General features: G+C 36.7%; 3 protein-coding genes across 5 annotated transcripts; 2 read left to right on the plus strand and 1 right to left on the minus strand.

Annotated features, from left to right (window-relative positions):
* Positions 1 to 27950: 27950 nt before the first annotated feature.
* On the minus strand, positions 27951 to 83715 carry ADGRA3 (adhesion G protein-coupled receptor A3). Of its 3 annotated transcripts, none has more exons than XM_062575394.1 (19): positions 83474 to 83715; positions 69504 to 69575; positions 59607 to 59678; positions 58351 to 58422; positions 57381 to 57452; positions 55478 to 55638; positions 54084 to 54297; positions 53006 to 53170; positions 46021 to 46222; positions 43783 to 43932; positions 40924 to 41085; positions 40466 to 40669; positions 39219 to 39432; positions 38838 to 39046; positions 35650 to 35774; positions 35008 to 35131; positions 33110 to 33255; positions 29766 to 29861; positions 27951 to 29515 (listed from the first exon to the last, which is right to left on the minus strand). In XM_062575394.1, the coding sequence occupies exons 1-19, from the start codon at positions 83713 to 83715 to the stop codon at positions 28273 to 28275; spliced, it is 3945 nt and encodes a 1314-aa protein (XP_062431378.1). In that variant the 3' UTR covers positions 27951 to 28272. The 3 variants fall into 3 exon arrangements, with proteins under 3 accessions (XP_062431378.1, XP_062431380.1, XP_062431379.1); XM_062575396.1 differs by lacking the exon at positions 83474 to 83715 and adding an exon at positions 64814 to 64940 and having other exon boundaries at positions 39219 to 39378; positions 69504 to 69519; XM_062575395.1 differs by lacking the exon at positions 83474 to 83715 and adding an exon at positions 64814 to 64940 and having other exon boundaries at positions 69504 to 69519.
* On the plus strand, positions 83714 to 115583 carry LOC134139763 (uncharacterized). The gene is made up of 4 exons (XM_062574506.1): positions 83714 to 83733; positions 84298 to 84529; positions 114789 to 114822; positions 115261 to 115583. The coding sequence occupies exons 1-4, from the start codon at positions 83714 to 83716 to the stop codon at positions 115581 to 115583; spliced, it is 609 nt and encodes a 202-aa protein (XP_062430490.1).
* A 4062-nt stretch (positions 115584 to 119645) lies between these two features.
* Positions 119646 to 121103, plus strand: LOC134139821 (cytosolic beta-glucosidase-like). The gene is given in 4 exon segments (XM_062574584.1): positions 119646 to 120297; positions 120299 to 120408; positions 120410 to 120539; positions 120541 to 121103. Coding segments are annotated over 4 exon segments (612 nt in total). The 5' UTR covers positions 119646 to 120018; the 3' UTR covers positions 120634 to 121103.
* Positions 121104 to 144179: the final 23076 nt, after the last annotated feature.

Here is a 144179-nt window from a genome sequence, read left to right on the forward strand (position 1 = left end):
GTTGCTCAGAACCATGTCTGCTCACCACTTAAGAGCAAAGCGTAGCTGCTAGTGAGAACTGCATCACCGGTTTGGATTTGTTCCCCAAGAAATGAGGGACAGAGGAGAATACTGTGGTACTCAAAAGAAATGAAATGTTTGTCAATAGGACAGGAAATGCTAGTTAGCTGAGCAGAGCTGGAATTACTTAGGGTGCTACAGCAGCAAAACAGAATTTGGGTGAGGGAGCACAGACTCGGAGAGGCACCAGGTTACCTTGAAAGTGTCCTGAGTGCTAGCTGCAGCATCTCTGTGAAAAGGCCTTTGAATGAAGAGCAAGTCCAGCCTCCTTTCTCATAATAATGTAACAGATGGCAAATCAAAGACCAGTGTGAAGGGGCAGGTGGGGTTCTGGAAGGAAAAGGAGGGTTGCAGAGCACAAGATACCTGAGCACGGACTGGGAGAAACCAGGCAAGCAGGCAACTCTCCTTGTTAATGGAAATCCAGATTTGAAAATGTAGTAGAATAGGCAATTTGGTATGATTCACTGACTTCATGTGCTGGGAGATGTGTGGGTTTTTTTTTTTTTTTTTTTTTTTTTTTTTTGCAGAGCAGGGATGGGAAGCTGTTTTGGCAGATCAGGCTGCTACTGAGAGCTATCCAACTCTTTGGGAGAACTGTGCGCTCTGGATTTTGTTTCAAAATATTGTTTTTGCCTGTACAACTATCTTCATGTACTGTGTTGCCATAGATGTCTCATGGTGGGGGGCTGGTTTGCAAAAGTTTGCTGTGGTGTTACATGGTTTTCATCAAGCAGAACTCAACTTGATCCTCTGGCAGGTTGTTCTTCTGCAGAATTGCAGATAAATACCAGATGGGTACTTGCTTTTTTGGCTCACATTTTTTGTTTTGAAATGTGTAGAAACATTTTTCTGAGAAGGATGTGGTACTATCCAGAATTTTTCTTAGCCTTGCCTCATTGATTTGGCTGGATATGTGCCTAGTTCAAGGTTAGCTATAGATTTGCCCAGCATAACTTGTGGATTTAACTCCTTCCTCCTTCCTCATGATAAGAAAGCAGATGAGGAAAAATATTCACTTTATAATGACCAAGGAAGGCAATGAGAGTTAAGTAAATTCTGTTACACAGACTGGAAGATTGCACTTCACTCCATCAATTTGCTGAAGGGTGTAAATATGGCAATTTGGAAGGCTGATAAGTGAGACTGAAAACATACCTTAGAACTGCAAGTACATGGGTTAACTTAGGAACTTCTGAGCTTCCTGCTACTTCATATCAGGAATAATAAAGAAAATTTCTAGTAATAATGCCTTGTTTCGGAAAGTTTGCTAGAGTATATAGTATTCATCATACTTATCACAGCTATTCAATTTGTGCTTCCCTCTGACTGCCCAAATCCTAAATTAACGCATGGAAAAAAACAAGCTGGTGTAGCCAAAAGAGGAAAAATCAGAGATGGGCACATTAACATTGCCTCTCATACTCATTTTTTCAGTTGCACAGGGATAAGAGCATTCAAATTAAGTAATAGCATTTCTGAGGTACAGAGTATTCCAGGCAATTTTAACAGTCGGAAAGGGATGACTTCTGAGATAATGAAATGTAAGAACAGACTATTGTAATGCAAAGTGCTTATTAGTGAGTCTATCTCAAAGTTATAATAATTGACTTTTACCTTGGGTATTGCTGCTGACCTCCCTAACAACGGACACAGCGAGGAAGGGGATTCTGTGGCTAAGCTGATTGGCATTTCCTTGAGAAACAGCTAAATTAAATGCCGTAAATAAAGGGATAAAGGTAGACTGCTTTTTTTTGACAAAAAGCAAGATGGATAAGATAAACTCCCTCTTTTTGCACCCAGGAACATTCAGCTATTGTTTGCTGTTTATTTTACAGTCTACCCTGATCCCTCATCTAATTTTTGCTTGATTGCTTATCTGTTATGGCATTGCAGTTTTGCAGATCTATTGACCTTATTTACCTGTCTATAAACCACTTGCACTGTTTCCTTTTGGGTATGAAAGAGAGGAAAGAGAGGAGGTTTTGAAGAAAAGTGGGAAAGCAGGTGCAGAAGTAAGAAACTTTATGTATTGCTTCTCAGTCCTTTCCTATTCATTTGAGCTTTCTTGGTATGTTTTTCTCTAGCACTGCTTTTGTTCATGCTAGAGGAGGTTTTTGTTTGCTTGTTTTTAAAGCTTTCCTTCACTGCAATCTTTTTCCTCACTCTACAGAAACTGGCTGAAAATAACAAACTGCTCCTTTTGATGAGCAATTGCTCTTCTAAGTAAATCAATATTAATTAAACTAGTGTACAGTCACTGTGCCCCATGTCGCTCCTTTCTCAGGCTCATCTCAGCATGTCTGTCAATAGGACTTAGGGTAATTAAGCATATTGCAGTAGTGACCAAAATCATCCCTTCAACAGAAAATCTCTCTGCATAAAATCCTTGTCCCAGAGAGCCTGCAATGAAAGACAGCTCAAAAAGACAGACAGAAAAGATATACAACTCCAAACTTCAAGAAGCAAATCTGAATGTTTGTGGTAGATACTGATGTATGGAACCTGAAATGTACACATCTCTGTTTCAACTCGGAAGTGCATCAATAGTTGTGATAGAAATTTGCCTGCATGGTTTTAGAATGGGTTTCCATGAACTTCAGCTTTGGCCCTTGTGACTTGGATCTGGGCACTCCAGGAAGAATCTGCTTTAGCCAGAATGTGTTTATCTTCCTCCTTCTCTCTTTCCACCTTTAACACTTCAAACTTTCAAGCTCACAGTAGGGTACTTGACATAACCTTCACTTACACTTTCAGAGATCCCATACTCCTGTACTGGACTCCTTGGAGCACTAGTTCATCCAGGGTTTTGCTCCTGGCTTTACCACAGGAGCCACTATCAGATGTTTCCCTTATCAGACTCTCTTTTTGAGGAAGTTGTTACAAACTGCTTAATTTAACTAATGATTCCCGTTAGGTACTATGCATAACTCCTGGGGGTGTTAATTTCAATTAATGTTCCTCATGTTTTGTGCATCCTTTTCTTAGCAAGCTAAATCTCTTGTCTTTGTTTCATTGAACATCTGCATTACCTACGGAGTTTAAAACTGTTCTTGTCAAACCAGTTATTTATACTCTAACATGCTGGTGCCGTACGTCTTCTCTCGTCCCAGAATTTGGGGAAAACAATAGTATTACATCAGTTTATATGTAATAAAAGTATAAATCAGTTCTTACCTTCTTAAGGGAAAAGGATTAGTATTAAATTACTGACGTTAAAGGAAATGTAAGCATCACATGTGAAACTAGAGTGTTTTTGCTTTTATTTCTGCCAAAGCAAATGTTGAAAATTGCTACTCTTAAAAGAAGACTGGCAAATCCTATTGCAGAACTTGCTTTAATGATTTTTAAGACCATGTACTCTTATCTGCCGTGTTCTCTGCTAGAAGTAGCAAGCCAGGAAATCACTAGGAAAAAGCGTGTGTCAAAACCAGCTTAAGTTATATCTCTGCCCTCTGAACAGGCCTTTGCCAGCTCAAATCAACTACTTTTCCCAGACAACGATCTCTATTAATAAATTCTTTCCTCACGTGTAAAATATGCTGGGCCTTCTCAGCATATATTATAATGTATGTGCCTCTGAAGGGGGGTTATTATTCTTTCTCATAATAGCAATCAGCAATTGTGATCCCAGTCTAAGCCATGCAGGGAGAGTCTGGTGAGAGCTAAACTGAGGAGTGTGAAAGGGATACTCCCCAGGAGCTGAGGTCTTCGTGGAACTGTCTGGCAGTGACAGATACCTGAGGAAGAGGCACTAGAAGGAAGCTGATGTGAGAAAGCAGGGCTAGATAAAGCTCAGGTTTGGATATCTTTCTGAACAAATGAAGTGCTTCCTCTTGCACGCACAGTCCAGAGGGAGCCCAAGCTTTTTATCTGCTCTAAAAGCTTCATGGAAGAAGCCAGCATCAGGGAATGAAGCTACCATTTATGTGTTTCTTTGGTGCATTCTATTTACTTATAATGCACCAGATCCTTACCTTCATTAGCTTATCTAGGTAATGAAAATAACCTAGTGATGTCCTAGATATTTTTAGCATTTAAGGGCTAAAAGGAACAAAGTCTGTCTTCACCTTCATGGCAAAAGGCTCTAGCATAGAGCAAAACCATCTTATGAGGCAGAAAAAACTTCAAACAGATTTAACGTACCTAGTTTGAATGACACATTCAGTTCAGGCTTCTGGGTACTTAAGATGGGGATATTAAGCCCCAATCAAAAAACAAACAAACAAACAAAAAAGACCAAGAAGAAAAGAACCAAACCTTTGCTGCAACCAAGATCTGCACAATTATACCTTAAATACCTATCTCTAAATATTCAGCTCTGAGTTGACTTCTGGTGCTACACATGAACTGAACAGAGTATTTGAGGGTGTGATTTGGAACAGGCAGCATGTAAAGCAAAACAACCCAACTAAATTAGCCACTGTTTTTTATAGTATTTGCTGAATCAGAAGCCTCGTTCCTTTTTCATCTAGAAACACATTTGCCATGGGACAGCAACAGTTATGTTACTCTGAACCAGGGTGGGGTTTTTTTCTTCAACAAATGGGAGTTGGGCACTATCAATCTAGTGCACTAGGAAATCAGTAAAGTACACTTTGCTTTGCTATGGACATGAAGGATTGAAAAAGATTTGCCATTTCTTGATTGTTTGCGAATAGAAGGTCTCTTTCATTGCCTAATTCCCCTTTTGAAAGGAGGAAGCAGAGATTTCTGTTTTATATTCCAGTATGGTAGATTTGTATATGGAGAGTTCTGCTGAATGGAGCATGTGAGATAACATGTACTAACATTTAATCTGTTTGGATCCTAAAAAGACAGAGAAATGTCAGTATTAAGAAAGGTTTAGTAGCTTGGGGGTTTGTGCTATGTACTTGAACATTTGCAGCAACTGTGCTGCCTACAGATTAATTGGTAGAAGTAGTAAGAGTTTCTTAAACAGGTTCTAGGAACTAAGTTCATTTTTGGAACTTGGTTATCAAATCCCACCTATAGCCTCTATGGAAATGCTAAGGTGTAGCAGCCAGCAGTATTAGGATTCATTTCTGCAGGCCTTCACCCATTTATAGATAGCTTCCTGCTCTATAGAACTATATAGATATATTCTTGCTCTAGTGTATTCTAGTGACTCATGCGCTATAAATTGCAAATAAGGAAGGAGTAATGTAGCTTACGGTACCTTTAATAAACTTTAATGGCTAACAAAAGATAATGTCATAAAACAATCTCATCCCCTTCCAACTGAAAATGATTTTCCCATCTGTGATCTCTAAATAGCATTTGGAATCCATAAAAATGATATAATATTTAATCAGGTTCCAGTGCAGAAATCTCCTGACTCTCCCCTGAGACTTGTTAGAATTACAGCATGAGCTCTGTTAATCAAGCTCCTTGCTGCTGAAAGCAGAAAATGTTGCCCTCTTAGTAATGGAATTCCATAGCCATTTAGTGCAGAAGGTGACAATGTACGCTAATCTTACTATGTTGGTAGAGAGCATGTGACCTGAAATATGTTTGCTGTCTGGAAGCTCAAATTTTCCAGAGCAATTTGACTGTTTTATTCACGCTTGTGGAATGCCTCTGTGAAGGCATGCAGCTAAAGCTGCAAATCAACTAAATGGACTTCAAAAGCTCTAAGAGATATCTCAAGGCTATTCTTCCCTTCAGCTATGGTGAAACATCTTTTTATCATACCCAGCTCATTGCGTATACTTTAAAGCTCCTCTCAGAGTACAGCATAACAGTGAAAAAATCTCTAAAAGCACTATGAAGCAATAGTTGAAGGAGTTTTCCTATGTGGACACAGTACAATGTTCCATTTTCCTTTCGATATTCTAGAAAATGTATTAAAAAGTAAAAATACCTTCTGTGGTCAGATTAGGCTTGACTAAGGATCACAAAAAGCTTAATGCTGTCTTCACTTGATTACACTGGCTCACTCTTAGTAAGTCTATATTTGTGTCTTAAATGCAGTAAAACATTATTTCTTTCCAACAGCTCCTTTCAATTCCCTGACAGTAAGCCAGTATAAAGATCTATATAGAAATAAGCAACGCTGCCATTGCATCTCATGGAAAAAAGTTGATGACAGAAAAGTTTACCCAATGGCTGGTCACTGATTACCAGATACTGAAGAAACTTCAGCAGCAGCTGTGCAACAAGCCTGAGTGGGAGAAAACATTTGCAGCAGCATGACCACATTAATGTCATGTCAATTGGAAAAAAATGTCAAGCTGGCAGATGCTAGTAGTGGGTGGAAACATCATTTGGAGGTGCCTCCTTATATCTTATTTCTTTTTCCTCCTCCTCAGAAATCTTATATATGGCCACCATTCAATCAGATTTGTGTGAAACTTGTTTTATAAAACTAGGTTGAAAAATGATAATTAAGAGTAATGGTGCAAACACTGCTTTCAATCTTTAGATGGAACAGCCAATGGAATTGAAACTACAGTGGGTAAAACAGCTACTGGAAAAAAAAGAATCTTAATATATCTCTTATTAGACCACACTATTAATAAAAATGACTATTTCCTCTTGTAGGAAAATATAACAGTAACAGGAAATGGAAGGTGATCCTTTGAAACAAAGCTGTGAAGTCCCATTGACCTGTGACAGCAAAATAGTATGTTTGTCTTCAAAAAATTTTATCTGATGAACTAAATCCATGCTTCTTCCTCACTATATTAGTATTAATACCTAATTATAAACAGTACACAAATACTGAGTACATATCATAACATATGAAATAAGACCACCAAGTTTCAAAAGCTGATCTTAAGTTGGGCTATATGTGTTTTGAACTTGATAACGATACGTGTTAGCCAGCAGGAGAGAAAGCATTAATAAGTTTCGGAATTAAAACTGAAGCATACAATATAAATTCAGCAGTCTATTGGAGAAAACATTAACATTTATATGTCCTTGGTGTTGTTCTTAATTTAGGCTCTGGGCAGTTCAGGATGTTCAGTTTATACCAATTACGTGTGATTGTCTTGTGCTCTTTGGAATGCTTGGACAATCAGGGATGTGATCATCTGTAGTCCTGAAGTGGTAATGGCTTTCCTTTCACATGGACTTATGCAGCATGTACCTCTAAACCTAGGTAAATCTGATGACTTTTCTTGTTTACTTCCAACTTAAAACCTAGGACATATCTTGACTTTTCTGGCTAGGGAATTTTGAAAATCAAAAGGTAAATGTGAAAATCAAAGAAAAATAAGGCTCTGGCAGGTTTGTAATTTTTTTTTTTAATTGACATAGATATAATTTGGTGAACAAAATATTCCATTTAGATGGAAGTGAATTGTGGTCATCTAACAAATATCCAATGTTGTTAATACCATAAGAAAAATGGGCTAAACACCAGGCTAACATGGTTTCAACACCTCTTTCTCAATCACTATGTTCCTGTTGTAACCAACAAAGAAGTATTTCAGTTCTTCATAGATCTGTCCTTATCTGGTAATCTAGTTATTATAAACTAAGAATCTGTGGTGTTCTTTGACACCAAATCTCCTACTGACTGGAGGTTTCCTGAAGCTGCCTTTCTCTGCTGTGTGGTAGGATAAAGCAGGGTTTTCTGAGCTGAATCAGAGAGATAAGACTGCTGTTTCTGGTATCTGTGCTAGATTTGTTCCTAATCTCAGAGCTACCCCAGCTCAGTCACATTCCTTAAACTATTTCCTCTTCTTCATACTCTCAGCCCATGCACACTCTTCTCCCACTAATTTAAAGAAGAAGAAAAAAGAAAAAAATATCCTCAGCTCTTTTCTTTCACTTAATTGTGAAGGCTGGTATATGTGTTGGAAGACATGGACACATCTGCCTGGAAGCCAGGTAGCCTTGTTCCTCCTCCACCCTGCAAAGCTTCTAGGGCAGATCTGGAAAGTTCACACCCACAGATGAAACACTGGGGTGCTTGAATGGGAGTGCCTGGCCCTTGTGAGGACTCCAGGGGAAGAGAAAGGCGCCTTGAAGTAAGGTACAAAACGGTCAGCTCTTAGAGTCTTCAGAAGGAGAAATATGAACAGAGTGGTATCTGAAATGCCTCCCTTTCCCAGAGCTGTGGTGCTGGATACAGGTGACCGGGGGGTTGCAATCTCTGTCCTGAGAAGTAGTCAATCTTTGAAATAAGTGGATGCTTGCTTGTCTCAAAAAAGCTTGCTGGAAGGGCATGGGGCGCGGGGGAGAGGTCAGAGAGGGCCAGTAGCAGGCAGTGTTTCCTTCTTTTACTATTTATTAACAAAATTTCTTAAGCGCTCATCTGGCGGGGAGGCACAGGTTGATTTTCCATATCTGTCCAAAGGGATTCAGACTCTTGTCCTTCTGCCTGACCAATGTCGTAAGTGCCGGGTTTTGGGGCGAGCCGTTCTTCACCTGTCCTATGTCATCCTGCTGATAGGATTTCCGCATTGAGTGTGTGAGAACACGCAAGATGAAGCACAGTGACTGTCCTCTTGCTGCTTGGAGCTTGATCGCAGAGCACAGGCTCCAGCCATGCTTCTGACCTGCACGCAGAGGTCCTGGAGGCGGTGATGATAGAAGAACCCAGATGATTCCTCTCCCAACCCGTCCAACAAACTTTTGGAACAGTATTGTGCTCCCTCAGATATTTGTTCCCCTGCTCTGTGGGGCCTGGTGGATCTTGGATGCCTTTTGTTTCAGCCTCAGCATTGCAGAGAAAGAGAAACCCCCCTTCTGTCCCTGAAAGCTGAAGCGTTCTGCTGCCAAATGGTGTGGATTTGACCCCCTCACCCTGAGGGCTGGGCCTGAACCTAGCCTTCCTGCTTCCATGGCACTCTGCTCTTGCACACAGCATTGCTATCCTGAAAGCATTGAGACCCCCGGTGCCGTTTTCTGTGTTTAACTTGTCTTTTCTGTAAATATTACTTATACTCTGGAACATACTGTTTGATTCGTCAGCAAAACATCACGAACTTTTTGGATCTAATTTGAATATTTATTTTAACCTAGATTTGTTCCATATTAGTGGCCTGTGATACACATCCCTCTCTTTACGTAACTAAGTTTACTGTGTGAAGGAACAAAGATATTCTGAACTGAATTAACTCTAGGAGTTATTAGGAATGACTCATACTCTCTCATAGTCTCAATGGAAAGGAAATTAGTTGAGTAAATAAGTACTCGGCACAAGGGTTTATAAGAACATGGCCCAGAACAGCAGTCTTCATCAGTTCCTTTCCAGTCAGACAGTCAGCAAAAGAGGTGTGGAGACTCTGGCTTATTTTTGAGAGTTAAATTAAGAGATTAAGTAAAATGTCTTTATGCAATTCATGAAGAGGATTTATCAAAGGTCAGTGAAAGTTCAAAAAAAGATGTAAATCTTTTTTTCTAAGCAGAAAAATATTTCTGTCTAGCTAATCCGTTAGTGACTGAAATTCTGCCTTTTGTCCAATTTTATTTTATTTTATTTTATTCTGCCTGTGTAGCTCTTCTGGCTCTTTAAATCTTTGTAAATATAAAAGCAAATGCCATGTCTTATAAATATAAGACAGCTTGGTAATAGTCATTCAAATTTGCTGAAGTTTATAAGCTCATGACATTCCCTTCTCATTCCCCTCTGTCCTCTCAAACCTATTAAATTATGCTTGACTTAAACATTCCCTACAATTTCAGCCCCCCAATGACTAAATTATTCTAGTTCAGAATATTCCAAACAGAGAAAGTTAAAATTAAATAGCGGATACTGTCACAGGTCAAATGCCGTGTGGGAGTTACTGAACGTCACCGACTTTCTCACCTCAGCACACGTTGAAGGTGTTTGCAGTCTTCTCTCGGCCCTTTGTCCCATGAGGTATCAGCCTCGTGTTTGTTTGCCTTTTTAATTGATTTCTATAGGTGATTTTCTGTACCAGCCACTGCAGGGATTGGTGATGGAAAGATACCTTTATACCTCCTGCTGGATTCACATGTGATGAGACAAACAGTGCTCCACCACGGTTTCTGCCGCGCTGCTGCGGCTAGTGAGAGTAAATGACTCTCCGGTCCTCTTTGATTCCTCTGGACATGGCAGTTTCTGTTAATCCTATTGCAAATCAGGCTGTGACACAGTGTGCTAAAATAGATGGCACTCGCTTTCTCTCTGTTACTGATGATGAGGCAGTTCTTAAAGGCTATTGACTGACATGTGCTAAAAAGATGACTTCTTCACACATACCAAGAATTTATTGCGTAGGAGTCTTGTGAAAGTAATGAACAGAACAAGCACTCATTCCAGATCTTTTTTGCTATTTTTTGACATTATATTTGCTGCATTTTGCCTGAAATTAACAGCTGGAGACTACAGATTTAACCATTACTCAGTGGTTCATCATTATGACAAGTGTCTGATTTCAACAAAGCTGACTTCAAGAGAAGTGTTGAAGTGAGTTGCACAATAGAGTTTGACTTAGAGACTGGTTTATCTAGAGCTTAAATTAAGAGAGAGAGATTTCAGTATCACTGAAATATCTTTTTTGACTCAAAGTGCATATAATCTTAAACTTCACCATTTCTGCATACTGAGATGGAGATTAGGAAAAGATAAAGTAAAAATATGCACTGCAGAGGGGAGAGGATATTTTAGTTAACTGTATCCCTCAAAATGCAATTCAAATAATTGCAAAAAGTGATTTAAAGCTCTCTTCTAGTTTACTTCAAACTAGGAAAATGCTTGCCACCTGCTGCAGTATCTCAGTGGAGGAAGGAGAGCAATCACTTTGTGCTCTGCTTTATCCCTCTCTGCAATTTCTTGTGTCAGCTCAGTTGTATTGATTCCAGTGAAACATATGCTTCAGCATGTCTCAACCCAACTGATTTGCCCAAAGTAGCAAATTTATGAGTTCCTTCTTCCTTTCTATGTCAGACTCAGTGGGCATATGCCAGTTCATACTAACTGAATGTATGATACTACAGAGCATTCACTGAAACCTCGAAAAACAAGAGACTCTCTGAGTAACAAAGCTTAAACCATATTTTACAGACTTTGTGTATCATTTAACATGTATTAATCTAACTATAAAATTGAAGTTCTGCACAGGTTTTCAGATAGCTGGGATATTTCTGGGTTTAGGTAGAGTCATAATCTATCCTCAGTATCTGCATTAAATTGGCTGATTCTCTCAATATTCACAAAAAATGTAAAAAGTTATCTCTTGAGATATTTACGCCTCTTCAAGAAGTGTTGATATGTCCCAGACTGTCAAAAAGGTTTTGAAAAGGAGAAAAAGACAATGCAGAAGACACATTGCCTAGGGAAACCAGACTAAAGATACTTTTTGTTTGTTTTCTGTTGTTTTATTTTTAAGTCCCGCTTACCTATCGACCCGGTCTCATTCTAAATTGATGTCAGGCTTATTCGAAAGGCTCACAAACATCTTCAACAATCCTGGCTTGAAATGAAATCTTTAAATACGTAACAATCAGAGTTTTGAGAATTTCTGCTCAGACTCTGTTTTGCTGTGCGTTATCTTGCGTAGCTCTATCCTCTCTCTTTATAATACAAATTGTTCTGAATATGCTTTTAGTGTGGTCTGCAGCTGTTTGAGTGCCACATATCTGTTCCTAGTGAACTATGGTATTATTGCATCAAAGTGTTTCAATATGCACTTCTAAAATTCAGTAAGCTTACTGAAACTGGCATCAGCCACTACATCCATGTGGGAGGATTCAAAGTCATTTTGCATCTGCTCATTCTTTTTCTGAGTGTTTTTCAGTTTGTCATCAAGTTTTTTTCCAATGGACAATGTATAAATTCTGTAGATCACCTACCTTGTTGAGTGTCAGCATCAAATTCTCACAAGAACTTAACCTCCCTATTTTTAAACAGTTGCTTTAGAGTCTTACTAGTTCTGGAAGGTGGGTGAGAAAGGTGGATTAAATTGATATAATGGAATATAATTTAACTATGCTTATTTATAACCCAAAACAAACCTCAAGAGTTTGTTTATCTGAGATGTGTATGATTTCAAGTGATATGAATTAGTTTTCTGTCTCTGGAAAAAAAAAATATCTACCACAAAAAAAGACAAAATTTGTTTTGCTTCTCTCTTTTGCATTAAAGAATAAAAACGTGCCATGAACTCGCTGAAGCCAGCATGAGCATGTTTCAAACCCTTTCTTCTATCTTACCCATTATAGCTGTATGTTGATGAGAATAATTTCTTTTTTTTTTTTTTTTTTTGATCACCGTGTGAAGCAGCTTGATTCTAATCTGTCCAGCTGGTTATTTGTACGTATGCAAGCATGGAAGTTGCATCTGTGACCATTTGTTTATCTGCCCATGCAAAATTGTGTGGAAAAACAAACTAGCAAAAATTGATGTCATTAAATTTAGTGCACTAACCTCCTCCTTTTCCATGCAAGTTTGGTACAAAAGGGAGAGTTGCTTAGTTTGCTCATATAATGGTGCAGACTGCACAGAGGAGGTGATTAGTGCAACCTTAGGGAATCATTGTCTGGTAAAACTATGTGGGTGTTGGAATACAAACCTGTTTGAGTAATGGCAAGCTTGTCCAGCAAGCACTTATACATGAAAACCTGAAATTACCAAGGTAGGTCAAAAACAGTATCTCATACAAAATGAAACAGGTGAAGGTAGATCCTTATCTAAGAGTGATTTGCCAAAAATGGGTCTCTTTCCTTCTGCCATTTTAAAAAGAAGAGAAGTTTGTAATGCAGAAAGCTGCGTAAAGGGAGTTTGACAGTCTTTCTCAACAACTCTTGAGCACACAATTGCTTTGCATACTTGCATGCAATTTTCCCGAAATGAGAGCTGATAGAATATCCACAGGTCATCCCTCTCAAACAGTTTCCATACCTCCAGGAGAAGGAGAGTGCTTTTTCTACTGTTGCCTACTTATTGCAAGTAGACTGCTTGGTTAAATGCATTATAGCTTTTCTCTGGGCTTGTCACTCATCATTAGCAGGAAAGAGGAAAAGACTGATTTGTTGTGCCATAGCCACAATGGCCATGGACTTGTACTGAAATCTAATGGTTCCACTGGTTGCTAGTAGGCTTTTTGTAAGTGCTGTAGCCTTCAATACTGGGCTTCAATACTACATAGCACAGCTGATCCTTCCTCTTGGAACATTTTGAAGTATTTTTGATCATTTTATGTAGTTCAGAAAATCAGCTAGAAGCCTTACATCTGTTTCAAAAGTAATTAGCTTGCTCTTGAATGAGAGTTAGTCTCCAAAAGTGCCTGCCTAACTTAGGCACTGATGAGGACTGTGTAGGTGTGTGAAAACAGCGCCCTGCTGGCACTACTTGCTCTTGCTCAGAGGCAGGACTTACCAGCTCAAGCCCGACACCACGGTGAGGTGCCCGTGCTGTGTTGTGGTCCCCAGGTGGCATCTCTGAATGGTCCTGCCCAGCGTATGCTGCGCGAGTGTACCATTGTGGCTGAAACCAGCTCACGGGGCTGGCCATGACACCCCGTATCATGACACAGGTGTGCCCCATATGCACAACTCCTTGCATCTGCTTCTTTAAAATACTACTAGTTGAAACACTTTGGACTTAAATGTGAATGTGGAAACTGAAGAGATCTGGGTGTTTTACTTTGTTTGGGAATGAAAATAATAGTGACTTCTTGCATTCTCACGTGTGTACAACTGGACTCAAGACCACATAAGTCTGCTGTTTGCTTCTCCTTTTGCTCAGTGGATACAGAGCCCTAGAGGGGACAAAGAGAGTGACAATCCTAAAATGATGCTGCCCCGGTTAAGATTTGGAGGTAAGTTTTATTTACTAAAGAAACTGTGGATTTCTACTGAAATTTCAATGCATTTGTCATGGAAACACTTCTGTTTATTTCTTTTAGCTTCTTAAATGCTTAATAAAACCTCACCTGGAACCTAAATTCTGAGTCAAATTCTATCTGGCAGTATCCATTCTGAATGTTTACTGGAAACTTATGATCTTGTTTTCTCATTCATATCTTATTACTTACAGTTCCCAACTGTCATAAAATTATGTTTTGTTGAACAAAGTCTATAATATTGAAAATGTTGAAAAAGTCTATAAAACTATTCAGTATTGCTTTTTTTATTACCCTGACTGATTTTATGAGAGCAGTGCTCTATGCTTCAAATCTTTCAAATTTTTTCTTCCAAAGAGTTTTTTATGTTTTAGTAATTAAACTAAGAGATTGTGTATCCAGCTGGCTTTACAAGAGAAAGCCAAGATTTTATAGCACAAAAGTTAAAATCATGTTTAGATATGAGTGAACCCCAAATTCCTGCTTAAATTGTTCAATAACTGTTAGTTCTGTGCATTTATGAATGTGATTCATCATTAGCCTTGCACTGTTTTGAAGGGATTTTGAAGAGGGTGACTTGTATTAGGAGTCTTCGTGAGTTTTTACTGTATTGCTTGAAAACTAAGGTTTCCTGCAAAACAAACCAGATGCCAAATTTTGTCTTGATTTGTTAACTGAAATGCATCACAATTCACACTTACTGCTAAGGACTCTTACAGTTAACATTGAAGTTCCTTAATTTGAAACTAACTCTCTCCCTCCCAAGTTTTTGAAAAAAAAAGATAAAATTGCCTGTAATGTAATTATTCTCTTAGCAGTTCCTTATTTCAAGGGAGTGATAAATAGCCCAGATTAGAAAAGTAAAGCTGAGGAACAGAAGAAAACTAAAAGATAAATGAGAAAATACTCAGTTTTCCTTTCTGATGCTGTTCTGATGTTCCCAGTTGCCACAGGGCATTTATAGGTTGATAACATCTAGTAGAGTGCACCAAGTACTGTGCAACAGAAACCAAAAGGAGAAAGATCCTAGTGGAATCAGTGTAAGAGATTTTCATGTAAAAAGTGTCAAACTTTGTGAGGTTCTTCCTGCACCAGTGAACCATTTCTGCTTCCAGATGAGGACAGCCTGGAGGTGAGAACATTGATGACGACACAGAAAAAGATGGAATTTTCTGTTGCTGTAGATCTTGTGGATAGAAAACATGATTTTTATAAGGCGGTGGTACTAACTGTTCAAAAGTATTGCAGAGTTTCTCAAGAAGACAGAAGTAGTCAGTCTATTCCAGCAAGCAGGCCCAGATCTCATTCTGATGAGAAGACTTGTACCACTCAGAACCGTATGAGAGAGATCTTGAAAGGAAGTGTGTGGACAGGGTGACTCAGTTTTTAATCAACTTAGTCCTTGTCAACCATTAAATTTGGTTCTGGAAGACTAGTTAACTAGAGACTCATATTTTGAAACAAACCAGAAGTCTGCATGATGATCTCCAGCCTAATAGAATTTCCATGTGACCTGTGAAATTTTGAGTATGTTTTTGGAGACAGGGAACAGATTCTCTGTTTAAGGAAATCGGTGTTTTGGTGCTGGTTCATATCTGGTGATTCTGAGGGCTCTGGTGTCACTGGTAGCAGCTCCTGTCTTTCCTTGTTCATATGGTTGGAAAATGCTTTCTGAGGTTCTCTCTTCTTACTTCACTGTAATTATTTATCTAAATGGATCTCAGAGCAAGACCATCCCGCACTTTGGTGCTGAGAATGGGACAATGTTATATTAAATCTCTGGCTAGGTCTCTGAGGAGAGGCACTGATCTAACAGGACCATTGCAACAGATGACTGAAGATTTCTGAAGGTATATCTAGGTCTCAGGACACTAACAGCCCATTGCCAGGTGACTGACAGAAGCAAGGAGGAGAGGGCTCATGTTCATAAGCTGTTGATGAGCCCAGCTGTGATGAACGAGGAGCTTCTTCCTCAAACAGAAGGAGCATAGTATTAATTTGCTTGGAGAACTTTCTAATCATTAGCTTAGATGGGAGATGCTCATTATTTCTTTTTATTGCAGTGCAATGAGATACAAATCCGTATTCAAGGAATTTTTATGCTACTTCAAACATTTATAATGCAAACCATTACCACACTAGCTTCCACAACACAGAGTAAAACTGTAGCAGTTTTAATGAATGTATCCATCACACAATTTCTTTCAAAACAAATTTTATAATGGCAATAAATCCTAGAACTGTGATTAAACAGGAAATTAAAATGAAACCCTTAGATCCATTAATAAACTAACAAATTCAAGGCAAACTACTGAAAAGTGAGTTACTGCTGCTGTTCTTCAATTCATGATCTTGTGTCCTAGGATTGCTGTACAACTAGCTCAGTGCCAGCTCTTTCTTGGAGCAATTCAATTCAATTGGAGCCAATTGCAGCATGAGATCATATTTTTGTCATCTTGGGTATGAGCTGGAGGTGAAAGAAAACTCAATTTTGCCATGGTAAATTAAGTTTCTTTTCTTGTTATTACTACTTTTGCTTAAACAAGTAATCAGGATTTGCATTTTATTATTTGTTTACAAATGAGAGGTACAAAAAGGTTTTAATTTATCAGAGAAAGTAATTTTGGATGGAACTTAACCCTTCCTTCATCAAGATGAATCTGAGGCTTCAAGAGTATTTTTAAGGATTAGAGCTGACTTGAGAGACAGAGAGAGGGAGACAGAGAGGGAGACAGAGAGGGAGAGAACTCCCCTTTAAAGGACATTACAGTGATGGGAAGACAGGCTAAATAAGTGATTTGGAGAAGAGCAGAGCCCCACTTACTATGGAGGTTACCCACAAGTTAGGCAAAGAGTCACAGACTGCTTCTTGAAGCCAGGCTGCTGGGGCATAGTGAAAAACTGTACGCTAGGAATTGTTTGTATACTGGCTGTAAATCCCGGGGGCTCAGCTGCCTGCAATGTATCAGACATGAAAGGATTTTACAGTGCAGAGTGCAAAAGTGTGCATCTTGCAATATATCCCTTAGAGCTAACTTCTGGGGGTAAAAATGAGCATTACACAGTTTAGCAAATTATAGTTTTTTTAAAAAAGCAACAGCAACAAATAAAACAATGACTTCTCAAAATATTTTCAGTAGAAAAAATGCAGGACAGGATTTTGCAGAGTGCATTTTGAGTCAATACCAAAAAAAAAACATGCAAAAGCAAGTTTTTAGTTGCTAAATCACTTGGGATATTCTGAAAATAATACAATCTTTAATTAACCAGCAGGGGATACCTGGAAGAAGGTGAAGCTGATACATTTTATGCACACATGCACAGACAATAAAACCCTTGCTTTGATTTGCAACAAATCCTAAGATACCAGCAAAAATTCTAGAATGACCAGAATTTGGGTTCAGCTCTGACATCAGCAAACTCTGGCTTTTACTAGACAGGACCCAAATTTTCGGTTTTAGTTCTTAGCTTAAATAAAGTATGTGTTTTAAAAAACCCTCAACAAATAAGCAAGCATTCCTTGATGTGGGTGGCTCTGTTGGTTTTCTCTCCTAGCTCTGAATTTCCTTGCCAATTCCAGTCTTAAATTTCAATTGCTTGTAAGCATAGTAGAAGTTTTGCCTACTACTGTCAGCCAAATCTCACTTCTATTGCATGTGAGACATATAAGTGGAGAGCGAATTCTGCTGGTTTCCTGGTACTGTATCTATAAAGTTTTGACTTCCTCATGTTTTTTAGGACCATGATCATTTTTCTACATTTTACCTGAAGAATCTTAATGAATGCTATGTTTACGTGAGAATGACCGTGTAAAATCTAGAAGACTATATTTGTTATGGTATGTATATTATTGTAAGGGTTTTGATATTTCTTCTTCTGAGTTTGAAGTTTAAAAGTTGAATCTTTTTTTTTTTTTTTTTTGAGTAACATACTTTCTTTGGGAGTGTCGGGATGCACTGAGATGTGCATGTGCTGTCCCTAGTTTTGAAACTATTTCAGAATAATTAAGGGTCAATACACAGGGCCTGGAGATCACTCACCATAAATTAGTTTATCTAATACAATGCATATATGCATATAATGCGTAGCTGGACAAGCAAGTTCACGTTATCTGTGTCTGGGTTTCATAACTAAACTTTTTAAGTGTTTGGAGTTTATTGGTCATGTATTCAATAGGCAATCACTGAAAGTATCAGGCTAATTTAACAGATCAACCATGAAATAATTCAAACATAGCTTTTAGGAGCATTGCTTTGGGAATATATGTATATTATTGTTCTAAGGGGATTTCTACAAGAACCGTGAAGCAAAGAAAAGGTTTTTCAGGGTGGAGGAGGGGGTGATTAGGATTTTTTGGGGGAGGATGGAGCTTATTTTATTATTATTATTATTAAATTTTATTTTTATTTTTTGCTTTTTCTGTGATTTCTGTGTAGCAGTTTTCACTGCTACTGATTGAGATCATAGAATCACAGAATCAGTAAGGTTGGAAGGGACCTCTGGAGATCATCCAGTCTAACCTCCCTGATCAGCAGGGTCACCTAGAGCATGGTAGACAGGGTTGCATCCAGGCAGGCCTTGAAGATCTCCAGAGAAGGAGACTCCACCACCTCTCTGGGCAACCTGGTCCAGTGCTCCGTCACTCTCACAGGGAAGAAATTCCCCCTCATGGTCAGGCGGAACTTCGTGTGCTTCAATTTCTGCCCATTGCCTCTTGTCCTGCCACATGGGACAGCTGAAAAGAGTTTGTCCCCGTCCCCTTGACACCCTCCCTTCAGGTACTTGTACACATTGATCAGATCCCCCCTCAGTCTTCTCTTCCCCAGGCTGAAGAGGCCCAGCTCTCGCAGCCGTTCCTCATAGGGCAGGTGCTCCAGCCCTCTGATCATCTTCGTAGTCCTACGCTGGACTCTCTCCAGTAGCTCCATGTCTCTCTTGTCCTGGGGAGCCCAGAACTGGACGCAGTACATGAGAGGGGCAGGATCACCTCCCTCGACCTGCTGGCAACACGGTTCCTAATGCACCCCAAAGATAACATTGGCCTTCCTGGCCACAAGGGACATTGCTGGCTCATGGTCAGATGAGGCAGGCTTGCATTTCTGGAGATGATCTTGAGTGTGCTCTAGGCCTGGAACATTTCCATTTTAATGGAACTGCAGACAACTTTTTAAAAAGCTGTTGAAATCCCTAGCAACACTCATGTAGATTGGAACTGCCTCTTTTGACTGGCTTTCACTGGGTGTTTACTGTTCTGCTACTACTCGCTTTGTTACTTCATAGTATTTCTTTTTTCGTTCTTTTTCCCCCATCTCTTCCATATTTTTGACAACAGCTTTTTATTCTTTTTTTTTTTCTTGTTCATGAATGGCACCCTTGACTTGTCACTAACAGCATTACAATATATTTATACATTTACCTTAATTATTCCCTCCCTTACTCCTCCCTCTCCCCAACCCTTCCTCGTTTACTTTCTGTCCCATGAAGTACGGCTGTCCCTGCAGCCGTAGCCTCCGTGGAGGCGTAGAGGTCCTGGGAGGCAGCAGTCAGCGAAGTCCAGACCTGTTGACACCTATCCAGCACCTGCCCTCAGAGCTCTACTTCAACTGGCCAGGCATAAATGCAACAAACTTTGTATGCACTTCTTTTTCTTTCACATTTACTTCTTCCAATACCATTTCCATTCCCATTTAATCTATCCTTCTTTGTTCCTTTGCTTCCTTTTTTGTTTTTTGTTTTTGTTTTATTAGTATCCCACATTCATACCTCTTCAGTATGTCCCAATTTGTTTTGCACTTTTCCTCTCCATGTGATGTGCCTCAAACTGTCCATGTATGTTTAGGCATGTGTATGTATGTCTATAACAAAGGAAGGGAGTGAACAGGTCCTGCTGCTTGTGATCTTCTTGAGAAATCCCTTCCCTCTGAAGCGAACACAGCTTCAGGGAATTTTTGTCTCCCCGCTATTAAATAGAAGTGACTGTAATGCCACTGGAAAACTTCTGCTTATTTTACATAAAGTCTGAACACACAAACTTTGCAAGACTTGTAATTTTAATTTGGCTTTTGAAGTGAAGGAGGGAATATTTGCATGATTAAAGGTCAGACTGCTATTTTCAGTAGCGAGCTTCCTTAAAATAAAGGCTGTTGCACAATATGTGAAGCAGTAAACATTTTACCACTTCATTTAGTTATAATCTCCTATGGCTTTGCTCTTTCAAAGCAGTGTATTTAGAATATTGGCCCTCCTTGGGTAGAGAGCAGCTATTGTCATTCAAACTCCAAAGAAAAGTAGTGAAATAAAATGCTACTCTGCATCTTTAGCCCCTAAGCATAATAAATGAAGAAGCAATTTTGTTTTTGTAACCTTGTTTCTTCTTTCTCTAAGTAGTTCTGTTGGTGTGCTACCCAGGCACTATTTCTTTTTTTCATTCTTTTCTCTCTGTTTTTTGCCCACAGGTGCAATGACTCCAGGGCTCAGAGGTGTCAGGTGATGCTCCATAAGAAGGCTTGCTAACAGACAGCTTTTCCAAAGTACTTTAAAAAACATTGATGTGTGATTGGGGTTGGGGAGAGGAATGAGTTATGTAGGCTAGTTTTTGGAAAGGAGTACATATCTTCTTCTGGAACTTTAGATATAGTCTTCCATAATATTCTGCATGAGTGAGAAGTAATAGTTAGCATGTATCTAGGACTTTTTAGGGTTGGATTTGATCAACATGACTAGAGCAGGACTACAGAGGTCTTCACTGGGATTCTATATCCAAAGAAATAAGGAGTCAGGGCCTCATTACCACCAGGCACAGGGCTGGCAGCTTTCCTCTCAAACGCCTACCTGATGGCATTCCCATTTTGTCTGTACAAACTACCCAAAGGAAATGGCAGGGCTACCACCCAGCAGACAAATATGTGAGCATTAATGGACTTTTGCTTTAGCTCTGTGAGACCGCACACCTATTTTGTAATCAAGTCCTAATGTAAAAATGCATCCTAATAATAACCTGGATCTCTTCAGGAGGTGATTAAATCAACTGCCCAAATAAATGCAACAGTATAAAAAAAGTAGTTTGGAAAGAAAAAATCACGATTTTTTTTTTAACAGAACCTTTTTAAAGTTACATTAGAAAGGAGGTATAAATTTAGAATTTCTCTATGGTGCATTTACAGATATAAAAGGTTTGCAATTTTTATTTTCTTACATTTTCCCCTGTGCATTAAGAATGTTGGGTTAGCGTTCTCTTGAGAAGATGAGGCTAAAGCTGACATTTGCTTAATAGCAGAATACCTAAGAAAATTAACTGGAATTATATAGGCAGGTTTTTAGAAACCTCCAGGCAATCTTTTGAATTTCTGATCCAGACTAATAATGATATCATGCATTATTGTTACCATTGACTCTATTATCTTTACATAGGCGAATAGTTTTGTCTCATAAAAAAATCCCATAGTTTTGCAGAAAAATGTCATCTCTATTTTAATTTCAGTTATACTGAACAAACCCTAAAAAAAGCTGCCTGATTAAGTAAAATCATCATGTAGCAAAAGTCTTTCCCTTTCTTGGAAGAAATGGAAAGGTGAACTTGAGGTGGGTTTTTTTTTTTAAAGTACACAGCCTTTAAAAAAAGGGGGAGGGGAGAAAAAGAGTATTTCATTGTCTTAGGAGAATTAAATGGATACTGTTAAGAGAAGATGCTTGACATATGTGTCGGACAAGCTGAGCTACTAACTTGCTGAGCTAACAGCTGCTACCTGTAAACTTCATGGAAGGAGAGGGGAAAAAAAAACCCAGAACAGGTGCCTACTCAAGTTGAGTATAAGCTGTTTGACAGCAGGGACAAAATAACCCCAGTCCTAGGATTACAGCAATTACATTTTTCTACAACATGATGTTTTGGGAACACAACTCACTCTTCTGATCGCTTCAGTCACTAATTATTCTGGTCTTTCTAATATGTATCTTCTTTCCAAGAAATCCTGTGGTGACATTTTTGAGCCTGTTTGCTCATTTTCAGACAAATCTTCAGAAGTAGGCCAGCAAGGGACTGAATTAGCACCATCAGGTTTCAGCAATTAAAAAAATGAAAATCAAGAATTATCAGCATAACTTTAGACTCTGGACATTGATGGTACCTGAACACAAGAAGGAGCTTCATCTTTACCACAGTGAACCGAACATGCTTTTTATTACCCATTAAGAAATAGGGTGGTTGCTCGAAGGTAACAGGAAAAATACTGAGCCACATGATTTAGCAAACAGCTGATACCATCTGTTCCACATGCAGTTATGCTTATATATACTTAAATGCCCATGTATTTATTATTTTAATACTTAGTATTTTCTTTCATTCAAGCAAGTTAAATTAATATTGGACATGAGGTAGGTAGCAATGTCTTATTGAAGAATATATACAAAGATTGTACTAAGCTTTTAATATAGTTATTAGTATCATAGTGCAAAATTTCAAAAATGTTCATCTATTACAAACTGCAAAATTTCTCAGCAATTTGATCTCATTTTAGTCTTAAGTCTTGACTCATCTATTTCATCATATAGCTCTAAGAATATAAAATTAAGACTGCATAAATGCTGAATTGAGAGAAGATGCAGTCTTCAACTATACATTTCATTTGTCTACAGACTGTGTATTTTGTGATTTTTTTTTTATGCTACTCAAGGAACTCCACCCTCTTTACAGATTGCTGCAGTGAATAAAGCAGGAATATGAGCAAATCTTCACAAGCCTGCAGAGATGTAAATGTCACACTGCTGTGAACTTTTTTTATTATTATTTTTAAAATCAAGCCCCTCAGTTTATAGGTTCTACATAAAGCAAGGGAATTATTTCTCCTAGATTAAGTGCCATATGTCCACTCTTCAGCTACCAGAATCTCTAGTGGTCACAGGTTCCATAAGGCAGATAGCTAAGCATGGGCAGGGGAATACAAAGAGCGACTATAGGACTGGTTTTCTATTCAGCCTGTGTGCATTGGTATATGTGTAAACATATTTAAAATGATAGAAGTTTGAATAAATGCAGTGCTGTAGCCCTAAATCACTTCAACTCATTACTAAATTTGCCTTATGCTATGATTTGAGGTTTTGATTATAGTGTAAGTACATGCCCATGTAGCATTAAATACACGAACATACAGCTTCCATTTGGAAGCTCAGTAAGGGTTCCACAATTTTTTTTTCAAGTGTCACACTAAATACGTGCTCAACTGATTGAAAAAACACACCTATTTCCGCACTGTATTTTAGCTATTGTCATCTGACTTTGCAAAACTGTCCTCCACTCAACTCAGGATTTGTTCTGTGACTGCTGATAAGCCACAGCTGTAATCAGAGAAGCCTGATTAACAACAGCAGTTCAGCAAGAGATGAAACATTGCCAGGTTCTACCCATAAACACCAGGTGTCGAGCTGGCTTCCCTGAGTCCATACCGAAAGACAATAGGTACTATTATATTTTTTTTACCTGCTCAGATAGAGGCAAGTTTCAGGTGTGAAGTAGTATTGGTAGGCCAGTATTAAAGATGAATGTTTATCATACTCATGAGCTTGCTAGCCTAATTACTTTTAGATCTTCTATATGAAACAATTTTTATATCTTTATACACAGACACTACTCTTCAATTTCTCCTATGTTTTCCTAGATACCTGTATTTGACATCTCAAAACCAGAGAAGATACGAACTAAACTCAAACCAAATTCAAACTAAAAATGAACTCCCACAACACAATGGGTCCTTCTCTTTTTGAATGTGATGTTAAAAATATCCTCAAGATGTTTAACTTAGAAGCTTATTTCACATTTTATATTTGAACCATGATCTGGAAGGTAACAGTATTTCTCAGTGGTGTCCACGCTATTAGCCCAAGCAAGATCTAGGAATTGTGATTAAAAGGGAAACATAGACCAAACTGACTCCTCACAGTATGCCCAGGGTTGCTAAACTAATGCAATACACGAACTGGGAAGAGCGGTCTTGCACAAGCAGCACACCATTAGCACAAACCAGCCAAAATAGAACACACCTCTTAAAGTAAGAACAGGAGAACTTCATTGTCTTCCTTCTGAACACTTGTAATACTTCTTAAACCACAGAAATTCAATTCTAAAACTAAAAAAGTAACTGACAGTTAAGGTGCTGCAATAACCTATTTGTATACATTACTTGTGAGCAAACAGTAATACTGTGAACTCTTTCTTATCAAGCAAAAGGCAAAATACCAGCACCTTCATGTCTTAATCATGCATCTAAATAGCAATTATTTTCAGGTGTGAATTTCATATGTTCAGCAAAACAAGGAAAAAGTCCATTTTGATGGTTTAGCTTTTTGATTACGAAGGACACTTTGCTCAAGTGGTTGTCTATCTAATCAAAAGTGATCTTTATTTTCTGTTTCTTAACACATTCCCTCAGATTAACAGTTACACTTTGACCAAATGTCCTACTGCTACCCAATATATGCTGAGTACTTATTATACTCCAAAATGTTACTCAGTCCTGTAAGCATAAGGATGTCACAGTTGTTGGGTTATCTTCTCCTCTGTTCCATTATAAATGCCTGTTTTAGCTCAGAACACGAGAATTGTTGGTTTGGCCATGAGACTTTCACAATCTGTATTATACCCCTACTCTTCTCCTGTTTCAATCAACTCTTTTTAAAATTAACTTTGAAATTCTTTCTACTTTAATCCCTGTTCTTAGCGTCACCACCAAAATATTTTTAGCAGAAAACAGAGTATGTTCACGATACACGCACATGACCCCTGCCTTTCAAAGCAAGGTTTGTCAGTCCACTATGAATGGACAAGTTCACTTTTGCTTTTATCACAATGATGTCTAGTATAGTCTACCTACAGCAATCTCTAGTCTTTATCATTTTCATCGGAGTGAACAAAAATGTCTCAGAGCAAAGCTGTTCCTGCCATCCCCCAGTCTGTATGATCTACTCCCTTTTATATATCTGATTAATGACTGTAGCTACTTTTTCACTGTTCCACTTCAACAGGCAAAAATGATTTTCTTCTTCTTCTACAGGAGTGATTTAGGTGGTTCTTCATGCAAAGCTTAATTAAAAACTCTGAATATAAGCTTGTTTTACCCTATTAGGAAAGAATATATGAAGAAGCCTGAAGATTTTTTTACTTCCAATTTCCTTACATGATGCTATGTCTAATAACTTTTTCAGAGTCTAGTAACCTATTTTCCTTCTCTTTTAGTTATGTGAATTCTTTCATTTAAGATCCTTCATGAAAAAAACTAGAGCTGAGTTACTGATCAGTATTTGTCAAGGACATATCCCAAAATGACTTTTTAGTTTGTCATCCTCTGAGCAAAAGCACTTGTTAGATTAAAAGTGAAGCGTAGCTATGTACATAGCTACCACTGGGGTAAGTACTTAAAAAGAGAGAGAGATGATGATTTAAGAACTTAACGTTTCACAGTAAAAACACCTACATGTACCAACTCTATTCATCAGCTTTCATCAGTTATATGGTACTTAGTAAATTATTTTAGTAACATCTCAGATCAAAGTTAATATAGATTTTTACATAAAACACACTACTGCAGTTGGAACAAGCTAATCACTATTTGAGGCACACCAAACTATGCTGAAATAAATATGTATAGGGTTAGATTTAAAGGCACCTTTAAGACTGGCTTGCTAAACAGTAAAGCTAAATAAATGTTTCACCTCCAGACTCGTGCAAAAAGGAGCCAAGTGTAAAAGCAAAGGACAAGCAGATTCTGAAGGATAACCTGTTCTCATCCTAGATCACTGTGAAACCTTACTCAAAGCATAACCTGTCTATGGAACAGTTTGAATATTTTTATGATACTAGATGTTTGAATACATATGGGAATCTATATACATATGAGTATGTTAAAAAATACATGCCATAAATACTGATTTCCTTCCATGACAGCACAGAGAAGATACTGTAAAATTGCTCCTGCTGGAGATGCTATTTGCTAGCTGGAACTGAAATATTGTTTTTTCTTAAAAAAAAAAAGCTTTCTTTTTAAAAAACTTGCTCATTTGCATTAGTACATATATGTATTATTATAAAGAAACTTGCACAGTATCTACGCCTGATTAAATATAATCTGAAAGAACCAAACCATCAAACAAAAACCCCCTAACTTTTAGGCTACAAACTACATATGAAGTAACCCCAATGTCTACACTGCTAACTGTTGCATAGATGCATACCAACTCAGCTTACAGACATCAGTACTTCTCTTAACACATGTCCTTATATTTTCTGTCTGCAATTTGCTTTCAATCAGTCACTAAGAAAGAGACAGCTGCAGCATTTGGAATGGAATATTATCAAGTCACCTCAGTTTTGACTTCATAGTTCAAAGTGAATTTTGCCATCAAGAGGGGAGGAAAAAAAAAAAAGTCTGCACTGAGTAACAACCCACATGCAGCTTTTTCAAAGTTACAAAGCAGTGAGTTGTCCAAGAACCTACAAATAGAGAAAATTTAAGTGTTCTACAAGTGTATCTACATATATGTTAGATATTTGGTTTAATCTCTTTTAGTAGTATCTCTGAACAACTCTTAAGAGTCTGTCTGGACATATAGTAACTGAAAAAGCGGTTACAAGCAAAAAGCTACCTCTCTAAATGCTAGATTAGCAATTGAAACTTTTTGTTTAAAAACACTTTGTTCCTAAATGGTAATTACCCCAAGAAACAAGAATAGTATTCATGTCCTAGTAACACAGTCATGGGATGAATAAATCGACCCAATTTTTAGTAACACATTCCTACTTGAGAACAGAAGTTTGCAATGCACACGGACATCAGTCCAGACTACCAAACCTGCTGGTAGAGGATGCTGTTAACCTGGCAAGCAATGATTACAAACACCATGAGTGTTCCTGCTATAAATGATTAAAATTTAACTCAATGGAAAATGTTAGACCAGTACTGTATTCAGACAAATATTCTTAACTGTTATATTCCCAATAGCAATAAATTAGACAGCCAAGCCAGTGTATATAGTCCAATAAAATTTTTGCCTCAACTTAGGTGAGCATCTATTAACAGAAACTGAAAGTCCAAAGTATTATTCTGCAACACCTTCAAACTTGTCACAGCATCAAATTCATAGTGTAATCAATATATGATTGTTTATACTGATATGCCAACAATTTAAATATAGAAAAACTGTATTTGTGATTAAAATGCAGTTATAGAAATTTCTTCAATTTAAATATTTTTACATCAGCTAATTTTTGTAATTACATTGTAATTAAATGTAAATTTAATTACACTGTAAATTAAACTAACTACAATGTGATTCTGTAAATTTTAAGTTTACATCATTGTAAAAGATTGAGTTTTAGCTACTTCTCCATTACAGTGATTGAAAGGCTTTTTATAATTGATCACCTTATTAATATGACCCTTCTACTGAAGGGACTTTTTTTGAACATAGATGCTGTATAATTTTTGAAGAGATTTATCCAACATATAGGTGAGTAAAACCAGACTTGCAAATTAAGAAGCTCTCTCAAAAGTCAGCTCCTACAGTGACACAGCCTAGAGACCCATTTTTGCACACTGATCATGAACTTTACAAGTGTTTAACTCATTACCATGTATCAAGACAGCTGTGGTATTCTTCCAGATGTGTACTGACCGGCTTTGCAGACTAGCTCCTATTGCCTGTGAACATTCATAAACTTCTAAGTACAAATGATTAAAGCAAGCAAAAACCCCAGCCAAGTAATTAGGAAGGCAAAATAAAATAAGAGTTTTTTCCAAAAACATTATGAAGTTAGGGAAGCTAAACTGCGTGCAAGTATGCATTAAAATAAACAGATGCTGAAAATATAACTTATGTAGCATCTACTAAATGGGTATTTTTGGAGTAACTGAGTTGCCCATAATCTAAAATGTTCAAAAGGTAACCTGATTTCAATCAAATTCTAGGACTAATACAGTTAATTGAGCTATTCACATTGTCCATTTCAGACAACAAATATCTTCTTCAGCAAGTAAAACTTTTATCACAATTTTCAGGCCTTGAAGTAGTAAAATCAAGATGAAGTTAGGTGCAATAATCTTTAATTGAAAAAAAAACAGTAAAATATTGGGCTGCTGGGGAAAGTACTATTTATTATACATTTAAATACAAATTTGAAATGTGCTGTGGACACATCTGCAGGGTTACAGTTAAAAAATAAAAAATGTACAAAGTTATGTTCTCAAAAGGTCTGATGCTTCAGAAAAAACTTCATAATATACCAAAAGTTCATCTCGGTAAGAACAGCAAAGATATAACGTATACAATCTTTCAGATGGTAGTTATCTTTGTTCCCTCCCTGCATTAAGTACCTAGAGTTTGTAAACAGTCTTTAAAAGTGTTAATAGCTTTAAGGAATGTGTAATCACAGTTCATACAAATTTGTCCCATAATTATAATGCTACACAGTAGTTTCATGTTTCCATAACCCAGTTCTAATGTTACCAGTACTGTCTGCAGTGAGCAAGGGTCCATCCTGTCCACTGGTTTTAAGTGGTCCATTTTGAATGGCTAAATTTAAGCCATAAGATTTTTGCTGGTTTTCAAGTTCAACCACTATTGGTTTCCTCAGAATATCTTTTTTGTTGTTGGTTGCTAGTGATTTTTCAGTATTTCTGCCACTTTTCGGAAGTGTACTGCAAGCATCGCTGCTGTCTTGTTGGGACTGGTTATACTGACGTTCTCTATAGGCTAAATATGCTCTTCGGCTCCTTGAATGCCCTTCGCTGTTGGTTTGCCGACTTTTAGGTAAGCCATTTTGCACGCTTCCTTCCACACTTGTGGGAACATCATATGCGTATTCCCTCAATACTGCAAGCCTGCTAGCACGATGTCCTTTGCTTCTGTTTTTATGATGCCGACTTGGGTGTCCATTTGTCCGAAACTGCACCTCTAATGGCGCTACATGCATTTTGATATCATTATCCACTGAATGCTCAGTGAGACTGTTATCAAGCTGAGGACCTGTGTTCAATGGTAGAGAAGTGGGGTGACACTGTGCTGCTGCAGCTTGTATATTAGTTAGTTTACAACCCTGAGAAGAATTTTTTAGGCTTGATGCACTTTTATTTGTGCAAGATGATTCTGTACTACTGTTGGTACACTTAGGGGCCTCTCCATTAGTTCCACTGGAACTGGAGGGCTGAACATTCACTTGCACTGAATACGTACTCCTTCCAGGGCAGCAAGCTGTTATCCAAGCGTGTCTGACATCTTCCCTATTAACGCAATGATGTACCATAAGAAAAGCACTAAGGCTTAAACACGTTGCCCCAAAGAAACAGCTAAAAATCAGGTCCATGGGATAGTACAGGGAAACCGACAGGGCTCCGAAGATCCACAGAGCAACATACAACAGCAAAGTTAGGCCCACTCCCAGAAGCTGGGCTTGAAAACTGTGCTCATTCTCCAAAGCTGATGTGGAAACTAGTGATACTGACAGTGAATCTTGGTGAGCCAGTTCCCCGTGTTCATTGGTGGCCAGACGCTGCTGCTCCTCAGCTGGCTCCTTAAGTTCGTATTTGCGCTCAGGATGTCGTTTCAGTTGTATAAATATGCTAAGGAAATACATGCAATCTATGAAAATTATAAAGCTGGCTGGTCCATAAAAAGCTCCTAAGCTAGGTTCCCAAGTCATCCAGCAACTGGAGAGGGTAGAGGAAAAAAAAAAAAAAATCAAAAAAAGAAATCAAAGTGCATGCCTTCTTACAAGGCACTTACACTTTATCAGTTCATAATGTACTTTGAAATGATCTTGGTAGAACAACAGATCATCTGGAAGAATCACAGTTCAACTCCTGCCACCCATCCCCCCCACGCACACAATTACAACTGATGAAACTATAAAAACTAAATCATACAAAATCTTAGAGATCTCAGTTATACAGTACTTACTACGGTGCATTAGGTCTGCTGCCATAATTTCGGATGTTTGCTGCTGCTGTTATTCCACAAACTATGATAGGGATTCCTCCACCGATCAGGTAAAACCTAAAAAGCAAGGCCAGGATATTAGTGGCTGCTTAGTAGAAATAGATTTTATTCAGTCACCGTGAGGAAAAGGAGGGGTTCTAGAGATTCAGAAGTTCTTTAAGAAAAAATAGGGTAAATCAAGTTTGGACTCCACTGAAACCAGGTTTTCCAACTCCTCCCTGCTATAGTTTTTTTTTTTATTTATTTATTTTTCGCAAATGGAACATACTGTCCTCTCACAGCTGCTCACCTCCTTCCAAGGCACAAAACAGACAAGTTATATACAGTTAAAATAACGAAGCAAAAGCCAGAAGTCAAAAGTTATAAACTACTAGATGAGGCTATGGAAACTTAGAAGGAAGATAAACGGGATTTTCCTCGATTCTGAAGGTGAACTTGTCTTACAATATGGATGCTACTTACAGACCACACATAAAAACTGTAGTTATTTTCCAAGGACATTAATCTTATAGTGCAAATATATCCTGTTTCCTTGTGGCAGCGTTAATGAAGACTACATCCTTACACGTACAGGAGCCAGAAACATATTCATAGAGGATCTAACCTTTTATTCTAGTTTTGGTGAACTCATATTGAACTTCTTAGTGGCAGATCAATAATTACTGACAATCATTTAAATCAACAGCAATCTGTCCTCTATCTTATGTTAAATCAGTCTAAATTCAGATCAGAATACTCAGCTGAGACCACTGTTGTACATATGGATGAACAGTTTATTTTGTCAACAACATACACAAGAGACATCTGTACCTACAGTCCCGGACCTTTCTACCTCATTTAAGATAACCTACCATAAGTGACTGCTCTCTCACTTGAGAGAAAACAGTAGTCTAAAATAGTTTAAATCCTTCTTGTAAGCATAGGCACACACTAAGTCTCACCTAGCTGCTGAATCCTAAAAGGATCAAAATCTGTCATTGGTTTACTCCATCTCATCATACAGCTATCACGTAATGGGCCAAATGAAACGGATCTTTTAAACAGAGCTCTAACTCAACATATCTTTCACTGCCTCAAAGACATAACACTATTCAGACTTGAACACAGTTGAAGTTGGCTCTATATAGAGCAAATTATTATGGGAGTAGAGGAGGATCGCAACAAGGAGGCAGGAAGCAGAACAGTTTCCAGCCACAGTTCAATTGCCTTCACTGAAGGAACATGTTTACATTTAGCCTTTAATCATGCCAAGATAGCAAGTACCAACAAAGTAAAAAGCATGCGTATTGCTAAGTGTACATCTTCAACAATTCCCAAGAGCCCGAATTACAAACCAAAACTATCGTGGCTCAGGGCTATATGAACAGAATAGTATGTTAAGTATGCAAGAAGTATGTTAGAAGATGCATTAATATTAGGACTTGGAGGCAGAATGCTGCAAAAGCTAAAACCTTTTACATATGCTAGGTCAAAAGAAAGAGAGATTCAAATGACAGGTACAAACAACAGGTATTAAGATGGTGACAGAAAAAAGGAGAGAATTTTAATAGTGAAATTTTGTGTTTAAGTAGTACGCTCACCCAGTATCTACATTACAATATTTTCCTTTATAATGAAATATTCCATGACTAAGATCTTCAATTAAGGCTTTTTAAAACCAGTTCTTTTATGTATAAAATTTTGAAATTGCTTCCTGTGTTTTGTTTGAAGTCTGCTGAACAAAATATTATTCCTGCATGACTAAAGCTCCCTTCCATTCTTGTGACTGATAGTTAGGGACCTCAGTTACTTTCACACCCTCTTGCCTTCATGTCAATGCAGTATACTTGACAAAGCTCTTCACAGTTAAGAAATTCCAGTGTTCTCAACACTGGCTAGTGAGCCACAATCTCATCTCCTCTCTGCTCCCTACAGTGGCTTTCTGTGGAAAACCAAATCAATTTTCAGTCTGCTATTTTATGTTTTGTTCTTGACCTTAAAAGTCACCTAAACACACAAGAATGGAGATCGCGATTGACAAAATTATCTTTTTAATTATCTAGTTTTCTAAAATAAAGAACAAAGCTCATTTGCGCTGAAGAAAGCATGACTAGCAAGTGAGAGGAAAATATGTATATGTATCTACATCCATCTATCAGTTTATTTTTGTCCCTTCCAAAGGATGCTTTTCTTTTTACTGAAAAAGAAAAGGTGTATCAGGGCAGGGGGTATATATAGATAGCATGGAGACAAATAGTAAACTGGTTGTTTTATCTCTTTCTATGCTTATGTTCACTTAGAGCTAAGCCTGCAAAGCTGGTAATTTTGTTGTAAAACTTTTCCACAGGAAGAATTCTAGTATAGACTGTAAAGGAAGAGGAGTGAAGGAGAAATCTGATACTGAAAACACTACTCAGAACACTGCTGAAAGGCACACAGTTGGAGATGAACATGATATCCTACACTGAGCAGATTTATGTCCTCTTAAAAAGGAAAAAAAAAATAATTTAAAAAGGGGGCACTTAACTGATTAAGTATTAACCTTAACTCATTAAATGTTTCTGCAGTCTTGTTAATAATGTTGCAAAATTTTACAGATGATATTAAGAAAAACATTTCTGATTTCCTGTCTCTACTTGAGAAACATTCCTAAAGTGCCTGTATCGCTAATCAAAGTTAATCAACTTCTGCCACCTTGTGGAGGATTCCAGCTTAGCAGGTTTTAATTACTACCTGAAGATAGATATATGAACAAAATCTGTTAAGGTTTACTATATAAACTATTTGACATGGAGAAGGGATTCACAGATAATCAGTTCCCCTCATTTCAGTTATTTTAGAACAAAAATTCTAAAAGAAATGCTTTACAGAGAATACTATTTTCTCTTTGCTGAAGTCTGGTATTTTTCCAGTTAATTGTAAAGAGTCTTTGAAAAATCTATTAAACTTTATTATAGTGCTTGTTATTCCTGTGTTAAAACAGGTCTCCACATTGTTTCCCCTATGACAATTTAACAGGGAATACTGCTATTTATAATCCTAATCAAAGCCCCAGTACTGATAAAGTACTAAAGTACTACTCATGTCTTCATTTACAAACCAGGAATATAGCATTATAACAGTAATATGGTAAGACTAACCATCTTTCAGCTCATCCTCATTAACATTGATCCTCATCGGGTCAAAGAAAAAATCCAAATGAACTTTATGAACCTGAAAGAAATCTATGTATGAAAAGCAATTGCTATAGAACAGTACTGTTATACTTCCCGGTCAGAGTATGGGCATAGCAACCTGGGAATAGAGAATTACAGAAAGAGACTCACCTGAGCATTGGTCTGGGTGGAGGAGGTGGTTCGTCAGGATCTTGGCATCTTTTTGCTTTTCTAGTTACTTGCTTATAAATATTACGAGAAGTTACACCCAGCCACAGTACTGTGGCAAGAGTGGAATAATGGAGAATTATCCCAACCTTTTTAAAAAAATTACCAAATTAGAAATATAATCTTAAAACAAATGATTTGTGTAAGAAATTGAATTTCCGAAGGCTCAGTTTCAGAAAAGAAAATAATCCCTCTCATATCAGTATGACTGTTCTAAATAATAAGCCACCATGTTTTTTTTTAAATGAAGTGTTGTTACATGAACTCATCTTCATGTTAATGGGGGAAAAGCTACATACTGTAGTTGCTACTGGCAGAAGCAGCAGACTCTTCTGCAGTACAACATTCTTAAGATTACAGATCATACAGGTGCTTTAGGAAACTCTATGAAAGAGATTTTAGCTTTAAAATGTCTTATGTTATAGACCAGTATTTAAATCCAAAAATGAGGTAACTACAAGTTAACTATACCCTGATAAAACTATGACAAGCCAAAATATAGACAGCTAACAAGCTCATCAGTGATTTCAACGTAATACCAAAACCCACCATACACGGGTACTTAACCAGACCAAGCACCAATTCAAAGTCTGCCTCTTAAGCAAATGGTAGTCTTACAGATCCTTTTGCATTTTAATCTGCACTATTTTATAAACAGAGGTTTCTTGGGTTTTGTTGAAGAAAAACACAATTTCCTGTATTTCCTTCATTAAATGCAAACATTGAGATGAAGAGACAGCTAGCAAGTATCTTTCATACATCTCAAATGTCTGCATGGATGGAAGAAGGAACATCTCCACTTTGTTAGATGACTGGAGATATTTTTCTGCAAATTCCAATCACTAGTAAAAAAACAACTCTTTTAGAAAAGCACCAACCACCAAAAGATATGCAAGATATGCATGCAAGACAGATTTTCTCTTGGAGGATTACTGCCTTTGTTTAGTCAAGGAAAATATTACAGTTTTGTCAAATTATTTCCCCATCTCCCTATTATATGTATCAGTACATATACACCATCATTCAGAGCTCTCTATCCTAGGGAAAACATCTGTGATGTGTTTTATTACAACACTTTGAATTGTCAACTTTGTTACTGTAAACTCGAATAAAAAGTGTTTTAGAACATAAGGGTGGGGGATTAGAAACGTTTAGGATTCACTGAAAAAAAAATTTTTAAAAATTTTCATCAACATTATTCAAAAGTGGCAATTGCTATTACACTGAAACATTACAACTGAATTAGACACAGCCAAATCTCATAAGAACAAATTGCTATAAAAAGAGGAGTCACACCAAACCTAGTGATTTTTATTTATTTATATGCTTGTGGAAATAAATTTCCACACAGCCTGTAATGCTGTAGAGAGTTTCTTAAAACAATTTCATAAGTTGGTCTTGAAAATAAAACTATTACATGAAACTTATTTTGCGATAGCATTTTTGTGGGAAAATAATCTGCTGCACTCAAATTATTTTTCCATTTTTAAGGTAAAGAACTGAATAACTAAACTAAAGATTTAAAAAATGATCAATTCTTAGTCTGAATTTTACATTCAGATGAAAATACCTATGCAGTACTACTGTTCGGTGTGTGAGGTAGTAGAGTGAAAGAGGATATATAGATATTTGTGTATGAAGAACTATTACTTTCAAGTGAGCTTAAGTACAATTCCAAAATATTCAAGGTTACAATATAAGCTCAGAACTGCAGATCTTCACATATGCACAAAACCTTAGCTTAGCTTTGCCTGTCAAATAAAATTAGATTTAAGAATTAAATATTTAAACATGGACTTTTGGAAATAACTAACTTATTTTCTTGTGCTGTGTTTACTTACCGCTTGGCAAATGCTGGCATTCCTGGTCTGAGTTATGCCTCCGATAAACATCACACATGTCAGAAAAATATGAAAGCTAAGGTTAACTAGCATATGCCAGCTTTTTACACTGATTCTGATCACACTGTTAAAAGAAAAAAAGACAACATAAAACACAGCTGCTTTACTGTCTTTCAGAAACTAGCAAGATACATGCATGTTAAATGAGATATCACTACTGTTAATGATTGTTTGACTACCTCTACTGTGCAATCAAACATAATCTTTGGTCTTCATCCCAAGAAATTAAGAACACCCTCCTATTAGCTAGCTTTATACAGCTATTTGCCTGAGTCAAAAATTTTGGCTTCTAGTTTTCACTGATGTCAACAGGATTTAAAAGCCTGAACAGTGGGTTCAATTTCACTGTTATTCTTGAAAGGGATATCCTTCATCAGGAAGGAAAAGAAGAATTAGAGATATGCTTCCAAGAGCAAAACAGTCAAGAAGAGATAAGAAAGTTAATTATTTAACCATTAGTTTGCAGATTATGAATGCAGATTGCTATAGCAGATTCCTATCATAAAGAAAAGGTAGTCCCAAGCACTATGAAGCTAACTTAACATCTGCATTAGGTAAGGCTCCAGCAATTTTGATTCTTACCTGTGATGGTATATATAGCTGACTATGATCATCAACAGGCACATGAGCAAAACCATGGCAGTGGCATAAATAACTGGATGCAAAAGATCAGCTGGCTGGGTATATAATTCAGCTCCTGTCAAGTCCTGTCAACAAAAACAATGTCACATTAGATCATCTCATTTCCTTACTTCATAGATGGGAATGAAAGAAGAAACAGAATACGTAAATAACAGGAGCCTTCTAGATAAAATCCCCTTCTCTCTCAAATTATTTATTATTTGAGGTTCTGGGCTTTGTTTCACAAATATCTGTTACTCTGGCTGAATATTACTATAAATGCAGTCACACATTTTACAGAACTTGATACATGCCTAAACATATAAACAAGTTCACAGCCAATAGAGACAACGTAGTTTTATTCTCAAAATACAATCAACATAAACATAGTATGTAGAACACCTATGTCTTTCAGTGATGATGTTAAACATCATCTGAAGTAACCTAGAGAATGGAACAGAATGTAGCCTGATCAAGTTTGCAGATTATATTAAATAGAAGGGAAATTATATTAAACAGAAGAGGAAGACTGAAAGATACTCAGTGGGATCCTGATGAGCTAGATAAATGAGCCAATAAAACATCATGAAATTCAACAAAAGAAACCGTAAAGTTCTGCATCTGTGATGGAATAATCCAATGTGACAATACAGGCAGGGCACTAGACTGGATAGGAAGTAGCCAAAAAAGGACCACAGATTCTTCTAGGAGATGCAGAGGGTAAGAATGAGAAGCTGTGGACCTAACTACCAGCATGGGAAATTTTGATTAGATATACAGAAAAAAAAATTCTGGTAACAAGAGTGGTCAAATACTGGACCACAGGCTGCCCAGAGAAATTGTGGAATCTCCATCCTTGGAGACACTCAGAGTTGGCTGAACATGATCTGGAGCAACATGATTCAACTCTGAAGGTGTCTCAGCTTTGAGCAGGGGACTGGACCAAATTACCTCCAGAGACTCCCTATAGCATAAATTATTCTGATTATTGTTTAACATAAACAGTAGATAAATAGATTTCAATAGCTTTTTAAATATCACTCAAGTTTTGTGAACCTATCAGTTCAAATATTACTCAAGAAAGTAGTATAAAATGGAGTCTTACAGTGTTAAAGCATAATAATGTTTCAAATAGCATCCAAGGAGAGTTATTTTCATTTACTAACAAGAATAGCAACAAATAAAGATAATTGTGTTTGGATACAGCCAGATGAATTCCAGCTAAAGCTAGAGCAATTTACTAGGGTACTGTTTCCTTAGTGGTAATGAACTCAAAGAACATTAGTCCCTCTCAGCACAAAATAAAACAAATTTAATTATGTAAGACTGGTGGAAAAATTTAATAAGTTGTCCACATTCTAAAAAAAATATGTATATATATGGGGGGGGGGAACTGATCTCTTAGCTATTATTTGGAGTAAACCTTCAACAGCTACAATTATGCTTTTTTTTTTTTTTTTTTTTTTTTAATGGAGCCAAATGTTTTACAGTATATTAACTGTGTGCAGGAATATCTAAGTTAAGCTCCACCAACTTCTTCCCCTCCAGTCTCCACGGCCTACATTTTGGGAAGGAGATAAACATTTAAGGAATTCTGAGCAAGTATACAATGAGAATCAGTAGCAGCAGAGAGAAGAAAGCTGCCCCTTCCTCTACTTTTTCTTTACCCCAATGATTGTTAAGTTTTTTGTATGCTCTTCACAGTAAGACATTCATATCATCTTATTACTTGTCAATTTAGCAATACCCATGCACAGATTACACCTTTCATTTTTTTCCTCCAGATGGCAAAAATGTGACCAACGTAAAGTATAATCTCTTTTTACATATGTATTATACACATATGAAGTATAATTCAGTTTTAAAGAACACTGTTACATTCAAGGGAAGAATTATATGTTAAAGAAAAATCAAAGAGAACAACATTAAACTATAGGATCAGAATGGTTTGAAGTAGTTTAAAACAGTACCTTCAAAGTTGTTCCCTTTGAGCTCCTTTAAAAAGCTTGTGCTATAGCATCATGCCAAATCTTAAATTTAATTTCTGTTTAGCTTTGTGGTATTTAGTTCTCTTAAGAGGAAAATCTATGAAAATTTAAGTTGCAAAATAACAAAAATAGCCATTTCTCATGCACTACTAAAAATAAATCCTCTTACAAGTATGATTACATTAAAATATGTATTTAATTCAACAACAGCACATTAAATAAAACAGAACAAAATTCATACTGAATTTACATTTACTAAGTGAACAGTAGTTGCTAAAACTCTTTAATATTTCACCCAGCTTCCTACTGGTCTCTCATTTTTACATATTCTATTTTACTAGTCAGTATCTGTTATCGTAGCTGATGAGCTCAGTAACAGTCACTGTTTGTAAAAGAAGTTTCCCATTCTATTTGTGCAAGAGCATACACACGTATACATATACACATATTTTTAAAAGAAGAACAGATGCTAAGTTGTGAAGCAAAGACCTCTTGGAATTACAAAAAAAAAAAAAAAAAAAAATCCTACCACATAACTGAAGATCACCTATCACCTAGAAGAGGTGCCTGCCTCCCTCCCTTTTACTTCTGCTACCTCTGTGTTTCAGAAGTGGTTAGCCATTCTATTGGCAGAAAATAGAGTTCAAAGACAATTTTTGAGCAACATTTCAAAAATATTTTAGTTTTGACAGTTATTAGAATTTCTTAGGTTAAAACAGCTACATCTAATTTTAGACCATAGGAAAAAATAGAAGAACATACACCATGGAATACACTCCTATCAATAGACAAAACAAACAAATTTAATACAGAAAAAAATTCACTTTTTATTTCAAATTCATTATTAGATAGAAGTTCATAAAAGCACATTTGATTAAACAGTTCGTTAGAATGACTTCCTACAATATAGTGCTTTTCATCAGAAAATTCTTCTATTTCTAATATATTTAGCAATTAATTGCACTTTCATAGCCTTCCACTTAAACATCACACCAGCATTTACATCAATGCAAGTGACAACTGAAGATTCTTGAAATCTAGTTTTCTGTGAAAAGCAATGTGAGAATGTACGCTTTCTTTAATGCGAGAACAAAAACAGAATTTGTTTGCAATATTTTAAAAAGTTCCAGAAAAAGATTTTAGTAATTTTAAGTGTCATACCATTAAAACTGCATAGCTGCTGAGGGAATAGCACTGAATGGTAGTAATATTTTCATCAGACAGAAGAATGCGACATCCATCAGACTTCCATCCCCCTTGTCCATTCAGTAGATCAAAGTCCCACTGAGCTGCAACAGCATCTGCTCCATGTGCAATACGCCGCAGTGTTACATTTATAGGAATGTGGTGACTGGCTAGGTTTAAACCATCTGTTACAAAATAAATGTATTTGCACATAAATTTCTCAGCATTTAAGTTTCTCATACAGCATGTTAAATGTTAAAACAGCCTTATTTTTTTAAATATGCTACTTAAAACATGGAAGTCAAAACAACTTCTGTATTTTTAAAGATCATAAAAATATAGTAATAAAAAACAAACCTATCTTGGTGAGAATAACTGGTGTAACAACTGTACGTCTCTTCCCATCATCAGCCAGATTTGTTGAATTTCCTGTGGCTGGAAAAAGCTTTCCATTGCGAAATGCGATAAGCTGAAGCTTGTAGACAGACTCATCTGCTGGCTTGATTTCTCTTTTTTGCTTTTGAGTGAAAAGGGAAGCAGGCAATTGGATAGAAGCCTCTACAATTGTATTCTAGAAATAAATAGATTTTAAGAGTTTTAAAGAGAAAATGAAATTCTTTTCACAGATCAGTTTAGCAACTGCAACTGAGCAGTGTCAGAGGTAAATGCATTTACCAAACTATGCATTATGACAAACCTATCTGATAGTAGTGCGTCCAAATAATCCACCTTAAAATACTTGTTAATCCCCCTTAAACTGTTAAAGCCTGAACACTTTTTTTTTTGTTTTTTAAAGACAGAATGTTAAGATTCAGTAGCTACCACTTGCTACAGCTAATAAAGCTCGTATCAATAATCCATTCCAATACTTTTCCAAGGTAGATTTTGGCAATCAGAAGCAACATCCAAGACCATGTGCAAACACATACATAGAGCAGATAAAGAGAAATGTTGAAATTGTGGAAAAGTATCATTGAAAAAAAGTTTTGATAATTTGTATACAAGTTTTGTTTGGGTATGGAAGCATGCATATAGTTTTGCATGCACCTGCAATGTTGTTCAAAAGCACATTAAGTAATAAAAGCTAACTGGTATGCTCTGAAATGTAACCAAAAAATATTTTTATGAACTATGAGGGAGAGGGGCAAGGAGAAGGTGGAGAGAAAAACTGAGCCTTTCAGGCCTGTTTTCCAATTCATGCTTATTTACATTGTCACTCCAATCAGAGTATTTCAGACATTTTTTGGATATTACTAATATGTAATTTAGTATGTAATTATAGTGAAAACACATAAAGACAAATATCATGAACTAGGCAGCTTTTCAGCTTCCACACTTACGAGATATTCTGAAAGTATCTTTCAACTTAAGGTATTTTAATAAAGAAAATCAGATCTATTTACTAAAAATTGTATCCATTAAACAATTATACCACAATCAAACTGTATTATCCCATGCACTTTAATTATCCACTATCACAGCCAATTTACATTATGCAAGAGTCTTATTTTAACATCAGAAATCAATAATTTCAGCTTGCTTTCTAAATGTTTCACATTTAAGGTATTCTTACAAAGTCAATAGGGAAAAAATGAGTAGCAGACCTTTAATGCCAGGCTTGACAGTGTATTTGAAACATTGCACTTAAAGCTTAGCTGCTTATCTAAATTTCCATCTGGATCTCTTCTCCCATAATCACCGAGTCCTGTACGGTCTGATGTAGCCACCTTCTGAAATACGGTGCATGTCATCCCAGTGAAACCAGCAGCCTTTATTACATAAGCCTCAAGAGCAATATTTGGAGAATACTGTGATAACAAAAGCAGAAACTCATTAAATACATTTCTACACTGTGTAAAATTAACAAATAATCTTTATGGGATTCTCTGTCATAACACTACACAAAAAAGCCATTTTGTGTAACTGGCAGAAAGATCAGAAAATTTCTCCCCTCCCTACATAAACAGTAAGCATTTCAGGTGATGCCAACATCTGTTAAACAAAGGAAAATAATAAAAAAAAAAAACCCTAAAATGTCTTTAAGTAAATAATTTATGCTTACAGTGGAGTAAACTTGAGCCCCATTTGCAAGTCGATACATAGCAATTTTCTGCAGACACTGTACAATTCTAGTGCAAGCTTTGGCTTCCCTCTGTGCCATCCACAGAACACGTTCATCCGCCAACATAATGTTACTTGCTATGTCCACCATCACATCACCAAGCTAACAAGGAAGAGAAATAGTCTATTTTACATTTTTGATCACTTACAAAGTAGGATCATTTGGCATCGTTTTGAAACAGAAAAATACAGAGCAACTGTTAGCATAAAAAGAAAAAAAAAAAAAAGAAAAACCAGTTGTTCCTATTTCAATCGCTGCTTGTCAAATTTAGACACTGAAATACTTCAACTCAGACATTTACCTCCGCTCCATCCAACAGAAATCTTACGCAAATGCAACTTAGCTATTTTTATTATACTTGGAGAATGAAAGCATGGGAAATACCACTATTTTAATAAAGTGCAGTACCACAAGTTCTACTTTACTAATTAATTAGTAGGACTATCATTATCTTTGAACCTGAAATAAATAAAAATAAAACCTATAAGTTAGCAATAGTATAGTTAGGGGGAAGAGAGCAAGAAAAGAGTAATATAGTAGAAAATTAGCACACAGTCATCTTGCTCCTCCTGCTTTTCTCCTGCTATACCTAGCTCATCTTTTCTTCAATTCCTCCCTTGTTTTACCTTCAATTTTTTCTGGACTGTTTTATGTTACACATGTAACAGCGAGTAACTACAGGTACCACAGCTGAAATCAAACCACCAATCACATTGTTTTTGAGTTTATTTCATGCTCCTATCTTGTCTCTTCTGCATGGCAGATCCACACAAATCAAAGGAAATGCATTCATTAGGTCCTAACTGCCAAAATTCACAAACACCTACATTGACAGGAGAGAATTTTCATAGCATTTCAGAAACAGTGACAGAGACTGGAACAAAAGTAAGGGTACATATTATTTTCCATCGTAGGCTTCCAATTGAGCTAAACGAAATGCAATTTCCAGTACCTAAATTTAGGAACTGAAATTTTATATATGAAAGTAAAACAAACAATCCCCATCCCCACACACACACACTTTCACATCCCTGTTACCTGATTTCTTTGTAAGTAACAACCTGAAAAGGAGTTATTTACATAACAAAACATTGTAGTTCTGTTTTGTTTTAAAACAGACTAAGGGACAGATGCATTATCAACAGCTAACAGAGCACTACAGCAGCATTTGCAGGCTGTAGTCCTTTTTATTAAGTTCTGTAACAAATCAAAGCTCAAGTAATTGAAGGAGATTCTTATTACCTGAAAACTGCTATCTACTATTTTTTTTTAAACACCACACCAACACATCATTTTTACATTAAAAGTTTAAGATTCTGAAGGTATACAACTTGAGTTGTTTCATGAAATACACGTATTTTTATTATACTTTTTTTTTCTTATCAAGATATACCCAAGTTTTTTCAACTGCATTCTAATTTAGGACAATCTACTAAGAACTTTCAGAAGACTTCTTTTCAGTTTGTTTCCATTTTGGCATGAAAAAGCTATTAAAAATGCATTTTATAATTTATCTCAGAATAGCCAAACAGTAACACAAATTAAAAAACTGACAGTAAATTTGCTACGAGCATCAACTTATTACATTCACTTAAGAAAAATGGGTAGCGTAAAAAAAAAAAAAAAAAAACCATCAACAAAAAAAAACTTAACATTATTAGTATTAAAAATTATTAAATGAACTTCCACTCACATTCTTTCAACATGTCACAGAATGACTAAATATGTTTCACCAAATAAAGTAAATAAAAATACCTTGCCTAATGAAAAAAAAAAAAACTAAATCACCTATGAATTTAACTTTGGCAGTTTTATGGCATCTATCACCTTCAAACGTGGCAGAATAATGCCAAACTGTCAATCTACAAACACTAAATCACAGCTAAGAAAAGAATATCCTTATAATGTAACAAATCACGCAACAAAGGCATGTTACTATTTTAGGCTGGGTAAAAAAAACCAACCATTTAATGAATTACTTTAGGAATTGCAAAAATACACAAAATATTTCTGGAGCTATCAGTGTAAAAGGGTATCTAGCATAAAAATTCTCCAAGGAGTTCTGCAAAGAATCTACAGGCAGCATTTATGGTTGGCTGGGGACAGGAGAAGGGCGAATTTGGCATTTTTTTTTTTTAATGCACAACTTCAAAAAATTGATGCATTGTGGTCTTCAACTTCCCAACATGCACTGTACAGTGAGATCAATAAAACCTCTGTTCAGCAGTGAAACAGAGAGTTCCTACCCACTGGTGGGACTATTCAACCACTTAATTTTCTCCCCAACAGTGAGCTTTCTCTAAGATTTTATTTTAATTTCTTATCTTATATTCTGCCAGATATAGGTATGAAAACCTTAGAGATGTAGCTCAATACTGAATAAAGACAGCCTATCATGGCAGGAGGGGAGAAGATAAGTCTTGTTTTATTCATTATTGAGAGGATCTCTGAGGCTTTCATTTTTTTTTTTAAATAAAAACATACCAATGAAAACCTGTGCGACCCACTCCATATTAAATAAAAGCAGACTTACTTTACCTATCTCCCTGCTCCAGTGCTGACCAGAGGTGTTACTCACATTACAGGTCCAGTGAATGCTGGATCATCGCAGCACGAATGCAAAGTCTGTGACCATGGGTCAGCAACTTCAGGGACCTACTAAACAAACAAAAACATGGAACAATCTGATAAACTGCTAATTCAGCAGCTTCATCTAGTGTTGAGAAGGTTTCATTGCTCAGAATAAAGACAAACACTTCATCTGATTATCTTTAAAGTGATGGCAAATTTTCCAGTTACCTCTTTATACTTTTCAGCAAATCTTCCAAATTTCTCTATCATTTCAGCCACAAAAATAACATCCATCTTATCAGAAAAATTTGCTGCTTCAACAGTATAAGCCAAGAGCTGTCTTGCTGTTGCCACTGCATTAGTAAGGTTGAGCGGCATCTATATAAAGAAGAAATATAAGCATTTTGAAGTGAAAATTAAGTACAAGATAAATGAAACATTTGGGAAAGTGCTGATGTGTTAATTATTAAAATAAGAAGCAATCCCCACAGGAATCATGAGAGTGCAAACACTGTTTTGCTAGCCATGGACTACTACCTTACTCGCTAGCAACAATAAAATCCTACAAGTCAAGGAATCAGTATTTGTATTTGCAGTAAAAAGCTGATTTTTGTCCTCTTGTCTGAGGAGGAAGAGAGCAGAAGAGATGTTGCACTAAGAGGAGCAAAAAAGATAGCACTGTTAAATGTTTACTTTCCTTTGCATCAGAGCCCACGCATAACTATCCAAAGCTCATAAAAATATGTAATTTGTAACAAGAGAAGCCAAGAGAAATTCACAACCACCACTGCTGTACCACTCGCTCTTTATTCTGTAATTACTGAAAGTGTACTTGAAACTGAACACAAAAAAACCAAAACCACAGATTCTCTGCAAGATGAAGTTCAAGATTTCACCCCTGTAAAAAGAACCATGCTGGAAGTTCTTTACCACTAAATAGTATGTAATACCAAAATGCCTGAGCTAGCACAGCAAAACTATACAAACACTATTAACTCAAGATCAAATGGTATTTATCCATGTTAATCCAAACTAGAGATGCCCTGTCCCTCTATTTTGTGGCATGTGTACTCACTCTGCCCTACTGAATTTGTAGTGTGCCACACAAGCATAGCTGTGTATTAATCCCTGCAGGTTTTAGCACACGTCTGTAGATCTAAAAGCAATTAATGGAAGAATATTCTTCCCCAACACTAAAACATACATTTAATTGTAAATCAAGTACAAAATCATCACACACACACACTGAAATTAGCTTTCAATTCTGTATAATCTCTTGGAACTTTTTCTTTAAATATGAATTTCTTTCCACTCAAAACCATACCTGTATGATACCCAAATAAGACCGGTGAAATATAAATTCATCATTTTACAGAAGTTTCCTTCCATTTTCAATGTAGACTTCTATTTGACTTAAATAGCTTGAAGTTTTAACAAAACAAGTAGACTACCTTTGTATTCAAAGACTCTTAACGATACTTGTATCATTATTACATTTAAGCGCTGGAGAGACAACAAGTATGTGCAAAATATTACTAACAAGATTTCCAGACCTACTACACAAAAAGACAACTCTGATGAGGAAAAAAAAAAAAAAAAAAAAAAAAAACCTAAATCCAAAGCATCCTGATCTTTCGGGGGGGGGGGGGAAGGGAAAACACCCCCAAAACTCCCCCATCCCAAAAATCCAAACAAACACATATTTCAGTGTAGTATGCTTGTGCTCCTGTATCTAAACAGGAAATAGGAACAGTTATCTGCTTCACTTACGGGAATTACAGTTCTGCTTTTCTGAAGATACCATTCTGACCCTCACTTCCTGATACAAAATTGACAACCTTCTTATAAAATCTGAAAAATGCTGGGTAACCAAAAGCAGTTAATAGGCTGAAATAACATAGGTTTTGGAGCAAGTGCAGCTCTTAAATTGGGCTATAGCATGCAGTCAGGAGTAGGGCTGAGCTGGCACAGGCCCTGTGGAAAAAATGTGAATTCTGAGGTGAGGAAAAAGGAAACTAGCAGCATCAGAAGTACCCAAAAGGCAGAGATGCAACCTTGCTGTGCCCCACAATGGGACAAAATATCTTTCTTTTCTTTTCAGCCAACAAAAAGTCACTATAAATTTCTAGGGTAATAATATTCTTCAATATATCAAGATGGACAAAATTCAAGTCATGGGCATTTTTTTCTGTTTTGCGGAACTATAGACAAGGAAAATAAATTTCAATACAGGGTCAGCACAAGTGCAGTAATAAATTTTTCTCTTCACTTTCAGTCTGGGGGACACTCAAAAGAGAATTTAAACTAAAAATCTAACATAAAGCTAGAAGTTCCATGGCAGTGCTCAGAGTGATGTGTTGTTCATAACTGAGCTAGATTCCTAGTATTACCAACTACAAAGTGGAGAGACAGTTTCATGTTTTTATTTCATTAAAGAAATGATGTTTACAGAAATGCACGAGTTACCTGATTAAACATATACAGAACTCTAGTCACATCATTTGCATACTGGCACTTAGAGTAGTCCTCTTCTGCCCAGTATCCTCCCCTATCACATCTGCGCCAAGCTCTTCTTTCATCTTGTGAATTGCCAGGATATATCCCACTGCCAGCAGAGTAACGTGTACACAGCAGGTATGCAGTGATGCCTGCCAGTGTTCTAGGCCACCTGGGGAGTCAAAAGCAGGGAAGAAAAGACATTTACATGACAAGTAAATAAAAAGATTAAGCACTGCAACATGAAATAAAAGAGACATTCAATACTAAGCATCTCTAAATTATTTAAAGGGCCACCTTCGCTAGCCTTCAGAACTTTCAAGCTGCTTGTATTTGAATGCTGGTAACAAAATGAGTTCTAATGCTGGCATGCTTTTTCCCGTTCTTTCACGGGGTTGCAGATGAAGGAGAAAAAAGGCGTTCCTATACGTACTAGAAAGTTTGACTTTTTTTTTTAACATAAAAGAAGGCAGCTTACTTCATGAACATTTCCTGATTAAAGCTATATAAAGTTATTAAATATACTATAGCAAGTAGCAAGCCCTACAGTATTTCTACAGCCCTATAGTATGTCCTATTCACATACACCAATGCAACTTTCAAGTGACTTTGTTCACACTGATACTAAACTACAGATATGAAAATATTATATTCAAAGTAATTAAGAAACAGCAGTAGTAGTACAACCATTATGACAGATTTTGCATCAAATATCATATCAAATAGAAAATAATTTTAATGTGAAAAGAAAGTGTTCATCATGCTAAAAAAGGAAGTAGGAAAGAATTCCTTTAGGATGAAGTTTTCAGCTTTTAGTGATACAGAGCCAAGCATTTTAAAGAAAACTTTTTAATATTCTCAATTTTCTCTTCTGTAATTATACTATACATTTTCTCTATATAAATATATTAACAGATAGAAATGAAATAATGAATAATAAATACAGAAAATTAAACTGCAATATACCTCAGTGCACTGATTATTCATGACATCAAAACTGATTCAAAAGAAATACAAGAATAAAAAGAAAACACCTGAATTTAGCTACAGTTTTGAGGAGAGGAGGACACTGACAAGGAATGCCAATTAGTCTGCCTCTCCCTCCTTCATATCCCCCATAAGATATGAACCTTCAATATTTAAATCATTCTGAACATCAATACGTAAAATTTACCACAAAACACATACGATACAGAATGTTAAATACTTCGAATTCAACATAAAAGTTTTAACTAAATTAAGAACTAAATACAGCTTCGTTTGATCACTGCAGGCTTTCTGTACCATAACCAGGTGAGGGCAAACTAAGCCCTTTTAAACAACGTTAAGAATTGACGTACACTTTTTCTTCAGCCTGAAGAATTCTAAAGGCCTTTACACAGAGCTATTGTCCCCAAAAACTGAAAGAGCCACACAAAGGATCCTGACACATAACACTGATTTAAGTGTTTGGTGCTTTTTTTTTTTTTTTTTTAATCTGGACAGTGTTTCAGTAAGTGGCGATTTATCCACTACTACAATTTAAATTAGAAGCAGCTTAGAACATACCTAAATTTTGGAAGGAAAAAAACAATAAAAAAAATGAACATTTCTGTGTTTGAAGGAAGATGGAATGAACATCTTGAAGGATGTTCCACCTTAGGAAGCTAAAATTTAGGTAATATTAACATGAAAAGAGAAACTGAATGAGTCTCAGTCAGTTCCAATTTTCTCATTTGTTTTGAATGCACCATCAGTTTAGTAGCTTACAAATGATATTGGAATTTATCACAGTTCTCTCAAGGAAAGGAAAAATTCCAGGGATGGTTTTTGAGCAAGACAAGAGGCTACAGTTTTCAACTACATTAACTGATGCAAGAAGATTAACCTCCTGTGGTATACTGAAAGCCTTCTCTATCTCAAATTCCTATCTGTTCCTAATCAGCTCCAGCAGACCACTTAGAGCATCTTCAGTAGTGGAAGAAAGACTTATTTCAGGCACTTTGGCAAAGATTACTTAGGTTTGGGCAAAACAACAAGCAACTCATAAAAAGGTAACTTCTTGCCTTCTTAAACTGCATAGGTTATGGCATAGCCATAAAAGAACTCAAAGTCAGTAAAGGAATCTAATGGAATAAACTAGACAGTAATTACAACAGATAAAAACAGCAGAGATAACTCCCTAAATCTTACTGCCTATTACCACAGCTTTGGCATTACAAATCAATTCTCCGCATTTTCTCCATGGAGTTAAGAAATGGAGAACCATTATTATGATCATCACCAAAAATACTGAATACCAGAAGAGATGAAAGATGATGGTTCTGGTCTTGTAGCAGAGCTTCACCCAGCCTAGCAAATACACACTTCTATTCAGAGCCTCAGAAGCAGTGACTCGTTTTTGTTCAGAAATTAACAGAAATGTCACCATTCACCCTTTATCGGGAAGGAAGGCTTATACCAGAACTGGTGGTGGTGGACAGAAAGTTAAAAGAAAAATAAAACAAACAACAAAAGAATCAGAACAGTTTTAAAATGCCAGCAATTACATACAGGTATCCTGGAAAATGTAAAACAGTTCAAAGAATAAACGTGTTCTCTAATGGTAGTACGAGCTATTTACTATCCTTTCTCTTGTGGAGAAGAGCAACAACAGGAGGAGGGGGGAGGAAACAAGCTTCCTTAGAAAAAAATCCAGTGGCTTTGGTGAGTTGCTGCAGTCACAGTAATGAGCTTAATGTGACATTACATCCAATCTAGAAAGCTAACAAATACACTGCTGGATCACATCTGGCCAACTCCAATCACTGCCAAAACATTTTGGACGGATCTGTTCGGAAGGATGGAGTGGACACAGTACAAACCAACCCGGAACGTAAGCGTACAAACCAATCAGAACATGCAAACTCTTACCCAAGTCTCTGAAATTCCTATATGGATAATCAGAACATGGTTTGATTAACACAGACTTTGGAAAAACAGCTACAAACTACTTCCAATCTCCAACTTCATATGGATACAAAAAAAAAAAAAAAAAATCAAGAAAATGAAGCAAGGAAGAAAATAGGCAGATAAGGACAATTAATACATCAGATGGCACAACTACTACAAGATGTGCAGCCCCATAATGCATCCAAAACTCGGCTTCCAAAATGTGGCAAGAGTCAGATTTTCAGATTTCCAGAAACCATTGTTTCTGGAATATTAAAATTTAAAATACTCCATTTCCTTGACCAAAACAATTTTCTAAACATTCATTTTTTTAGGGGAGGGGGAAGGAGTAAGTTTCCACCTCATCAACTACACCACTTAGAAAGGATATCTGTTTCCAAAGATAATTTTCTGAAAAATGTATTTCTCCAAAGTATTTTAAGTTACAGCGTGGCCAGGTCAATTTTAACTGAACATGATATATTACAGATGGAGCGCCACACAACCTTGGGATAAAGTCTGTGGTTCTCCCAAATGTTATATGGCATAAACTCCAGGACCTGATAAGTAGTATCACTGAAAAATGGCATGTGCAATTCCTTTCCTCACTTTTCACTCCCAATTCTAAAACATTAGAGAAAGAAACCAAAGTGAAAAACATTTTTTTTTCTGCGACAGTTTTTCATTATTACAGTTCTAAACAGATAGAATTCCTAAGGTTTAGATCATCAGAAGCCAACAAGCAGATAAAATTTAGAGTTTCAGTATAATACTAATTCAGTAGTCATTATTAGGTGATCACAAGATTATCTCCTCTCCTTGCTCTTCTCTCCAATTCCCCTATTTTCTTAATCAACCTCTTTCCCTTTTTTCACTGTCCCCTTTTCTCCTGCACTTACTTCATTCCTTTTCCTAAATGGCATTTTATCATCTTCTACCATGAACTTCTTAAAGGGATACTAACAACTTCAGATAGTCATATAACCAGTGCCTTGTGTTTCCTAACAAAATTAAATACCTACAGAAATAAAATGGATATATTACTAGCCTAAAATTTAGAAAACTTTCCACTAAACCTGAGTGATTTAAAACTCCTAGTCTTCCTGCCATAATTTCACATACACAAACACCACAAATGACCACAACTACTAAAGAAAGCACCTCTACTTCCCCATGTCCCTTACCCTCTTTCCTGTCCCATTCACAATACTCCTTGTGCTAGGGCAAGTTTCTTTGCAGCCCAGAAGTGAAGCAGCCAAAGAACTGATCCCACGTTTCCCTAATTCTATTTTTGCTGAGTGTTAACCCAGACCCTTCTCTAGCACGGACTATTTCTTCTTAACACCTGTATGAGATGAGGTACTCTGCACTTCCCCGACGCCCTAGAGGGCATTCCTGCAGCACTCTCTGTAAGGTAAAATGAATTGCAATTCTCATCACAAACGAAGACTACGTTAGCTTAGCTGCACTCTTCATTTCTCATAAACCTAAGCTCTGATGTCTTTCACTGTTTACCCAATTGCTAACAGAAGTGCAAATTCAGAATGTATTAGCACTCTTATTTTACCACTGTTTATAATTAGGTCCTTAAAATTTATCATATATACATGAGAGGAGACAGCTGTGGGGAAAAAGATGGTTCATTTACATTTAAGTAGTGTAATTTCATTTGAGGAGAAAAAAAGCTAGACCATGAGCTTTCCTTCATGCATATTAACTATTTTGAAAGCATTTATTTCTTTAAATCAACATTAACTTTCAGCAACAATAAATGAATTTTTATATCATAATTTCACTAACTTACACTTACTACAGTATTTTTATTATTATAGCTCAGTAATTCTCCTCTAAATTCAACATGACAATTACAGTCTTAAGATTAAGCCCTGTGGGTAAGAGTTTACAAAAGAATAATTCTTATATTCAAGATAGAGTTCTATCAACCATCAGGATAAAATTATTCCAAATACAAGAGTTGAAAGATTTACAGGTTAGGATGTATTTTACATTTAATCATAGACTGTACCTTATTCAAGGATATTATTCAAATAAGACTTCAAAGAATAACCAAATTAAAAAAAAAAAATCCAAGATTAAGACATTTTTGACCTACTTTTTTTAAACTCATACCAAACTACCATTACTGACACAAAGCAACTTCCTTCTTAACTACACTTAGGTATCATCTCCAATGGGATAAAACCTAGATGTCAGTTTTAAAATAGCTTCTAAGTTGAAATGACTAGCCAGTTCCAATTGAAAAAACTATAAAACCAAATTCACCTAGGATCATTTACAGCCATCTGCTCAGAACCATTTTCTCACCAGTCAAAGCCTGAATTCCATATGGTCTAAAAAGGTGAAAAATTACTCTTTAGTATTACTCTACTTAATCTACAAATGGGAGTCTGTTATAGTAAACTCAGACACAGTGAACCTTTTGATCAAAACTGAACTTTTCCTGAAATCTTACTTCTTTCCACTGAATTAGAGGGGGAAAATAACTATTACACTGAACAATCACTGAACACCACAGGTTAATTTAATGGAAAACACTTTCAAATAAGCTTCCACCATCTGTTTTCACCTCTAATGGCGAATCAAAGAAGAGCAATTCACACTTGTAACATAAGAAATATGTAAGTGATTTAAATAGATGTACATCGTCTTTGATGAATACTGCATGCATCTGTGACTTTCTTCACCTTTTCTCTTAAATAGGAAGTTCTCATTTCCTGATGTAATGCTCATTCCTGGAGCAGTAACCACTGCAGTGAAAGAGGCGGATATGCTTCTCATAAATAAATCATTGCAATGTAAAAGCAAAGCTTTTCAGGAATTCTAGATTGCCTCTGTGGAGCAAATGATCTTACCACCTCTTGCCTTATTACTCCCCAGACACTAGCTACCTCTTTTCTCAAACTGTCCAACCGATGAATATGAAGATGACAAACTTGTAACAAATGTTCTCAGCCAGGCCTTTACCTGAATTTTTGCTACAACCTGCAAACGGTCTTTCGCATTTGAAAGCTTGTCTTCTCTCCCCGCAACAAACTATGTCCTGGCAACATTATTTTATTTCAAGAAATGAAAAGTAAATTAAAGATTAATGGTTTGAGATTACCTATACAGAAAGAAAAAAACTTTAAAGAATCCTAATGCACACAGGGAAAGAAAAAAAAGTTGGCAGAAGTAAACAAAAGAGCAAACAAAAGGCCGACATACCCAAGCAGCGTATGAAAATGGAACATATAACTGGATAAAAGCAGTTATTAAAAAAAAAAAATCCTACCAACTGTAACAAGAACATATGCTAACAACATACACTAATTCTCAGCAGATACTACTGCAGGGAGGTACAACACAGAGTAGTTATAAAGCGAATTACCTTACTTATAGAGAATCTATACAGAAGCTATCTGTTACAGCTGGCACCTCCAGGAGTAACGTGTTGTTAGTGACCAGCAGCAGAAAGATCAGAAAAGGGAAAACAGGTGAAGAGATAAGAATAAAAGACAAAACACTCTGCAACATCCAACACTACAGAATATCAGAGCTGCTGCTACAGTCTCAACCATCATAAATGGAAACAGCATTCATATTATTTACTGTAATAACAAGAGGAAAAAGAAAACATTTTATGAGTCAGTGATTTTACTGTATGAGAGCAGGAGAGCTTTAAAAGTAGAATGGTAACCTGGTGGACAAGCCCAAACCGGTATGCGTTCTAAAGCTTATTTGTAAGTCATCTAAAAAGTATTATTCTATCCCATTAATTTCATTTATACGTTTCAGAAAAAAATCATAACTTATTTTCCATCTCTTCCAAAGGTGTTGGATAAAAAGCTCAAAGTTTAGGATTTCACAGTATACTGTACACTTATTTCAACACATACTAGTTTCACACAACTAAAAAACTGTTATATAGCATTTACAAAAGAACACCCAAGCAGATGCCTTTTAAGCATAATAATTTAGAGGAGGCAGGGAGTATATGTTAGGCAGACATTTTTACCTCCTTGAAAACAAAATTGATGTTACCAACCTGAAATCTCCTTTATTGTTCACAACCCTCTCTGGAGGGCAGTACTGTGCAGAACTTTCTAATACCACAATGTCTACTGTCCTTGTATTATTTCCACGTCTGGTTTGTACATGGCAACCCCAATTTCCTGTAGAGCCAGCCTGAATATTTGAGATTGTCAGTGCACTGGGTAAATTAAAAATAAATAAATAAAAATCACCAGTCTTGCAACAAAATATTATATAAGCTTTTACCAGGAGATGAATACAGGACAAAAAGACAATGGAAGATGCAAACAATTACATAAAACTGTAAATGACCTATAAAACTCAGAGCTATTTATAAATCAATAAACTGTAAGTAACAGGAAAATATTCAGACTCAATTATGTCAACAAATAACAGAAAAACAATAGCGAAGGGAAAAAATAGTTTCTTGACTTCAGAAAGAAGAGCTGAGAAGTTCAAATTCCCCCAAGTGTTATCACCATTCTTCAATTCAAAAATTCTAAACAGTTGTTGTAGAAATGCCAAACTAAAATAACTCCGAAAATGCAAAGTTTGTGGTAAGTCAAGTACCCTAATTTTCTTAGCACATTGAAAGAATACAGGATCATTCTAGAGATGCCAAATGAGGCAAAAAAACTGCTGCATGTGAAAGCACTACTATTAACCTCTGTTGGAGAATTTCAGTATTGTCAATCAGGGCATACTCAAAGGGAAGAGGAAAAAATTATGTGACTCGTTCACTTAACAGCCTTATTTTTGTAATTTTAATGTTCTAAGAGAACTATGCTCGTAAACTATCATTTTCTTTTATGTGAACCACATCTGGTAATTCTTTACACAGGAACTGTCTGGTCAAGCAGTAGTAATTACTCCTCTAACAATTAACAATAGTGATCAAAACAAGGTATTTTAAGAGATGATGTGTGAAATTACAAACTACTTCCTCACCAGGTAAATTTTTGTCCATGTAGGACTGTACGTACATTCACCCAGTGAGGATAAGAGGAACCTATTTGACATTGAAAGGGTTACTAAATCAGATTCAGCAAGAAATGAGGGATGGGAAATACAGGTTCTCTTTAAGGATTCACCTTGCAATCAGTGAGCAGTTATGAATCATATTTTTTTCAACAAAAATACCCTGGGACTCATCAGTTTCAACTATTTTTCCATCCTGATACCACAGTACTTGCATGTCTTGATCAATATATGAAGCCATACATTGGAAGGGTAGACTATCTCCTTCAAAGACAACCTGACGGTGAGATGGTGTCATATAGAAAGATGGTAATTCAAGAGGAGGTTCTAGAATTCATGAAATAAAAACAATTAATAGCCAGAAACCGTTACAAGCACATTCATCAAAAGAGGAGAAAACAGCACTAACTGGATATCAATTGTTGATATAACCTTTTGCCAGCTAAAGCTCACATTTATGTAAAATTACATTGATGCATCAGATCCTGGTAATTCAAATTCTTGGAAAATCCTTTTTCAAGCTGTTTTCCTTTAGCATAATAAATTTCAAAAGTGAAAATTAAACTGCAGTGAGAAATAAAAAGCCCCCATAAACTCTTACTTTTATTTCTTCATTGTATCTCAGTATTACTATTAAAAAAATTGTATATTTTATTATTTTGCCAGGAAGAACAATCCTAACACAAAGTAGTTAAATTGATAAAGCTTTCATCAAAGTAAGAGCCCATTGTTAGCAACCTCTAATACGTAGAAGTTTGAAAAACAATCTTTGTCAAGTCTTGCCATGGCAGCTTATGAGGTTGTTATCCCTTCTCCTTATGTTTACTACCCTCTCTTTGCAGGATATTCTTTTCTACTGTTAGAGCATAACTAGTGTTTATGCCTCAGATTTAAAAAAAAAAAAAAAAAAAAAAAAAAAAAAAAAAAAAAAAAAAAAGTTCAGCTAAAGCACTGGCAGCATGACCGAGTTTCTCACGAGTTTTCTATTCCTGCTTATAGCTCTGAATCAGATAACTGATCAGGACACAGGGAAACCATTACACTCTTCCCACCCCTTTTATTTCCATTGGAAACCAGTCAGCAAAAGAAACAAAAATAACCCGAAGACCTTTTCACTTCAAAAACTTGGAATAAATTTATGTCAGAGAGCTACACTTTGGAAACAAGGAAAAAAGTCATCAATTTCCCATTCCTAATTTTAGACAAAAATCCCTTAAAACAAGGTTTAGCAAGCAACAGTGTTTAACCCCAAAGCATGTTACTCATGGTTAGTTTCTACATTAGAATGTTCAGTCCTAATATCTACAACAAACGATTTTATTTCCAAGAACAAACAACATTGGTTCAGGACTAAAGATCAGCCTTGGAAAAAGAATCATTATAATTACTTTCATTTAAATGCTAAATTTCAGAGAAACACACACACACACACACCACTTTTCACAACAAATAGTAACAGAATAAAGAATGCATTAGAAAATAAGTACTGTATGTCAGAAATGCTTACCACAGGTCAAAAGCTCCTGCTTAATACCAGTTACTGTTTGGGACTGAAGTGATTTGGGATAGGCACATTTAGTTTCACGTACAGTTATATTTCTTTCTTTTAACCACTGATGCATCCACAATATGTTACAATCACAAAGAAGGTAATCAGTCTGAAATTCTCTGCAACATAAAATGGGTATTCACAACGATAAAATACAATGCACAAAGTTCTGAAAACCTTCTAAAGAGCCTTAGAGTGCCTATCACAGTCACACAATTCATTAACAAAAAGTCAGACTTAATACACAAGCATGACCTACAACACATTAAAAGAGCATGCTCTGCATATTACCGTCTCAGAAAAAGTTTACACATCCCAAGAAAAGGATTTCTGATTGTAAATATGAAGAGTGCCTAATATCTGTATATGAAATATTTTTTAATATTTTCTTTAATGGAGAGAGTTTATGCTACTTAAGTGAGCAGTAACAAGCAATAGCTTGAACATACAGAACATACACCTCCTTGACAAAAGGTTATTTTAGCACTTAAATGCTTTAACAGTAAAATCTATAGGAATATAAAAACATCTTATCACCTATTTCCCTTATGAGAGCCACTACTCATACCCTCTCCGTGATAGTTTTATTCCATGCTATATGAAAATGATATAGGATTTTAATTGATTCATAAAATCTACGCAATTTAACACTTTCTACTAAAACTATATACCAAATCCCCATAAAAATGTCTGTCGCAGTCAGCAAAATTAAAGGATAACATTAATATTTTATCTGTTTAGATGCAGTTAAAATGCAAAGGTCCTTGTGCCTACATTGTTTTTACCTCTATTAAAAAATATAATTTACTATTAATATATTTCTTTTCACAAATGTCTAGAGGATAATGTCACATCACAGGCGGAGTACTTCAAACAATTAACATTCTTTAAATGAGTGATCTGAAACTCTATTTGGTCTTTGTTCACAGGATCCTAAATACACACATATTTTAAAATAGACAACACTTACACTCAGGTTCTCATTAGACCTATGATGTTCTGCAGAGCAGTATTTTTGTATACAATTAATACACTAGGAATAACAAATTATGAGCAGTTATCAGGAGCTGGGGGAAAGGAGAAATCCTTTACCTTTATAAACAAGAAACTAACTCAACACCAAAGCCTGGAGAAATCAGAACTTTCTGGAAAGTCCCAGTATGGCAAGCCAACAATCATGACAGTGATGAAAAATGTAAATTGATAATCAGTACTGATAATTTTTCATTTATTTCCTTCCTTACACAGGATTACAGTTCATATGAAATTAAAAGAGCAAGAAAAAAAGAAAGTGGTTGATGTGTACCTGCTGTTACGTGCAACAGAAATACATTCTTCTTCAAAAAGTAAGTTTTCCTTAAAAGTAATTGTTCCCTTTATTAAAAATGCAATGTTTAAAATGATATTTAAATACAGTAAATAAGCAGTACATACAGAGTAAAATTTTCTGAAGTCTTGATGCTGGTAAAGCTCTATTCTCTGAGTCATATAAATAGCACATTTGGAACAAAGTTACTCAACTGCTCATGCAAACATTTGTATCTACATTTCCCACACACCTACTCAAATAAAGAAACAATTTTGATGTAATGTTTAAAAATACAAATTTTTAAATTTGTAAATCGTAAAATATAGTTTTGTAATGTAATATTATCAAATGAGAGTATTGACATTAATGTGGGAAACTATCCTTCACTATCTGGCATACTATGGGTATTTTGATTTGGCCATTTTTTAGTTTCAAACAAAGGGTTATTCCTAGAAGACTGAAACATGTTTCATGATTATAATTTTTATAAATGTCTTTTGTGAAGAACACAAATGATCATGTAAATTAAAACAAGAAGTGACAGCTACTTACAGAGACTTCAGTGAACCAAGATGATCAAATGTTCCCTGTGTAAGTGTAGAAAACAGATTTCCAGAAAGATTTCTAAAAGAAAAATATAATCATTTGAATCTCTTGTTCTAGCAACTAACATCTGAAATTAACCTATTAACTTAGTAAGTTCCCTTTTCAAAACAGCATTATTTTAAAATATACAGTATACAATTAGCAGGACAGTGTCTTAGTCTGTAAGGCTTCAAAGACTGTATCAAGTCTGATAGCCTAGCAAAAATTCCCAAAACAAGTTCCCCAATACCTCCCTTCTAGCTGAAAAATTTAAAATTGGAAATAAGGACTCAAAGTAAATATTTTACTTTTACTTAAAGCAACAACAACACATTTGGTATATGCTTCAAGAAATATAAAATTAGCTTCACTGTAGGCAGATAACTGAGGTGTTATTATTAACAAACTATAAAAAGTAATGTTTAGATATAGCAGAATATTTTAGGAAACCATTTCTACATCTCATGATCTCTAAAAAGGGAAAGCATTGCATAAGCAACATAACTACAGTAAAGAAATTTTCCATAATCTTAGAGGTTACTCTGTTAGTGTAAATGAAGAACTACAGTATGTAAAAAATCCAGCAAAAGACAGTCATACTGGCACTGCAGTAGAAGATATAAATATTTACAGCCTGTATAATCCCAAAATATTTTTCTAGGAAAATATTCTGACCAATCCATCACTTTCTTTTCCATACACATTCTAAGAACCTGGCAGACAGTGCAATGAATAGGATTTTGGTTGCAATCCCCTCCCCCCCCCCCTTTTTTTTTTTTTCTAAATGAGCTTGCTATTGAGTAACAAACTACAACCTGTGCAATGCTCCATGTCTTTTAAGTATATACCTAAAACTAAGTAAATATATTCCCACTGAAACAAAGGCTAACTTACATAAGAATAATACTTAAGTGAAATAATATAAAGTTATACTTACAATCTAACAAGACTTACAAGTCCTCTAAATATATCTGCATTCAGACAGCCTATTCTGTTGTTAGTTAAGTCTCTACAAAAAGGGAAAAGTAAGATTAGAATAAATTGTTTCATTTCAAAGTGACACACAGTCTACAGATTGAAGTACTTCAACTAATATTCATGTGTAAAAGATTACATCATATCTTTTTAAAGCAACATCAAAAGATGCTGTTGTGTGGGTGCACACATGCGCACACAGACACGAGTCCCTTTTCTCACTAAGCCAAAGAATATCCACACCATTAATGCATTTATTTCATATAAATATGATCTCTTCTACCATGGCACATATCATGGCAGAACACATTTAAAATAGAAGTCTTAAAATCAAACTGCCAAAAAGCTTTAAAGGTGTAAAAATTAAACTTCCAAGTAATACAGATCCAGATTCAGCCTTCAGCTTGAATTCTGAGGTTTTCAAAAGTTTAATTACAAACAAAATTTCCTTTTAAGTGAGTTGGATCATCTGACCAGTAACAAACAAATATAAAGACCCGAAGATTTAAGAAGGAAAGCTGCATGCTGACTGAAGGTCTGGAGGAAAAAAAAAAAAAAAAAAAAAAATCTGCCACTCAGAATCTGCCCCGATACTTTGGAAATCTGAGGAGAGAAAAAAATAAGTAAGAGAAAACAAAAGAATGTCTGTCATGCTCAGATCTTGTTTTTCAAGTTTCATCAGGGTCAGAATTTTCAGTCAAGGCATAAATCCCCCTAAAATGCGCTAATGGAAATGCTGACACAACCTTCAATAAAGCAGCAGTAATAGCACTTATCTAGAGACTCTGTGTTCTCCTACAGTATTTTGAGAAACAAAAACAGTGAAGTTAACGTTTAACAAAGCAACACTGCATGACAGCAAATCATCATTCAATCGGTAATGTCTCAAGTGACCACAACAGGGAAAGATGACAAGAATACAAAACAAGGAACAACCTACTGAAGGGACATGCCTACCAGGCTTCCTGGGACCAATCAAGAGATTGCCAAGCCACCAGCAGTTGACATTCTTCCATCTTAAGATGGAGAGCAGGAATATGAACTTCTACATCAACAGTTTGGCAACGATTCCTTTGTTATATTTATCCAAATTTTAAAGAAATAGGAGTTGAATTGTCTTTAAGAATTTCCAGAACCTTAAGACAAACCCAGGCACTTTTTTTTTTTTTTTTTTTTTTTAAAAAAAAAAAAAAACAACTAGCTACGCATACTACTTACAGTCTTTTTAGAGATGAAAGCCCCATAAAAGCTCCTGGATTTATAGTACTAATGAGGTTGTTCTTAAGGTCCCTGTGGAGAAAAATTAAGACATATTTATCACAAACTGACCTTTCATATACAGACATACACATACAAACATACAAAGATATATCTAACCTGTTCCAACTTCCTTGGAAATGACATATACAATCCCCACATTTTACTTTTTCTAACAAAGACTTCCAAAATTTGAAATATATTGGTTGCATTTTGTTCTTAATCAGGAAGCGGAATATAAACATGTATTCCTTTAAATGTTCCATCAATTCTTAGCAAACAAAAGGGTATATAGTCAACAATATTCTACTGTCAGAAGAGATCAGAGCTGCTCAGAGTATATTATATTTGCTCATTAAACTATCCAATGCTGCTTAGTCCAGCATCCAGTTTTGTTAGTGTTGCCCAATATCTAAAAAGCAGCAAATAAAGATCCTAAAAATGCAGCACAAAGATACAACACTGAAAGCTTCCAAGAAAAGATAACCAACATTGCTGAAAGATAACCAATCTTACTGGCACAGAATCAAAGCCCTGGCTGAGAAACCCAAATAAAGCTGGTGGAGAGGGAAAAAAAAAAAAAAAAAAAAAACAGTAACAACAACACCCCCCCCCCCAACCTCACTCCAATAACAGATTTAAAATACGAAGTTTCTAGAATAGGAGATTGCAAATAGATTTAAAGTGACCAAGTCATTAAACTGTTTCATTAACTGTACAGGTAATACAGGAGTTTTAGTTCTTGAGATATTTTACAGATATTATGTAATTATCTATTATTACAGAAAATACCTGCCAGTATCTACAGTTTTGAATAACCTTTATCACTGCATGAATGCCAAAAATATTTCTACATCCTTATTCATCCAAAACATGTACTACAGTATTATCTGACACTTCTCTTGCATTTATTACTACAGGAAAAAGTCCTAATTTTTTCATGCTATTCAAACATTCTGTATTTGAAAACAAAATTCCTAACTCCAATTAAAATCAAGTGTTAGCAAGTAGTGGCCAGAAAAACAACTCCTAGATCTACCACATTATTCTGCCATAAAAAAAAAAAAAAAAAAAAAAAAAAAAAAAAAAAAACAGCGCAAAAGGATTAATTAACCTACTAACAGAGAAATATGCATAATGAAAAAATAAATTTACCAAGATGAAACAATGGCATCCTCATCCTGCAGCCAGATAATAAGTAATAGCTTTGGTGCAATGGGCAATGTCATGGTACTACAGACGATGCCTCAGTGTCTCATCTAACATGCATAAACATTTTAAATACTTGAAGTATTACTTCATTACTTAAATACTGATTACATTACCATAAATTAATTTTAAAATTAAATTATAACTTTGATAAACACACACTTCTCATCTCAACTTTGCTTTCTTCTGCTGCATGGTTGCAGGGACTGCCAGCTCCTTCCTGAGCAATGTTAGGAAGATGCAGAACTGTAAAGTTTTTAAGCCTCTCTCAGTAGGCAGATAAATCAGGTGTTGAGACCATGATGAATCCAAGGAAACCAAATATTATCCATCACTTAAGTCATCATCAGTCTTTTGGACAGGGAAGAACAAACGATAATTACTGCTCAGATTTAAAATCAAGCAACTACCACTTAAAATTGAAAAATCTCCTTGAGGAAAGTCTGAGGGAAAAAAAAGAAGGAAAAAAAAAGAAAAAAAACTTTGACAGCATGCCTTAGAAATCCATTAATTTAGATTATTAGTGATCTTGAATTTCATTACTTTAATTCCACGCATTACTCCCTGAAATGTCTTGTTTAAATCTATTGTCTCAGGGGGAAAAATAAATAACTAAATAAAAGATTAAAAACAAAAGTCTTATTCTACTATTTGGTACTACATTTTGCCAGGTTAGCTGATAAAAATTGACTAGTCTAGCTTTTATGCAGTATTCTCTTCCTCCCTCCCACCCTTAATGTTCTTTTAGGAGGATACTTATATTAGAATTAATAAATTTCTTCTAAAAGGCTATGAAGCTCAATATATAGTGCATAACAATGCATTAATCAACAACTATATCAAAGTAATTTAAAAAAGAGTCATCCTGAATATACAAAGCATTTATTAGCTCTTTCTCAATCTCCAACTGCAACAGCTGGGCAGTCTTTGATGGCTCCCTGCCCCCCCAGCAGCAGTCATTACCACACACTAGCTTTGTGCTTCATCTCTCTAAAACACTAGCAAATTAAAACCACAAAATATAAGACACAAAGTGTAAAAAATTAACACAGTGCTGACACGTTTGGCAGCTCTTCAGAAATACTAAAAGACATTGATACACAGGTTGGCAAAACTATTAAAGCTCCAGGATCTAGGATAGTTTCTAAATAAAAACAGCTGTTGCTAAATTAATAAACTTGAAATTATTTACATGTAAGGGGGGAGAAGGGGCAATACAGTCTCATTAGGAAGTTGTGTTTGGCTTTGAGGTTTTGGGTTTTGTTATAACCACTTATAAATGTGCATCTACAGAACTACTAATTTTTAGCATCAGGAATTTAACAATTTTATCCACTGACTTTAATTAATTATTCTTTAGCAAAGCTCAACCAAGATACAGATATTTATTAGTTCAAATAAAAGTCCAAACAAACGTTTACAGAAATCTATCAGAAGAGGGTTTCAGTTTGGGTAGTATGACTTCCCCAAGCTCTAGCTCATGAGCATATTTTTCAATCTTACAATAACTGCATTTTCCATTTAACAATTAGAAATACTGCTACTATAAAACACAAGCCAGTAATCTTACTAAGATAACCAATAAAAAAAATACCTTAATTTTTTTCCTTAAAACTACAGAATACTGCATATGAAGATGCCACTATATTTCTTAGGGAAGACGACTAGCTGAGATTAGAATCATAGGAAAACTTAAGATCAAAGGGACATTTGGGTTACACAGTCCAACCTTCAGCTCAAAATAGAGCTAAATTAGCTCAGCTGTCACGTCCAGTCAAGTTCCGAAAAGTCTCCAAGAACAGAGGTTCCATCATCTAATCAGGCAACCACTTTCAGTGTTTAACCACTCGCAATCACTGTGCAAAATTCTTACACCCAACTAGAATATTCCTTTTTGAAATTTTTGATTGAGTAATGTAGGCAAATAGGAACTCAAATAGCAAATAAAAAAATATATACTTAATGCCTGATAACTATTCTTAACAATGTTTTGTTAAGAAAATGAAAATATCCTCATGAAAGAATACTTGAATTTGACTATGGTTTGCCATTTAAACAACAAATCTTTTTATTTCATTAAAATTTAAAACTGAATGTTTCAGTGGCCAATTGCCTATGAATTTACGGTGTGTGCATATGTATTTAAAAGTTACTTACTTGAAATTCCACGCTTAAAGTTACTCGTGTGTGTGTGTGTGTGTGTGCATACGTAGATATAATTACAACTGATCCCTTCCTATCTCAGCAGTATGAAATTGGCTTAGTTATTACCTTATTATACTGTGTGCATAAATGCATACATATACATACTTACATATATACATTATTTAGTTCTCCCTATTACCTTTAAATAATCTTTTCTTCCTGAATAGAATTTGAAATGAATGTAGGAGAGAAAAAACTGAGCTACTATGGATTCAATATGCAAAATGCTTCTCAAAAAGGTGGGAAGAAAAGAAACAAAAAGATTACAAAAACAGATTAAGCATTAGATAAAGCCAGCCTATCCCTCCCACAGCTCTGCAGCACTTAGATTAACTATTTTATGTAGGCATATTCAATAAAGGCTTATGACTGATTACACGGTTTTTTTTATATTTCCTCATCATTCACTGCGTATGATTTAAATTGCATATTGTGCATAGCCTGCTGCATTTTAAGAGATCCTAAATTTGAGTTTTCACCATCCATGAACCAAATATTTAGGCTACCAGCAAAAATGTTGATAAGTAAAAGTCTACTACTTTATTGCATATGGATCTTAAATTTTGAATTGTTTTCAGGTCACTATTTCAAATTTAGAGTGCCGATAAAGCTGTTTCACCATATTAAAGCAACTATACCAAGGAAAGGAAAATTGGATTGAATCCCTCACTGATTTGGATGATCTTAAATTAGAAAAATACAAGAGGAAAAAGCAATCCGAAAGTATCCAGGTTTGCAAGAAATCAAGAAGAGAGACATTAGACAGTTCTGAGCCATGGACATTTTGGAAATGAAAGTTTACAAGCTGTTGTTACTTGACTTTTTGAGTAGCTCTTATGTCATTTACAGCTCTTTTTGTCTGAAGACATCAAGAACAACTTTGTTTTGCTGTGTCCCACCGTCTCACACTAGTTGTGGAATTCATCAGGGAATTACAATGCAGTCAAAATTCCTTGAAGATAAAATGCCAGAATCATTAAAAAAAAAAAAAAAAAAAAAAAAAAAAGCCTCAAACTACTACACCTTTACAAGCGACACAAAAGCTACAGTAGCCCAAACCAGAAGGACTCTTCTGTTTGGTTCTGTTTCCTTCAATTAATTTCTGTGATAATTCCAATTCTTCATAACAGACCAAACCATTCAATTTCACATTACATTTTTTTCAGCAAAGGCTAAAACCAAAATTTCCCCCTTGCCATCCATCTTTCAAAACTTATCTGTGAAGCAGGGAGAAGAAATGGAAAAGAAATATCATTTAATTAACCTAAGAGTCTCATGTCCTGGAAGAGCTGGGGATAAAAAAGGGATGAAGCCTCCAGAATTGAAACCAAAACTATAGTTAGAGCAGACCACAAGGTCCTAGTACTTATTATACCACTTCTCTTTTCAATAATATTTGAACAAGAAACATTGACACTTTCCAGTCCCTTATTAAAAAAAAAGGGGGAAAGTTCACCATTAGAACCCAGGTCCATTTTCCCCCATGCTCAGCAGCACTAACAGAAGAACTAAAATCAAAGTTGTTACTGACTGGAACACCTTCAGATGATTCAATTCATACTTTAGCATCCATATAACTATAGATCAGTGCCACAAAAACAGGGGAAAAAAAGGACTCTTCACAAATAACACACCCTTCACATTGCATATTTGCCCTTTTCCAAGGTGTATTAGTAAATCCCACAAATACATTAGTAAACTCTTATTATTTTCAGTTAAATAAATACCAAATCCTTGCTATTTAAGTAACTTACTGAATCCCACGCCTGTCTCTTTCTTCTCTCTCTCTCCTCCTCATGTGCAAAGAAAAATAGCTCTTGATAAATTTATGAAGTAATCTCCCTTATCCTTGCAAAAATCAACAGGCAGCATCAACTAGCCCTAGGATGGAAGACAGCAGTTTGCTGTTAAATTGCTGGACTACAGTTGACACTATACAAAAAAAAAAAAAAAAAAAATCAAACATCTACTAGAGGAAAAAATTCTCTGTTAAAAACTTCTTCCTTCAAGAGTAGATGTACTGACACCAGCACAACTATTTTCCATTATAATTAAACAGTTTATCCACCCATAGAACCAAACTCTTGTTTTGGTAACCTACCAACTGTTTACAAAATAATGCATTACAAATATCTGTATTTTTATAAATTAACATACATGCACATCTACAGATAGATTTGAAATATCTATCTAGGGCTAGCATTTTTAATGTTACGCCCCAAAATTATGGGAAACAAACAACAGACAAAATCTCTCTCTCTTAATAGTAAAGGTGAGGAACTGTCAAACAGGATAATGTTAGCAGGTAACAAGTTGGAGCAAAATGACAACCTAATGGACAAGAATTTGCCAGGTGCATATACCATATGCTCGAGTTTACCTAAGGAACTGAAAGAACCCAGCAGAAGCCACTCACAAATATATGTAAACTTTCATTAAACAAGACAAACATTTCCTGTTCTTGCCCAAAAGTAGGACAAGAAACAGGAGAAAACAAGTTTCACTGTGTTAACAGATACAATTATGAAGTTGTGAATCTGTCTATCAGGATTCAGAATATTGGTTAAAATGCAATTTAAAAAATAATTATTACGCACGTACACACTCCTGACATCAGTTAAATTAAAAAAAAAAGTTTTGGTTAAATATATTTATACACCTAAATTCTGTCAAAAAAGCATTAAGGACATACAGCAAAAATATTTACTATTAACTATAATGTTACATAAAATGAACAAACAAGTACTACAGGCATACAGAATCTCTTCCCTTGAGAAGCATTATTGTACAGTGATGATGCTACTGCCTGAATTAGCTTTAATTCCTGTCTGAATTTACTACTTTTATCCCCATTTCATCCATTTAAAAGTAGGGGGAATTAATATCTACAAAGAAAAAAGCCTAGAGGAGGTACAAAGGTGTTAAATACTAAGAAAAAAAGAAAAAGCAGAAAACTGTCGAAACTGGTGCAATTTTAGAGACACACAAATTATCACAGTGAACATTAAGGAATGTAGTTTGAAACTACTGAATATGAAGTCTAAAATATTTAGTTACTGAGAAGTGGCTTTTTATTTATTTATACTACTAATACCCACCACTATTAAAACCCATTTTGGAAAAATAAGATAATTTATTCAACATCTTACAAATTCATAAGCTTAGTATTATCTTTTCTACTTTACCAGTAGACTATTGTATCTTTCAAGTGATAGTTATTGCCACTTGAAAGTGAATAAAAAATATTTAATACTATTAGAATTTGAAATGAGAGTTTACTGAGGGGACCCACAACTAGTAGGTACCTCAGCCAGTAAAGCTTTAACACGTATGTAAATGGACACAGAGTGAGGCAAGTAAGTGAAATGAAACGTATCTAGGAACATTCACAGCACTTCATTTAGTGTGCCTTGGACTACACTGGACTGCTTCAAATATTGGCCTGTTTATATTTTCCTTTATAAAAAAATACAAGTTTAACTACTAAACAAATTTATTTCTTCTTGGATTGTTTCCACTCTCCTAGGTTGGTGAATAAGGTCTCCTTTGCATTTATATCTAAAGCTTTTATATTAAAGAGGTAAAGAATTCAGTGGGAAAAGTAGAAATCCATGAAAATCCAGGATAGAACAATGCTACAGAGAATAGCGTAACATTCCAAATGCAGACATGCTCTTATAGAATTGGGAGTGTGTTTCTGTTGCATGTCTGAAAGAGTCAGACACTTAAGCACTCCAATTTCTGCCAGCAAGTTGAAGGCCAGCAGAGAGAAACATTCTTCTGCAAGTTTACTCCGTACCTGGCTTGCAGATCCACTGCAGAGCACAGGTGTACTTTCATTTAGGAGGAAAAAAGCAAGTTTCATGCCCTTGTTCCCCCTTTTCCCCTTCTACATCCACCAGAACTCTGATGTCTGTTACTACTGAGGTAAGATTACTTCACACAAGTTTTTTGAAGGAAACAGTACATAGCTAGTCACAATTCTATCATCAGCCAAATATTCTTTCACAGAAACATCCATTAACCTTTTTTTAGTTTTGAGCTACATGTCAACATTTTAGAAAACTTTCAGTATAAAAGAAACGGCAATAGTATTTCTATTGTGGGTTTACGTGGCCATTTCCCTGAGCGAGAACATTTGAAAACAGTCTTTATTTTTTCCCTGGGAGTTGTGGTTGACAAAAACTAACGTAAAAACTGAAGCTTTTTTTCTTTTTTAAAAGACCATAGTCACAGTTCATAATTTGTATACCTTCCCCCCTCCATCAGTAGAAGGGTGTCATGGCTAATTTAAATTTCAACAAAAACAACATTAAAATCTACAAGACAGTTTCCAAAAGAAAAATGATTGGAAACCCACTAGCCAAGAAGCAAATCAAATATACGGCTGATGAAATACAGCCAATAGACATTTCTAAGCATATGATTAATAGCAAGTAGATTTTTCTTATTTTAAACAGTGCAAGAAATTCATAGCTCAAGCCCTGTTTAATACAAACTGTGCAAAATGCTCAGGAAAACTGTAACATTTCTGTCTTCCTCAACTGCTGAATATCATGACCAAACATTGTATAGAACATGACCAAACTCACTAAAAACAATGGATTTATCTGGGTTTATTTATGGAAGGGTATACTGTCAGCTTCAATTCCCACAAGGAGTCAGCTGGAAGCCTCAAGGGAAAGATAATTCATTTAAGTCTGAAAAATCATTTTATTCACATGATTAGTCTCCATCCTCAAGCTACATGGCACAGGTCACAAGACCATGCAAAGCAAAAAGGTTTCTTTTTGGTAAGATTAAATAGACAATTTTAAAATCAGAGTTCTGCACAAAAAATGATCATTTATGAACAACATGCCCTGCTAGTTAGCCCATTCCTTTATGATGAAGATACCTAATAGTTAATAAGCATTCACTGATGTATTAAGTGCTACACCAGTGCACATAAGCTGCATTATCTCATTCAAATTAGACCACTTTACCATCTAAAATACTGCCTATCCTAGACCATTTTAAATACCTAAAATATGATGGATTATTTACTGGTATCTTTTCCTTATCATGAAGGACAACACACAAATAACCTTTTTTCTTTAATGACAGGAGTTAATGGAAGAAAACTGGTTATTATTTTAAATAAAATTAAGATTAGGATTCATACAAGAAGTTTAAATAATCATGTCAAACTAATTAGAGTTTCAAGTATTTCCTGTCTGAAACTTGTAATGACTTACAAAAACTAACAACTGTCAGCAGATGCTTTTATTACTTAAGGCAAGGATGCCTTTGGAACTCTTGCCAAAAATAACGTGCAGAGATCTAGAATGCAGTTGCTGCTGCTAACCTTGCTTCTTTGGCACAAAGGCTTAATTCTACAATAAAGCCTACCCATCAGTACAGAAGACATCCTTCTTCTGGCATGTGGGGGATGGAATGGTCAAAGTGTTAGAATTTATTTAGGACAGGTGAATGGGATTGCAACCTTCAAGTGTTAGAGGATGAATAAAATACTTTTAATCCCCTGAAGCAAGAAGTCCTTTGGAACTCTTCCGAGATGTTGCAAGATGATTATGAAGCTGGCTACCTTCCCAGTCAAGTGGCCTAGAAAAATCCCTACCTTCCAATGTTCCTGCCTACTCCCAGGTAGATGAACCTGCCAATCCTGACCTTCTACCAGCTGGAAATAAAGCTGACTGTAACAGAAGCTACAATGCTTCTTCTTACCCCACAGGTGATATATCTGAAAGGGAAAATTAAAACAGGAAGCAAGAGGTAAAGAAGTTACTCTCTTCAGGTTCACTCCCATTTTTCTCCCATATATTTGATATATACAGAGTTTATAGTCACAAGCAAAACTGTTAACATATTAAAGTCAGCAATGAACTTACCTTGCATATAGTCCCAATTAAGAGTCTCCATTACCACTTCCACTTCCTACTTTAAATATACTTTACACTTATTTGGAAAAAGAGCTTGGCACTTAGCAAGAGAAAAAATTAAAGAAATACTGTTCTTTGCAATATACGTTTTCAGATTATGAGCATCAACAAGAATAAAACAAATTTAGTCACCATGGCACTTCAGTGAATTTTCCACTGAAACTGCCCTAACCTCACCTGAAGGCATTTGAGAGTCACCACCTTCCTGTAAACTGGCACATTTAGTTACTGCGCCAGACAAAGTGGGGTTTAGGTATTTCTTTTTGCATTTTCTTCTCTTACATCTAGCTTCAGGAAAGCAGCTTTTGCTAAACTCTTTGTTACAAAACATTTATTTTCATGAAGAAAATACTTGAGCATGCTAACTCCTCCATTACCAAAAAAAAAAAAAAAAAGAAAAAGAAACATCTCTCAATAATTCTCACAACAAAAGACCTTATTTAATGAAAACAAACAGCATAAATTCAGTTTAAGTGAAAGTTGCTTTCAAAGAAGTGCTTACAATCTTTCAAGAAGGCTTAATCCAGAGAAGGAACCATTCTTCAACTCCGTTATTTTATTGTTACTCAGAATCCTGTAAACAAAAATAGACAGTATCAATATATTACCAATTTGACAATACAATCATTTGCTGCAGCTTACACTTTTGGTGCTAAGCCTTCCACCCAATCTTTCTGTTTAACAGCCTTTATATTACACTACAATGCCTGTGAGGTGTATGTGACAGCACTGCCCAATATTACAAAGAGGGGGGGAAAAAGAGGATTTTCTATGCTACATGCCCTAAATAACATGTAAGTTGACATTATTAACCTATGAGCTTCTCTCACGTCATGCCTCCTTTCCCAACAGAGCCCCTCACACTTTCTCCTTAATGCAATTCTTTGCTCTTACTGAGGCAACCAAGACACTGACAAATAAGCTCCGCAAGAAGTCCTCTACTTCTAGCCATGCCCTCCTTTCTGCCCTCGAAGAACCAAATGGCTGCAAATTCCCTCTTCAACATGAATAACTAGATAAAGCCCTTCTAGCCCAGGACCCTGTTCTTCAGTAGTGTCTGAAAGCAGATGCCTAAGAAAAGAGGCAGCATATGATTCTTCTCTTCACTCTCACAGCCTTCAATTATCCTCAAATTAGGAAACTCCTCGTAGAGCTGGTTGTTTCCTTACTTAGATGGATCTGGTTTCTGTACAGCTGAACTTTTCTGTCATGAATTTGCCCATATTCCTTTTGAACCATGTAAAATTTTGTCATCCACAACACTCCATTACATGAAGAACCTGACATCTCATTTGCTTTAAACGCAGCTCCCATCAGCGTTATGTGATGCTTCCTAGTTCTTGTACTGAAACAAACAGTAATCAATCCCTGTCTACGTAATTATGAGAGATGAAAAGAGGGTAGAATTCTAGATTGTCTCTTGCCAGCTGGAAGATTCATATTTTACTTAATTACTCCTCATACAAAAGTCATTTCGTGACTTCTTAATCACTTCTAAGCTTTTTCCAGCTTTATTACCCTCAAAAATTTTTGAGGGTAAAGACTACAAGAACTGAAAACAGTATTCAATGTGTGGACAGATCTGAATCTACTCAGGGGAAATGATGCTGTTTTGTTTCTTATTTCCCTAGCAACTCCTAACAGCTGATTTGCCTTGCCTTAATTTCAATTCTCGGAATCGGCAATAAAGATTTCATGGAACTACAAGACAACAAACAAACGAACAAACATGTCATTCCTCCGTGCTAATCATCAGCTCAGTGGCCATCAGTTTATATATGAAGATGGGATTGGTGTTCCCTAGCACCACCAGTATACGATTCCCACTTCTGCAGTGCGTTACTTCTGCCATTTTATTGCCCAGTCATTCCGCGTCATAAATTTCTTCAAGAATTCTTCAGGTGACCCCCATTCTTACTATGATAAGTAACTCACCAGCAATTTCTATCACCCCCTACTCACTCTATTTTACAGGCCATTAACAAACACATTATAGATTACAAGTCTCTTAAGACTCCACTCATGCCTCTCTCCACTGAGAGGGGAGAACCATTTACTTCTGTACCTGCTGCTTATTCTTTAGCAAGTTAGTTGTTCATGCAGTGTTTTTCCCTTTTATGCTGACATAATATTTTCATCACAGGTCTTTGGCAACGGATTGAAAAAAGCCTTCTGCAAAAGCTGCTGTGTCTCATTATATCAACTGGATCATCCGTAAGCGTAAATTTTCCAAATAAATATATCCACCACATCTATTCTTTATTATAAGTTCTGCTGATTTGTCCAGTGAAAACATCAGACTTAGAAGCATACGGTTCCCCAGAACTTCTGATGCCTTTCTAAAAGTCAGCAATACATTTGCCACTCTCCAACCCTGAGAAATCAAATTCATTTTAAGCAAAAGTTCAGACATTCATCATTTGACTTCTTTATCTCCAAGTTCTTCTTAAAACCCTAGTGAACACCATCTACGATTACAGCACTTGCAAGTGCCACTAAGAGATTTTCTTTCTAGCTTGAAACATCTTCCAGGCATCCTTTGCAATTCCCATTATAAAACAAAACAAATTCCAAAAACCAGAAAAACATCCACAACTTTCCTCCCATGCACAACATTTATTGTCTAGTGACAAGAATTAGCACTTCATGAATAAAACATGGAAATACCCATCTATGCAAACAGCTTCATTTTGACAGCGAGTGTACCAGAACCGTGTAACTCAGGTAATGACATTTATGTCATACCTGAGTCTTCACTTTTATGAAGGTATCACAGTGCTATCAGTTAAGTTTATTTTTTTTTTTCTTTTTTTTCTTTTTTTTTTAAGATAGCACTTTGGGCTTAGAATATTGACATAGGTACATGTACAAAAGTGCTCTAACTGTTGTGAAATCCATCATTCCAAACACAACTCATAGTTACCTGAAGTAGAGTCAGAAACAAAAATAAAGGGAACTAAGATCAGTGTGCAGACTGCCCAGTTAGTAGCTATTAAAGTACATTTTTCTGTTAATTGTACAGAACTAGAAAACAGAGCAAAACTTGCTCAACAAATGTACAGCAACATTAAAACAATACTTTTTTGGCGTTGCTTTCTCATGAGTAGTAAGACTAAAGTTTTGTGGTTTGTTAAAGTGTTGCATGACCACTTGCAGTGCAACCAACTCTAGATTACAAGCAATGCATTACATCACTTGGCTTAATGAGTCTTAGATACATAGTTTTCAAGTGTTTTAAATACATCCACCTTTAAAGAAAAAAAATGTGGAAAAAGAGACTGAGAGAAACTTCTGGGTCCACTTCAAGAATCAGGGGAGGCTGAGAAGGTATTTAGAGATGTCCAGTACCAGCCAAGCTTATTAGCTCACTCAAACTGTTCTCTATTTACAGCATTCAGTTAATCTTCAAACAAGCAAACAACACTCACAGTACTTCACACACAATTAACAGTGTTGTATGCATGTTCCTTGGACTAGCTAGCATTTGATCTTAGACTCATTCACCTGATTTAGCTGCCAAAATTGAGACAGTTACATTAGTTTCCTAAATAATCAATGAAGGAGGTAATTCAGGACTTAGGTGAAATTAATTGTTCTTTGAAAAGCTTCAGACTTGAACATCATCCTTCCTGAAGATCGATCCTAACCTGTACCGAAACACGTATGTTGGCCGATTAACTTCTTATGCTTTCTTTAAGAAAATAAAAAATGATGGGGGAGAATGATACATTAACACTTCTTATCATGTCAAATTGGATAAATTAGTGTTTCCGCCTTCCCCTGTATTTCAGTTAAAGTATTTCCATCATGGAAATACCTGCCTTCGCAGGAAAACTGTTTGTTATTTTTTATTAATATTTCAGTATTTAAAGCTAGACAGTGGAATAATCTCTGAACCATAATCTCTACAAATGTCATTATGTTGCCATGTTTCCAAATAGCTAAAACAGAGTGCTTAGTTTATTTCTGTAAAGAACGTAAAACAAAAAAATACCTTAAAAAAATAAAGTGAATGTGATGCAAAAAAATACAGTACCATGCATACAGATATATTAGAATTTCTTTTTTGTTTCTTTTTCATGAAGGAAGCAAACGGTCAAAAGATTTAGAACTTTAAGAAATTAGATTAACATGGGAAAAAGAGCACCAGTTTGCAAACAAAAAGTGCTCTCTAGCAAGTCACACTGCTTCCTGCACAGCTCATTATTCCAGTCAACATTTTCTTATAATACTACAACATTTCTTTAATTTTTTAAAATCAACATACTTGAAAGAACAGTCAGATACTTTTATTAAGCATATGCCAAATATTTTTGAGGTTTTAGTTTATCATAAAATTTAAAAGCATGAAAATAGATTCAGAAAAGGGATAATTTCCTATATTTGTATTTGTAGAAATACATATTTATAAATATGAGAGCCAGAAAACACCTGAGTCAACACAAGCAAGCAAACTACAATCTTTGGTAGCAGAAAGATCATTTGTATTTTAGTTATAATTGACTTCATTTTAAGCTCTACTGACTGAACTTGCACCTTTTCCAGATAAAGGAGTTATTTAAGATGGAGCAGAAACCACTTCAAAAGTAGCTTTAATTGACTGAATTAAATTTAAACTAAACAAACATTAAAAGTCCTAGTTTTCTGACATCACCTATAAAATAATAGGTCTAAAGTAGAAGCTTCAGAATATGTGTGCACTAAGTAAATTTCTCTCTGGAGTGTGATGAACACAATACAGTCAGGCTGATTTAGTATTTTCTCTGCAGAGGCTGTTACTTGCTCAGCCATAAAGGTTTAGTACAATAAATGATAGATTTTACAACACTCCATATAACTTAAGATATTTCATCACACTTAAAAATGTGTAAGTGTAATCTTTAAAAAATGAAGTTTACAACTTGCTATTAATATATTTAGTCTATACATTATTTGAAGTGTTTAGGGATGTGGCATATGAGGACAAAACACAAGCATTATTTCAAAGCAGACATTTTACATCCAATTTCAGAATCAAGGTACAGTGAAATGATGTACTATTATGAATCACTTAAACACAGACAATTATTTGTGATCAATAATAATACTAAGTTACTAGTTTAAGACCGCAACGTTTCCTAAGGGAAAAGTAATGCTGAAAATATGCTAACTTCCACTATTAAAAAAATTAGGGGGAAAATGATAGATATTCAGCTCCATTCTGTTTTAACAGGTGACCTTACAACATCAAATGTTTACCCTAGAGTATCTGGAAAGCCTATCAAGGTGTTTTCATAGCCCCATGTCACTGTTGCTCTGTATGTCTTACTAGCCCCAACCCGGGTATTTTTATGATCAACACTATGTGCTTGGAACAAACGTATTCTGCCTGTCCAACTGTTACATAAGAGCACAAGGTGATATACAACCTACAGGATGCAAATATACTCATAGTCACAAGAATTAAACATACAAAACTTGAAAGAAAAACTAGCAGAAAAATAAGTTGTAGAATAATGATAGCATCTCAAAGTTATTTTAAAGTAACAAATCTCCTCTGAGTGGAATGGTTGTATAGACAGAAAGGTGCTCTGCAAGGATGCACTTCGGGGGGGGGAGGGGGGGGGAACAAAAAAAAAAAAAAACAACACAACAGAGTAATACCAAAACCACCCACACAGATCCCTCACCTATCCCATAAATTACTGAGATGCTCCTTTGTTGAACATATACTGGATGTGAAAGCCTTATTATTGTTCTCCTCCATGAAATGACACAAGAACTTAGTAAAACTCTGCAAAGAAATTCATCTCTGACTCTCATTTATTGCTTTGAGTAACAGATGCAGAGTTGCTAGGAAGAAAAACTGAACTGCGCAGTCAAATCCAAAGCCTGTTCTTTTTACAAACAGAAGTTTGCACAGTGGATATTAAATGTGATATAACCATCACTTTCTTTTTGATACAGCGATAAAAAAGGCTTGTTTTGTTTTTACCTTTAGAATAAAGTAGTAATATAACAGCAAGTTTTGTTTTAGATTAGACAGACTTGACAACTAGACAGGAATTCAGAATGAAATCTCCAAACCCCACAAATAAAACCTTTCATCTGATACTACTACAATCTACAAATCCATTAATACTATTATAAAAATTCCAAATGGTATCCAAGAAGTGCAAAGAATGGGAGATGAAGTAACTCTTAGCTGAATGTTGAAACAGCTTCCAGAACAGAGTTTACAAGACCCAAATAGTGAGGGAGGAAGCGGAAAATAAATCAGACCATTTCAAGATGACGGTTGTATACTCTAAGGACTGGAAAACCCACAACCAGCAAAAATTGGACTAACGTTACCATCTGTACAATCAAAAAAAAAAAATGCTTTCTGCTGAAAGCAGTAAGCACACAAGAAGAAAAATACATTTTTCAAAGTTTATTTGTAGAAGTTATGATTTCACAAGGATATAAAAACAGTATTTTTCAATAGTTAGTATTTTGCCTTCTAGTGAGTTACTGGTATCAAAGGCAAAAAACATACTGTACTGAGCAGAACATGCACACTACTTGCTTAGAAGTAATTCCTGAAATGAAAACATTCCACAAGTTATTCTACAGCAAAAGAACAATCAATCTTTCCAAAGCTCCTACAGAAGTAGGATATATTTTCCAATTCAATAAAAATATAACTGAGGAAGCTTAGAAAAGAAACTATATGTTTATAAGTTTGCAGCATATTAAGATTTACTATGCACTTTCATTATTATGCAAACAAAAAAAAATCCTCACATTAAATAAGATTAAAGATTTTAAACTAAGGCATCCACAAGTAATGAAATTATAGAACTACTACTGTGTCTATTTATATCTCTTCCATTTTGAACTAGCAGTGAGCTGATTTTATACAATGTAATGATGAACAATAATTTTTCTGCACAACTCCTACATTATTCATTTATAAATGCAACAATGCTAACTGTACACAGCTATTCAAGTTTTTTTTTTCTTGCTATTCAGATGTGGTCATGTTGAGATTATTGCCTGATATATACAGACGTACACTTTTTAGTTCCTGTGTTTTAGTGCAAGTTTACCCTACTGTCCTAGTCTCCATGAACACATGCAACAGAGCAACTCGCTTCACAGGAAACACTGTGAAATCTAGCCAGACCTGCTAATTTAAACAGTTACTAAACATGCCTATTCTTGTGGGGGCCAATATATTCTACATGTTGTTTCACAGAAGTGTTAATTTTAGTACATACTCTGAAGGCCACAGTCTCTCATGTTTTTACATTTCTAGAAACCACATGTAAGATAATACTTTCTGATAAGAAAGTATTCTGTCTAGACATGCTAGAAGGTACTTCTTCTAACCGTCAGTACACCAAGATGTATTTTCATAAATGTTTATAGCCTACTCCTACAGAAGTCAACAGCTTTTGGATAGTCTAGGTGCCTGAACTGACTCAGTGTGGGTCCAGACAAGCATTAATATAGTGACAAGGGATGAAGAAATCCACATAGCCAGAGGCTGAGAGGTGAAGTCAGAAATGTGGCAACTCCAGTTTAGGCTTCAGTTTTACAGGCAGCTGAACGTGGATGAATGCTCACTGCAGCCTGAAGGGCGAGATCACACTTCCCCCTGCCTTGCTCCTGACCTCCTCCTCTGTGTCACTAGGAGCAGGACCTCTTTTCCAGCACAGAGTTGTAGCATCAGCTCACTGCATCTCATAGAAACAGATGGGTATAACTACACTATCAATACTGAATGTTGAGGATTGGAATTGGTTTAAGTTATTGTTAACCTAAGCTGACCACACAGGCTGTCATCCTGAAACAAGAGTACAAGATACTAGACCAGCTAGTTGGATGTTTTACAATGTTAGAAATCAGCACACAACTTCTGTTTTATGCTATATAAAAGCTTCAACATAAAATCTCTTCCATAACACCACGGATTAAGTCATAAAGTTTTCTTGTTCTGAGTGGAATAAATTTCACTGATCTTGTCTTTACAGGTTCCCTGGGTATCTGCTGAATTTCCAATGATTTTTGCCCATCTCTTTGCTAAACCAGCTGCACTTTGCCTTCAGCACTACTTACCTTATTTACTCTTTTCATTCCCTCTTAAGCAATTCTGAGATTCTCCATCTCTATAACCAACCAATCCACCCAAATCAACCCTATCATTTCAGTTCCCTCTGACCAATCAGTTTCTGCAATTTTCTCTGTTCTTCCAGAAGGCTTCTCTTAATCTAATTTCTGTGCCTTTCTTCATACCACATCTAGACCCTGATCTCCCTCTCTTTACCCCCGAGCATCTTTTTATTCCTCTAAATTGGGCTGATCCAGCAGAGATAACAGTCAGTACACGGAGCCTTTTCACTCTTAGATCAAGCACATGAAGATGGACAGCCCTCAGCTCCCTACAGCTGTAATGTTCAAGACTTGCCATGACCAAATCTAGGACACATTGTCAAGCACAGACAGAACTGTGGAATTAAACTGTCTAATTCCAAAAAAGCCTTCAATGAATCTGAATAATTTTTTCAAAAATTTCTTAAATTTGGTCAAAACTTGGCAAGTTTTCTTTTAAATGCCAAAAGGCACAGCTTGGCCACTTTTACAAAGTATATCAAGTTCCTACTCCAAATATGACACCTCTGCAGCCCTGTCAAAAATTGGCTGATTAGCTTGGATCACACACAACACCAACATAACTATACTATTTATGGACTTACCACCTCTACCTAGTGCTGCACTGCAGAAGAGAGACATTCCCATGCACACTAAGATGCTCAGAGATCTGTAAAACAGTACAGTACTGCACCATTAGATGTACCTTGTGTCAAACTTTATTTAGAACGGAGTAATGCACGCAGTAATTAACAGATGATCTATACTACTGTGGTAGTCTTAAGGACAGAACAGTATCATTATTTTCACTGCTCAACAGTTACACAGTGAAAGCCAAAGGTGAAAATATTTATCTCATCTATTTAACCAGAGTTAAATGCTTTTTATTTAAGAGTCTAAAAGATGCATCTAAAATTCATTAGTTATCTCACCTCAAAAAGCAAAACTATCATGAAAATATTTTATTTTCTCTGAAGCTCTTGAATTTAAAATAATTTACTACCACTAATGAAAAGAAACATGCTTTTTTTGTACAAGTAGTTAATCCATGAAGATTAAAAAGTATGTACTGTGCACAGATTCAAAAAAAGCAAATATTGTGGTGAAGAGAAAGACTAATAAAACAGGAATGACAAATTTATGAACCTACAACATAACTAGTCCACACAAAATATATATGGGAATGATAAAGTTCTGAAAAAATCTAATCTTGCATCTCCATGCTGATTTTAAGGTACAAATATAACTCATAAAATGCACACAAACTGCAAGCAAAAAGGAATGAGGCGTATGTTTTCCTCCACTCTTCATTCGTTGCTGCAGCACAAGTTCTATTTCTTTAATTCTTGCAGTAACTTCTAAATGCTTATTTGGATAGATTTTCAGAACTGAAACAAAAACAGGATTACTGCTGATCAATAAAAGACGACAGCAAAGGAGGAAGAAAAGCATTATCCTGAAGATGAAAATATTTCTTCATAAGGCTAAATACAGTACAATGCATCAAGCATCTAAAATACTGACGGGCTAATGAACATATAGAGGGCATGGCTTATTATGGATATATTTATGCAAGAAAGGTATTGAATAATTCTACATAAAATATTTTGTCTCTGAGAATTAGAAATCTGCATTTGTATATAGTATCTGTATATAGTGGTATCTATGGTACAGAAGATATGTTTTTAATTCTTCATGTTTTACTGAAACTACAATGACCTCTTTTTGAAAGGTACCTAAAACAATTCAAAAACACCTGAATATAAGAATTTTTTAAAAGTATGTATTGACACAGTCATTGTTGCATGAAGACAATTACCCATGCCAATCCATCGCATATGTTAAAGACATTACTGCAACATTAAGAAACAGCAGAACCATGCAAAACTTAATTGGGTGTCCCAGTGAGCATATACTAACACCTTGCACTGTGCCCTCGTAATACCTTCAAAAGTTGAATAGTTATTTAGACAGAACAAGATGTTACAACTTACCATGAAAAAAATAGAATTGTTTGAACTGTGGCCTCAGTTTTCTTATTGTGCTCAAATATACAAGTAAGTGTATACAGTTACAAAAGAACATTGTACTATGATAGTATTTGCACATTTCCAGTATTTCCACAATAAAATGGAAGAGAATATATAGTAAAGCATGAATTTGATTTTGAATGCAGATTGCTATCTTCTCAATAAGGTAAAAAATGTACACAAAATCTGGTAAGAGTATCTTGACTAGATCACGATAAGTTTATCTTGGACAGAAAATTAAATATTCCTAATGATTTTTGCATGTTGGATGCCATTGGTAAAAAGAAGTATGCACAGATAACTGCCAACGAAGAAATTTTGCATACAACACCTTTAAGTATTGTAATGTCTCTGCTATGCATTCATGAGAAATATGTTCTGCATAGTCCATGTATCCTTCAAGTGAAGGAACTGCTAAGGTAAGTTGTAATAGGAGTTATTAGCAGTCCACATCTTCAAAAATTATTGTTATCCAAAGTTTAAGTGCCAAGTATCAATAAAAATTTTAAAATGACTATTTTAACAATGAGGGATTAGCTGTCAAGAATATCTTCAAGCTAGTAATGTAAATGTACTTCAACACTCCCCCACAAAAAAAACAAACTTTCACAGAATACACTTACTACACCTGTATCTCATTTGTCATTTATTTAGCTAAGGTAATTTTTTTCCCCCAACGTACTCTTGGAAGGCTCAGCTCAGTAAAGCAAACAAAATCAGAAGAGGTTAGCAAAGCTTCAGGTGATGTCTCAAAAACAGAAAATTAAAAATCATGAATATCAGTCAGTGCATAATAATCACTCGTTTCTTCTTAAAACTTTTAGAGCCCTCTTCTGCACGAAAGAGAAAAATACATCTTTCGATGTGACTGACTTTTTCCTTTTAAAATACTAGGAATTTGTGCGACTAACAATGGAACAGAGTAAAGTTCCTTTCAGCTCCTTAATAGATACAGATATAGTTCAACGTGGTTGCACTTGGGAACCGGACAAAACATACATTTCAAGATGTTTCTCAACAGCAGTCCAGTTAAGCATATCTTTGAACAGTTCTGAACATAAATCCAGGCCAATGTTCAATGCTTGTAAAATTCTAACACTTGCAATTGCAAGCACTCATGCTCATAAATTCGTATCAGTATATATGGGCACACGTTTTGCAAACCATCACGATTCCTGTGTTTTAAAGAAACACAGTTCTTTAAAGTCAATGTGCTTTTCCTCTGTTTATTTATATTCTTATCCACAGAATAATCTATGTGTAATTAAAAATTCCCAACAAACAACAAGCTTTACGATCTAATGGGCTTGTTTCAATGGGATTATACATTCTCTTCCACAGAGCTAAGTAACTGTTAACATCCAACAAGTTAGACACCCTCATTCGAACCTGCAGCTAAGAAATGAACAATAACCATGGATATCTTATCACAGACTATTACAAGAGCATTAGGTACTCCATACAGAGCATATTAGATAAAGCATAAAATTACATGCGCCCATTTAGGCCATCTTCACACCAGTTAAACTGAGAAGATCAAAGCTGTCTGTGCATGTCCACGTAGATTCACTCTTCATTTGAATCACAGATTATTTTCTAATTAACTAAGTCCATAAAATAGCCTGCCCCCTATTTACACATAGCTAAACTCAAACTCACCTTGGAATTTCATCTAATTGATTAGTAATGCACTAGCTAAGTCTAATCAGAATCTAACAGAATCTCAATTTATAATAGCGGTAGAAATCATAAACATCACCTTTTCCTCTTGTACATGTCTTTCTATACTTCATTACTTACTGCTCTCCCACTGTTTGCTTCCTATCCTTCTCAATAATAAAGTCTCTATTTTTCACTGTTTTTCTTATTCCTTCACTTTTTATAGTTTTGTTCCCCAAAATATTTGGGGATAAAAAAATGGAGTTGTAGATGTGAAACGCACAGCAGCTGGTCTACTGAAATTTATTAGCTTTTCTGTGATGAGGATAGAACAACGATTTCTGAAAAGCATAGGATCACTTAATATGAGTCCTTCCTAGCTCATGCCCGAAAACATAGTAACAAAATATTTCATGTAAAAGTACATTAAAAATATTTAGCTTTATATTTAAATTTGTTTTGTTTAAAACAAAAGCCAACATAAAGTTAACTGAATTAATTTCAACTGATCTACAACAATGGTCTATTTTCAGCCACTTATCTCTCCAGTGATATACTAATCCAAAAAGCTATAACAGAACAAGTGTTTATCTTAATAGAAAAATCCCACGAGAATCATGATTCAAGATAACTCAAAGCACTTTGACTTTAATCAGACAACCTTCCACTATCCAGTAAGTGTTGCATTTCTAAATACCAACTTGGGAAAAAGTCACTTTTAGCAAAAGATTATAGATAATGATTAACTCAACCAATACTAATCAGCATGTTAGTGAAATGGCACTTGGCAAACCACCTGACAAATCACCAAAACTTTCTAACCTATTTACCTATTTTATCATTCAATAAAGCAATGATCTCAGAGATATGGGAAGTTGTGTCACTTCGAAGCGAACAAATGTGGAAGAGCCCAAAACACCACAGGTATTGTATCCACTACCTTGGGGGGGGCATTAGTTTAATAATTTTCACTTTATATTTCAATAAAATTTCAAAGTGTGTGTTCACATTAACTGCATCAACACAATCATGACAGTTATTACAGATAACAAAAAATCACGTTCTGTTTTTTTTCCTATGTATATAAAAGCTTAACAGTATGTATTTAAAGGAAGATAAATATTTCAGAAGTTACTATGTACTTCAAAGGCCAGTTAAAAGCAAAATCAACTAATCAGCGTATGTGGATATGCTCTACATAATGAAGAGATATGAAGAATCAAGATGAAAGATGAGCCATTCTTCCAAACTCTTCTGCCACTAGAGTTGTGAACAAAACTCCATTCAGAGCAAGGTGCTGCTGCACCCAATACCTGCTCATCTTTCACAGAAATCATATCTGTAGCTCCAAGTTTTCTGAACCAAAAGACTACAGTCAACTGCAGGCAACATGTGCTTTTAATCCAAATTTTATCAGATAATACTGCATTTTTAACAGTTAGATCAACAGATGTAAACCACTGTTCAGGAACCACTGAAGTTTAACAAAGACTAGGTAAGTCTGTTGATTAAACATCCATCATCTTTTACTTTTTGCCTTCTTTTCCACTTCAGAAACTTCAGATGTCAGTATTTCTGTTCATTCCTCACAGCTCATTTAAAAACGTTCTTGGAGCCCCTGCACATTTCCAAGCTAAGAACAACTATTTTAGCCTGAATCCTTTTCCTTTTTTTTTTTTTTTTGGCTTTACCTTTTTTCATAGGTCCAGATTCACCCATCTGCTGCTGAATGGACCCCACACCTCACTGTCACTTCCCAGGGACGCCTTTACTGGTGCTTCAGTGGCATCAAAGCTCACAAAAGCATCAGTCAAACTGCTGTTCTTGTGACAGAACTATGTATACACACATTCTGCGCTCAATAAACTCAAATTACTGTCAAATCTTCAGATTTGGTCTTTCAAAAATAGCTGTAAACCTCCACCCTTAAAAATGATTCTCACCTGTGATTTCTGGACAAACAAATAAATATCTATAAGCTATACCCCGTAAGTCAGTTTATTTCCATTGATTTTCTTGCAGGCTACTTGCATGCACTTGAGTCTTCCCACAGCAGTTACAGGCACCTTAGGCTCTCTAAAGGAACAAAGATTTCACTTTTTTGGCCATCCCCCCCCCCCAAAAAAAAAAAAAAGAAAGAAAAATCGGTGCTGCTGTAAAACTCCTTTGCTAGGAGTGACCAGTTCACGCCTCAGGAAGAACAGCAGAACAACATGCCCATCGTCCGCCCACATGCGCACGCTGGAGTTTAAGCGACAGCGATAAACTTCTTCCTCCGGGCCGGGCCGGGCCGGGCCGGGCCCGCGCAGGGGCGGCGGCGGGGCGGGAGGGCGGCAGGCCGCGGCCCGCGCGCCGCCGCCGTCGGCGCCCGGCTCGGCCGCGCCGCCCCGGCAGGTAACGCCGCGCCGGTTACTCCCGCCGCGCAGGCACGGCTCGTTCTGAAAACCAAGTTCAAAAGCTTCACCCAACGCCCCGCAGATCGCCTTCTCCCTGACAAACCACCTCAGCGGAAAGCTGAACGCGAGCACCGCACAGCAAACCAAGGCACCGCCGCTCCCGCGCCGGGCCCCGCCGCGGCGCAGCCTCCCCGCGGGCCTCACCCCAGCAGCCTCCCCGCCGCCGCCGCCCGCCCCTCGCCCGTCCACGTCGCGCCGCCGCCGCTACTCACAGGGTGACCGTGCGGTTGGGCAGCGCGGCGGCGGGCAGGACCTGCGCCAGCTCCAGGTTGCTGCACACCACCTTCGCCTCCGCGGGGCCGCCCGCCGCCTTGCCGCCGCTCCTGGGCCGCCCGTCGTACTTGCAGCCCGGGGGCAGCGCGGCGCCGCCGCCCAGCGCGGCCAGCAGCAGCACCAGCGCCGGCAGGAGCCGCGGCGGCCGGCGGCGGGGGGAGCGGCGGCCGGCGGGCGGCATGGCGGGAGCCAGCGAGGCGCTCGGGGCGCGGCGCCGCTCCGCTCCTGCCGGAGGCGCCGCGGCCGCCGGGCGGGAGAGGAGCGAGGAGGGGGGCGCGCTCGGCCGTGGCCTAGCGCGGTGCCGAGCTCCGCGGGGGCGGCCGCAGCGCCGCCGCCATGCGGTGCCGGGGGGCGGCGGGCGGGCGGGAGCCGCAGCCGCCGCGTCCGCCCTCCTCTTTGTGTCGGGTCGGGCCGCGCCGCGCCGCGCCGGGCGGCAGCAGCAGCGCCGCCTTCCGCCGCGGCCGGAGCCACGGCAGCGCGCCCGGCGCCACTGCGCAAGCGCCCGGGCGGCGGCGGCTCGCAGCGCGCCTGCGCGGCGCCGCGCGAGGCGGGGGGCGGCGAGGTGCTGCTCCCCCGCGGCGAAGGGCGAGCGGTGCGGCCGCGGCCGGCCGTGCGGGGGCCGCGCTGCGCTTGGGGCTCCCCGGAGCGGCATCGGGGCCCCGCGATCCGCCGGGGCCGCCGGCGCCCTTCCGGCGGGAGCTCCGTGTCCCGCCGGCTGCCCGCTGTCGCCCCTCCGGCGCGGTCCTCGTGGCCCCCTCTGCAGCTGGGCCGCTCCCCCGGCGCAAGGGGAGGCAGGGCCGCCTTGGTTTTGCCTTGGGTCTGGGCGCACGCCTGCTCCCCGCCGGAGCCTCCTCCCTCAGGGAAGGGGCAGTTGCCACTTGATAGAAAAAAAGGAGAAGTGCCAGCCCCAGGCCTTACGCGGCCCTCGGCCCCGTAACACTGCGCGTCTGGCACTCGTAAAGACTGTTGTGCACAAATCATCCCTACGAAGTAAGGTAATCCTGTTACTCCGTGTTTTTACACTTTCAATGTCTTAAATCTCAAAAAGAAAGAACCTACCTTCCAGATGTTTTTCACTGCACACTTAGGACTGCTTTTCTGGGTGTAGTTAACGTGTTTTCACATTTCTCTGTAGCCGTGACAGCCAGGCACAAATGTCTTTGTGCAAATGACAGCTGAAGTTCTCAGATGTTCTCTGACCAGAGTAGGTGTGAGGCTAACAACTGTCCCGTAACTTGCACTCAAATATTGAGAGACTTAGCAGTACCCATAGGAAGCTGTGGTCTGTAACCAAGAACTTAAAAATACCCATCCTTATAGAAGAGCTGGAATAACTTACTTCAAAATACTCATTACTACCCCTAAAATGCGCTTGTAGATACTAACATCAGCCAAAATGAAGTAATAATATCTTTAACATAGGATTTCCTTGAATAACATGAAACATCACAGTTTGCAAACTAATTTTAAACGTAATCTAATGAAACAGTAGGAATTGTGGATGGGGGAAAAGTGGAACAAGGTTATAGTAATACCATTACACTTACTTGGGTACGTTGTAGAAACAATCTACCTACCATCATGTTTTCTCTTCTCAACTCTGCTGTCTCCTACAGGCAAAAATGGAACCTGTCCCACTAAATTGCTGACCAAAGAGAATGCTGTTCCATGGCCTTTAATAGGGGATTTGTGTGCCACTAAGTCAGTAAGCAGGGCTAACCTAGTCTGAATCAGCTGTGGGGCCACTGTTAAATGTGAATTAGGCTAAGACATGAAATATAAAGTTCACAATGCCTTAGTGCTCTTTTGTGGATTTTATGCTGACTGTATAAGACATATCTGATTAGCATAAAGCTTGCTACTGTAAAGTTAATTTATCAGTTTTGAGCTTTGCTTTAAACAAACTCAAGCTGGTAGAGTGAATTTATACTGGATCAGTGGTTTGCATCGTAGTGCCATATCATTTTTGATCAGGCACTAGGAGTTCTAAAGCTAGATTTACTATATCAAACCAAGCCCATGATATAAGTGGTAGGGCTGAGTTAAACAGTTCTCTCTTTCTGCTTTCTTCCCATTAAGTTAATTCCCAGCTAGGAATCTGATTCATTGCACAGCTACATAAAAAAAATGTGTTGGGTTCGGGATCAACATGGAGACAGGCCGTACAGCTGCCTCTTGGGAGCAGAAACAATGTGTTAAACCATTCATACGACCAAACCTTTAGGTTAGCATCACCAAAGTTTCAGCACAGCCAGTCTAAGACTGCACTTCAAGGCTTCTGAAGGGAACATTGGCTCATTTTTTTCCGAGATACTTGTTCCTCTCCATTCCTTTGCATTTCTGATGATGTGTGTGTTTCAGCCACATCAGTTTCCAGTCGTATCAGTGAGATGATCCAATTTACCACATGGCCACATAAGCTAGAGGTGATGACAGAAGTGATGATGAAGAACTGTTGCTTCTGGTGACTCTGTGATTATAGACAAAACTTAACTTTCACTTTTCCCATAATCCTGAAGAGAGAAATTCTCCCCACTACTTTTCATATTAATATCCTGTCAGCTTCCTTTATTTTTAAGTTATAGATTCAAATGTGTTACTTGCCCATGATGTTTTTGAACTATCTATTTTTGTCCTTTTCGTTCTCCTGAAACTACCCCTACAAAGGTCTCTAACTTTGGATCCCAGTTGTAAAGCTCCTACTATCTTGAAACCTTGAAGGGTTGTTCTTAGTTGATTTTTATTCTATTGCCTTCTCTTAGTTTGCCTGTGTCTGTTGTGAATTTCATTCCAGTGAATATTCTTCCTCATCTATTTTCAAAATCTTTAAGAACTTGAAGACTTCTGCATTCACCCTGGTCTGTCATGCAAATTACCTCAACTTGTATTCAATGCCCAAGGTATGAAAATGTATATTTTACATTGATTTGGGAAAGCTCTTAATCCAAAATGGATGTTCTGCAGGAGGCACATAACAGATACATAACATAACTACACTACATCAACTACATAACAGTAGCTACCTGTGATGTTCCTTTGTCGAGTTTATTAGCTCACTGACTCTATTGTAGTTGTGATGATGTAAGGATATAAGATTGAAGTTACCTTCTATAGCTGCTTCAGAAAGCAGACACTCCTATTCCTAAGTTTTGTACCACCCCTCTATCCCTAGGCTTGGTCCCTAGTCTGGAAAAGGTCCCTATGCCCTTCCTCTTGCTCCATGTGTGTTAATAATCTGATTGCACAATAAATGATTCAACTAAGTAGCTAAACTAACCTGTTTTTCTGCCAGTTTAGTGAGTTGAATCAACTCAGTTTGGGATTCAAAGAGCACCAGAGTTGGAGCAAGGAAAGAACACTGGAGAAGGGAAAGGAGCCTTCCACTTGAGCAGCAAAGCAAGCCATAATATGTAACTTTTAAGAAAGGCAGGCTTTGTAAGGGGAAGCAGTATCTTTTATTATAGTAGCTGATATAGTTGCAAAGAGGCAGATGCACTGTCTCCCCTTCCAAAAAACTTATTAGATATAGGAATAGCAACTACTCTACAGTAGTACCTCTTCCTGGAAATCTTGCTTTGTTTTCAAAATATTGAATTGAACAAACTGAAATTCCTTTTCTTCCCATCAGTTCCCTCATTCTTTGTCAGTGTTGGTAATTTACCGATTTTGGTAATGCTTTCCTTTACATGGAATATTTAACCTGAATAACTTTTTTCAAATTCCTTTTTCTTCCAGACTGCAAGCAAGTATACTTTATGTTTGTGTCCCCTCTCTTCATAAAAAGGCATAAATGCCACTAATACATTGAATTTAAAAAATTACTTTTTTCCTCTGTTCTTTCTAGTCTAGTAATTAGTAGCTTCTTGTCTCCAAGATATCAAGAAGGGTGTGGGAAAGAGGGGAGGGCAAAATAAATTCTTATCGGTGTTTATATGTAAACAAAGATAGCTTTGGCAGCACTTCAAATCCTTCATGTGTCCTTAAGGCAGAGAGATAAATAGGAGCTCCTAAGTGATTTTTGTCTGTCTTTCATTCTGATTCTTTACTTGACTTACTCTTATTCTTGCTCTTTTAGCAGTTCAAGTTTCACATCCCTACATGTTTTTCCAGGTTGCTATCACCTTCACCATAATGATTGTCCCCTAATTCTTCTCTGTAGGGACTCTCACGCTGCCAATACCTTCATATCTTCTCCTTTTTTTCTTACTTCAGCTGCTCTGAAGTCTTCTACCTACCACATTTCATTCCTTCCCTTAATGGATTAGGACATCATTAATTATGTTTTGTTTGCTACAGCAATTGTCAGGAAAGAGGAAGCATTTCCTTGCCCTCAGCTATGTCTGCAGTACTGTGGTTATTTGCTATTTCAAGTGCAGAGAGGTGATGATAAGTGCTGACACATGCTGGCTTGCTATTGGTAACCACTAAATCCAAGCAGACACAGCGTTACCTTTATACAGCAACTACTTCTTACACAGCTGCATGTTGTAGTACTCTGTTCCTGCCTTCTGTCTGTGCCTCTGTGCAATATTCTGTCCTCTGATCATTCACTCACCCCCAAGCCCTAGTAATGCTTGTGACAAACACAGGCATTCCCAAATGTATAGCTGATGCTTGCAAAATTGGACATCCTTCATTTGCTCATAGACACAAAAGATATTCTCTGCAAGCCTCTCTCCTCCATCTGTTTCAGTCAAGGCACAGAGTCCTCTGGTGTCACTGATACAACGGAGTGAAATACGATTTTTAGACTCAGTTGGGAATCTGAGGAGACACACTATTTTCCTTTACTTGGTTGTGCCTTTAAGTAGGCGTGAGTATTTCATGAATGCTTTGGCAGAATCTTGTATGTTAGTTGGCTTAGTCCATAAACTTTGGAAGAGCTTAAAAGGTGAAATCTTGTCAAAGTTGTATATTTAAGAGAGTCTAGTTTGGTTATCAATAAATCTCAAGCCAGAATTAGACACTGAGATTTCTTATATCTGATAAACCTGAAATATCACCAAATGCACTTCTACAGAAGGAAAAGTAAGGCCCTGCAGATTTTCATTCTGTTCTTTGCATTGAGTGAAGGATCACACATAGTGTGTGGATCCAACAGACCCATACAGCGATTTCATTCCTCCTCTGCTGTTCTAGTCTATAATTGTAGATGGAACACTGCCTCTGAAATACAGTCTCATCATTAAATTTCAGAAAGGAGCTTATGGAGCACAGAAATGTGTAAAATATGTTGTGTAAGGTTTCTTTTTGACATGTAATTCTGTCACTTTTTCAGTACTTAGCCTCCAAATAATTTTCATAACTTTGAAACCTCTTCACTTTCTGTATATCTGATGTAAATTCTCAGTAAAATAAAAATAAATTTATAGAAATATATATTTACATGGAAGAGGAAGAGGTAAATATAGCTTTCATACAAGCCTGCATGTTAAATTTTTGCTACAGTATGTAACTCATCTTAACTCCCGCTGAAAAGATTTGTCATCAACTAGGTCACGTAACAGTATTGATAAGCTTACAGGCTTCCAAGCAATAGGTTGCTAATTAAATAAGTTTTCCTTCTACTCATTGTGATACTCTGCTAAAAACTCAGATAGATATTATAATACAAATCAGATCCAGACATAAAGTTGTGGGGGAAAAATTAGTAGGGAAAACAAAAGCCAAACTACTAATACATCAATGCTTATGGTAGCAAAGAAGAAAATGGTGTTCAACGATGGCAGTGATTACATCTAGCTAGATAGATGAGAATTTGCACTGTTTTTCACTGCAATTTCACAGAATTTTCTTTCATATGAAAGAAAAGCTATCTGATGCCTAAGCATTCAGATGGTTCAGAAATTAAACTTCCTTAATATGAATACTTTGAAGAATCTCCTGCGCTCCCAGATCTTAACACTTTAGATTTTACAGAACATTAATTCTAGAAAAGTCCCAATTTTATTGGTTGTATAATGGCGCCTGAAGCAAGAAATTCTCTTTCTCTTCCCTTCCACAGTACCTCAAACTGAAGCAGACAAATCTGAAGGAAAAAATAAGGAAAAAGGTTAATATGGTAGTTAAAGAATATAAAAAAGGCCACACTGCCCAGAGGCAAGAGGCAGCTGACTCCCACGCTGACAAAGCAGACAATATCCTACAGGAATGTACAAGGCCTGGACTGTAGGAAAAAGAGCAAAAGGGGAGGATCATAAAAAGCACAGATGGGCTTGGAGACCAAGCCCCAGGCAGCCAGTGGTGCAGGAGACAGACTGGAGGGGAACATGGTTAAGGACAAAGGACTCATAAATGAAGGTGCAGGGAGAGAAATAGGAAGCAGATGTTTCAAAAGGATGAAGAAAAGTGATGGTGATAGAAAAGCAGATAGAGAGAAAAGAACACTACAGAAAAAGGAAATTTACATGAAAATAATTGAACAAAGAATATTATAAGTTAATGAAAATCTGTTTAACTTAACTGCATCAGATTTTTTTCTACTAGCACCAGTCCATCTACCCCCAAACTTGCACACCTTCATTTTCTTCTAAATTGATTTTATTTAGATACTGCCTTAAGGGAGTCTCTCATTGGTGGTGAGATAGGAGAGACATTATCATAGTCTGTTCTGAAAGAAAATTGGACTAAAATCCATCTATAGATTCACATACATACAATCACAGCTAAAATTCTGGAGTTGGACAGAACTACTACTTACTTTCTGAATCAGTTCAGAAATAGAATCTGATGCTCAAATCTTTGGTCTTTGCTAAGAAACTCCAGTGACAAATAATAATTCTTCCAAAGCAACTGAAGTGACATCTACAAAGGAGCATAGCTTTCTAGAATGGTTATTTCTCTTTTCCAGACTAGAGCATAACTTTCTTTTCTACTTGAAAAGTAAAATATTTCACCAATATTTTAACTTGCATTTATTTTCATTATCAAAGAATTTGTTTGCAAACATTATTTCAGAATTATACTTTAAAAAGAAATTTGAAAATGAGAAGAATTCAGTGAAAAGTCTCAAGAGTGATTAAACAGGAATGACTGGAAGATAGGACATGCCTTACGGTATAAAAATTGAAGGATGAGGTGATAAAAGGGTACATAATGAAGTTGTTTAATAGCAGTCTATAGAGCATGGTCGCATCAGGAAAAAAAATCATATCTATTATCTATCATACAAATTAATACGAGTCAATAGCTAGAAATCTTTTTTTTCCTCTATGCAGCCCCATTTAGAAACAAAGAATGTTTTTTGGTCAGGAAGCTGAAGAAGGAAGAACTGTGATACGATATTTCCCAACTTTTCTGTCCCATGGCAACAACACCAGCAAATGGCATATGGCAGGCAATATCGTAAGTAGCTCCTACAGCCAATCTGTTCCTTAGTACTGACTTCCTATTGCCACAAGCAATATTAAAGCAACATGTTGCCCTTGAGACAGAGGCTAATATTCTCAATGTCAAGTGAACAAGATGCATCTATGCCCTGAATGGTACAAAAGGTACACGGCACTGCCAGTGCCAAGCAGAGATGCGAAAATCCGGTAGGCGGATAGGAGAAGCAATGTGCATTATTGTAGCACTCCTTCAAACTCAAGCCCACACCTTTCAGCAGGTGGAGCCACAGTAGTACATTTTAGCTTGTCTGATTCCTGACCTAGTGTTCCTATACTTAGAGAGGTGATCTTCATGCCACATTCAATTATATAATAAAAACATGGTCCAAGATATTTGCAGAAAGAGTCATAGTGGTCTTTTATCCCAATACATTTTCTCCATAGGACTATTTTTATTTTCGGTAAGCGACTGCAAGCCGTAAAAAATGAAGCCATAGGAAGCATAATAAATAACAACTGATGCATCGTTATAAGTCTGCTTCTCAAAAAAAAAAAAAAAAAAAAAAAGGAAAAAAGGAACGGGGGAAACAATGCATTTTGATGTCAACATCAGCAACATTTCTGGATCCTGATTTTGTATCCTTAATCATACTGACATCAAGTCAGTAGAAATTTTTGCAATTGTGAAATGCACTATCCAGTGAAAACTTTTTGTTCCAATGGGACCTACAGATTACTCACTCTTTTGATTGTTTACAAAACAGTGGAATTCTGTCTTGACAGATACAGCACAATAACCATATTCCATTTTCTGTTTTGTATTTCCCAGAAACATTTTCAATTGAGATTTAAGTATTTAATTTCAACTTCATAAAAGTTATTGAATATTAAATAAATAGCAACTACATACTAAAACATATTTCCAGAGTGTTATGGCTATGCAATAGGTTCATATCAATTTCACAGTTATGAATCTATTACATAATTTTAAATCTTTGGTGAATGTTTAATAATGAGTATTCAAATAACATACATCAACTGTCCTATTAAATCTGAATTAATTGTGGCTCAGGGAACATTAACTTAAAAGGTTACCTATTTTCCCAGCAGATCTGATCTTTGTTTCATATTTTTTTTCATTAAAATTAATGTTAAAGACTTTGTGTAAATTTGTTTCATTTAGAATATTGTTACTAGGTGCCTGAAATATCTGGGAATCACATTCTCCCAAGCTTTTCTACTAATAAAGATATTAAAGATTTCTCCACTTTTCTTCTAGTGTAATTAGCATTACCTGGAGATAATAAAAACATTACATATTTGTTTTTAAAAAGTAATCGCTATTGAGTAAAGGAGTTGACATTCAATAGTTTATCAAAATCAGTAAGTTAAAAGTTGGCTGTAGGGTTTGCATATTTTGAATTTACAAAATGACCAGCTCACAGGAAGATACGTAAGAAATTTTTTGAAATACGTTTCTTCTCTAAATGAATGAGCATCACCACAGAATTGATCTAAAAGCAACTGAATCCCTTGCAGTCTTCTGCACGCCAAATATGAGAAGCTAGGATAATGCTGGATTTAGCCTTTGGCTTCTATTAGTTGCCAAAGACTGCACAAAAATGAGCAAGAGCAGGCATGAGAGTATTTTCATCTCTGAACTGAGATGTTTCATTGGAGAAAGAGACAAGATTCACGGAAATTATTGTCAGAAGAAACTCCTGAATCACTTCAACTAACTTATACTATAAAAGGGCATCGAAGCCCGTTCTGACCTCAGAGAATTGTTACGTGATTCGAGCTCTCTAGAAAAAGATTTCTTAATCTGAAAACATCCAGAGCTAGACAAGCCATTGCTTCTCTTGGTATTCTATTCCCATTTTTCGTTCACCTTCAGTGTTAAAAATAAACATCTGTTTTATTTTGGGGGGATTCAGTTATGCTGTTTTTAAAGAGAGTAAGGCATTATTTAGCATCCCATGTCTAATTCTCATGATTGGATGTATATAGTCATATTATCACTTAGTCTTCGTAAAATCAAACAATCTCTCTCATGCAGAAATTTGTCCTAGCCCCTTGAATCACTTTAGTGAATTTTTTCTTCACTCTTTCTAGTTTTGCAGCATCCCCAAACACAGCTGCCAAAATTATACAGTATTCTAATACTAGGCTCTTCGATACGATATGAAACAGCTTCTATGTTTCAACTCAGCATTCCTTTTATATTTCCAATGACTTTTTTTTTTCTTCCACTGTGCATTGAACATCAGTTTTCAGGCACACACTGAATAGTCTGTTGTTTTGTAAATTGACCTCGAATTCTGGTTCCCGTCTAGATAGATACCATCCATATTTAGATACACCTGTGTATGAAGACACATGTAAGTTTTTAACTAGAAACAATATGGCATCCAGCTTCATGTATTGAATGTTAGTTTTGCATGAAGGACTACAGGCTTCTGAAACCAAACTTTTGATGTTTTACGAGGAGAACTATTACAGTGATGCTGTAATAACATCTAACATAACTAAACCACCGTCACACCAGAATTGTGTTTTTGCTCTTCTTACGCAGTTTCTGCTTGAAACCTGCATCTTTCAAATTACAGTCATAAAATAATATAGATTGAAAGAGACATCTATAGATCATCTGGTCCAACTCCAGCTCTGGGCAGGGCCAGCTTCTATATTCAAGGTTCCTCAGGGCCTTGTCCAGTTCTATACAGGTTCTTGCTCAAGTTCCAGGCAAGTTGCTGCAGTCCCAAGGAATCTGCTATATTACCCTGTACATATTATCCATCACTATAACAGACATACATTTCAGCAAATATTTATTTATTTACAGAATTGAAATTAAAACATTGTATAGTATCTGGAAGTCTCTCATGAGATGCACTAGAAACATCTCAGGCCCAGTTCCCATAGGTATCATTTTAAGTGTATTATTTTTTGAGTGCTTAATCCAGATAACACATTGCCAATTGGTAACACGTAGCATTGATTTCTTTTAAACCAGAATTCTGTTTAGTGTGTTATTATAGCACTCTGCAAGAAATTAGATCTGTGAAGTTACCTCTATCAATCAAACCTGTCTCACGAAAGAATGAGCTCAAATATTTATAAGAGCTGTACTTAAAATATATATATATATATATACACATACATACATACATACATGTATATATATATAAAATTTTGTCTTTGTTGATCAGTTAAATCCTGTATTGACTTTTGCTATATGCTTCAAGTTTAAAGGTTCATATAGGTCACGGTGCTTTGAATACTGGTACAACAATAATGCTGCTTCTACTCTCTCGAGTTCTTTCAGCACGTACTAAAGTGAATATCTCCAAGTAAGGAGAGTCTGCTAAGGATATCTCTTGGAGTCTCAGCCACAGCTAATTGATCTTTTTATAAAAAAAATATTATCTTTAATAGATGTTGTTTCACATCCTCCAAGGTCACTAGTGAGGAGTCAAAACCCAATATGTTACTTGTGCAAGATTGCTGACTTCCATATATTAAATATACAGTTTTGAACTGCATTTTCTGCACTCCTGTGCAGACCTGTTAGGTTTGTCCATTAGCTCCTGTTTTGCAACATCTTGCAGCCAGGCTGTTCGCCTAAGTTTGCAGTGCCATCTTGTAATTTTTCTCCCACTCCGTAACACTGTATACCAGATGCATCAATTAACTATCTGTAGCTGACATACAAAGTTATAGAGCAGGATGGTGGCTGGGGTGATAATGTCACATCAGGTGAGTGGGCAAAGGTTACCTGTTAGAAAGCACATTCCTGAAGTGCGGGCTAATATTGAGCCTATCTGTCCAGCTTTTAATTTGATGTACAGAATCTTAAGAGAATCTGGGTTTGTATTTGCTGTAGGAGTGAAATAGTGTTGGGGAGTATTGTTCCACAGTTCTTTCTAGAGATCACCCTGTGGACTCTTTTCCATAGAAGCTGAGTATGAAGGAAGCTGATGGCAGCTGCTATGGGAAAAGAGTACAAGCTTCATAATCCTATCCAGTCTGAGAAAATAGGGAGCGCTTAAAAAGAGTTAAACCTTGTTAGTTAGACATATAATGTAGACAGATTTTACTACCCTTTAAATTGTATAGAGGTTTGTGGCTGAATGCTGAGTCAGTTGATTCATGATCCAAAGATACTAAGCAAGCAATGTAACAGTGCCAACATTTTACTTTGCTGCCCCTCTCAACCTGAAGAGGTACACACTTAGGCTAAACAACAAGTACCGGCAACAAGAGAAGGCATGGTTTTGTGAGCCAAAGATGAGTAACCACTTCTCTTTTCCAATTTGAGTAGAACTTTCTCCTTTGATCACTGAAGTCATTTGTTGATCAAACTGGATTTTACTAGTCAAGTGTTACTGTTTAGTGCTTACTCTGAAATATCACTCTGTCTTCATTTCAGGAAATCAAAGGGGAGTTATATTACATTTTTAAGGATGAGACTAAGCAATGGATGAAGAGAGGTGAAGAAGAATTATAGGCCACTAAATTTAACTGCAATATCTGACATTTAACTGGAATAACTAGCAAAGCAAGAGCAGTCAGTATGTAAACAGCTAAAAGAAAAAGCAGTGATGAATCAGTAACACATTTGTAAAAAGCATAAATCAAGCTCAAGCAAATTAATTGGTTTCTTTCATGGAATAAAGTACGTATAAAGGAAGCATGGTAGACAAAACTTGATGTTAGTAAGACACTGATACTGGTTGCACATGACGATCTTAGAAGGAAGTTAAAAGAGAGTGGATGAAACCAATATTAAATGGATACACAGATAAAATAAATGAAACACTGAGAAAGTTTATGAACACTTCAGATGGTGGCTGGGAAGGGGTCAAATACATTTCAGATGACCAAGTATCTTACATGACACAATAAGACTTGAGATGTGGCAGGCAGAGGTTTATTTAAAAGAAGCAAAAACAAACAAAACAAAACAAAACAACCCCCCCCCCGAAAAAAAAAAAGAGAGACCAAAAGATCATAAAACTGCATCTAGTACAAGAAACACCTAAATAAAGAAACTGAATAGACTAGCAAAAATTACAGCCATTTTGGTTCTATGCCAGCACCAGAATAGCTTACATCACCATCGTTTTTCTGCTACACAGCTGAGTTTCTTTATTTAGATGTATTAAATACTCTAAAGCATATCTAAATAGAGCTTTGATTACTGCAGGGTTATCTCAAATTTATTTATTGACATTGCTTCTGTTGACTGATATTCCTGTCCATTCATCTAAAAACTCCATGATTTATGAAATGTTTATGTCTTTTTGTTGTGACTGAGAGAGAAAAGATGTCTAGTAGCATGATAAGTCTCTGGAAACTTTTGCTCCATTTTCTTTATAAAAGCAAGTAAAGATTGTCATGGTTGTTTTTTTACGTTTATCACAGGAAATATTCACTTAGGTGGCAGCAACCTAAGAGTTGCTCTATTTTGGATTTCAGGAATACAGTACAAAAACCTGTTTTCAAAAGCTGACCAATCAGGCCTCCAATTGCAATAACATCACAGTAAATCAATATTCTAATTTTAATTACCCTCCCCACCTTCAAAAATCTGTATTATGAAAAGCCCTTATTAGTCCGCTACAAAATGATAAACATGACTCATAATTTTTGTAATGTAAAGACAGTTCCTTTCCGCAAGATGCTTACAGTCTTAAAAAGCTGAGTTCAACAAATAAGCATTCTCATGATTTCTCCAAATTGTACCTCACCAATCTGATTCTCACTGGTCAGGAAACAGTGTTCATAGCATTTTACATTAAGAGTTTAGCCAGATGGAATCCACTTTACATTAAACAATCTAGTCCTTTGTAATTTTGGAGCTGGGTGAAAGAGCTATAAGCAAGTTTATACTTCTGGCTTAAAATACCAGAGGTGCTTGAGCTGACAGTCTGTACATCTTCTGCTCTCAGGCAGACTTTGTCAGTGAAAGAAAGGCCCCTCGTCTTTAGCATTTGTGCCCCAGATAGTCTAGCAAGCTGTTGTACTCATATCTTCAGAGCATGCTGCAATTTTCCTAGGCTCTTTTTCTGAATAGAGCATATAATGTCAGGAGAATAATTTTGTCTTTATAAACAATGCCCATGTTGATGACTATATTGTTTATAAAACTCACCTATTTTATGTTCAAGCAGTACATTATATAAATGTGAAAATAAATGCCTGTTTTAGAGTCTTAAAGATGCACAGCTGAAGACTTCCTTCCTCTTCTAAATGCAAATGCTATTAAAATCACTTTTTCAGCAATTAAAGAGCATTAGGTAGACTCTCAGTTAAGATAAATTTACCTCAAGAATGTATTCATCACTCTCTTCAAAAGTAAAGCCCAAAAGCAGAATGCACATAGTTGCCAGCAGCTTTAGTTAAAGCTAAAATTAGCTATGCTGATTAAATGGATTTTGCATAACCTTAGCTATTAATCCTTCATATCAGTCTTTTTTTTCCTTTGAAAAACCTTGAAGTACCAATAACCTAAAGGTTTATAGAGTTACTTTTTAATACTACTTAGTTAAGATTTAATCCTTTGTATAATAGTTAACATTGGCACCATCTTTTAATAGCCAAAGATTTCTAACATGCACTTACCTAACAAAAAAGATATATTTGATTCCATGCAAAGAATGGCAAAACACATAAAGCAGCAGAACTTTAATTTAAAGAATTAAAAATGTATTTAGAAGAAATGAAATTGAAGTAACAGTAAATTAATCTTTCAGTTTTCACCCTTTCTGTAAATGGTAGTCTTTCAGACCTTTAAAATATTTCTTTTCATGCTAAATTCTCTCCCTTTCCAATTTCTTTAACTCAGTTCCTTATTTTCTAATAACTAGATTGTTCTCCATCTTACCTGGCTAAGCAGGGCATAAATTCCATTTTCTAGTGAGACCAGTATAGAATTTGACTCATAACCTGTTTTGGAAAACAGCCCTTATTTCATAGATCTTTCCTCTAAACTAGCAAGATAGCACTAAGGCTCAGATAGTACTGAGTCTAGTATTTTGCTGTCAGAGACAAATTAAATTGCCTCTTTTAAAAGCTGAAATCATTTCTATTCTCAGACCAGGACAAGGGGGAATCGGGTAAATTGTTCTTACTGAAGTGGTGTATCACTGAGAACTTGCCTCTTGCTGTGGCTGCTCTGCTAAGAGAGGGTTCTCTCCCTGAAGATTAATCTAACACACTTTGCTTCTTGTTTGCTTCAGGCAAAGAGTGCAAATATTGTTAGTTACCAAAGCTCAGCTGACACCTGGAAGCTCATTAGTTTACAATAATTCCTTGGTGGGCTCGAGCCCTGCCTCGGAGTTCCATAGCATTTTCTCCCGTGCTTTTTCATACAAAAATTAATCAGCGTTCACATTTTAGAATAATTGGCATTTTCTGATATTTATTTATTATCACCAGTAATTTGAAGAGAGTTTGGGAGCCTCAGTGATTCTGCTTTCTTCCACCTGGAAATATTTGAAAAAAAATCCCCAAATAAGCTACTATGGGTAGTTAATAATTTTAGTTCTTTCTTTTGCCAGCCAGCCAATTCAAAAAATCAATTATAAAGCAAATTATTAATTAGTTAAGAATTAATGTTTTTACTCTTTTATATCAATTAGGCTTCTTTCCTCTGTGTTTAAGCATTAATTTATTAATTGTTTTAACCACCGCTTCATCAGCAGTGAACCGAGAGCAGCTGACAGTTGTGTTTTGTTTATGTATTTGATCAATACAACCAGCATTGATCATGCCACATTCTGCTGAGTAATTGGCCAGTAAAATTGGGTATTTGGAAACTAATGACTTAGTGGTTCAAGAGTCAATTCAGTAAAAAACTAAAGTTGGCTAAAACAGACTTTTTTCCCTTCCTTTTTCTATTTCTTCAGTGGGTGGTCTTGTGGGTGATCTGTCATCTCATCTCCAATCTTCCAGTTTTTCCTCTTTATTAATGATGGACTTGTTCCATAGATTGCCCTACTCTACTGTCTATATTGCATTGCCAAAGCAGTAGCAATAGCTTTCCAAATAATTTGCAGGTAAATTTCCTTAAATTTTCTTTCTGTCCTTTTCAGGTACTTTTAACTCTTTCAAACTTTCATAGCTGAAATTTCTCAGATATGATCGTTTCCCAAACTTCAATTTTATCTGAAGTGTTAGCAAAAAACTTTTCATCCAGCCCCATGATCTTAAGTTGTGTAACAGGTCTTTTCTCATGTGAAGGATTGTGTTTTCTCATACAGAAATTTAAGCAATGGTTAAAGCAGAAGACTTCAAAATTTAACTCAGAGAGCACATAGTATAGACACATTATTTTCAGTGGTTTATTATAAGTCTATTCCTGTTTGGTAGAGTTACATAGGTTATCAAAGCTATGTTTCTCTTTCAACAGTGTGGGTCACGTGGAAAGAAATAGAACTTTGAAACCCTAATGCAAATTATGAGATTGCCAATGTTTGGAGAGAGTAATTTTTTCCTCTTTGATGGATTCACATTTCAGAGTAAGTTCATGTGAACATTTATCTCACTAAATGATGTGGTGCCTTCGCTCAGAAAACTGGCACCTAGGAGAGACTCCACTAGGGTCAAAGAATCATAAAGAGACATAATACCTGAAAAAGCGAGTGGGATGAATGAACTTATGGGAGCTTAAACATACTAGATGCTGCAAGTGGGATAATGTCATTCCTCCATAGATTTCACTGAAATTAGAGAAAACTTCCTTGCCCACTGTTCAGAAGAGCTCGCTATGGTCACTGAATAACACTGCTCATTTTTTCTTCTCCCTTTGCATAGTGACAGTCACAATTTCTTGCAGTTATGTTAGGCTCAAGTAGCCCAACAATCTTTTGAGCTATTCCCAGCCTTCAGCAGAAACTTTCTTTCATTTATCATAGTAATGGATAGCTTCAGTATATATACACAAACATAGATTGAGAAGAGTTTGGATTCAAGTTGTAATGATTGCTAAGAGGATAAATTGTAAAGTGCTGTGTAGACAGCAACAGAGATAAACCAAAATGGAAAAACATAGCAGGATTTTTGATACTGTTTAGTGAAAAAGCTGTTATTGTTTGCAGATAGATTTACCACATCTGTTAAAATTCTAGACCCACAGTAAAACACTGATCCGCCCTCTTATAAGATTGTGATCACAACTCACTTCAAAGGCAATTAGAATTATTTCCTCTGTAAAACCACCTCTTCCTCTGACAGATTCACAGGAGAAATTTGAATGATAAAAACTATCAAAAAAGGTAATCTCTAATGTCATTTACAGTACTCTTATTTGAATTGATTGTATACTGAATACAAACCTTTAAGATTTACTTCTCCACAGGAGTTGAGATGCTGCAGTATTGACTTAAATTTAATAGGCAGTCGTTCATTTAACTTTTAAAATACAAAATAAATTCAGTTCAGGAAACTCGTCATTGCAAAGTTATAGATGAAAAGATCTGTTTCAGCATGCAGTCAACAATACGTATGGGTTGCTGCATACAAACTGTTTAGAAGGGCAGAGTGATACATGACTTTAAGTTTCAGGTCTTCTTTCTGACATTTTAATGTTTCACTTATAAAGCTCCATTAATGTCATTTTTTGAGAGGTTGTATTAAGTTTCCCATTCTGTTGAGTATTTTTACACATATATGCTCCAGGACAAAGCAGCACTGTAATCTGATTTTTAATATGTACATAAATAGAGAAGACAGTTAAACCTAACAAAATACTCTTAGCTTTCCATTTTTCTAATTGTATGCAGTAAAACAAAACATCTGTTAACATGTTTTCCTAATTCTTCAGATATGTGCTCGATGCAAAATAATTCTGCAGTAGGTACAGATAGGTATAGTCCCCTGAAAAGGACGTTTGCCTGATGAAAGATCAAGATGTTTTCCTAATCCTGATATTGATCTTTTGTATGGCCTTTGAGAAATTGTCTTTTCTCTAGGGACTCTGTTTTTCTTCCAAAGGTCTTTTCAGGGACAGAGAATGAGAATCTGAATATAACAGCGTTGGAATCATTGCACTGGGATGTTTACTGTATTGTGGTATTTAGGAACAGTTATCATTTGTTTTTTTCAGGAATCTGAAACAAATCTTTCAGAAACAAAAGATATAATATTCACCACATCTTCTCTTAAGAAAATATTCTCAGCTTGCTTGATTGTGCTGACATTCTCATGGAACTTTCCTAGGAGAACAACAGTTTTGTTTTGTTTAAACCCTCTCCTTGAAAGGCAAAGTATGCTTAAGGCAGTAGTCCAGCTACGTAACAATTGCAAGCTTTATAAGCAGTAGCACATGACAGAGCATGCTGAGAGATGCACATCTTGAGTCTTATCTAGGCAGCAGTCCAAGACTATATGCTGCAACTCCAAGAGAAATACGGATTTTTTTTTAATGTGCACCACCTGCAGCCCGTAGAAAACCTTTAGAAATCCTATATATAATATAACTTAATAAGGTGGGTGCCTAATCTTGGTTAGGAGTGGGAGAGCAAAACAAAAATCCCAGTCCCTTGTGCAGTAACCATTTAAGATCCCATTGCCATACTGGCAGTTCAACCATGTTAGAAGAAGGCTGAGATAATAGCTTTTAAACTATCAGTTACAGATCTGTGAAAAAAGACAGATTTTAGTCAAAGGAACAATTCAGGTACCATTCATGTGCTATAGTTTCTTCTCCTTTCATTCACGTTGACTAATGGGTTTATTTTCATGAAAGCTAAGATACGATAGAACTTACAAAGATTTTAATAAAAAGCTTGTGTTGATTTTGTTCAGAGAATTGTTCTATCTATATAGTCTCTGAAGTGAGAGAGTTTATATTCTGTTCTACAAATAAGAAACGTGGTAGAATTTGACTTTTTCTGTCTCGCTCTGAGGCATTCCAAGCTATGATATTTCAAAGGAAGAAAACAGCAAATATGGAAGGAATGACTTTAAAAAGTAGAGATGATTATGAATTTTTTATGATTTTTTTTTACTGTTAACAACTGATAGATCCATTAGTACCCAAACATTTTTCTAGAAGCTTACCATTGTGATACACTTTTTGTCAGTAAGATATCCAGATGTCAAAACAAAGGAAGAGAATTTTCAGGTTCAACTCAGAATAGCCAATACCTGCTACTTAGGACACTCATCTGGTTAGTGAGAAATCCATATTTGATCCTGACTTGAGCAAAATAAAAACTTAATCTTTCTTTCTAATATTTCATCTAAGACTTCTAGGCATCATGCCTCTATTCTTGGTTGTTCAAGGGCCTCTATTCTTGGGGTAGAAGGCTGCTTGCCGTTCTCTTTGGTTTCAGATTTGTCCTGGTATGGACCAGAGGTGTTTAAAACATGAGATTTTGCAAGAAGAAAACAAGATTGCACACACAACTCCATTTAAAAGAGAAATGGACATAAGTCTGTATTTGGGGCTGAGTTTTTTTGGTTGGTTGGTTGTTTTTTAATCTAGGATTTGTAAACCTATGTAGATATGAAAGCTTCTTTCTAGGGCTAGAAAGAAGATTTATTTCTACAGATCATCTGCGATCGTGTCAGCATCCAGGGACTTTCCTACAACATACATAAAGAAGAAGGTCTTAAAAACAAACAAACAAAAAAAAACACTGTATCATCCAACATTTTAATATTTAATTATATGTATGCAAATTTCACATATCAGTTGACTTGATAAAAGTAATTGTTTTCTTTATGAAAGCCTCTGCAAAATAACTGAGCAATTTCTGAGAACAAATCTAGGAAAATACAATGTTTTGGCTATTAATAATATAGAAGCATTAGTATTTTCAGACACTGAAGGAGTGAATTGAAATTTGGACACAAATGACACCTGCGTGTCAGCATGCATCTCTTTGCCGTATCTGGTAACATTCACTCAGATTTGGACCCAGGATAAAAATTGGAAAGCATGCACTTCATAAATACTCAGTGGAGAACTTGTTGGAGTTTGGTAGCATAACTGACCAAAAGTTCAACCCACTTTGAGAACAGCTTCCTTGCATTAACTGATTGAACCATTCCAGCACAGTTTGAACAGGCTCCTTTCTGCAGTTTAGAGACCAAACAAAATTTTCCTTGCCATTTTCCTACTGCTGCCAAAGGTTGTTAAAAAAACAGACACTAAGATGAGGAATGCAAGCCAGCCAGAGGATAAAAATAATTTATAATCAGTAGAGCACACACTGCTGCAGAACTTGGAACTCAACATAAAGTTCCTCAATCTTTGGCAAAGAAACAAATAACTGAAACCAATGACAAGCTGTAGTAATAGTCCACATAGAACGTAACAGCTTTCTGTTGTTATGTCTTCTTGCTTTGGCACAGACTAACAGAGGAAAGTGGTGTGAGTAGCAGCATCACCAGCAGCCAAATTTTTAAATACATTTAGTGAACTGTTATTAACTTTGTATTCTGCTGAAAGAATGTTAGTTTACAAAATCTAGTTTTCAAAGGCTAGAAATTCATAGATTGCCTTTGTGTCCCCATCCCAGCTTATGTCATAGGTCCTGATATAATCTTTTAATGACCCAAATGCCCACTATTTTTCTCCAGGCCTCCCTGGGTGGGTAAAGAACCAGAAACATTTCCAAGAGCTCAGTATGTTTACCCAACTTTCACATCTCTCATGTGTTTAGATATTGCCTCCTGCTGGATATTGATCACAGCAGCCAAAAACTTTAACAGCTAGTACTAGGTCTGTTCACCAGCATAGTTTGAAAGAGGCAATTGAGAGAGATAGGTACAAAGGAGTTGGGTACAAAGACTGGGCTTGCTTATCCATATACTCATTTTGTTGTTGTTGTTGTTGTTGTTTTTTATATAAAATTCTTTAGTATTTTATCAGAAGAGGAAAAATATTTATGATTTCATCTACACTATGCAACTGCTCAGTTTTCTTTAAATCAAGTTAAAATACAAGGAAAGATCTGAAGAGCTTAAATTGAATGAGATACTGTATTCATCCATGTAACTTCTTTGTTAAGTAGACAACCTCTGTGATGATAAAAAGGTCAGTGCTACACCATTATACCTACTGTATCCTTTAATCTTTTTTTCATTTATGTGTTTAAATCAAGCAAGAGACAGCTATGTTAAAGAGTTATATTGATTTTTTTTTTCTTTTGATTCTATTAGTTTAGCTTCAGGGTCAGGTTTTGTGATATTTCCAGAACAACATCATGCTAATACATCACTGCACATCTGTAATAGTGTTTGGAAGACCAAAAAATATACATAAAGCATAACTTATTTGAAAAATAACCTATATTTACTGAATACCAAATAGGTATTTGGATTACTTTGTCAAATTAAAGTACTGCTATGCTACTTATCTCACTTTCCAGGTGCAAGCAGTAGTGTTCACTAATATTTTGCAGGATAAAAATGAAGAGTACAGTGGATAGTATTTCTTGCAAAAGGAAAAAAATATTTACAGCATAATGGCATAGCACAAATCTTTTCAAAAGTAGTATCAACTACTGTCTCTCATAGTGTGCTGCCGCTTAATAGTAGATTGTTTCATATTGCTGATATAGAGAAGTGAATTTTATGTAAATGTACTAATATAATGAGATTTCTTAATCCTGACTGGTGGAAGAAGCTTTTCAAGCATATTTGCTAAAGTCATAGTCAATGTCATTAGTCATAGTCAGTGACATTAGCAACAGCATTTCTATAAGAAAAGAAAATGAGAGATACAATTTCACTGCTGTAAAAACTAGTTTCACTATTTCTAGCCCATTCTGAAAACAAAATGTTACTTTACAGGACTTAATACATGTCATAAATGGAGAGATCATTCGTTTTAGTCAGCATATCCCCAGTACAAAATCAATCTGAGCAGAATCCTTTCCTAGCTTCTTCTTTATATATGTTAAAATAAAAAAAAAAATCTGTCAGGAAAAAAAGATAAAAATTGTTAAGAATTTTTCTAGGTTATTAGTGTTTCAGCGAGAAAATCTGCAGAGAACTAAAAAAGAACAAGTAGTTCTGTGATCATTAATGGTTTTAAAAACAGGCTTGTCTGTAGGTTTTTGACCTTTGCTTTTTTGTGGATTTGTGCATCTTGCTTGAAATGTTTCCCATGGTATTTGCATTTCTAATGTGTCCCGGCTGAATATATTCTCTGGAGTCTAGTATTATAGTTGTGCTTCCATTTTGGGCTTTGCATCAGTTGCAACAGCAATATGAATCTATCCAGTTTCTTTAGCCACATATTCTCACAAATGTTATTTTTCTATCAAATTTGGTTGAAACTGGTTAATGTTTTCCATTGATATTCCATCATCGTGGTAATAACATTCAAACTTCTCAACTCCATTTTCACCCGCTCTACCAGGCTATGTGACTGGAAAGCACCCTTCCCTCTGGGGGAATAGAATAGCAGCCAGGAGCTTTGGGCATGTGCATGGGACAGGAGCTGTAGTCTATGCCTGCTCTGCCCTGCTTTGGCTAGGCTCCTGCCCACTGCTTCTTGTTGATGAGCCCATCAGTCTGGCGCATGGGGTCAGAAGCCCCCAAGAAAAGTCTGTGCTGGGAGATATGTAAATTGTGAGAGTTAGGGTGGGAGGGTAATACAGAGAGAGCACATATGTGAATCCCAGGAATCTAAAGTTATCTCTTAGGTTTCTGAGGATGAATATTAGTTAGCTCTTAACAGAAGAGAAGTTTCACAAAGTATTTTGATACTGGATACTGGGCCTGTGTTTTCAAAAGAGGCAAGATTGACTTCCATATTTGCATTCATGTGAACACTTGGATGATGCTCCAGTGTGAGGGAACCTTTGCTTGAGATGTTGGGATTTGGAGGTGTATATTTTTTAAATAAAATAAATAAGTGAACATACTGATTATAAAGCAGAATATGGTATGTGCAGAGAAGATCATGCATGCATGGATTTGAAAATTTAGCTGTGGGGAGAAATAGTGTACAGATTCATGTCATAAATAAGGAAATCATACTGTTTTCACATCCAGTTAAGATTTCTGGGCCTTCTATTTTAAAGATGATAAACAGTGCAGTTTAAAATTATTCAGACAAGTCATCCTAACCAGTTGCATCCAATTTGATTAGCTGCAACAGACATTTTCTTGGCAAAATCATATCAAGCAACTTTGCCATTAGGCAGTTTCTACAAACTGCTTGACGCTGTCCATTTTTGCAAAATTTAGACAGCTTTCCCTGTAACATTAATGAACTGTCTCAGCAAGTAGGTTTAATTTACAAGGGACCTTTTTGATGTTCCTCTAAGACTCTGGTATTTTTTATGTTACTTTTCATATGTAGCCTCCTCCTTTTTTTCCTGACATTTTTGCATGACAGTTCACTGTTTTTAAGTTTGTTTACTTAAAAGGTGAACAATCCAGAAATGTGGAACAGCAGGGAACATGGTGCATGAAGGAGTTTTTGCCAGTTTTTCTACTGAAATGTAAAAATTTTAAACTGGCTTAGCATGCTGCTGTGTGCACACTCAGTGTTGTGTCGTCACAGAGAAACAGTGACAAATTTCTGAGTGGCCTGACCTGTGGAGGCACTCAGCAATGAAAGACAGCCAAGAACTACCAAGGACTTTTGAAGACCAGTTACCAATATGGAATATCACTGTATACACATACTATACAGGCTAATACTCTGCCATGCAGAATTATCAAAACTTTTTCGGATACAGGAAGTGGTACAACATTAGAGTTTGGCACCGCACCATAGTTCCTGTACAGTTATTCCCAGCAAGCCTAATTTGTGTGAGGTCCTCTACTGGAATTAACTAGTCACACACAACTAGCTGCATCTCTCCAAGGTATTGTGCACATCCATCTGGTACTGGAAAGTTCATAGCAGCTGGCATTAGATGAGCAGTTTCCTCAGCAATATCAAAAAAATTCAGACTGCATGATGTAATTACCATAAGGAATAGGAGAATATTTTATTTCTTCACTGTCTCATGCTCTTTATTGTCTTTCACCCCATCGGTCACTGTTACGTTATTCACTTTATGAGGGACAAAACTCTTTGCAAACTCTATTGCTTATTTTTAATTTTCTTCTTGGACAAATTTCTGCAGATGCAAAAAATACTGTTTTTTTTCTAAAGATCTGAGTGACAGTCTGTTTTTCCAGTGCCCAGACTAAATGCATCTTCCAGAAGAGAGCTAAATGTACAAGAGCTGTTTCAAGATAAACTGTTACTTCTTTCCTTATTCTCTCATAATTCTGAATACACAGCCTAAATTTCACTGTTTTTTCCTACTACTTAGTTACAAATTCTTGCCTAGTTTTACTGATACTCGTAACTTTAAATCTCTCCTGGCATTACAGCTCTGCAGATTTTCACCTTTTACCATCTGTCACATTTTTTAGCCTAGATATTCCTCTATTTTCTGAACTGAATCTCATTGCAAAATTCTGCCTGTGTATCTAATCTCGCCATGACCCCTTGTATTATTTCTCCATTTTCAGCAGTGTACTCAGCTCCTCCTAGTTTAATAGATCTGCAGATTTCATTAATGTACCATTTACTCCCTCTTCTAGCTCATTATTGAAGCTATTAAATGAGATCAGAAGTAATACTAATCTTTGTGTACCACACTAAATGCCTCCCTTCAAAGTTATTGTTTATCATTACCCTTCATTGTTTGTCATCACCCTTCATTTCAGTCAACATGATAGTTCATTTCCAATTTGATTTAAGTTTGGGAACACAATTTTGACACATTGGAGAGGGAAAAAAAAAGGCTAATCAACAGTCTCGTTGAGGCTCCTAATTTAGGCTCAATTTAGAGGATCAAAGTTAGGAGTCCTCTGTTGCAAAAATGGTGTAAGGTGGAAACTGTCTCTATAAGGTAGTTAAGAATACCTATGTTCAGTGCTAAAATATCCTAAAGAAGGTAGTATACTGCTAAAATTCAGACACATGATAGTATAGCTTCTGCTTTCCATTCATTAATTTTGCATTACTTTAAAAAAATCAGTTTTTTCTGGCAGACTTCAAAGTGTTTTAGTAAATTTGTTTTCTCAATAGCTGTTCTATTATGTTGCCAGGGATAGAAGCTAAATTTATGAATAGCAATTTCAAAGACAACTCACAGAATATGTGAATTTCTTCTGTTTTGGCTGTTGCAGAGACATATGATCTTGCTTCCAAAGCAGCTATATCCGTCTTCTGTTCCTGCAGTGTACAGTTTCAGGAAAGAGAGTTTAATTTTCACATCCCCTGCAAAGTTTAATTTTTAAATTCCATAGTAAACACTATTAAAATTATTTATAATATGAAGGTAGGAAACATAGATTCAGTCCAGAAAAGATTGCCTCTGAGTCTGTTCATCTTTCATCTTAATATAATACCCACCTAATGCTAAAAGTTGGCAACCTATCTTTCTAAAAAGGTGGGTATTATATTAAGATGAAAGATGAACAGACTCAGAGAGACCCACCAATTACTCTTGGTCTGTATTGACTTACCAAAAAATATTTTTATCCAAATACACTTGGATATCCATGAGCTGCTCAATTTTTCCAGGGAAGACTTGGCTTGAATTCATCTAGTTACAGTCTGTGTCAATGCAAATGTAAAAGCAAACAAACTCTAAATCTAGTCTGGAAAAATTGTGCCTCTGGATAGAACTGAAGGCTCTTATTAATTAGATTCAGCTTTGGACCTGTATGAGTTGGACAAAACAATGGAATATTGAATTTTAGGTTGGGCTGCAATTATTAGATGTGGGGAAAATTACCAAAATAAGAATGAAGCTGAATCAGTCAGGCATTAAATAATAGTATTCAGTGGTTTGCATCCTAAAGTCATGATTTACAGTGGGTCTAATGGAGATAAAATTGAAGTCCCATTTCTGCAACAAAAAGTAGATTCATGAATCCAGAAATGTGACCAAAAGTGAGGTCACAAATCTAGCTTTGGGTTGCCAGAAGAGTTTGAGGCTAGCTGCCATAAACTCAGCTTCTCTGAATTTTGAAGCTCTGCATCTTTCAGTATCTGCCTACATACCTGACACAGTCTTCTATCTCATTACTGTGAATCTGCCTTCACCTCTGAGGCAAATTTTGTTCACTCTTCCCCAGACTGTTTACAGAGTATTTTCCTCCCACTCAGTGTCTCCTAAAACCCATCTCTGTCTCTGTTGATTCTTGCCAGGAAATCAGCAGTGACACTTTTTAGCCTTGTTTTTATGGTTAAGCATTTTTAGAAAACTTTTTATTGGGTTTTTATTGCTATTATCTCCTGTCTGCCCCTCTCCACCTATTACTGTGTTACATATTTATTATAACTCCTGTGAAATTGAATTGTATTATTTTCTGGGAAAAGATTTGTCACTTACCTTTTCAAAGGTACCTACCAGTAACATTCAATGATGGAAAAATATGAATAATTGCTCTTGTTCATTAATGCCTATTAATCATTATTTAAGATGTCCCTGGCGAGTTTTTTTGTTAACTGTCCAATGCTTACCCTCCTGCAACTGAAAGATACTCAGCAGGTATTAATTTATAGTTTTTGATTTTAGGATTTTCAGTGTTGTACTAGGATGCTCATGAGGAGGCCGCTTCAACCAGAGAACATTAGTTAGTTCATTGTATCAGTTTTGGGCCATTTGTATATAACATACAAAGGATGTATGTTTGTGTCAGGATGTGTTTGGGGAACAAGTTTGTATGTTGTGCTTCATTCCCCCCTTTGTTCCTTTGTATTCACAGGGCTTTTACCTTTCCTTTTGAAAGACACTTGAGGAAGTGCTGGCCTGCTGTGAAAGCCTGATTCATTTTGCATTGCCTCTGCACTGGCTGGTTCTGTAATGGGCACTTCAGAATTAAATCTGCTTCTCTGCAATTCTACTACTTTTTTTTTCCTAATAAGTTGACTCTTCCATTGTGTATATTTCTGGCAAAAATATGTGTATTAACTGTGTTAGTGGCTCTTCTGTGTATGTTAAGGAGTGTCTTATTTTCAGTGTAGAAGAAAACATTACTAATGTGTATGCTTTTCAGGGGCAGGTTCTCATCTGGAAAGGTTTGAAAATCAAAAAGATGCAAGCAAAAGTAAATAATACCACACAACCAAGTAAGAAGAAAAGACTGTAGTGGTCAGGCATTATTGTCTAGTAGTCTAATAAATGCAGATACTGACTTTAGCAAAAACAGTGTGGTTATGGTAATATAAGAAATGAGAAAAAAATTCTTGCAAGTCCCCTCCCCCCCCCCCGAAAAAAACAAAAAACAAAAAACAAAACTTGCCGTAGTGCCATCTAGTGTGCCAGATGTGAAGGTAATTTACATGTTGCAGGTTTTTGGGTAGGGACAGTAAACTACTTGCAGCCTGTCCCACATGTTACAAGCTTATCTAGACATTTCTTCCTGCTGCTGCTTCCCTCTCAGCGTGCTGCCAGGAAAGCTGTAGTAGCGCTGACAGAGGGTAGAGGAAGAGACCTGGGGGCTGTTTTGCAGATGCTGGTTCTGGCACACATGCCATATGGTTGTCATTGCTGCTCTAGAAAGTATGAGCAATCATGGGATGTTAAAGGAGAAGGACAGCTGTTTGTACTCCCGTGCAGACCTTCCTCTTCTACTTAACTGATTTCCATGGCTAAACATGTCATGATTAAAGCAGCCCCTTCCCCCCCTACTGCAGTGTGGTCCGGCCAATAGTTGTGTTTGGAGAGAAAAATGCTAATTGGATACCAGAAAAGAAGAGAGAGTGCCGATTTTTGGAGCTTACCAAAAGGGCTTGAAATGATTATTTGCCAGGTGACTAAAAAATTTATGTTGGGTAGAAGCTCCGCAAAGTCCTTATTCTGGGTGGTGGGAGATAGGGGGAAGTCAAGAGAGGGCGAGCAGAAACCCGTTCTGTGTCCTGATGCTTTGTCCTGGATAGAGCCCTTTTACGGTGACTGCTGCAGGCTTTGGCACTGATGCCTTTTCACTTTCACTGTTAGCTGACTGAACCTCTCTAATCTGGAGATGTGCAAGGTGTATGGCTTACCCTTCAGTGTGTGAAACTGCTTAGGGTTTATATTTGTTTTCAATATAGAATCTGCTTGTAACAAGTGGAAGAGTAGCCAGAAACCATTGTCTGTAAAGCCAGCCCAGATCTTCACAGTTTTGGATAATGTATTCTCCTGTCCCCTACAGCTGGTGTCCAGAGGATATTGCTTTTCCAGTTGGATTTGCTTGGGGTGCAGCTACAGCAGCATATCAAACTGAAAGTATCAACTTTTATCTGCCAAAGTGTTAAGGGAGTTTTAAGTGAACATAAGCCAAAAATCTGGATCCAGGAAGGAGAGTGTTTGATCTCTGACTCGTTACATAGATGCTAAATCTGATGCAAATCCATGTAGCACTTCCTTTAAATCCTTCTGGCCTGAGCAGTAAGAAGGAAGTAAAAAAGGTTTCAGATCTCAGAAATATGACTGTTTAATGGGAGAAGGAACCTTTCACTAACTAGTGAGAGTGAGAGAAAAAAAGCAGAAATAAGTGATTTCCCCAATAGTCCTTCTCTAGAGCTAATCTAAGTAGATTACTATTGAATATTCCCAAACAGAGTGGATGGGAGAACTATCTCATCAGATGTTAGTACTGATGGAGGAGTCCTCGGTAAGGAATTCATCTCCAAGGAATATGAAAAATAGTGAGCTGAGAGCTTAACAGGTGGACTCGGGGAGACCCTCCCCTAGAATGTGCATCATGTTCCGAACAGTGAGTGGAGACACTGATAAAATGGTTTGCCCACCATCATATGAAAACATGTAGCAGAGAAGGAAGGCAAAAAGGTACAGAGATCCCAACAGCTGTCATCCCAACCTTTCTGTCTTCATAAATGTATGTTTAGGGACCTTTAAAACACATATAGATCAGATTTTCTCATATTATACCCTGCAGCGTGCAGACACTTAACTCCCATTGATTTCAGTACCTAAATGGGAGTTGTAGATCTCAAATTGTCTTTGAGGATGTAGCCTTTAGTTCTTGGTTATTGCTGAAGGTAAGGATACTTGTCCATAGCTGGAACCTTTTAATGAGCTCTGTTAGCTTCACTTAATAGACTGAACAACTCTGCATTCTCTGCAAATCAATATTCTGGGCCAGATTCTAACTGGAGTCCTGCAATGCGCATTGCTCTACTAACTGGTTTTTAAAATGTGAATTGTGTGTTCGTGTAGAGTGACTTATAATTTCCTGCCTTTTTGAGTGGCTGGATGTGCAACGTTAATGTTCTCTTAATGTAATTTTAATGAGCTTTCCTTAAGCTTCTGAGTGGGAGAAACTTAAAAAAAATCTATAATGTGGTCTAGACGTTACTCAGATGACCCTATTCCCACGGAAGTAGGAAACTCAACAGGGAATTCCTTCTCCTGAAAGCTTGGGAAACTGCAGCTTCTGACTTAAAGGCAGCATGATTGAAGCAATAGTTCTTGTAGAGTCCAAACTCAGTTGTTGCACATATCACATGATACACAGTGGATGAGGCAAGGGCTGACAGGCTACTTTATTTTTTACTGTCAGCGATGTATTTATGCATAGCACAACCTTCTTCACTCTGTATATTTCAAAGTGCTAAAAAATCATACCAATTGTACTCTGTATGCTCAAAGTGCAGATTTCAAAGGTTCATGACTCAGTCAAATCAAAATCAATTTGCACCAGAACACTCAAAGGCACTTCTTCTTACTGAGGGCCATTTCTATGCTAAATTTCGACTCTCTGCTTGATTTTTTGGGGGAGAGGGGGTGAGGGAAAAGTTGCAAAAATTCTCATAATGGTAAAAGTGTTTTTCTTCACTTCTTTCTCATGCCAAATCGTTGAACTGCATTAATTCAAACAGAATTTCACCTTCTGGGCAGAGATCAGGCCAAGAAATTGTCACTCCAAAAGGTGAAAGCACAACTGAATTAGAAAAAAAATGTAACTTGGAAAGGTACATGAAAACCTAAATACTCTGATCAGTAATATTTCTACACTAGCTTCACTTCAAAGGAAAAAATAGTCTGTCTTATTCCATTGTAATAGCTGTAGAGAATGAGGAACATGTACCCGCATGTTGCATGATAATTGATTCTAATCATTTGATGACGTTATTATAATATGTAATAATTTGGTAGTTAAGTCTCACCTCTGTGTTTGAAATGTAAAATCAGTTCCTCATCACTGTTTTTTCCGACCCTGAAGCTGACTAAAGCTCAGTGCATGTCTACGCTATGAACTGCTGTCTATGTAGCGTAGAGATTTCTGAGCAAGCTCGAAGGTGTGAGCTTTGTTCCTTGAAGCTCGCAGGAGCAGCGCAGAGCTCTGTGCAGGCTAATTGTGGCTCAGCAGAATACATTAGTGTGTATGGAGCTTTCTGTTGCCTTGGCTAGACTGCTTCCTGTACTTCAGTTAGTTAGCTCAGATATCCAGCATTGTACCGAGGGCCTCTAAGAATAACCTAAAGCATGCCTGAAAATGGGTCTGTTTGCCACCTCCCCGGGCAGGGCTTTATACTGGTTAATGACCACCAGTCATACTCCACTGAATCTCCCCCTCCTTCCCACCTCGTTTGCTGGAGGAAGGCAGGCAAAAAAGTAATCATTCAGTGTCTGTGCCAGCTGGTTATGCCTAAATGAAGGTATCTGAGCTGTCCATTAGGGCATTTTTTTTTCTTTTCACCACAACCCTGGGGAAAAGGAACCGTATCATGGTCCAGACTGGGGAGACTGTTGCAGATATAGTGCAGGAAATCTGCTGTTAAAGATTTCTAAATTCTAGATACCACAAAAGAATTACTGTTTATTTCTTTATGTACTCCCCCCAAAATGACTGAGGTTTTTTGTGTTTGAAATCAAAAGTGGCACATAGAAAACTTTTAGTATTGTATTTTTCTGAGGAATGTTCAGACAGAGCACAAAGTCGGTGATAAAATCTGAGAGTAAAAGAAACTCAGACTGTCTGGATCTAAAAATTGACCTACTTTGAAGGTTGTACCCTGTAAGAGTTTAATTTACTGATCAACCAAATATAGATGTATTGGTGTTCGTGTGCTGTGATAAAATTCTGTAAAGAACATGAAATGTGACAATGATCTTTGAAAAGCTAGGTTATAGAAGTGATATTACAGATTTTAGTAATGCTTTAAATTAAGTGTCTTCAATATGCTTAACCTTGCATTAAACTTAGATTTAATAAGACAGATGTGTATTAAGTACTGAATACACTTAAGGGAGCAATCTTGCATTGGCAGGGGATGGACTCAGTGACCTCCTAATAGTTCTCCTCCATCTCTAATTTCTATGATACTAATTGATTATTAAAACGCTTTTATTGAGGATTGATATGTAGCTATTATATAGTTATTAATCTTACAACCCAACTGATATTTAATTTATACACGATTTTAACACGCAATGTCATTTTACTTTTTAGAGAGTAATCCAGGACAGTGCATTCACTGGAGCTCTGAAAAATATCGCTGAATAAAGCTGGACGTTTGGGGGGTTATTTGGAATTTTATGACAAAATCACACTTTGCAGGAGTATAAGTTTACTGAACTCTCCGCATTAAAAATGAAATGTTTGCCCGGGCTACAGCATCATTCTGGAAAGATAAAGAAGCTTGTCATGAGGAAAGGTGCATTTATTTGGTTTAAATACCATATAACGTCAGATCTCAAACAGTAGCTAAATTTCAAATATTTTAAAGGTAACCTCTATCTCAATTTTAGAATTGCAAAGAAATTTCTCAGAACTATGGAGTGAAGAAAGTGGTGCAGGATTTTGAACACACAAAATTCATTTCTGTGAACATTTGGCTAAGCGAAAAGCAGAAGATTTGCAGAGCTGTGTTATTAATTCATCTTGTATACGCCTAGGGGCATGGCTCATAATGGCATTCCTTTCTTTTTAACAGACTGTCAGGATTTTCAAAGGACATCCAGAAAGCCGTAAGTGCCTATTTGTTGGATGTATTTCTCATACCCGAAAGGCTTTCTTTGATATGGACTGATCTTTTACATTTATGGATGGAAGTTGCATTAGAAAATGCCCTTTGTGAAAATATGTAATATCTCAAGAGTTGCAAGCATCTGATTTTTGGCTAAGAAAGCATGAAGTGTGTCAGAACTCTAAGTGCTTTTTGAAATAGGATTTTCAAATAATTAACAGCTAGCAAAAATATGAATGAATGCAAAACCTAATGCAAATATCTACTAATGCTTGAAAATTCCTAGTTACTTCAAATGATATGGGAGAAGGGAGCAAATGCTGCTTGCTTTGCTCATAAGATTTTGAGATTCTTGTGCCTGCTCTGTGATAAATATTTACATTAAACATATGTCTTTTGATGTCAAAAGTGTAACGACTAAGTTTTGTTTTCTAATCAGGAGGCTGGAATGCAGATGGAAAAGGCCCTAATGTCTGGGACACATTCACCCATCAGGGAGGAGATCGAGTTTTCAAGAACCAGACTGGTGATGTAGCTTGTGGCAGCTACACTCTGTGGGAGGAAGATTTGAAATGTATCAAACAGCTTGGATTGACTCATTATCGCTTTTCTCTTTCCTGGTCACGTCTGTTACCTGATGGGACGACAGGTTTCATCAACCAGAAAGGCAATTGTTTCTTAAAAATAGAAGGTTGCAGCTTTAATTCAAGGTTATTGCTGCAGTCTGGCATAATTAATCCAGTATGCTATTCTGCAGTGTAGCTTTGAAATTGCAACTTTTTTCAGAGTAATTATGGGATGATTTTTATAGGTTTGCAACAACTTACTAATTAATATTCTAGATCCCCTTGGATAGCACAATCTTTTGGGATAGGATTAGTATTATGTTTCCTATGTATTTTTTGCTTACTCCAGTTTTTTAATTGTAATTCTAAATCACTTTGCTTCATCAGAATGTTTATACTTATAGGGATCCTAGCCACAAGGATATTTTTGGATGGCTTACAATAGACAGAGCTCTTATTTGGCCAATACATTTTGATAGTTTATCAGTATAACCAGATGTACTGAACTCCACATCTACAGTTTTACACTGTATAAGTATACACACTGTATAAGAAAGACAGAATTTCTGCAGATATTTCCATTAGTTAGAAAAATAGAGGGAATTCTTCACACTCGGCAAGGAATTGTGCTTTGTTCTGTGGTAAACATAAGGCAGTCCCTGTTCTGAACAGAAAGGTTCTCACAATCTCAGCAAGTGATATAAAAATGCAAGTGAAAAGGAATGCAGCATATAAACAGGCTGGTCAGATTGCTAAGTGTCAGAAATAAAATTTGTTGCACATCTAGTTTGTTTTTTTTTTAACTCCTTTGGTATAGACTAGGGGAAAGATGAAGGTGACTTACTTTGAAAAGAAAGAAAAAGGCAGATTTGCTTGCACAATGTAGGGAATAGAAAAAAGAAGCAATGGAGGGAATTACGAAGAATAAAAGGAACTGAAGCTGAACCAGAAGGGACAGGAGAATCAGAGTAGTTAGCTAAGGCCTCCTATATGCTGGTGGGAAAATGTTCCAACAAAAACAAAGTAAAGTAGATTTGGAGGAACTTCTGAATCTTAACCCTATCTCCTACTCTTATGAATCTCATTTCACCCAAGAAGAAACGTATTTGTACTTCTGGGGCAGAGTTTGCCTTGGCAATTGTTTTCACCCACTGTTTTGAAGATGGCAAAGATGGAAGGCTGCAAAGGAGAGAATTTCTAAAAAGATGCTCCTTCAGGGTTTCCTGATCTGTGCTAGGAAAATGCCAGCAGAAGCAGTGTTTCTCTGCAGAATTTTAGTCATGTAGAATTTCAGCTGTTGAAGCAGGCAACAGTCTGTCCTCTACACCCTGCAGATTACATTTCTCACCAGAGAGTGGAGGAGCCTCTGTTTCAAGAATTTGCAAGGTGGGGGGGAGCGGGCAGGTGAATCTGCTGTAAACAGACCAGCCAGCCTTTCTCCCCTGCAGAGCAGGGCTGCAGAATTGTGCCAGTGTCCCACAGAGGCCTGACTGGAAGCTTTACCTTTGATACCAAAATTTACAACATGCAGCCTGCTCTTACTGGCACAGCTTGCCCTTCCCCAGGAATGCGTTTTGTGGCATGCTGAATTTATATTTGGCTGAGTACTTGTGGTTCCTTCCCTGTACTTAGATTCCTTCAGCTAGTGCTGCAGGCACTGCTCGTTCGCCACCGAGCTGCCTACTGCACAGGCTTTGTTATTTAGGTGTCAGAGCGGGAGATAGCAAGCAGACATTCTGAATGCACCTGGTAAGGAAAGCTAACATTTTGACAAAACTCAGCTGTATTTTCAGAAAATGTTCACTTGATCCCCAGTATAAGCAGTTGCCTGATTAATATTATGAACTTTACATTTAGTGAAAGGGCATTGGAGAAACTCCAAGTAGGCCAGTTTTCATTAGGCAGGAGTTCACTTCTCTTGTGCAGTGATCTGTTGAAGCAATTGTAACTGCATAGCAAGGAAAGGCCATCATCTTCTATATAAACATTTTTACAAAGAGCATGTGAAGAATTAGAAAGCTTAGAGCAATGTCCTTTCAAATAAAATCATTCACACCAACTGATTCACTACCAATTTCACACCTAAAACATAGGACATTTGAAAACCTTTAAAATCCTTCTGCTTCCAACTCATGGAGTGTGTGTGTGTGTGGGGGGGGGGTTCTTTTACAGCAGCAATCCTGTAGGTGTATTATTTCTAAGAAATGTCAGGTTTTAGGTTAAAACTTATCCTGAGTTTGCTTTTTAAAGTATTTTTGTACAATTATTTTTTACCCTAGAAGCTGCTTTGAGCAGAATAAGTTAGCTACTAAACACTAGATGTCAGTATGGAGGAGGACAGAAGTAATAGGCATAGAGGTGTTACATCTTACTTCAGCATTCAGGTAGAGAATCAAGATGGGGAAAGAAGACAGAAAGGAGAGAAGAATAAGCCTTCATTTTCCAATGTGTTCCTTAATGTCTATAATCCCCAAATGTCTGGAGTGTCTCCAACCCAACCCATGTATACACACTTTCCCCAGAAGAAAGTTTCCTTCTGTATTTCTGTTTTTAGGTGACCTACAGAGATAACCATAAAAGTGAAATCAGGCTATTTTGGAAAGTATGAAACAATCTGGAAATTTGACTTGACATTTACATTTTTCAGGGAAGCAGTTATATTTCTCTTTCTTTTTCTAACACAAAGCATAAATCTTTCCCATTATTGGTGTTTAATTGATATGTAAAAAATGACAGCTGGTTACACATAAATGTTATAAATTGTAGTAAGTAATATATAATCTGAAAATTGGAATGAGAAACTTTTATTGTCTTTTCAGGAGCACTGCTCTAAATGTGGTAAAACAGGATTCTGTATCAGTGAAGGATTTTTATTATCCCTAGATTAAATTTGTGTAGTAAACCTCACAGTCCCATCAGCAAACAGCTAACACATGACCAGTCCCATTAAAGTGAAATGAGTCACTGTTCAGGGGCAGTAGTAACAGATTGTGAATTTGCTCCTAACTGGATGCAAATTACAAGAATTTTCTGTTTCAAATACTGAAATTCTGATGAATGCCATCCCTTCTTACGTGAGTGCATTCTCAGGCATGTATCTCTTCAGAATGTAATGTGTTTTTGTGGTGCTGTATTTAGAAGGAAAAGCAAACTGCCTGTGAGATTTATTGTGAATTACTGTGTAAACAAACTTACTGAGTCTTGTTGTGATAAAGGGTGTGTATGTTCCCATTTGTTTACAGGAAGAAGCACTCAATCTGGGGCTCATAATTGCTTGTTACATAAGTATTGTGTTAGAAAAGCAGCTTGACAGAAATCCTTAAGATCAGAAATGTCTAATTAATTAATTAAAAGTCTAACCACTGTCCTTTTCAAGATAATGTAGTATAGGGTTCTGTGTTGGCATTTTTACCAATACAGAGTAAACTGAACCTAAAATCCCAGGGGAAAAAGCCAGTATAGTACAAACTTATTCATGAACAAGTGACCTGTTTCGGAATAAAAAAAATCTCTAATTCACAATCTGTTAAAAAATATAGTCCAAACCAACATAATTTCCTAATCATACATTTTGTGAGTCTATGCAGCGTAGTTTTCCTTTCTTCCTGCTCCTCCTGTCTTCCATATTCTTATCTTCTTTACTTCTTTCTTAGTTTTGGGTTTCAATCCAGCAAGGGTTTGGAAACTTCCATTGAATTTTAGATTCTAAATATTCTTAAACATGTTGTGTGAAATTATGCCTGATTTCTACATTCCACCAGCATGATAGAGACCTATTGTAGCTGGAATTTCTTAGCTTAATAAATAATTCAAGGCCCTTATGGGCCTCTTCCAATTACCTTACTAAACTAGATCTAGTAAAAGAGCAAGCTAACTGATACTCTTTGAACCTGAGCTTATGATATATTTTGCAGTATCTAGTGCTTTCAGAAGGTTTAAAACTAGTGTAGTTGTATTTGGGTTTAAGCAAAATTAAAAATGCTCATATGACAGCTTGAAGTATCCTGGTATTTAAACTTACAGTGACCTCAGCAACATAAAAATAGTTCTTTAGGAAACCTTTTCGTGTCAGCCATTGCTAAATCCAAACAGATGTTAAATTCCTTTTAAGGCTCTAGAAATACATCCCCAAAGTTCTCCCAGTGTTGGTCAGCTTAAACAAGCCATCCAGAAAATTATAGTTGCTCTCTGTCATGTTGGGAGTGGGAGGGGGGAAAGGTTGGTAATTCCTTCTTGCAGCTAGAGGGATTGAGCTGTCTCTAGCTGTAGCAGTGTAAAAGGAAGAGAGTTGGTTTCTTGGATGAACTAATGTTAAGTCATTCGCGTTGGTAGCTAAAGAGACCAATGCCCTAAATTCTATTCAGAAGCTACTAGAGCCCAGTGAAAAGCCATAAATGCCATATAGATCTGGCAAGACATTCTGTCTAGTATGGAAACCACTGATTCCACACGATTCTGGATTCCCTGTAGTTAAAAAATATTGAGTACATTGGCAGTATCCTCTTTGTCTTGATGATGGCATGGAGAATGATGGACAGTGGAACAGCCTAGAGGAAACAGTTTACCCAGCTGAGTTCAAATCATAAAAGACCAGCTCATTTACCTGGCTGAATATCACTCTTACAGCGCTCATGGTGACACTGTATTACTTTGAATTACCTCAGCCCTTAGAAGATGAAAGTGACTGGAGATTTGAAAAAATCATTGAGACCTTTGAAATTTATTCAAAGCATTGCTTCAGAAAGTTTGGAGAGTGAGTGAAACTGTGGATGACTATTAATAAGCCTTATCTTGTTGGCATAGATAGTTATGAAAAAGGTATAGCCCTAGCTTTAATAGAAGCTTGTATCAGACCTTGCAAAGCAACTTGTAATATGATAAAAGCTCATACTAAATCCTGGCACAGATTTAGATAAGAAGATATTCAGAGAAAAGAAATGTGGACTTGTGTCTATAGCTGTGAACACAGATTGGGTAGAACCTCCATATCCAAATTTTGTAGCAAATCAAGAAGCCAGTAAACTTACACTGGTTTATGAAAACAATATTTACTGACTGTGAGTATCCAGCTGTCGTGAAGTTCTGTATTTCTGGAATAAGTTAAAATCAAAGTTACTTATCATCAAGGCTTCCAGAATTCATTAAAGAAGAAAAAAATGATGATCATGAGTACTGCTAACTTCTTTGCTCTGAATTATTACACTTCTTGCAAAATTAAAGACCATGAGATACAGACAATAAGCTAAGTATTTCATTGGACCATGAAGCTGAACAAATACGGATCTTTCGTGGCCTGTTGCAACTTGGAGTTCATGGCTAGCAACAGTACTATGGGATTTCCACTGACTTCCAAATTATATCAAATTATGACATAAGGCTCACAGAACCATTTTACTAGCAGGCCCATGAGAGGATCTGGGAATCCAGTGAATAATATGGGTGATCTGTTTCCCTTTGTCTTTTCTCACTTTTTCTTTTCTTTTCCCTCTTTCTTTCTTTTCTTTTCCCTTTCCCTTTCCCTTTCCCTTTCCCTTTCCCTTTCCCTTTTCCCTTTCCTTGGTGAAGAGCACATCTGAATGGCATAAGACATTGTACAAGAGTATAAATAAACAAGTCACCTTGGGATTCTTAATTTAATTTTTGCATGCTAGCTATAAAGAGTAGAAGCCTCAGTACTTTCTTATTGCCTTCGGACTTGATAGTTATTTTACAGTTTGAAATGACACACTAGTGTTATATCATCTTTTGAACTCCAGAAATGATCTTTCTGATGCCAGCAGTAAGGCTTTCCTGGCAAGCATCTACTACTGGCAATGGGATGTGTGGTGACTGCCAGTACCAAGGGGTTAAGCAGCAGTGACAATAAGCAGATGCTAATGCAGGAAAGATATTTTAGTCTTCTCATTAAAATAAGTCATTTCACTGTCTTCATGGATATTTGCACAGTTTTGCTTTTCCATTGTTAGTCATAAAAGGTCAGCTCATGGAAAATTAAGTTAATAGGGTCAGTGCAATTCGATGAAAACTAGTTTTAGTTTGTAGCTTAGAAAAGATAGAGGGTAATGCATCTGATTTTATGGGCTTTCTTACATCTGTTCTGAGTAAAACTTCTGCTCTCTCATTCCAAGATACGTATAATAACTCTATAATTTACATCAGTGAGAATGGGTTTTCCCAAAGTGACCCTGCTGTACTTGATGACAGTCAACGATGGCAGTATTTGAGGCTGATTTTACAGGAAATTTTAAAAGGTACCATTTAAAATGATGAAAGATCAATTGTGCAAACTTAATACAATTTTCCTTTGTGCCTATTTGCATTCAGCAATGACCAATGATTCTTGAAGCTAAAACTCATGTAAATCAGGGTAAAGTGACGTAATTAGGAAAAAAAATGTTTAGATGAAGAAGAGCAAGTAGTTTTAATCCTGTTTCCTGTCTTGGGATGGAAACAGATGAAAATGTGCTCCATACACATATTATTTCTAAACTCATTTTTGCACAGCCGTAGTTTTTCATTGAACAAAGCAACCACACTGATCTTTAAAAGTGCTTGTCACTCATACCTCTCATTGTGAAAGATAAAGTTGAGAGCACCTGGAAACTTGACCATTAGGTTTCATATTACTTGCAGAATACAATCTCCCGTACTCAGTGAGGTCATGCAATATTTCATGCCTGGGCAAGGTCGTTAAGTCATTATAGTTCAGTTTCTGCCTTTATGTCTGAATGGGCAAAAGTGTTCAACACAGGCGTAGTTCTGTTTTTTCAGAGGAAGTTTTACTATTAACTTTGATAGAAACAAAGTTGGTCCAATATAGAGGTCTTCTGGAAACTCCATCTCTGTCTTTCTCATGTTGGTGGTATTCTCTGAGGCAACTCATAGGGAATGGACCTTTTCGCTATGTATCAAGTGAACTGTATTTAAAATGCCAGTTCATTTAGATGACAGCCAGTCTCCGTCATATTTGTCCAAAGTGATCACAGTCATGAAGGAAATATAGCTTTTGTAGTCATTCCTCCATCTTCATTTTGCTTCTCTTTCACTTTGGCTATGTTTGTTTGTTTGGGTTTTTTATTCTTACTTTCAATTAAATGTTCCTTTAAAAACTCTGCCTTGTGACTCTTCCTTCAAAGTCACAATTTAGACTTGTCATCCAGGCCAACTAATTATTTTTCTTCACTAAATAGAAAATACAAAGGACCATTCTCTGGCATTGAAAGTAAATGATAGGACCTACTGTTGTCTATCTGTCTATACTGTCTTTCCCCCTAAAAGCAGAGAGACCATGTCCTAACTATCTTTTGAAAGCAGTACCTGAGTTGTGCTATTCTTCCAAGCCATGTCTGGAGAGTTGTAGTTGGCATCAGACAGCAGCTGTGTCAAGGAGTAAAAATTAAACTTTATGGTCTACTGGAGGCCAGTGTTTTGAGTCTGAGCCTAGGCCCTATTGTATTTGCTTGTAAAGTTGCAGACAGGATGTCTGTTTTTGACTTATTCTGAAGAAGATACAAAGAAATGAATAAATATTTGATTCTCATTGTTTGGGGCAGTGTAAATGGGATTAATTTACCAAATCTGGACATTCTACAATATACAATGTCTTATCCTAAAGTAAACTTTTAAATTAGATTAGATGAATCACACCTTAGTGTATTCTTTGACACAGTTCTGTTCATGCACAGTTAGGCAATCAAGGGGACTAGTTCTGAGGTAGATGCCTATAAGGGGACATCAAAGGCTGAGTAAAATGAACCCTACTTTGCCATTCATTCGGTCTGGCAAAGCTTTTAGACATGTGTGGTCTGTGTGTAATCAGTGCAACTGATTACCTCGACCTCCCTTTTCAAGAAAGCCTCCCTTTTCAAGACCCTGCTTTTCAGAAAGAACTATGCTCTAGTACTCTGAAAATCAGATACTTCAAAGCCTTTCAGGTTAGGGAGCCAAGAATTCTTGCATCCAAAATTACTAAAATCTTGGCCATCAGGACTAATTAAATTAAAAGATTTGGGAGGACAGGAGCAGTCTTTATTTCATGAGTTCATACAATTACCTTCACCTAGTAAGACTGAATAAATAATAAATGCACTATTTTGTTACCCCATGCTTTTTTTTTTTTTTTTTTTTTTTTTTTTTTTTTTTTTAAGATTTTTAATGCTGTCAGAAAAGGGGAGACTTCTGCCTTTGGGTAGTGTTAGTTAAGAAGGCTAGGAAGAACAATGCAAATATGAACCAGGAAATACAGAATGCATAACCTGCAGCTACTATAAATATATCACGTTATAGATAGACTTTAGATGGAAAATAGTTTTTAGATGGATACAACTGCCACCATGTTGCCTCTATACTCTATGAGTAGATAAAAGCATCAACATCTTAATAAATGTGGATATACATATTTAGCATCTTTGCAGAGCCATAAGCATGCATGGTGCTTTACAGATAAATGAAAATGGTGTCTTCTTACCCCAAGGAGCTGAAAATTTAGTTTTGACCCAGTTCATGAAGAGATGAGAAACAGAAGGCTGGATGAGATGTATAAAGAGAACCTGGATCAGAGTGGTGAAATAGACAGACATGCTTTTTACTGTGGTTGCTCTTTAATTTTATGTAGTGTATGTTCAAGCTGACATCTAGACCAAAGATCAAGACTGTCTATAAAAAGTTAATTGAAACTGCTTAGTTTTGAAAGGTGGAATGTTCTAAAAGAGATAAGAATTTTTTCATAAGGACTATGGAGAAGAACAAAGCGAATACTGGGCAAACAATTGCCATAGGCAGCTGATAGAGGAGAATAATGAAGTTTTATTCTGTAATTTGGCCAACAGAAAATTAATACTAATGCTGGTGGGGAGGAAAGAATGAATTAAAGTCAGATTGCAGAGGGCCACAGAAGTAGCCACTGGAAAGGGAGCTGAAGTTGGGAGGAATAGAAAGTAAAGAAGTTGAGGATGATGTGATGTGATATGGGCAGAGGCAAATAAAAGGCAGATGCAGAGCAAGAACAAATGTCTGTGAACAAGCAACACTAGAGTTGGGAATAAATAGAAAACATATGAGCATTTAATTTGAAGTCAGCTAGAAGGTCAACAGGAAAAAATGCAGAGTAAATAAAAGAAATTATTACTGTGAGGAAGAGATAGGTAAAGCTTAAGCTTCAGATGCTGTTAATTTTCCCCCTAAATATGCTGGAATGAAGCAGAAGAGCAAATGAGGTACAGAGAATGCTGATTGCAACGAGATGTGCAGAACAGAACTAAAACTGACAGTAAGCAAGGTGATACAGTCAAGAGGATTTTAGAAATGCACCCTAAGTTACTTGCAATCCCTTCTGGACTGCTTTTTCTTTGTCCTTTTCTCCCCCCTAGACTTCTGATAGTTGTAATAAAACCTTTTATATATTGTTGTCACTGCACACTTCGACCTTGCTCTCATGAACTAACCATTTAGTCTGTGATGTAGATACATACTAGGCTGCTGTTTCTGCGTTTCCATGCATATAGAGTAGTGAGGCTATAATGCAATACTGTGGTCCATGAAAATATGATTTATTGTTAAATTAAATATGGATGTCATAATATGAGCCCCTCAGGTCAACGATAAGCTTGAATGTTATTGAAAGAGCTGCAGCAACAGCTCTGTTTCTTCATTGCTGCTGACAAAAATGCCTCAACAAATAGAATACAACAATGCAGACATCTTAAGGAGTCTCTGAGATGTGCTGTGCCCAGCATAACATTGCCATGTGACATTTTCAAGAACTATAAATACATTGACTGCTTTATAGTATAAAACTTAAGGAGCTTTGCAGTGGTCACTGCAGAAGTGTTAAAATCGAACTGATTTTGTTGTGAATACTGTGAAGGATTCAATGATCTGAAAAAAAATGCAGATATAGCTAATACAGCTAGCAGAGAAACTGTGTGTTTATCAGATTTTTTATATAGTTTAAAAAGGTCCAGAGTGAATGGGTAGGATACCATGAAATTCTAGTCAAATGCCAGTTTTATAACTTCATGTTGTCACAAGTACAGTTACACATAATTTCTTAGGAGGTGTGTCTATGACTGCCTTGAGACAATATGAATGACCGCTTCAAAATTCACTTTGTTGCTGAAGGTTTATACTTGATTTTTTTGCCACAATAATCATAAAATATGAATTTTCTTGGTATGCCAAAGTGAGTACAGTACCATCTTTTGATTACAGTTTTCCAGTGCAAAATTGTGGAAAAAAAAAAAAAAAAACTCTTTCTTCAAAATGCTCTGTAAGCTGCCTTTGAAAGCATCTGAACTAAAGACGACAAAACACAAATGGGGCCTGTGTTAGGAAAATCACTCTTCTCTTAGAAACAGTTCATATGTGGGAGACTGGCCAGTATACCAGCAGAAGAGGACCATCCCTCTCCAACAAAGATATGAGTGATTTTTTTGGCCAGTGTCTTGATTTTGATTGAAAAGAACAAATTAAAAACAAGATTATCCAATGGTCACCAGATGTCTGTGGGCCCATGAAGTGGTCCCTGGGAGAGAGGCTGCAGAAGACACAAGGGAGTTTGGTTTGCACTGTTACAAAGCGAGTAGCTAGACCTAGTGGTAAAGCAGTTTCTTCCAGGTAAGCCATCTGGGTGTAACCAGCCTTCCACATCCCTCACTCACTCACTATCTGGGACGTACTATGATTCAAAAGTAACTAGCTCCCAGCCCCTAGTGAACTGTTAGCTTTCAAAAGCTAATGAAAGCATCAGCAACTGCAGCACAAGAATACTCTATAGGCAAGAGAAAATGTGTCAGAGTTTTTGTGACTACTAGTTATCTCAGAGCGTAACCAAAATAGTTAGGTATTTTGAATGTTGTACTGGTGCTGGATAGTCCCTGGTTAAGTCCCTGGAAGTCCCCCCTTTGGGTATTATTATTGATACCAACAGGGGATTTGGTTTGCTTAGATAGAAGTATTACTGCATGGCTGAGAGCAAAATTCAAGATTTTTCCTCTTACTGCCAGTTGTCTCAGATGTGTAAGCTAAGATTTGGAATTTCAATGACTAACTCATCTCCAATCACCAAATCATATCTAGGTGGCCAGAAAGTTCAAGGCAACTGTTACCTGTAAATTAGAGTAGAGATTTCCCATAGGAAGTAATTTGTACATGTAAAACATAATCCACAGATCAGAAGTAACTATGGTAGTTTTTTTGATTCTGCTTTTTCACTGTGAAAGATGGAAGGTAATGGCAACTGCACTGGCAAAAAAATAATAAAAAAAAGCCCTCACAAATAAAAAGAAGGGATTTCAGCTTGTGTGATGAATAAGCGGAGTTTAATGAAAACTGTGAGTTTAAATTCATCAGATGTGGATTGCACATAGAATCATTGGGTTTGATATCAGTTCTAAGCCACATGCTTCATTTGGAGTTACCTTTCAGGAGAAAATGTACTGAATTCACAGAGGCACATCATAAGAAATTACTGTGCTAGTTTTGTGTCTTTGACACAGTTTTTAATTTAAATCCCCCCTTTTCAAGATAATTCAGTTTTAATAACTCAAGCCCATTATGTACATTCTAAATATCTTTCCTAGGATTATACGCAGGATCACTCATTGCAGTAACTAAGTTAATGTAAAATACAGTTTGAATAAGCGTTCCCATATATGTATTCATCTTTTTCTGGAGATGAAAGATAGATCCAGTTTATTAAAATAAGCATCTTTATTTAGATACCTAAAGAGTCACAGAGTCACAGATTTCTATTCCAGAAAATGAGATTTAGCCTTATAATATACAACAGGAAACATATTTTTGCATAGTGCAGAACTCTACCAAAAATGCTGTGAAAATCAATTTAAAAAGGGTTCAAAAAGATATTACAGATTTAGTGAGAGGGCTATGTAGTAGTAGTACTGGTAGTAGTCCAGTTGCAACTTCAGTCTCAACATGTTCCTAAATGATGATTGCTGAGTATTTTGCCATCTACTTTTGCCATGGAAAGGTTCACAGTATTCATGTCCTGTTAGTCATCTTTCTCTCTGTATATCTGCTACTGACTTTTTAACTGGATGGACCTGTTATCTGACAGTCTTTGATAGTTACTGTTTTCCAGGGCATTTTAAACTGTGAAAATAGAATTATTGAGAAGAGAAACTTTGGCTAGGGTTGACAGAAAAAAAAATATTAGAAAAGATCTGTGTTTTGAACTGCTTGGATAGCTAATTTATTGCTATCTTATTTTTCATGCCATTTTTGTGATAATACTAGCTCATCATTTGATTTCATGGGACTTATTGTCATTCTAAAGGCCTGAAATAAAGTAAATACAGCTGTACAGGGAATATTGCAATGTCAAATGAAGCAGTGTCATTGCAGGTTTACATATACACTGCTACAATGTCAAGGTAAAAGGAAAAGAAACATACTGATCAATAGAGCAGAGTACCAGAAGTGACTGACTATAATGCAAACAATGCATTATCTGTTATCAAATTTTATTAAATGAAAATACAACTTTCAGGCTAAAACACTGCATTAGAATTTGAACTCACAGATATCTGGATGTATAAAGCCATGATTTCCAGTGCAGTTTTTACTGAGCAAGTATATGTTTTTTCAATGCATTAACACATACATTCAATATGACCTACTTTATAATTGCTATGGGAGTTTGCCTTTGCATTTTTTGATAGCTCTCTGTTCAGATTCTCAACCATAACATTGCACTAGTTTATTTGCACTGAATCATTTTTGCTAGAGGATTTCCCATTTTTGTATAAAAAATACTTAGCTCCATTTCGTAGGGAGTGAAATATCTCAATCTCAAATTTAAACTAGGGAAATTGAGGTAGCACAAATTCAGTGTAATTTAGCTAAAGTCAAAAAGTAGATGGGATGCTAAAAGGAGCAGTATCTGAGTTTTCTGGTCTGTTCAGCCTCTGTATGTGCAATGTCACATTCTTGCTGTTTATACATGTATTTTGAAATAAATATTTGTATCAGAGAATGTGAAGATCTACCTGTATGCATGGTATAGATTTCTGTATTAGAAACATGATGGGAGAGTCACTTACTGAACTTGGATAATAGCTGGAAATTAAATACAAAATATTACTGCTTCAAATGTATTAAAGACACTTATCCTCAGTCAGGCAAGTCTGATGTTTGAACAGAAGATTTTTGAGGAGTTAATAATTCTATTGTACTGTGGAATCATTTGCCCAGAAAAAAAAGTGGAAGATTATATTTCTGAGAAATGAAAAATCAAACTATCAAAAAGTAATCTAAGTACAAGATATTATAACTCTGTGTGGATGATGCATCTATATGGATGCAACAACATTCAGAATATATGTTTGAAAAAAATAAAGCTTTTACTCCTTCATGCTAGGGTAACCACAGACTAACTGGCTGGATGATGTTTTCCAGACATTCCTAAAAAATAACCTTTGGAAAGAAGTAAAAGTAAAGAAATCTCACTCAAAAGTAGAATTAAATTTTTGTATTTATGAATGCTTGAAAAGAAGAATTTACCTTTGCATTCAGTTTTGTTTAAAAAGTATAATGTTTTCTTGTTATTCTCTGCAAGGAGGAACTGTGACTGGCACCATTTTTTTGGTAAGTATTTTTTTAAGACAATATTTATAGTATTTTTTTTGTTCTACTCTCAATTTGTGCATCCTGGCACATTTATCCAGTGTGAAAGTGACAGGAAGTACCAGAATATGGGTTTGTTTCTTTCTTTTTTTTTTTTTTTTTTTTTTTTTTTTTAACTATCTTGCATGTGAGAGAAAATCTGGAGTGAAAGAGTGGGCCTGGCATGGCAAGTAGTTGCTAATATTGGGCTCAAGGGATTAATTGCCATTTAGAGTAAACAAGAATAAGCCTCTGAGATGGCTGTTTGCAAAACAAGGCTGGGATGTCTGGAAAGGGTCTCTGCCCTACTTCCATACCACACCTTCTATGTGTTTCAGTTAGTAAAAAGCCTTTAGGACACTTTCAAGTAAGGTAGCTACCGTGCTTTGTAACACCATGGTAGCACCAATAGGTTAGACATAGCAAAGACACTTGAATTCCTAGAAGCATTGACTGTCTCAGCTGAAGTGTAATTTGTACTGTTATATGTTCTTTGTCTTGCCCAATTTATTGGAATTCAGGCAACAATTGGTATGGAATGATAAATAGAGTTTAAATGGATACTAGCCGGGGGTAAGGGAGCATTAGTGAAGGACTTAAGCAACAAAGAAAAGCTTTAATCTTTCAGAAAGGCTTAACTGTAGTGCGTATGTACCTTAGTCAGATGGTCAAAAACCACCAGGGACACTTTGCACTCTCCTTTTTAGGAAGTGTGAGAAATATGAAACATAATTTTATAAAGGACGTTCAAAAATTAAAGACTTTAAGTACCATGTATCCTTTATAATGAATCCTTATTGATTAGTTGGATGACTGAAGAATCAAAATAAAAGGCAAAACAATGCTTGTGATCCTGTGAATACAGGGTCAGCACTTCCAGTGAAGAGCTCGCGTAACGTAATTTCTGCTTTGGTTAATGCCATCACAGTAGTAAGTAGCCTCCTGCTGTAGCAACTGAGACTGCTATGCACTTTTCAAATTTATTCCCCAGTCACAGTGCATTGTAGGAATCCAATCTAAAGATCATACAGGAATGAATAAGCATGGCTCAGTGCAAAGCCAGAAACAAATGCTTTAGTCCTTACAGAAGGGAAGAAGAAAGTCCTTTCGGTTTCCAAAACTTCTGTAACAGTAATTCTAAAGCTTTCACAGACTTGCATACCTTTTATAACCGCAACTCAGAATGTCACTTCTGATCTCAGCAGCCATCTTTATGGTTGTCTTTTTCTCCTGAGCTACTCCAGCAGTTATGATCAGCTGGATATGTAAGTAAACAGTTCCAAGGTTCGACATCCTGCCCTTTGCTCAACATCTTTTAAAGCTTCTGTGAAGGATCTTTCACTAAGAAATACATTTTGCAGAGCCAGAGTGGGGCAAAATCAGTCCGCTCTTTGGTTTGGGCTCTGCAGGATAAGCATTATTTGAATTCTGGACCTGCATCTCAAGATATCTGCAATTTGATACTTTTAAAATATAAATTACAGCGTAAACTACGGTCATAAAATCCACTTTCCTTTTGTGTTCTTTTGACCGATGGGGATTTTTTCTGTTCTTATTTGACTGTTTCAGTGTGTCTCTCTTCTTTTTCATTCCATACCTGCCCAGTTTGAACTGTGTTTTCCAGCAGACAGGTGCTGATTCTCCTCATACATGTGTAATCCCAATGAAATTTTCATTTTCCGTATTTTGTAGTCTGCTGCTATTCACCTTTCTAAACACAGGCAATAGGAGTCCAAGGGAGAAGAATTCACTAACCTCCTGGGGAAACTATGAATGATCATAGTCTAGCAAGTCAGTCTTTAAATATCCTTTGCCCATTCCACCCTCCCCTCTGCTACTCTTTAAGTATTTAAATCTGCCCCCTACCAGTCAGACTTCCTCACCAGATGGTGCCTTCTGACTAGCTCTGCCTTTCTTTAGAGGATGAATAAGTACAATGAAGAGCATAAGGAACTGGTGAGACAGCTACTAGAATATTTCATCAGTGCTAGTGTCCACTATTTTAAAAGGACGGTGAAAAATTGGAGAGAGTTCAGGAAGGAGCCACAAAAATGATTTGAGGGCTGGAGAAAATGCCTTACTGTGGGACTCTAAAAGAGCTCAATCTGTCTAGCTTATCAAAAAGAAGACTGAGAGTTGACTTGATTACAGTGTACAGCTACTTTCATGGGGAAAATATACTAGGTACTAAAGGGCTCTTTAATGTAGTGGAGAAAAGCATAAAAAGAGCCAATGGCTGGAAGCCAGGCAAATTCAAATGAGAAATCAGACACACTTTTTAATAGTGAAAGTGATTAAACATTGACACAGACTATCAGAGCTACTAGATACTGCACCTCTTGCCTTTGTATTAGTGCTGAATGTTGTTTGGAAGATGCTCTTTAACCAAACCCAAGTTTCAGGTGGCATTCCAAGGAAACTAGTGAAATCTAAGAGCCAGTGATTCACTGAGGGTCAAATTAGATCTTGTCTTCTCTGTCTTTATTTCTATAAATTTAAAAGTGTTCACTACAGTGACTGTCCATATGTCCTGAAAAGCATGCTGATACAAGGTATTCCCTTGGAATATTAGACACTAGTTTTGTGGAACTAGATCTGTATAAGTAATTATTTTATTGAACTGGAGAACAATCTTAAAAAAAATGGATTGGAGTGATTCAAAATATATCATTTAATATTTAGATTATTTCAAATTATAATTACTTTTTAAAGTCAAGTCAGTTTGCAAATGAAGACCTCATTTTGTAAAGAAAAGTTAAGCTCTTTCTTTTGGTAGATAGTTGGAAAGGAATACACCAAAATCTTTTCTCATTGCTTTTTTCTGGCTGAAGGTGTTCTACCCACCTCAAACCACAATTGCATCTACCATATGTTTATTTTCAATGAGAAAACCACCCAAGATTTGTTCAGAATAACAGGGAAATATGTTCCACACTACTGCTCTTTGACTGTGCTCGTTCTCTCTGAGAATCATTATCATTTATGTAGGCAGTGATAGGTTTTTAAATGATGTAATCATCTATAGGTGTGAAGTTGTAATAGCTTTAACTTTAAAGATTTTTTAAAGGTTAATTATATTCTACAAATTGTTTTAACACTAGAATCTTAATATTATTGTAAGACCCAGATGTGGAAGGCAATTCTCTTATAAGATACATATATATTCTTCTCTATATAAGACATATATCATTTAATCCCAATAAACTTCCTTATTTTCTTCCCATTATTGCTACTGTTTTCATTTCTCATGCTAAATAATTTCTCTCCTTTGTTTGTGTTTATTCATACAACTGCTGATGACTGTGTTTTCTCTCCTCTAGCCATAGGCATCACTTAGCCAGGTGATGCACATTTATCTTTTCTTTTGGTTTTAACTCGTAAGTCCTTTTTTCTATCTCTTGATCGCTTTTGTTTTTCTTTGAACTTCATTCGATTTCTCACTGTCTCTTTAAAAAAAGTAATACCCAGAACATAAGACCATACTAATAGCTAGGGTTGTATGCTATGATTGCTGCTCTGACACATGATATGCTTTTCAACAACTCCAATTTCAGTCAAGAAAAAGGCAAGAAATAGTCTCAGGTCTAAGGCTGAAGAAGGGACAGAAGAGAAAACATGAGCTCAATCTGCAAAGAAAAGTGGCTTAGTGGATGAAGTAGACAGAGATCTCAGGGCTGTAGTCAAAGCAGATTAGAAGGAAAGGCACAGTACGATGGAGAACATGACAATAATGAACCTTGACTACACAAAAATTGGACACAGCAGATCTAGATGCAGCAAAATACTAGGTGCAGGAATTTTATGAGATTTAAGCCACCTATATCTCAGGAAATGAATTCTTCTCACACTTCTTCGCGTATTTTACCTATATTATCTCAAGTCTCTTTCTATCACCCATGTATACAACGGTAACAGCTGTCCGTAGTCATCCTTGTTATCTCACAAGCTTGAGCTCTGCCCTATCTTAAATGTATTTGACTAATGCTTCTATCTCCATATTAGCAAAAAAGGTTGCACTTCTCAGTTTTTCAATTCTGAACTACCACTGTATTTTCTAGGTGCATCATAGACCTTCATGACTAGGCCTGGACAATCTGCTGGGCCTCCCTCTTCTCATTTTCCTATGATCACAGGTTATTTCTCAAAAGATTGGTAGTATTCAGGAAGTAGTTAAGCCTAAACAAGCAAAGACATATAGAACATAGAAAGGTAGATTCTCTTTCATTATACCAAACATTAGCTGAGTGGAGGAAGTACTAAATTTAGAGGTTAAAGTTCTTAATTGGTCATTATCTAGTCATAAGAATTTAACTAACGTGGCAACATGCTGTTTATAGTGTGTGGGGATTGCTGATTGATTTGTTTCTGTGGTATCAGCTTTTGTTTTGATTTTTTTTTAAATCAGCTGTGATCAAAGACTGAAAAATGGATATGGCTCTTTGCTGGCACTCACTCTGAGTCTGTTGCCAGAACTCATGCCTGTTTTTCATTTATTCTGAATAAGTGTCTGTACAATATCGACAGTATATTCTGTACATGATCTGTAACTGGAGGTGGCAGTGTTCTGCTGCATCCTTTCCACAGTCAGCTTTAGTCATGGAAAGTCCATTTTAATTCTTTCAGTCTTAATGTATTGCTTTTAAATAAGCTAAGTGTGTGCACCTGTTAGAAAGCTGTAACAGAGAAGAAAAATCAAGATGATATGAAAAATGTCTTTACTTAAATAAAAGTTTTTTCCAGAACCTTAGGTTTGTTAATACATAAGCAGTGTTTATAAATTAAATACAAAAAGTACTGGAGGATAACATCAGTTCTATAAGCAGCAAAGGCAAGGTATGTTTTAACGCAAGAGATATCCCTCCTTGTCATGGATAGCTAGAAGTATGAATATGCTGCATAGTTGCTATAGCTATATGGAAGATTTCAGAAAATAAAGCAAGCTACAGACTGTGAAAAGAAACCTCTGTGTTAGCCCCCTGTAATAGTAAGCACTTCAGCCCTGCTCCAGAGGTGACCTTTCTTTCTCTGCTGGGTGAGAAGTGGTTCACCTTGTGGAGCAGTGAACACTTTATTAGTCCTGCAGAATTTGACTAATTGCAAGAGATTTTAGAGGAGGATTAGCTGAAGATGAGCTAAAGGAGGAAGTCTGTAACAGAATCCAGTTCCCCTGCACCAGTCCCAGCTACAAAAATAACGCTATATGTGTCTATTGATTTTTTTTTACCAGCCAAACCACTGAGTGTACCTGAATCTGTGAAACAATGGAATATTGATCTATTAAAGAAAATGATCTATTTAAAGTATATATTCTCTTTGCTAGTTCAGGGTGCTAGTCCAGGGTTCACCCATTTGCAAGTGTAGCCTGGTATATTTGTACTGCAGGCACCAGCTGACACCATTTGAGTGTAAATGAGCCCACATCTCCTCTTTAAAAATATCTAAATACTGGTAAAATCTGTCACCGTCAATTTCCAGATACCCTTAGTGGTTACATGGAGCCATTTGAAATAGAAGACCTATTAACAAGCATAGTTGTTTTTTTTCCCAACTAGCAATTTGTTTAACAGGTTTTCACTGCAATTCCTAAATGATTTCACTTAAAAGGACACTGTGAATGTTAATTAAAAACATTCATTAGGTTTTTAATAATTCCTCAGAGGCTTTAAACTCAAATCTGTTTCTGTACCAAAAATGTTTTTCTTCTTGTCTTCATCCATCTATTTTTGGGAAACCAATGTGTGTTGCTGGACTGTTTATACAGCCTCTCCTCCTCCTATCCTGACCTTGCTTTGAGAAAAAAAGTATACTTTGGATTAATGATGGAGAACAATCACACTCAAATATATATTTTCTAAAATAGGAAATTGGAAATCACGGAAACCCAACCCTCAGCTCAGTTCAAACCTGTCTGATTAGTGTGTTCTCTGTGTAGTGCTGGTTCGGTGTCTAAACATGGTGCTGTAAATCCACCCCCCTGTTAAGCCAATGCAGCTCTGCAGTCTCCGTGAGGATGGTAAGTCTATAGCGGGGACAACATTTGTCTGTGTAATTTCCCTGAGTCTGTATTGATCATTTCTGTGAGTGGTATTGTTAGGCATGAATTATTGTTTGGAGATAGATACCTGAACATGCCACATGGGTGAAATTCAGGACCTTGAGTCAGCCATTAACTTCAGTGGGACCAACAGTTAAATCTGCATGATTGTGCAGTGCTTTCGGTAGCATTTCTAGCTCCTTTCAGCGCTCACACATGTGAACGGGGATCTTTTGAATCTCTGTGGATGTATACTTTTGGAAATCTTCTTTAGGTCTTTTTTGAGAATATTTCCTGATTCTTTCCGCGTATTTTTTGGAAAACAAAACATGGAAAACATAACATAATTCAAATATTTAGACTTCTGTAAAGCATGACTGTCATGATGGCATATGACTGCCTTAGCTGTGTTAGCAGCCTCGGTCTTCACTCGCATTTCTGGAATGGTAACGTTGGGACTGGGACTGGGGCAGGGACAGCAGGGTCGGGATAGGGACTGTGGGGCTGGGACAGCGGGGCCTGGCAGTGCCCATGGGGCTCTGACAGTTTCTTCTTCTTCTTCTTCTTTTTTTTTTTTTTTTTTTTTTTTTTTTTTTTGGTGTTTCTTGTGTTCTTTTGTAGTTTATGCTGTTGAAAACTAGGCCTCAGTTCTGTCCAGTTCCCTTGTTCAGGTCAAAGTTTTCTCCCTGTACCTCTGCTGAATCTGCTAACTCCGTCCAGGTATGAGATATAGTCATGTGTATGAGTATTAAATTAATGTTGCCCCCCCCTTATTGTGAAACATCTATTTAAATCAGTACATGTCATTTGTCTGTGTATTTTATTTCTACCTCTCTGTCACTGCATGACTGAATGCTTCTTGATAGTGAGCAAGATTCTGTATACAATAATATATCAGTTCCAGAAGTTTTCAAGGACAGGTGTTTTTCATAGTTTTCGGTTTGTGGTCTGTGAGGAATCTTATTTTCTGAATAAGAATTGATTGCCTAGTGCAAATGTACAAGCTTCCTTTTATTCAGAAAGAATGAGCTTGGCTGATGATGAACAGTATTCGTGGCAGTCCAATGGAAAAGAAATATCTTGACACCTGTAATTCAGTAATTGTACTCACTGTAAATCAGGTAAGTGCAAATGTTGATGTGCAATGACTTTTGTAAAATCAGTATGAAAAGCAGGATTTGACATTTTCATTTTAAGTATGGGACATTGTCAGTAGGTCTAGTTCTTACAAATTTGAGTGAATGAGCCAGTGTTGCCAACTGTATTGGTAAGAAATAGCCAATCCCATCTTAAAAGGAGCCCAAAGGAACTAGAACAGATAAGCAGTGAACAAGTATTCTCATAGCAAATATCATATCCTACTATTTTTGTCAGTATATTCAAGCAAGAGTGAGCAAGGGAGATATAACTGGCTCTCAGATTAAATCCTTAATGCAGAACAATTCAGATTGGGCTAGGTCCAATGTTTGTTAATGGGAGCATCTTAAAAAGATGGGAGCATTCCTAAAGACACCCTAAGGTAAGGAGAACAGAAGGTGCTTTATACAGAAAATAGACAGTCAGCTTGTCATTATGGGACGCAGTTCAACTCTGAGCAAAGCCACTTCCCCTGCGAACGACCCCTCCATGCTTATGGTACGCACTAACAGAATTCTCAAGTTTTTATTTTATACCTGCAAGCTCTCTAACAGTTGCCTAGTTAGAGCTGGAGGCCATACTCTCAACAGTACCTGACCAGATAAAGGGCTGCTAGTCATCTGTCTATCGTTAGTCATGGTCCTGGCCACCAGTGGTCTTACCTGGAACACTTTCTACTCCAAATAGGTAAAAGCTGGAAAGCTCTAATAAACAGGTTTATTACATCCAGTGTTTTCCCCTACTCTATCTGTTGTTAATATCCCAAGTGGTTCATTGATCATATTTTGCTGGTTCATACTCATACTCTGAGGCCTCCTACTTGTGCCTCTGCAGACAATTAGGTGCTAAAAAGTTGTCATGCTCAGAGCAAAACTTTTGAAAATGCTGTTCACGGAAAATCTGCTCTTTCTCATGCTTCATGTTTAACTTTGCAGTACAGATTACAATATGAAGCCAAAAATAGAGGAAAATGGAAAATATTCCGCAATACCATTGTTTAATAGCTGTTCTGGACAGCCACCAGCAGACTTTCAGTATTTCATATGTGTAAAGCAGAGCAGCTGGTTGCTCAATGAGCTACTAAGATGACAATTCAAATCTGACCTAACGTGCTTAAATGACCTAACATTTACTCAGCACTAGCAAACATAAAACTCTCTTTCAAGTGCCTAGATGCCCTTGCTGATTTTCAGTTAAGTCACGTCATCAGCCATGTTTCCCCTCCTAAGCAGTAATGTAACTGCATGAGTTCTCGCTGTCTATCTTATACCATGATTGTCACCATTTGCAAAACATGTGTTCCACTACTATCTACCATCACCGAAAATGGCAGAGGAGTTAGATATGGCCTGTTAGAATATTTGCCCATGATATGCAACACTCGGGTTCAAAATTCACTTCTGCTCTGTGTGTTTTTATCTCTCATCTCCCACTTTTCAGAAGTATGTTCTAATATGCAAGGTAATATGATACTCTGTGGAAGAACAAAAGTAGTCACATGCTCTCTAAAATTCAAAGTAAAAAATAAGTATGATACTTTGGCCAGGAGGGAAACTAGGATCCATTCCCTGCTCTAGTGAATAGTTAAGTGTTTTACGAAAACTGAATCAGTTTTCCAAAGTAATTTTGAAGGACTAAGTAGAGATATCAGCTATGCTGAAACTGTCCTGCGGGCTGGAAGCTGACATTCCCAAGCTACTGGTTGCTAGAGCTATAAGTTCAAGATGAATTAAAAATTACTGTAAGAAACAGACTGTAATAGAAAGTTCCTATATCATATTCTCAGAGATATGAACAGTAGTATCACAGAGCTAGGGAGTTGCTCTACCACATTGGTATAAAACAAGCAAAGACTTTAGCAAAAGAACTATATTTGCTGATTTTGAAAGAATAGGGAAATAGATTTGAATTAGTTTTTTTAACAAAGGAATAGTAGACATTGAAATGAAGGAAGAGAATGAAGGTCAGAGAGGTGTTCAGTTCAGTTCAGTTCAGTTAGAAAGGACTTTTAGCTAAAATTAAGGCAGAAGGAAAGAGGAATAATGATGGGAGCTAACAATATTATAGAAGAAAATAGTTTTGATGATTGCAAGGAGATAAAACTGAAGGAGCAGTCAAAGGAACTCTGAGACTGCATAAGCTGATGATTAGGAGAATAGGTGCCACAAGTAAGGCTGCACGTTCATCCTTAGACATGCAACATTGAAGGAAGCAGTGGGGAGGCCAGTACAAGATACCACAGAGTTAAGCCTGTGCAAGTGTAAAAGGCAGAGAAGTAGATTTAACAGTCATTAACAATGAGAAATAAGTGTGCTCAGGATATCTGGCAAAGCCCCTCAGGAGGTGACTGTGAAGAGGGAAAAAGGAGTGATGAGGCAGCCCTGAGAAGTGCCAGGAGAGATGGGTGGGGGGTGGGAGGAACAGAGGATCCATTAGCAGTAGCACGCTAATGCTGTCAGCCGGGTGAAGAAACAATAAGTTGGTGTCACATAAACCTAAGGGGGGGAGTATCTTGTGGAGCAGTAAGCAGCCCATGGTGTCAAAGGTGGCAGAGCTATCAAGGAAGAATGAGTACAGAGAAATGACCCTACAAGAAATAGGCGCTTAATGTGAAGGATGACAAGACAAATTAGATACTTGGCAGTATACCTAAAGCAACTCCTTCAGCTGCTGCGACCACCTACACTGGCAGAGTAATTAGAAGATCTTCCATACGCAGTGATAAATGGCATGATAGGGGCAGACAGATCTATGCCTATTTATAAAGTGCCTGTCCTCATAGTATCTAGATATCACAGCAGCCAGTAAAAAAAAAGTAGTTACTATTCAGCAGCAAATTATTTTCTTCAGTTTGGTGAGCCAAGTTTGGTATAAAAAGATATCCCAAATGAGCAAAATTTTATCAAGCATGACAAAAGCAGGGATGGCCTCTCTACAGTGATGCATTTTGTACATCCTCAGGAATAGGAGGTATTCATGCTTTAAAACTGAAATGAAAATGTCTTTCATAAAATTTTGTAATGATAAACCTCCTCCTGAAGAACAAAAAAATCTCAACTATCCTATGTAGACAGTAGCTGGTGCACAATTTAACTAGCAATGTTAGAAAATCGTGCTTAGGGCTTAAAAATAATGAGCTCCTCATGTGTTTTTCTAATCAAAGTATCAGCATGAAATTCACTGTATCTGGAGAATGTCCTGTTATCAAGGCAGCAGTGTATCAAAAGTTCACTGTGGATAATATTTTTATGTTTCATCTTTGAATTTGCCTTTGCCCCTTCCTTTTAATAGTTTTAAGTCAAAAGCAATAGAAACAAGAGAAGAGCAGTGCTTATCACATCTGTTCCAGCTTCCTAGGACCCACAGACATCCCTGTCAGTCTCAGTTATCTTTCCATGCAACACTGTTTTGAGCAGAGATTTAATACACAAAAGTTTTCCCCCCAAGATTTAGGTACCTCATAAATCAAATAGACAAGTCACATGATGGTACTTCTTTCCCTATTTATTCTATTGGATGCAGACAGGCTTATACTTGGTTCCTCAATGGCTTATTTTCTAACAAAAGCATACCATTGTGCAGTTCACACACCACGTCAAGCTCTTCACCAGTTTTACCCATGCAGTATTTCCTGTCACAAAAATAAGTCATGTTTCCACTACTGAATCTGCATAATTGTAGCAGCTGTGGACCTAGTGTCATTTCTAAAGACTACTTTTTTTCTGTTCTTCCCTTGGCCTTAGAGGAGCAGCATGATTTATTCTTGAGGGGCTGATTTTCTGTGTTATGTTTTGTTAAAAAATTATGCATATGTATAATTAGTGACATGCATGATTATATTTCCAGGAATATGAAAAAGAGAAGCAGATTAGGTATGTTTTATCTTCTTAGTTAAACTAGTCAAAGGAGTCCAGGTTTTCTTCACTTAATTTCTGCCTGGTTTTGATTATCCAAGTTATGTGAGCATTGTCAAATTTTATGCTGATACATTTTTCCAAGAAAATCTCTAAATAGGTATTGAGACAAATTATTACTTGGATCATTTTTGTTAGTTGTGTCTCATGTCCACGCTCATATTATATGTAGAAAAAAATACACCTATGGCTAAAACTCTGTCATTGATACAGGGGAATGTGCCACAGTTTATGGAAGAACAAAGAACTAGAGGGTACTGGAGGTGCTTTAAACCTCACCTTAGTTATCTAACAAAACGTATATCAAAATATATGCAGGCATAGAGAAGGGAAGTCAAGCAATAACATGGTAACGTGATATGCTTCATGGCATATGTGTTATTTAAATAGCAATTTGATGGTCGGAGGTTGTATGATGGTTAAATCATGTGTGCTACTTTTCTACTGTGCTGTAGAATGTAACTGGAAATTGGAGTGCAACATTGTCCTTAATACGTATACAATGCATTTAAGCCTGGGATGCCATAAAAGCTGTCATATTAAGAAGAAGTTGCTAAAGGTACCCTTAAAAAAAACTGAAAGTACATGCTTCACTTGACTTGAATTGCACAACACCAAAGCATCTCCCAAATTAGGCTCCCAAACCAACCCTTTCTTGAAAAAAAAAACATAGCTAGGAAGATGAGTAAATGCTGTCTTGTATTCGATAGCTTACTGGTCAGTAGAAGGGTCCTATATAGATTGTTTTTAATAGACAAAGATGGAGGAAAGGGAGAAGAGTTTAACACCCAACCCTAGTTCTCCAACCCACTCTGCATTAGAGCACCAGCGCATCTCTAAGAGCAGAGAAGAGGAGTTAATAAGGTGGCTATGCTGTTTTTTAGTTCTGGTTGTGTAATCATTGTCTGGAGGTAATCTGAACATAATTCCTGCAAAACTGTCTTTTAGATTAGTCCGCAAAGACTTAGGTTGAGCTGAATACTGATTTGTAACAGTTACTCTTAGGCAAGAAAAATTAAATGTTTGTTTGTTGTCATCTGTTTTCCGTGAGAGATGGGAACCCAGCTCTCTCTGGAGGTAGATTCTAACCACTAAAGCAGGATATCCTTTTATGCTCTTTGGGACAGTGAATACTCAATTAATTCTTCCAGAGTTTGCAGAAGGAGTTGAGACCATCCCACAGAATAACCTGTAGTATGCTCTTTAGGATGTGGATTGAAATCCTTTTGGACAATTGGAGTTCAAATCTCCTAAATTCCACATCAGTGCTTCAGCACTGGTCTCTTGTGTAAATGAGCAGCACTACCATCATCACTATCTTTCTCCACTGCTTACTGGTAGAGCTGATTGGTGAGCACGTTCTGAAAATATCATCTGAATCAGGCCATGAAAGTAAGATCAGAGGAAAAAACTGATTTTTTAATACCATTGTATTTAGTTTTCTGCTTGTTCAGAGCAAATAAGACTCATAATTATGAGCAAATCCAGCAGCAACCAGGTAGGTGACTAGAAAACATACAGCAAAAATTAAAATGCCTAGGACCTGTAAGCACCTCCAGCATGAAGCAGTGTCTGAGATGAGATTATATTTTGGAATTGGACCCTTAGCAAAGCATTTAATCCTTATCTAGCATTTAACATCTATAAACATAGGAACATGAAATCACCTATAGACCTAAACCCCCATTAGTAAAAGAATGTAATATTCAGGTCTCCTAACATTACAGCCAAGTATTCTTTATGAACTGCAAGAACAGACTAGTCACAAAAAGACAAGTTGTAAACACTTGGTGTTGCAGTTTGGGTCACTAACCCATCTGAAACTTGACTGTGAAAAAACCCAATCCGTGTACAGTTCATATTTGCAATTATATGTTATATTTTAATTCCAGCCATTTCTCTTGATGTTGTTCAACTTAAGGATATTTTGTGTGGTCCCTCCTTGATAGCTTTGAACAGATATGTGGATACAGCAGTCCATTTGAACTCTTCCACATCAATTTTGAAAATACAACCTTAACCTTGTATTCCTTGTATACACATCAGTAAAAGAATATACAAAGTCATCCAAAGAATGGACTAACAAGATCAGCTAACAACAGTAATATCACTTACTGGCCTGGTGACTTTATATAATAATAAAATTGAAGCAGGAACATCTCATGCTGTGAACAGAGCAGTAACTTTACTTATGGGATAGTCTTAGGTGGGCTTAGCAACTATCATTTAAGCTGCATGTTAAAGGGATGCTGCCAACCTGAAATTTAGTCAGTCTTAAACAATGAGTTACAGACCATTTCACCATGGTTTCACCAGACCAATTCTCTTGCTAGTTTTTGTCACTTTACAGCCACAATCTTCTATTTCCAAATGATCTTCTTTGCCTTGAGGCAATGTGAAGGCCCCAGTCAAGCAAAGGGAAATGACTGCAGGAGGAAAAAATGATTACACAGAAAATGTTGACAAATGAACAAACTAAATTAACAAAAATATGGTGAAATAATTGATGTTCTTTTTAAATTTACTTCAGCTATAGCCAATGCTTAAAGTGCATCAGTATGTCTTGGTGCTATGTAGCATTAAGACTGATTTGGAGGTTGTTCTCTTAAATGGGCATACCATCTCTTCAGTATGCTCTTTGAAGGAAAGGATCATTTTGGATGGTTGCAGAAACTCAGCAGGGACTATAGCACCCAGCAGCTTCTCCAGACTGGGAGGTGCCCAGTAAGTGGTGGAGTTCCCCACCTCCTGCGGAGTTCAGCTCTCACTGCCAGCTGCCATTCAGCAGTGACTGCTTCTCTCAGCTCTGAGACACCTCTCACGGAAGGCAGTGGCTGCTGAGTCACAGCAGCCACCACCAAGTCTTGTACATGGCCAGAGCCTCAAGATTTAGCCACTTGTTGAGGGAAACGGCTGCTTCCAGCTTCAGCTGCATTCAGCAGCCCCTGCTTCTCATATAATAATCTTTATAATAATCTTACAAATCAGAGGCTAGGCTGAGACTCTCTGCACAGAAGCCTTGCTGAGAACCCTGGACACAGTAACTAGATCATGAATCCTGCTTACTGCACCAAAGAAACTGTGTGAACAAAACTTTTACCTCTGCAGAGAGCAAGGGCAGTGCTGATGTAGGGGTGTAGTAACACCAGCAGCAAGTCACTGCCATAGCTCTTCATTTTCTTTGAATCAGAGGGCAGAAAGAAGGGAATTGTACCTCAGATGAGTATCTCGGAAGCTTATTACATCATGGAACACTGACCTGGCTTAGGGTCAGTCCAAATTAACCTTAACTTAGAAAGGCACAATCTAAGCAGAAATAAGCGAAAAGTTTTCAGACAGAAGCAATTAAGAGAAAGTTGATGACACATCCCTGTAAAATATATTAGCATAGATTCAAATTTTGCGTCAGTGATCCCTTGGTTTAGCAAGGTTCACATCGAAGAAAAGACTTGCCCTTATAGCAAAATGTTCATTGTACAAACTAAGCAGCCGTCTTCTTCTGACAATGGGGAGAAAAAAGTTGAACATTTTTTCTAATGAAAAGAACTTACAATGGGAAAAAGTAATGTGAAAAACTGTAACTTCCTAGAAAAGAAATGCACATTTCAGATGCTTAGATTAAAAACAAGTTGCTTTACCATTACACACAATGCTTACAATCTGCAGCTGTTCAAAAAAGACCAGAAGACTTAATCTATAAGCAAGTAAGATTGTTGGCTTTGTTCCCTTCTTTTATTATACAGGACACGTGTACTTTACCTGTTACAGTTTATATCAAGGTGCTCTCCTAGAATTAAGTCTTTTTTTTTCTCTTTTTGGCATTTGGGAGAGAAGAGAAATTTGCTTTTACTTTGAGTAGAGTTTTTCATGCTTCATCTTTAAAGTGCTTTTCTAAGTCTCAGAATGCTAAGTATCCCCCATTTTATGGATAGGGAAGGAGGTAGATGAAAACTCAATGCTTTACATTCATATCTGATACTGATAGTTAATCTTACAATTGCTTTCTTTTCCAATAACTGGTGCATGTCACCTCTAAGCAGTTCATTCTCAGGACCTAGGAATCAAATGAGCTACAGATTGCAAA

This window comes from Rhea pennata, chromosome 4 (assembly GCF_028389875.1).
Source record: "Rhea pennata isolate bPtePen1 chromosome 4, bPtePen1.pri, whole genome shotgun sequence".
NCBI classification, from domain to species: domain Eukaryota; kingdom Metazoa; phylum Chordata; class Aves; order Rheiformes; family Rheidae; genus Rhea; species Rhea pennata.

Excerpts from the sequence above, each read along its gene's own strand:
- LOC134139763 (XM_062574506.1), top strand. The coding sequence starts at position 83,714 with ATGGCGGGAGCCAGCGAGGC. Across the intron at positions 84,530-114,788 it reads AATCATCCCTACGAAGTAAG|ACTGTCAGGATTTTCAAAGG; the intron begins GTAATCCTGTTA and ends TCTTTTTAACAG. Across the intron at positions 114,823-115,260 it reads CAAAGGACATCCAGAAAGCC|GAGGCTGGAATGCAGATGGA; the intron begins GTAAGTGCCTAT and ends TTTTCTAATCAG.
- ADGRA3 (XM_062575394.1), bottom strand. The coding sequence starts at position 83,715 with ATGCCGCCCGCCGGCCGCCGCTCCCCCCGCCGCCGGCCGCCGCGGCTC. Across the intron at positions 40,670-40,923 it reads GGGCTCAAGTTTACTCCACT|TATTCTCCAAATATTGCTCT; the intron begins GTAAGCATAAAT and ends TTGTTATCACAG. Across the intron at positions 35,132-35,649 it reads AGCTATATATACCATCACAG|TGTGATCAGAATCAGTGTAA; the intron begins GTAAGAATCAAA and ends TTCTTTTAACAG.